We start from the raw sequence: 108515 nt of genomic DNA, 5'->3' as shown, positions 1-108515 counted from the left end.
TAAGCCCTACTTGGCAGGCTCTGCTACTAGCTTGCTGAGTGACCCTGGGTAAGTCATTTCTTCTCTCTGGGCCTGTGAAGTGGAGAGTAGGTAGAGACCTTGCAGGCCCTTGGAATTTCCTTGCTATTCTGACAGTCCTGGGGGGAAGGGTGGGATGAGTTCCTTCCTGAACTTTGCTCCAGCCTTGGCTTTGCATACACTGGGCTTTCCTGACTTCCCTGACAGATGTGGAGTCAGAGCCACGAATTTCAAGATGTACCCCCCCCAGGCTAGACTCTTCAAGGACATTATCTTCTGCCCTCACCTACACCTACACCTCACCTCACCTCAACCTACAGAGAACAAGAATGCCTTGGAATGTGTCTCTATTTTTATGGATAAAGAAATTGAGACCCAGAGAGGTTCAGCTACTTGCCCAAGGTCAAAGTGGGCACAAGAAGCACAGACCAAGGCTCTGTCAATACTTGGTTTGAGGCTTTGGGCAAGTCACAGGGCTTTTCCAGCCTCAGTCATCTTTAAAATGGGAATAATACCAATCTCACCCAGAGGGCCAGGGTAATCATTGAGTACAGTAGCACAGACCAGGTTTCAGTGTTGGGTAGTTTCTTTTTGCATCTTCTTCCTTCTGTGTCTGCACTCTGACACCTTCCTCTCCATGAGGTATATTGCAAACTTTTTGGGGGGAGGAGGAATTACTTTTCATCTCTGCAAAGCCTTGAGACCTGTAGTAGGCACGAGTTCCAAGGAAGGTGCGGAGGGTTGGGGGAAAGGAATACGGAAATGCCTGATGGAAGCAAATCATGGTGATCAGAATTCTTGGGTCACGGTGAGGGAGTAGTGAGCAAGGGAGCTGGGCACCTTGGCCATCCAGGCCCTCCACCTTTCCTCACTCTTCCTTCAACCAGCTCAGGTCCTCATAGCTCCCCAAAGGGAGCTTTCTGCCTGATCCAAGCATATCTGCTTGTGTTGCACATGACTTGTATGATTTATGGCCCTTATGATTTTTCTCATGCCATTGGCTGTCCTGAGAAAGCCCTACTCCTTCCTCTTTGTCAATTCCCTCCCCTTCCTGTGCTTCAAAATCAGTCTCACACTGTAAACACCATTTGTTGATTTTTTAAAAAAATTCTTAGCATCAACCTATGAAAAAGTCCAGAAGACTTAATTGTAATGTAACAGAATGTTACAGAATGTAAATGCTCCAAACCTTGGAAGTCACTCTTGACAGTAGCTGAGAGGTAAGAAATAGGAGATGGAAGTGGAGGCAGATATTCTTTTTTTTTTAATTTATTTTTATTTTTTAGATATTCTTACCTTATAAATTGAGGTGTCAGGGAATCCTGTGTTTATTGATAATGGAACATGAAATAAAGGAGTATGTCATTTAAAGGTACAAAGCAACAGTGTATGTACAAAAATAGCAATAAAACTATATTAGAAAGACTTGAGAAAAGATGAGAATGAAAAGTCTTACCTATTAAACAGAAAATCAAGAAATGGCTGAATAAGTATATTGTTTAGAGATAAATAATAGAAGATAAAACAAACAATTATAATAATGCAGATGATTCCCTTTGGACTTGAATAGACATTTCTCCAAAGAAGATGTCTGAATGGCCAATAGGCACATGAAAAGGTACTCAACATCACTGGTCATTAGGTAAATACAAATCAAAACCACAGTGAGTTACTGCCTCACATCCTTTAGGATGGCTTCTATCAAAAAACTAGAACAACAAGTTTTAGTAAAAATATAGAGAAATTGGAACAATTGCTGGTAGGAATGTAAAATGGTACAGTGGATGTGGAAAATAGCATGGCAATTCCTCAAGAAAATTAAGAACAATTATCACATAATCTAACAATTCTGCTTCTGGTGAAAAAGTGAAAGTGAAAGTCACTCAGTCCTACCCGACTCTTTGTGACCCCATGGACTATATGGTCCATGGAATTCTCTAGGCCAGAATACTGGAATGGGTAGCCTTTCCCTTCTCCAGGGGATCTTCCCAACCCAGGAATCAACCCAGGTCTCCTGCATTGCAGGCGGGTTCTTTACCAGCTGAGCCACAAGGGAAGCCCTCTACTTCTGGGTATGCACCCAAAGGAATTGAAAGTAGGGACTCTAGAAGATGTTTCTACATTAGTATTTAGTGCAGCATTATTCACAACAGCCAAAAGGCAGAAACACCCCCAAATGACCATGGATGGGTGGATAAACAAAATGTGGTGTGTAAAACAGAATATTATTCAGCCTTATAAAGAAAGGACATTCTGATTCATGCTACCAGCATTATCCTTGTAGCAATATTTAAGGTGTGCTAGTTATGATCATTGAAGTGTCCCTGGCAGGAGATGCAGGTTTGATCCCGGGTCTGGGAAGATCCCCTGGAGAAGGAAATGGCAACTCACTCCAGTATTCTTGCCTGGAAAACCCCATGGATAGAGAAGCCTGGCAGGCTACATGGTATTGCAAAGAGTTGGACTGCACAACAAGTATGATGAGGACAATTACTATATGATCACTTACATAAGGAATCTACAGTAGTCAGATTCAATGAGACAAGAAGTAGAATGATGGTTGCCAGGGGCTGTGTGGAGGGGGAGGAAGGACTTATGGGTACAGGGTTTTGGTTTGGGAAGATGGAAAACTTTAGGAGATGGGTGGCTGTGATGGTTACACCAACAATGTGATTATACTACTAATACTACTACTTTTTGATAAAAAAGCCTTTCTCAAAAAAAAAAAAAGCCTTTCTCTCTTTTTTTTCCTAAGACAGTATACATGTTTTCTCTTAATAATTTTTCTGTTGTTGTTGTTAACGGCCCAAGGGAGGCACCCTGACTGGATCATTTACAGAGCCCAGCGTGTTTCCCGAGGTTCTCAGCAAGTAGCAAAGTGTTACATGGGCACTTGCTTTTCCTCTCAATGACCTTGAGGAAAGTTCTTTTCTCTGCTGTAGTTTATCAGAGCTCTCTGTTGTAAATGACTGTTTCCAAGTAGTATATGAAAAATGTCTTTTTCAAAGAAATTTCTTCACCATAAGTCTGAGAAGGGAACTATCTAATAAGAGATGCTGCAGTCATGAAGGAAAGGTAGGTGGGGGGGGGGGGGAGGAGAGAGACTACTGGCAGCCACATAAAGAGGAAAGAGGAGGATGAGGAAGGGAGTTTTCATCTTGAAAGAAGAGATGACAGTGACTTGATGGTTATACTCTGCCAATCAGATCCAGTAGCCAATACCAAAAATAAAACAAAGCAAACAAAAGACAAAGTTAACAGGAATTGCTCTAAAAACAATGTTTCTGATTTTCAAACTGAAAGTGAAAATAAGGAACTCATTTTGAACTGCTGTGTAAAGTAAAAATTATTTTGATCACAACTAATAGTTGATGGCAGACACAGACATTTGTGATCTTAGACAATCAGTATTTTCTTGCTGACAGCTCAGAATGGAAAAAACTAAAGAAACTGCAGTTCCAGCAATTGCCAAAAGTTGTGAAGCTTTGCTTTCATAAAGAGTATAGGACAAAAATCTTTCTTTAGATTATGTAATTTTTAATTTTTCTTGGGTCAAACTCAAGAGCTAAAGTTATCTGTCAAGTCTTGAATAAGACCCAATGTTATCAAACCAAATCTAATTTATCTTCCTTTACTCAATCACTGGTTCAACAGACATTTACTGAGTGTCCATCAGATACTGCCAAGTGTGGGCTCTCAGGCTGCAGATATGAATAAGACAAAGTTCTGCGCTCAGGGAGCTCACTGTCTAGCCGAAAACACCAGCTCTGAGACTGATGGTGGCATGTGGTATGGCCAGTGCCGTGAGAAAAGGGCGCAGGGGACAGGCACCTACTCTAAGTGTGTGGTCGAAGGTCACTTAGAGGTCTGAGCTGAGTGAGTAGTGTATTAGTTTCCTAACACTACTGGAATAAATTACCAAGTTTAATGGCTTAAAGCAACAGAAATTTATTCTCTTACAGCTCTGGAGGCCAGTCTGATGTGAGTCTTTTGGAGTAAAACCAAGCTGTTGGCAGGGCTAGTTCTTTCCAGATATTCCGGGGAGAACTGTTCCTCGTCTCTTTCAGCTTCTATTGGCTCCAGACTTCACTCTCATGTCTGCCTCCTTAGTCACATTGCCTGGTCCTCTTCTATGTTCAGTCTCTCTCTGCCTTATAAGAACACTGGTGACTTCCTAAATAATCTCTCTGTTGCAAGATCTTTAATTTGATTATATCCGAAAAGTCTCATTTGCCATATAAGGTAGCATATTCACAGGTTCCAGGTAGATTAGGGCATGGATAACTTTGGGAACCATTATGCAGGCCACCCCAGACAGGACTGGGAGGGGAAGCTGTGAACGGCTAATGGGATGTTATGGGGCAGAGTCGATAAACAGGGGTATGGAGAAAATATATGTGAAGACAGGGAACACATACATTCTGGAAGTTGTTAGCATTGTTATGGGACTACATTTTTGGGCGTTGTGGGAGGCAAGGCAGAGCCTATCAGAGAGGCAGGCAGAGTGTATAATGATTATGGATTTTGTTTCCAGCATGCTTTTAGCTAGCATGTGGTATGTGGTAGGTACTCAGTATATCTTGAGTGATTTGAGTCAAACAAATGACTCAAATTATATTATTAGAATGCCTACTATATATAGTAGGAGATATAAATAGAAAAAGAATCTCCATTTGGTGGTATTCAAACCCTATGACCAAGAAGTGAGGCCATTCAAGGCCTAGGCAGTATGTCAGGATGCTTCCAAATGCTGGTACCATGACCCAAGCTAATCCCTCTGCCACTTTCAGTGGAGAGGCAGTGTAATCCCTGATGGTTTCATTATGGCAGTTTCAGGCATCACACACAGACAGAATCAGCACAGAAGCATAGCATAGCCTTTGATTAGCAAGGACATTCATCTGAGCTCTCCAGCTGACTCCCTGTGGTTCAATCATTGTTATTCCTGCCAACAATTCTAATGCAAAGGGCACAGGGAAGCCATAGGTCATCAGTGGAAAGAGGTCACTTTTGGTCAGGGTAGTCAGACAAGGATTTCTGGAGGAGGTGGCATCCAGACTGGGCCTTAAAGGATGAAAAAAATGGTGATAGTGGAGAGGAAGGAAAGGACATTTTAAGCTGAATGGCATGAGCAAGGAGGAGGTGGGAACATGCAAGAGTTGGTTGGTTTTATAGGAATTATTTTTTAAGTGTCTTCTAGGGAACTTTGAGAACTTTGTGTATTTTTTCTAAATTAATCCTTATTGAAAATAGAGCTTCCTAAAAAAAAAAGAAAGAAAATATAGCTTCCTCTATAGATGGAAATTTATGATGAGGATATCCAGGATTGGAGAGATTAGGTGATGTATCCAAAGTTGGCAGAACCAGGACTTGATGTCAACCTTGTCTCCAACCTATAGTGATTTTATTCATTCATTCATTATTTATAGTAAACTTTTCTTCATTGTAATTTATTACAAAATTATAATACATGCACCTGTAACAGATGTTCAAGGTAAGTAAGGTTAAAAATATGGATGTTCTGTACCTTTCCCAAGCTCTTACACAACATATAGACTTATGCAAAGGTCTTCCTTGGTGATTCAGATGGTAAAGAGTCCACCTACAATGCAGGAGACCCAGATTTGATACCTGGTTCGGGAGGATCCCCTGGAAAAGGGAATAGCAGCCCACTCCAGTATTCTTGCCTGACGAATGCTATGGACAGAAGAGCCTGGCAGGCTACAGTCCATGGGGTCGCAAAGAGTCAGATATAACTGAGCAGCTAAGCACAGACATACGTAGATATTTCTTCACCTCTCCCTTTATGTATTTTTCCCCAAAATGAAATCATGCTGGACAACTGGTGAAATCTGAGTAAGGTCCATAGATTGATAATAGTATTGATCAGTGTTAAATTGTTGATTTTTATGACTATCCTGTGCTTATATGAGTTCTACTTGTACCTGAGAGAGACACAGTGATGTATTTATGGATAAAGGATATCACGTCTGCAACATACTCTTAAGCAGTTCAGAAATATGTAGATGTTTCTGTAGTAAAATGTTAACAGTTGGAAAATTTGGGTGAAGGGTATCCAGGAATTCTTTCTTCTATCCTTGCAACTTTTCTGTAAGTCTGAAATAAGGTCAAAATTTTTAAATGCTATGCTATGCATCTAGTGACTTGCATTTTTTGCTTGAGCATATACAACAAATATTTTTTTCCAGGTCAGTACATGTAGTTCTATGCATTCTCTCTAATGACTGCATAATGTTCCACAGCGAGGTTCCATTGTATAAATACATTCTAATTTGTTCGACTCTCCCCTTTTGATGGATTTGACTATAAATACAATGTTAATTATATATTAAGAACTCCTGTACACTGTATCTGTTTCTAGACTCTCTATGTTGTTCCACTGATACCTGCCCATGACAATGCTATACTGTTTTGAGTTTTCTTATAACATCTAATATATGGTTGAGCAGAACCCCAATGAGTATTTTTTAATTTCATGAAGTGTTTTTGGCAATTCTCAGGCATCTACCCTCTCATCTGAATAAGAATTTTTTCATCTTATGTACAAAAATCTTTCAGGGATTTTCTAATTGCAGTTGCTTTAAATTTGAGGTTTACTTTGGGACAGACTCATTTATAAGAACATAAATGTATCTCTCTACATGTAGAAGTATTTAAAGCAAACCTATGCAAATAAGTAAACATATAATATAATGTAAGTAAACCTATAATATAAACAGAGATCATGCACCTTAAAAAGTACACTGGGGCCTCCAGCCTTCAAGGGCTGAGCCTGCCTTATTTTTCAGTCCACCTCCGGCAGTGGGGCAAAACATGAAAGCTGCCTCAGAAAGGTTGACGTCACTGCATGGTGCCATGCGGCTCTTTCTTGTGTGTGTCTCTCTGTGGGTCCTTGACACACTTTCCTGTTTTATTATCCCCATTTGACAGCAAGAGAAACAGAAGCTTGGAGAGCTGGGGCAACTTGCCAGGATTGCACTGGACATAGCAGCGACAGCACTGGCCTGACTCCCAAGGAAGCTGCTGCCTCCTGTCTGGTCCTGACCTTTGGCTTCTCAAGGACTGTGCTACCTGTGGCAGTTGTTCAAACAACCTCAATATCCTGGCACAAGATGGCACTTCAATTGGAGGGATGCAGCACAAGGTTAGTCTCGTTCCCAAGGAAACAGCTGCCAACAGATGACAGGCTTCACTTTCTCCTGAAGCTGTGGGTTTCCAGCCTCAGGGAGTGAAGAAGTCTTTCTCAAAGTGAAAAACTGGTATCAATTCCTCACTCTGCTGCTGTGTGTGACCTCTCTGCCTGTCTGAATCTGACCCATTGTTCAAAGCCCAGCTTAAATGCCACTTCCTCCCTTGGAGACTTTTCTGATTTTTTCCTTTCTCCCAGGTTCCCCTCCCTGTCATGCTAGGCATGACCATAGCCCACCAGACTCCTCTGTCCATGGAATTCTCCAAGGAGTGTGTTGCCGTTCCCTTCTCCAGGGGATCTTCCCAGTCTAGGGACTGAATCCAGGTCTCTCACATTGCAGGCAGAGTCTTTACCATCTGAGCCACCAGAGAAGCCCAGGTATGATCCACCTTCCTCCAAATACACTCACTTGCTGTGACTGTCCTTAGAGTTAAATAGTTGACCTCTCTGAGCCTTAATTATTAATACTTCCTTTGTAAAGTGGAAATAATATCTGCCTTGTAAGGCAAAAGTTAAAAGAAATAATATATGTAATATATGTACAGTCCTAGACACACAGAATGCTCTTACATATGTTAGTCTGATGTTATCACACTCAAATGTACACCCACACAGCCCTGCACATTCACAGACAGATTTTACCTGTGTGTGTTAAGGCCCTTATTCTTTTTTCCTTCTATAATAATTATTTGTGTAAGTTCCCAGGGGGCGGTGGTAGAGAAATAGGGTGTAGTGGAAAGAAATAGGATTTGGAATAAAAAATTGGGGTCTTCCCCTCAAACATCTGTGTGACTGAGGTCAAGTTACTTCTCCCTGAGTTTCTTCCTTTATAAAAGAGAGCTAACAATAAAATGTGCTTCATAGTTTCCTCATGTACATTATCAAAATAAGAACGGATGCTCAAAGGCTTTAGAGACTGCCAAGTGCTAATGTATTGTTACCCAATTGCCCTTGTCTGTTTCCCAGAAGCCCAGAGCACAGTGCCTTGTTGGGGATGAGGAGAGGTACACACAATGATTGTTAAATGAGTAGGCCATAGCACTGACTTCATTGTCTTCATAGTTCCCCTCTGAGAGAAATTTTAATATGTCCATTTCAAAGATAAGCAAACAGATTCGCAGTGGGTAAAGTGCCTCATTCATTCATTCAACAGAGCCCTGAATGAGCAATTACCTTGAAGCAGATTCTGGGGAGGGGTACAAAAATGAAATCCCTGCCATCCATCACAAGCCAGAATGGAGGAAAAAGACATAAAGGAAAGTATAACACAAGGTGGATTATGAGTGATAGCTAGTATTTATTGGGTACTTACTAAGTACCAAACACGGTCGTATGTGCTTCATGTGTTTTACTCCTTCAGTCCTTCCCAAACTCTATCAGCCAGGGACCATTATTATGCACGTTTCTCATGTATCCGTAGATTAATGGTGACTGCTTAAGGACTCATAAACCTCAGGGAAGTTTCCTGAAGGACTAGGAATTAAGTAGGCAGAGAGGGTGGTGGGGAAGGCAGGGCCATTTCAGGAGAGGGAAATGTGTGGAGACCACCTACTGGAAGCCTCCACTGCATCCCAGGCAGGGGCCAGGGCTGGTCAGGAGGCTGCAGGAGCACGAAGGACTCAGTGTAGAAATGAGAGAAGCCCATATCCTACGTGTAGCTATCTGAAGGGTTTTAAGCAAAGGAGAGGCTTGGCTAAGATGATCTTTAGAAAGATCATCTGGGCAGCTGGGTTGGGGGTGGATGGGAGGGAGAGAGATTCAGAGTAGTAATCCAGGCTCAAGTTGATGGTTGCCTGGACAAGGGCTTGGGGCAGTGAGGAGGAGATGAGAGGCAAATTTTCTGGATGATGATAGTTTGAAGTGAAGTCACTCAGTCGTGTCCGACTCTTTGCGACCCCATGGACTGTAGCCTTCCAGGCTCCTCAGTCCGTGGGATTTTCCAGGCAAGAATACTGGAGTGGGTTGCTATTTCCTTCTCCAGAGGATCTTCCCCACCCAGGGATTGAACCCTGGTCTCCCGCAGTGTAGGCAGAGGCTTTACCGTCTGAGCCGCCAGGGAAGTCTTGATGATAGTTTGGGGATTGTTAAACAGAGGACAAACAGTAATTTTGAAGAACACTCAGTTTCTGCTCCTAATCCAAGAGAATGGGGGAGATCTGATGAGGTCAATTTTGGATGGAGCCAAGGTTGTCTGGCCTCCAGTCTGTTGGCCTCCTGACAGTACCAGCGACGACTGCCTGAGAGCGCGCCCTCCGGACACCAGGGAATGTGGCTATTTCAACAGGCAGCGGAACGTAAAGCCTGAACCCCATTCCCCTACCCCCCGCTCCTCCGCGCCCCTCCCCCGCTCCTTCCCCCCTCCCGCTCCCCCCGCTCCTTCCCCTCGCCCTCGCTGGCGGTGACAGCGAGGCGCCATCCTGGGCGCCAGAGGGCGCTCTCTCACACGCTCAGACCCCTCTGGCCCAGCCCGTCTCAGTGGCCGCGGAAGGTGACGTGGACACGGAAGTGGTCGTCGTCGCGGTGGCACCGGTGGGAGCAGGGCGCGGGGCTTAGAGTGCGGCCAGCGGGCGGACGGGCGGCGGCGGTCTCGCACCTGCAGTGGCGGAGGACGCAGGTGTTGTCGGTTGGGTGCGAGTCCGGTGAGCTGACGAGCGGCTTCTCAGCGCTTCCCCTGCCCGTCGGTGCCCCGCAGCTGGGTCCCGTTCAGCCGGCGTCACCATGACCAAGGCCGGTAGCAAGGGCGGGAACCTCCGCGACAAGCTGGACGGCAACGAGCTGGACCTGAGCCTCAGCGACCTGAATGAGGTCCCGGTCAAGGAGCTGGTCAGTACAGTCCCGCAAGGCCCAGGCGCCCACCCGCGACTGGCGCTGGCCCCTGCTGCGTAGGTCGCCTCCTTTCCCATGCCTCAGTTTCCATGGCTTAAAACAGGTGGGGGAGTGGGACTGAGTTCCCGGGGAGGCCGCGTCCGGCTCCAATTTTCTTCCTGGGATGTACACGTGTCACTTGGGCGCAATTCCAGAAGATGGGAAGGAGCTGCTTGTCTGGCTATGGAGTTTTTAAGAGTGAGGAGTGAATCTCCTCCCCCCCCCCCCACCCCCATTTCTGACGCTTTCACAGCGTTCAGCTCCGTGCCCGACCCAAAGTGGGAGCCTTTGGAGCGTTTGCTGGATGTATTCGGGGAATGAATGAACGAATGAATGAATGACTCGGTCCGAGTAGTCCTCCGGGTACTCCTGGGTGTGGCCCAGAATCTGACTTTCTAGGAAGTCAGCAATCCCAGCTGGCTGCCCCAGCCCTGAGGCGTCCTTCCTTGAAGAGAGTGAGATCTCACTGCTTGGTTGGCAAAGTTTTCCCAACTCTGAAACTGGTGGGAATATGCGCTTCTGTGGCCACCCCTCCACCCACCTACTCCCACATCCCCAACTGGGAAACAAACCTGAGGCTCCAGGGATATTACAAAACTAGTTTGTTGCCAAAGTGGAGTTGTATGGTATATCCCTGCTGTGCCCACCTGGTTCCCACCCACATCCCCCACAGTAGCCTCACTTTGGATGACCTGCACTTTCCTCACTGCCTTTAATGAATTACATTTACCTTTGGCATTTGGCCCAGTTTTCCATCCACCTTGGCTGTGTAATATGGAAGTTAGAATGGAATTCCTAGTTCATATATCAGCTTCATTGCTTAATAGCTGAGTGCCCTTGGCAAGCTAGTTAACCTTTAAGCCTAGATTTCCTCATTTATAAAATGGTGATAATTGTTCCCATCTCATAGGATTGTTGGGAGAATTAATTAAATTGTAATGTAAAATACTTGGGAGGGAGCAAATACTGATGCATGTAGCTGTTACTGAGGTGTTCTTCCCACTGTAATATCTCAAACGTTTTAGGTGATCAAACCTTGTTCTTGGTACTTTCTGACATTCGGAAAGTGCATCTTGGCCCCTTGTCCTTAACTGAATATTTGCCTTCTTCCCCATGTTTCAGCCTGGCCTTAGGACTGATGTCCCAAATCATCTATCCCAGACATCTGGTTAGTGCAGCACCACCCCTGGGAGAAAGAAGGATCAGTTTTGCTGAGTCTTTCCAGCCTGAACCCCATGGGAAAATAGCTGGGCTAGGAGAGCCTTGTTTTCACTCTGCATTCACTCATTCATTTAGTCACAAGGGTATCTTGAGTGCCTGGAAGGTTCTGAACTGGAGAATATGGAAATCACAAAGCTATATTAGACACAGTCTCTTTCCTGAAACCTAGTAAGGACGGTGCTAGAGAGAATATTAAAAGTGCTATGGAGAATTTCTAAGAACATGTTTTTTTTCTTGGATGTTTCACAGCCACATCTTTACTCTTTGCATTCTTCTCTTGGTCATGGTTGACTGACTTAGGTTTCTTTTTCTGTCTCCAGGAACATTATACTTGAGTATTTTTTTTTTCTACAAGGCCTTTTCTAATTGTGGGAACTTTCTCTGGAAAATGCTTCATTAGCAGATGTCACTGAATTGTTCCATGTGTTGATCTGACATTTTGTTCTCATTCCCTTCCTAGGCTGCCCTCCCAAAGGCCACCATACTGGATCTGTCCTGCAATAAACTGACGACTCTACCGGTAAGGCTGGCAAGCAAGCATGATTTCTTTGAGAGTCCTGATGTTTCTCCTTCCTCTCGGGGAGGGGAGGGGGTGGTCATTGTCATAAGACATAATTTCAGGATAGACCTGCAGGCAGGCTACTACTAAGTTGGAGTGTGTTGCAGGTAGAGAGGGGTGGTTTGTCACAGTGGGAAGGGAAGCAAAGTAGAGACCTCATTCTTTAGAAACAGTGGGAAAGCCAGGCTACTGAGAACTAAAGTCAACAGGATATTGGCTGAATTGTTTACTGGGTTCATCTTTTTTCAGCCTTATTTTATTCCTTCAAAAAAATAGTTTACTTCCTTGTTGCAGTAGAGGAGGCTACAGGCTCTTTTGTAAGTTTCTTTGCATTCCAGAGAGAAAGCTTTTCGTAATGGTCTCCTTGTACATGTTTTGATGGGGAACAGGAGAAAGTGTGTTTTTGTAGAACTGTCATATCATTATCCTCCCAATACTTGAAATACAGTTTTATTTAGCACATCCAACCTAATACTTTTGACTCTCCTTGTACAACTTCTCCCAGTTCTCCTTTTGTTCCACTTGTGAATCATTCAGCCCTGCTCAGCCTCTCCTGGGTACTGGCTGGTCTCTCCTCCATGACAGTGCTCCTTCACTGTCAGGCCTAAGTTTGTTGTCATTGTTGCCTTTTCTGCCCATTATTCTGGCTTCGTCACTCCTTACCATACTCTTCTGGCTCTGGCTCAGGGATTAAGTCTCAGAAGTTGGCAGTTTCTTCCTTGGAGCATTAGTCCATTTCCATCTCAGTATTCTCCTGGGCCTCACTTATCATCTATAGCATCTTCCTGCAGCTCATCAAGATTTGTTTCTAACACTGGAAAAAAGCATCTGAGATTCCACTTCTTCCAGGAGTATTTTATATCTAGTTAAAGAAGGGAAGCAATTCCTTGCAGCCTGCTGCAACTTTGTCAGATTGTCACTTGGTACCACCAAGTGCATTTTTCAGTGTGAATTTGTTCAGTTGTCTTGCGTTCCCCTGAAGTGTAGATCCACTGGCATTTACAGGTTCCCAGAGAACACAAATGATGCATCATTAACTGAGGTTGGACCATCACTTCAGATGGGTGCCGAGCAAAGGCTTAATGACAAGAGGGATGTTTTGAACTGTGCTAAGGAGCCAGGATATGAGTAGGATGGGCCCCAGCCTGTTTAGTCAGTCATTCAAACAATACTCCTTGAGCATGTGTACTCAGTAATGTGCTAGGTGCTGCAGAGAACAATGAAGAATTAACACTGGGTACACGAAGAACAGGGGCTTTCCTGGTAGCACAGTGGTTAAGAATCCAGCTGCCAATGCAGGAGATGCAGGTTTGATCCCTGGGTAGGGAAGATCCCCTAGAGTAGGAAATGGCAACCCACTCCAGTATTCTTGCCTGGAGAATTCAATGGACAGAGGTGCTTGGAGGACTACAGTCCATGGGGTTGCAAAGAGTCGGATGCAGCTATATGCATGCACCCAAGGAGCACTTGATCTTTTTAGAAAACTGGACGGTCACACCATGTTTGGGCAGCTTCTATGAAAGTTGAATATAATGTACTGTTGACGACAGGTCAGAGAACCGAGGGTGAAGGAACCCACACTTACTTAGTGGCTACTTCCAGCTCAGCCTTTTTGCACCCATCTCACTGCTCACCACCAGCAACAATGCTTGCTATCTCCATTTTCATTCAAGCTGGAACAGCTGGTACAAGATAGAGTTGGGATTTGTGTATAGGTGCCTCTGACTTGGGGGCTCCCGGACTGTTAGGTCACAGTGTGTGAGCCCAAGGCTTAGGTGTTCTGTGTTTTTGTCCTAGTCGGATTTCTGTGGCCTCACACACCTGGTGAAGCTGGACCTGAGCAAGAACAAACTGCGGCAGCTTCCAGTGGACTTTGGCCGCCTGGTCAACCTCCAGCACCTGGACCTCCTCAACAACAGGCTGGTCACCCTGCCTGTCAGCTTTGCTCAGCTCAAGGTAACAATTCCTGACCCGGTGTTTCATGGTGTTTCATAGCCAGGTGTGGCAGAGGGCTTGGGAACTGCGGGGGCGTGGCTGTGGGAGAAGCCAACCGAACACCACGTTGTTGTCACAGCCTCAGGTGGCTCTCCCTATAACTGGAACACAGAGGGCTGCTCACTTTGTCCCACTTTGAGGGACTCTTCATGTGTGCTTGGGCTCACCAGCCACTCTGCCTCATCTCTTTAGAGCCTGAAGTGGCTGGACCTGAAGGACAACCCCCTGGACCCTGTCCTGGCCAAGGTGGCAGGGGACTGCTTGGATGAAAAGCAGTGTAAGCAGTGTGCCAACAAGGTAAGCAGGAGCGCCCCAGTGGCTCCTTCACACGTTCCCCTGGGGTCTGCCTCTTGTTTTTCTCTGCCAGGGCACCTGGAGCTGTGTGTTTTTAAGACACAAACATCTCTAAAATATGTCTGCTCTGAGTCTGTCAGGCAAAGGCACCTTGTTTCTCTGGTTACTCTGCAAGCCTAGGACAATGCTCTCTTCTGCTGTACTGCCGCTTCTGTTCTTAGAAAGTAGGACCTGGCATCATCCAACCCTGCACTGTTGATAGCTGTTCATATGGAGCAAAAAGGTTAGGGACTGTGACCTTTCTGAGTAAAGTTATTGTAGGAATTTTGATAATAAAGATGTGGTTAGTATTTGTAAGTTTATACCTGGAAACAGACACATCCTGGGCAGACGTGGCATTTGATTTCAATTGAGTCATCTGACATAGGAGAAAGGAACTAACGGGCAGCCTGGAAGGCAGACATTTCCAGTAACCCTGAGGGTACTTTACATTGCTTCTTAAGAACAGCACTGTACCCACCTCTCAACAATTCTAGCTATAGTCATTTTTTCCCTGCAGCTTTAGAACAGGTTGCTGCTGCTTCAGTTGAGCACCAGATGACTTGGCTATATGTTTAGAGGGTATTGTGAACAAAAAAGGGTTGAACTTTAAATGCTAGATTAATGTAAGTAAAATGTGTGTATGATGGGTTGTCTGTATGAATCTCAGGAGTAGTGGCCTTTCTTTTCTTAGCCTTAGCTCAGGACTTCTTAGATACTCTGTATCACCCATTGTTGTAAGAAACCAAATGCAACATCAGTGCATCCAAGAAGCCAAGGCAACAGTTTGCCCTCAGTGGGGAACAGTACAAGTGATTAGTGAAGTCTTGTTCTGAAAACCCTGCTTTAAGGGTGATGTCTGTTCTGAAGACTTAACAATAGCCATCCCTGACTATTCCTTTGCCTTATGTGCTTTGCATGTTTCATCTTGTAATCCTCATAACCCTGGGAAGTAGGTATTCCTTTTGTATCTCTTACATGAGAAACTCTGAATGTGCAACATCTTTGATTTCTTTGTATGTTTCATCTTGTAATCCTCATAACCCTGGGAAGTAGGTATTCCTTTTGTATCTGTGACATGAGAAACTCTGAATGTGCAACATCTTTGACTTATCCATTTATTCATTCAACTAATAATATATTAAACCAAAGAAGATGCTGATATTCTAGTTTTTTACCGATAAAAATAAGTGTAAAGGTCTTTAGTATTCACAGATATTCACCAGACAGCTTCTGGGATGATGGTGCATTGTGGATGTGGTGAGAAGCTATGTTCCTGGCCCCACTGCCCAGAGCTGTCTCCTGTCCACACCTTTAGGCACCTACAGGAGTGGTCTGGGCCAATCAGAAGGAGGTTACTTGTCTCCAGGAGTTAGTTTAGGTCTTGCCAGCTCTGACCCTGTGGCTACATAGTAGCTGATCTATTTGGTTCATAGCAAAGCACCTTTTAAACATAATTTGTTAGTTCAGTAGAAATCATCAACTGCTTACTACCTGCTGTGGACTAGGATAGGTAGACAAAATCTACCCTCCAGAGGCGCCTCTCCCATTTCTGAACAGGCTGTGTGGTCAGATAACTAACTCCTCATGTATTGTAGCCAAGCTAAAAGCGGCAGCTCTAAAACATTCCAGTTCCTTACTTATCCAGCTTCTACTCAACTAAAACCAACTGCATGGTTGGTGCTTATATAAGATTCAGAGTTCAGAGTGAGACAGGGACTTGGGCCACATCTCTCCCCGTCATGCTTGACCTTCCTCCAGATCCTATAGCCCTGTGCTGAGCAGCCATTTTTAAGTAAGCGTGACTCTTCTGAAGAAGGGTCAGACAGTGCACTGTTGGTGCTGGTTGTGGGTTACTCAGGACAGGGTTCCTGTGGCTTTAAGCCAGGTTCCTGGAGGGAGTGGTTTTTGTAGGCCTGCCTGTGAGCCCCTCTTACGATAGACGTAGCCATGTCTGAAGTTTCCATGAAGAAAGATATTTACATTTGAATATTATATCTAGTATTCAGTAGTGAATAGTCTAATGCATTTGTGAAACAGACAGTTAAGACAATTTGCTCTCTTAGAATGCTTTAGGTTTTCTTCTCTTATTAATGAGTCAAGAAGATAAGGTAAACAAGCAACAGTGTTTAATGAGCATATATAATGCCTTTCTTTTAGAACTCTCCTGCCTCTGTGCACTGGAAGTAAGAGGGACAAGCCCTGGCCTAGGCCTAGGAACTCAGGAGACCTGCACTCTCTGCTGTGCTACTTTCTAGCCACGTGACATCAGAGCCTGGGTTTTCTTCCTTACCTTTACGATAGGCATCCAGTCAGTTGTTCATCATACCTGTGCCTGTAATGAGCTAAGCTCTGTGCTTACTGCTTAGCTAAGGACAATAGTCCATACCCTTAGGGAGTTTACAGTCTAGGACTGAGATGGATAAGAAAACTCCCCGTAAGTGGGAGGAGGGGAACTTGAGGCAGCCACAGGGGGGGTGCGGACAGGAAGGTGTCTTAGTGGAAGTGCTGTCCCTGCACAACACAAAAGTTGCTGAGAGAATTGTAAGAAGTGACTGTAAACGGCAGAACTTTTTACAGATTCCAGTTGGTATTGTATTTCACAAACTTTTTTTCCTGAGCTTTAGTGAACTGTGCTTATACGTCTCTTCTCTGACTAAGGTTGGTGCAGTGAGGACACAAGGATTAACACAAGGACATTAGGATTAACTCCATTAGCTCTGCACTGCTTGCAGGGCGCTGGTAATCTGGAGTCCTGAAAAGAGCAGTCTCTTTTGAAATTCCCCGAGTGAAGACAATTACACGGAGTAGTTCAGTGCCCTCCTCTCCCTTTGCAGGTGTTACAGCACATGAAGGCCGTGCAGGCGGATCAGGAGCGAGAGAGGCAGCGGCGACTGGAAATAGACCGAGGTAGGTCGCCACCCCTCCTCTAGTCATCTTCCCAGTCCTTATCACAGCCAGCTGGTTCTCGTGTTTAAGGAGTTAGGATCCAGGAGAGGAGCCCTGCAGGGCAGTAGGGAGTAGTGTGGTGGTAGATGTCAGCAACTCTCCAGTCCCAGCTTCTCCGCTGAGACCCACAGTCATATTCAACTGCTTGTCTTTCTGTCTGCTTAGACCGTTAGTGAGTTACCTCAAATTAAGCACGGCTAAACCAGGTCCCCTTTAGTACCTCATACTGTTCCCCCATACAGGGAAATCACCATCCTTATTCAAGCCTGAAATTGGGAACGTCCGTGATTGCTTTCTTCTGTTACTCCCATGCCCAGGCTGTCAGCTGTGGAACCTTCAGTGCTAGTCAAGCCTCCTTCCGGCGGACTGCCCCAGTACCTCCGAGCACCCTGCCCCGGCTCATAGGGCAGCCAGGGAGATCTTTTTAAAACATAAGTCAATTCTGCTGCTGTTTGGCTAAACCCTCTCATGGCTTCCAATTGAACTTAGAATGAAATTCAAACTCAGTAACATGGCTGACAAGGCCCGACATGCCCCGGCCTACTTGCTTCTCTGTCCTCATCCACATGCCAGGGAGAGAGTACAGTTACCCTCAGCCGCACAAGCCTCTGTTGCAAAACACACCAAGTACAGGATCATCTTAGGGGCTTTGCTTGGTTTCCTCCCTCAGATCTTTATGTGGCTGGCTGTTGGCTTCCTATGGTCCCTATCTCTGCTCAGATGTTGCCTTAGGTTAACCATAACCCTTTCAGAGCCACTCAAACTAGAATTGCCAGCCCACCTGCCACTCTCTATCGCATCCTTGATTATTTCCTTTATGGCACACATCACTATCTTTTTTTTACCGTTTGTTCACTTGTTTATTGTTTGTCTCCTTCTCTAGAAAGCAGAGGACTTAGGCACTAGAGCCTGACTTTTCTTCACTGCTGTATCCAAGTACTTAGAACAAGGCCCGGCGCACAGCAGATGCTCTGTTGATGGCTGACTTCTGAGCCCCCTTACTGGAGGACTCCCGTGGTTAGAGGGACACGTGTAGTGCTGATGACAGGCGGGCCGTGAGCTCAGAACCCCCGAGTTGGGACGGTCCCTTGCACATGCGTGGCCGCGGTGCTGCGTTTACTGTGACTGCTGCTGCTTTTGCCTCTGAATGGCACACGTTCTCTTACGGCTGGGCAGAGTGTGTTCCTGGCATTCTTTGTGCCCGTCTGGAACTTGGAGTTTGTTTACACGTAGAAAAGCAGTGGGAAGCTACAGTGCGAACACTGCTACTATTCAGATACATGACAGTTCAATAGGCTTTTGAGCCCTAACAGGACATTTAACCACCACCTGTGGCATTCTGACTTTGGAAAAATGTACTTCAGTCTTTCAGATAACTTATTTGGAAATGCATTTTTAGAAACCAGTTATTTGTAAGGTGGGTGCCATGTGTAAACATACTTGAGCTGTGGAATAAATCTGAGTGTTATATAGACTCCTAAGTTGAAGTCTAGAGTACCCTCTGACAAGCTGTTTTACTTTTTCAGGAAAACATTTCCAGCCTTTCTAACTCTGAACCTGAATGTTCACTTTTTCATCCTGCCCTTCCATGCCACGTTCCTTTCCAAAGCTTGGAAAGATGAGAGTCCCATAGAATCAACACCTCCCTTCTTTCCTCTGCTCATAGTTGAGTTGTGCACGGCTGCGAATGGCTGTGTCTCACAGTCCTAAAGCAGCACCAGACTCACCACCCATACCTTTCTTTTGCCCCTCTTGCTATATCACCCTACTCTTTCTGCTGCTTGTGCCTAGGAGCCCCTTAGTAAGAATCCACTGGGCAAACCCTGAGAGCAGCTTACTGTATTTTAGGGAGGGCTTACTTCCCAGAGAACAGAAGGACTAGGGGAAGGGAGCCCGAATCCATATTAATTACTTGGGATAGCACACTGGAGGTTTGTGAGAGAAGCCACTTTGGGGTATACTTTCTTATAGAGGCTGAGAAGAAGTGGGAGGCCAAGCAGCGAGCTAAGGAGGCTCAAGAGCGGGAACTGCGGAAGCGGGAGAAGGCAGAAGAGAAGGAGCGCCGGAGAAAGGAGTATGACGCCCTCAAAGCAGCCAAGCGGGAGCAGGAGAAGAAACCTAAGAAGGAAACAAATCAGGCCCCAAGTAGGTTTTTCTGTCAGTTGCAGGGTTCCAGGAGGGTTGTGGTGAGAAAATGGCTTAGATTTCCAGGCCTAGCTGAGTGAGTGAGCGAGCGAACAAGCTTACAGACCTTGTCAGGTACAATATACTCTAAAGTCTGGGGGTAACTTGGAGGATCCACTTACAGGGAATGGGAACCCTCCTACTGCCCTGACTGGTTTGTTTTCCCAGTGTCACGTGTTTGGATCAGATGTGGCTGAGAACATTTCCCGAGCAGGGAGTTGCACTTTTTGTAAAGGTTAGATTCTAAGATCACCCAGAAAGGTGGAGATTGCGTACGGGCACGTTACTCTTAGAAGACCCTTCCGTCATCCAGCAAGTGGACTGGGCTTCTGAGTGTGTTGTGCTGTCTCAGTGGTGCCAGCGCGGCCTGCTGATTTTCTTCCCAGGTCGGACCAGATCACTCTTTAGTGAACACCAGAAGAATTATGTGGCCTGCATTCAGGAAGCCATGTCATGTAAAACACACATTAGTGTTTTGCCTGAGTATGTCCTATTGGATTTGTGTAGCAATGTGGCTCCACGTATAAGTGAGGACTGTATATCTTCTGGGCCCAGAGGGGCCCCTGAGGGAAAGACACCTGGACAGGGAAGCTCTGTGGGGAGGGGAGGCCTGTGTCTGTCCCTGCTTGCCCCCCACTGGCCTTGAGCAGGTCACCCAAGCTCACCGCCATCTTGTTCCCTCATGTTAATGAGGATCATACCTCCTTAAGGGTTGTGATAGGACTGAGAAAAACTTCTGACAGGATCATGTAGTTCTTGGCATATGGGTGTTCAGGCAGGTTTTTAAATTTGCCTAAAAATTTCAAAATAAATTTTCCTCCCCTAATTTTAAATATATTCATTGCAGAGAATTTCTGTATATATCAGAAAATGGCAATCACCTGTAATCCCATTTCCAGCATTAATCACTGTTGCCAATGTATGTAAGGCTTACAATGTGTGTAAGGCTTTCTATTTTATATATTAGAAGTATTTATAAATTTTGAACCTGTGTCCCCAAATGGGCAGCACTCTAGCCATGCTTGACACCTCCTGATAAAGCCCTGCCGTTGGCCCTTAGGGGCCTGGATCATTGGCATGTTACAGAGAACTTAGGACCCTGGGGACTGTATGCTACATGGAGACATCCAGAATGAATCCATTTTCAGTCTACTCCCTGAGATCCAAGGGAGAAAATTCATGTTTCAGTCTCTGCATAGCAAAGTTTTTAAAGAGCTCAAGTCTTCTTGCAAATGTGTTCTCCTAAGGGCCTGGGGAGTTTTCATCAGAGCAGAGGGTGTGAGTGGGTGTGCATGGAGGAGACTAGCACTGACTATAGTGTCCTCTCCTTCAACTGCCTGAACTCTGTCTCCTGTGACTCTGTCCCTCCAGAATCTAAGTCCGGCTCTCGCCCCCGTAAGCCACCACCCCGGAAACACACTCGATCCTGGGCTGTGCTGAAGCTGCTGCTCCTGCTGCTGCTGTGTGTGGCTGGTGGGCTGGTTGCTTGTCGGGTGACCGAGCTGCAGCAGCAGCCCCTCTGCACCAGTGTGAACACCATCTACGACAATGCCGTCCGGGGCCTGCGCAGCCATGACATCCTCCAGTGGGTCCTGCAGGCCGATTCTCAACAGTGAGCTTGTCCTCAACACCTGCTGCCTCCCAGCCTTGGAGCTTGGATTCCTATGGAATTGGGTTCTGCTGGACACAACCTCTTTTTAGTGTCAGACCTACCTGCCATCATCAAATGGCTGCCGTTTGGTACTTGAGACCTCCTCTTTTTAAGACTTCTTTGTTCCTCAGTCAGGGTTCCCTGGTGGAATAAGGAGAAATAGGAGGTGGGGACAGTTACCTGCATGCTTAAAAGAATAGGCTTGGGGTAGGGAGAGAGCCTTTTCTAGTTGTTATACAAAGCTGTGTAAAGGCAAGACTCGTTTCTACTAAAGGTCAGCTGTCACTACATTTATACTTTTGTATGTCACAGACCCTTTCTTTCATTCCTCCCTGGGGAGCCAGGGCAGATCAGGAGGCAGTGTGTTATTGGGGACTAGGGGAACATCATACTTGGCAAATCTCATCTAAATTGAGGGGGAGGGGCATACCTATTTTTTAAGGATCTCAGACATTCAGATATTTTAACAGCCATACAAAATCTTGGGCTGTGACAGGACTTCCAGATCATCTAGTCCAATGTAGACAGGGAGACTGAGGCTTTCCATGACTTGCCTATGGTCTTCCAGCTAGTTTGGGGCAGAACTGGATTCCCACCTGGTATCTTTGGATCCCAACTGGTATCTTTTTTTCCCATCATTTTACCTTCTTTATAATGTCCTGAGTAAACAAAACTTAGACCAGAATTGGGTGTCTCTTGGCTGGAGTAGAGAATCTCTCATGGGAAACAGATTTATGACCCATAAATAGAAATCTCATAGCCATGAGGGTCTTGGGCAGCTCCTGCAGAGTCCTGCCACAGCTTATGTGGCTTCTATAAAATGGGCACAGTCCAGTCTCCTGGTGTCAATTTAAGAGCATTAATCCCTTGATTGCCAATAAACAAGAAGCTGGATCCTTGCAAAACCACATTGTCTATGACAGCTCTGTTACATAATTGGTGTGACTGAATACCACATAGGCAACCTGAAGACTAAGCTTCATAAGAAACATGATGTTTAGAATCGATCCTAGACATCATAGAGCTTAAAAGTGGTAACAACGAGCATGAATAAGGACAGCACTGTCCACTCCCTTTTATCTGCCAGAGTCAGCATTTTCTTGCTCTGTGGCCTCCTTTACCTCTTTTCATTACATCAGAAATGGCCGTCATGGTGCTCATTCACAGAATACTCGTGATTGAAAGCTCCTTGCCTTTCCCCAGGGAGATTGAGAACCTGTCATGTTCAGAGACAGTGGGGTCCAGCTTGTCAGCACTAGTGGCCCATGGATAGCACTGACACTTGTGACTGTCCAGATAATGGAAGAAAAGACTTATTCTTTTCTCCCTCAGAGAACTGCTGCGTAGGTCCACACCTTATTCAGAATCACTACACATTCCTTTATTTTTCCTCTAAGCTCCAGAACCAATGGTACAAATGCTTTATTGAAATTAAAACCAGGACATAAAATGAGATTAAGAGAATACAGAAGTCAGCACAGTGACTGGATCCCCGTTCCTTGGCTGGTTGAGGGAGCTTCAGTGGGTGGGAGGAAGGCAAGAGCACATCCAGCCTCGTCAGGTCACCAGCTGAGGGCAGTTCACTTTTGACCTGGAGATTTGATGCTGGGGTACTTTTGGATTTCTACAATTATTAAATACATGTCTGAGTGGTCTGTCTTTGTTCCTTTGTATTTTTGAGGGCTGGCGGGGGCAAGGGCAGGGGTGGTTCATACATGGCAGTCAACTTGCTAAGAGAGGAAGGCAAATGTTAGCATCTTGGCCTCCACCCCAGGTGGGCAGGTAGAGACACCATCACAAATAGCAACACCAGGGAAAGCCTGCTGTGGGCAGGACCCAGGCTTGTGCTGCAGGAGGTGCTCCTGATTCCTACACTGTAGTCATGCTGCGAGGTAGGAGCAGCGGTGGAAACCAGCTTTTCATCCTGAGGGCTGGCTTCAGTCTACACTGTCTAAGCAGAGATCTGGCTGCAAAGCTGTCATCTGAAGGTAGACACGCCTGGACAGCTCTGGTCCAACACGGCGTGAGGTGGCTGTCACGCCTTCCCCACGGCGCACCTGTAAGTCTGCGAGCAAGTTCTGGCGTTCTTCTTCAGAAAAACACTGCTTATAAGCCTGAAAGGAGTAAATGACCTGTTAATACCACACCATCCACAGCCATTCTTCATCTATGAACAGAGGATGGGAAGCTTGTGTTGGAGGATGAGAATCTGTCTTCCCTCCCTGATCAGTGTTGACTCTGATATCAGACCCGCACTGTTGACTTACAAGGCATTCTTGGGCCCTCACCAGTGCTGTCCATGGAAACTGGGAGTCCACCAAGGCCACAGCACACTGGGCAGTGACCTCTGGAATAACATACCTGGATCAGGAGCTGTGGGGAGGGATAGGCATCCACAATGGCACTGGCCATCTCCAGGCTGACCCGGTTCAGCTGCTGAATCTGTCTCCTCCAGACCAGTGCAAGCCCCTTGCCAGAGCGGTCCACCTTGGCCCCTCCAGCCCAGTCATTCTCCAGGCAGAAGGAGAAACTAGTTTGATCTCGAAGCTTCCTGCAAACAGCGCAGTTGAGGAGCTAAAAGTCGTGCATTTCTCTGCTGCACTTGAGCTTGGAAGAGGTGTGCACAATGTTCCACCCAAGCAATGCTAGTTGCTTAAAAACTAGATTCCCTTAAAAACAACATTTACGCCTTTTCATTAAAAGAGACATTACCAGAAAGTTAGCAGATTCTTGCTTACGTTGAGATTGGGCTCCATTTGGGGAAGCAGTGTGCACAGGAGTAGGCACAGGGGACTGGGTATCAGGCAATTTAGAGTCTAGATCTGGTTCTTCTAATTTGCTTGCAACTTTTGACAAGTTGGTCTCTTCAGGCCTCAGTTCCCTCAGGTATAAAATGAAGGACTCAATTGTCTCTCAGGTCTCATTAATTTTAAGTTCTGACTATGAACAGCCCTTGAGCTAAGTAGGCTAAAAAATTTTTACAAAAGCTTGTTTCATTGTGACCTGATCTGCAATGAATCCTGGTACCTTGGCCCACTGATAACCCAGTGCGAATCTGCAGAACATCAACTTACACATGAGCTCAAGTGTTAGTCGCTCAGTTGTGTTCGACTCTTTTGCAACCCCATGAACTGTACCTCTGTCCATGGAATTCTCCAGGCAAGAATATTAGAGTGGATTGCCATTCCCTTTTCCAGGGGATCTTCCTGACCCAGGCAGTGAACCCAGGTCTCCCACACTCCAGGCAGATTCTTGACCATCTGAGCCACCAGGGGATCCCTACACATGTAAGCTAGAGAACATTTTAAAGGGACTGGACTTGAAGGCTCCTTCCAAGAATCCCCAGGGTTAAGTTGGCTGCTTCTGCCTCAAGCTTGAGCAACAAGAGACTAGCAGAGTTAGGGGAAGGAGACATCTTCTTTGGGTACCTGAATCACTGTAAAGGACAAGGCCCAGCAACTGAGCCAGGACTTGACGGGGGCACTCACTTGAAGGGTGCTTCAGCCACGGCCTTCGTGAACGCACATGCCAAGTCAGCCAGCTCTTTCCAGCTCTGCACAATTCGAGCCTGGGCTTCTGTGTGCAGCTGCAGATCTACTAGTGCCTAGAAACCCCAAAGCAGGATGGACTGGAAGAGTATGGAGAGACCAGTTTGAAACTATTCTCCTCTCACTGTTCACTGAAGCTACACCCCAGCCCCGTGGCTCCCTGTTTGGCCCTTCTTTCCTACCTAGTGCCAGAGCAGAAAGTAGTGTCCAGCAGCCATTTTACTCTTTAGCAACTCAGCTTAGAGGAGAGTGGGTGCCCACGCTGATTCAGGCAACAGAAGTTCTTACCTCTTCCATATCTACCCTGGTCACCATGGCCACTGTGTTGGCCTCTGGTTGTTTCTGCTGCTGCTTCTTCTCCTTGGCCTGTCCTCTATTTGCCACTCTTTGTTTCCTTCTTAGAGGATTCGGAGCACTGGAGCAGGGGAGGAAATCAAAAGGGTAGCAACTCCAGGCTGAGCTCAGGAGAGGTGTGAAAAGGCTGGATCAGAGAGTCACAAAGGGCTAACGGGGATGCTGTTTTGCAGAGGGACCCAGATCTGGGATGAATACTTTCACCCCTGTGGGCCCAAGAGCTGCCCCTTTTAATACTAAGTCTTGAGGACAAATCCAAACCTGAAACACTTCTCTGGATCCACAATCACCAGTGACAGATCTTTCCCAGCTGTCCTTGCTGTGATGTCAGTCACAAAGCTCCGAAGTGTTTCCTTCCCTTCCTCAGTGCTGCCCAGACGTCCCTGTGTGAAGGGGCAGAAACTGCATGAATGTCTGCTCCCTAGAGCCAGCCCTCAGCCTGGCCTCAGCACCCACCCCTCTGGCTGTACCCACCTGCTTGAAGTGGTAGATCATAGACATAAACACCTCTGTCAGGAGCAGCACCAGAACCATGGGCTCTTCCACCAAGCCCTCCTCGCCATCCTGTTAAAGGGCACAGAACCCCCCAGAGGGGGGCAGGTCAGCAGGTGCTCAGCACCTGTGAGAGAAACCCAGGCCTTCTAGGTGAATGACTTCATCCCCATTGGCCTAGTCCATTTTGCAGTATCCTTTTTATTCTGGAATGAAATCATGGTGGCAAGAAATAGTAACCCATGATTCTGTCCCTCCCACTCCTCAATGGTTCAACCTCGGTGTACTGCACTTTAGAAGCAGTGAATATGAAAGGGGCATTAGTGAGTTGAAATGGGCTGAGAAGTAACTGCCAAAATTCTATGCATTTTGAATTGGGGAATAGAGGGTAGGAAACTCTTCTGAAGAATCTGGAACAAATATGTAATTTGGGCATTGAGGGTAAATGCGAAGTATGAGCTGAGTGGCTCTTGGAAAGGAATAGGTTTGGTGTGACAAAGATAAGAATCACCAAGGAAACTTCGGTCTGTGAGAGCACCTCTCTTTCACCACACTAAGGCATAATCAAACAAAGCCAAGGTCACATAACGGTCCACAATCCTACAGTACAGTATCAACCAATCTGAAATGGCAGCACTACCCCAGATGGAGAAACTATTATATGAGGTACGATGCTGTCCCGTGTAGTTTGCTTGCACCCTGCCCACACCTTGAAAAACAGCCCTTTATTAAACCCTCCTCAAATTTATACTGAGTGTGCCATCTGCTTTCCAGTTGGGGCCTTGACTGAGATATAGCCTTTAGAATAAAAGCATATTTATCCTGTAACTCTGAGGAGGAGGAGAGACAGCAGTCAGAAAACCCCTACCTCAGAGGGCCCAGCCCTTCTCCTCCACGTAAGGCTGCAAGGCACAGCCTGCGCCTCAATCACACAGCAGCAACCCATGGACTGCAGGGCTCCAAGGAGCTGACCCCCACCTTCCATCTGCAAGACCACTGTAACAGATGGGAAAGGGACTGTCAGCGGGGCCCAGAAAGCAGTTTACCCAGCAGCAAAGAAAGAAAGATGCCTGTAGGACCTGGATCCAGCAGCACAACGATGTGCTTTAAGCATTCCTCTGGCCTCTGAGCTTTCAGCCTGTTAGCCAGGGCTAGCTTCTTCTTCCTTTCCTGTTGCCTCTGGGTGCTTTCCTTCTGGCTTGCTCGTCCCCACTGCTGGCATCCCTGTGTGCTTCTCTTCTGGACCTTCTGACTATATGTGCGTCTCTTCTGAGGCAGGGGCACCTCAGCATTTGTTTTGGTTATTGTTAAGCTGTTGCTCTGGACAGGGCAGGTAGTTTGGTAGGCTGGCAGCTGATGGCATGGATTGTCAACTACAGAGTCCTTGTTATTTGATGCATGCCTCTCTGAGGTACCACAGAGGGGAATATCACAGATCTTTGTAAACAGCTGTTTTTGCCAGTCATGTGATGCTCCTTCATTATTTTGATCCAAAACCCTTTCAAATGGGGAGCTGGATTTTTCAGGGCTCAGCTGTTTGTGAGTCAAAAACTTACAAATAAGCCTCTCAGCCAGGGGCATAAATTCCTCCTCATTCTCACTTTCACTGCTTAGCACCCTGACCGGCTCTGTTTGTATGACAGTTTCAGCTGCTTCTGGAATGGGTGGTGGTTCTTTCAATTTTGGTGATGGACAGGAGGCCTCAGAATCTGAGATGTCAACCACTACAATCTTCTCATCCTCCTGAGGCTGCCTCCTCTTTACTGAAGACAGTTTCTTCTTCAGAAAGGCAAATGTTGGCAGCTTCTCAGAGTCACTCTCACTGGAATCCAGTGAGAGTGATGACTTCTTTACAGCCATCAGTATGTGCAATCAGATTAATTCCCTGCAATGACAAGAGAGATGAGACACAAACTGTAGCACTGAATTCAGTTCAGTTGTGTTCTATGGCCAAGCTTTATGGAAATAAATGATATACAGAGAAAAGAAGAAACAAGAGAAATAGGACATGGTCCAATACGATCAATCTGGAACTCAGAACAGCTATGTCTGTAATCTAACAAGAACCCTCCTCATATCCCCTCTAGGTCAAGATGAGGATAAACAAAGTGGAGGTTACTATTAAAAAATGTTAATGAGGTGGGAACAAGACCCAATACCACCTCTTTACCGATCTCTGCATGTAAAATGGAGATATCAAGAGTCGTTCTTTTTTAACTGAGATATCACTCACATCCCATAAAATTCCGTCCTTTTAAAATGTACAACATTCAGCAGTTTTCAGTATATTTGCAAGGTTGTATCACCATCACTACTATCTAATTCCAGAACACGTTCATCATCTCAAAAAGAAATCCCACAGCCATTAGGCAGTCAGTCCATTTCCCCTTCCCTGGAGTCCCTGGCAATGAGAAACCTACTCCTGTCTCTACAAATCTACTACGTATTCTAGATAGTTCACAGAAATGGAGTCCTAATTATTTGAACTCTGGTGATGGGCTTCTTAGCATGTTTTCAAGGTTCACTTATGTTGTAGCATATGTCAGGACTTCATCACTTTTTATAGCTGTACTCAGCTTTACTCCATTGATGTGCCACATTTTGTCTATCCATTCATTTGGTGGACATTCTGTTTGATTCCATTTTTGACCATTACAAATGCCGCCTGAACATTCACCTCCTAGTTTTTGTGGGGATGCTTTCAGTTCTCTTACAGAAATATCTAGGGTTGCAATTGATGGGTGGTGAGCAAGACAATCTGAACATACTAACTGCAGGATGAGCCATGTAACCTCTCCCGGCCATGCTTTTTCAGTAAAACAGGGACAGTCACATTACCTACTTTACAAGAATTACTTAAAAAGAAATCTTTTTAAGTAGTTCATCTATTGAGCTTAGTACTGTATCTGGCACGCAGGAAGTGCTCTGTCAAGTAAGCTGAACGACTAGGGAGGGACCTCCCTATCCCCGCTCAGGCCTCGGTTAAAGTGTTAGTCACTCAGTCAGTCGTTTCTGACTCTTTGCGACCCCATGAACTGTAGCCTGCTAGGCTCCTCTGTCCGTGGAAATTCTCCAGGCAAGAATACTAGAGTGGGTGCCATTCCCTTCTCCAGGGGATCTTCCGAACCCAGGGATCGAACTCGGTTCTCCTGCATTACAGGCAGTTTCTTTACCGTCTGAGGCATCAGCCTCGGTAACTCTGGCAAAATGCGGGTATCGGACAAGCAGGCCCTGCTGAGCTCGCTCCACGTCTCTCCCGCAGGCACAGGGCAGACAGCTCGTCCACACGCGGCGGCAAAGGCCGCGGCCACCAAGCCCCGGCAGACCCTGGCTCAGGAAGTAGGCCCTACATCGCCGGCCCACCAGCAGCCCAGCCCAGCAGCGCTCACCAGCAAATTGTCGCGCCACTCTTCCGTGCCAGGCAGGACCCGGAAATAGATCTCCCGGTAGCGGAAGCACAACTCTTAACACCGGAAGCGAGAGCACGTAAAACATGGCGTTGGCGGTGCTGGCGTGGAGGACCCGGAGTGCTGGTAATCGGACGCCGTGGTCGTTGTAGCGCCAGGGGTAGAAGTGCAGTGGAGACCTTGCAGGGAGCCTGAGGATGGAGGCGGTACCCCGTGGAGGAACCTGGGGGAAGGAGGAGACTGAGGGAAATGTGCGGGGCAGTCGTTGGTCACGTGACATCTGGGGCGTGGAGCACGTGACCTTACCTGGACTGGCTTGTTCATAGTTTCCCTTGCTGTTGTTTGCCGCCTCCACTGTCCGGGTTTCTTTGGATCCCTTCATCTACAAAAATAGGTTGCTATCGTTGGCACATTGGCGCTCAAAAAGTTAATCCGTTCGTTCAGTAGGTTGAGGTCTGCCTTTGTGTTAGACACTGGTAGGTGTTGAGGAGCTCAGCAGAGAAGATGAAGGCGGTCTCTAGCCCCAGGAGAGTTACTTGTAATAGATAAATCAGTAAATAATCACATAAATAAAATTGTGCGTCATTACAGGTGCTGTGACTGAGAGGGAAAAATGTGTCTGTGTCTTTTCTTTTAGGTTGGGTAGTCAGGGAAACCCTCTGAGGAGGTAACATATAAGTTAAGACCTTAAGGATGGTAGGAGGCCTGTTTTTGTAAGAGAGTGAGGGGCAAGAGGATGATTTGATCCAATTATCCATTTTGAGAAGGAAGCTCTTGCTCCTCTATGAGTTTAAAAGGAGTAGGAATAGAAATGAGGAAACCAGATGGGAAGTAGTAACAGTAGACCTGATGAAATAGGGTTTAGTCAGGATGTTGGTGTCAGTGAACTTGGAGGGAAATGGGTGGATTTGAGACCTGTTTTGGAGATAGAATCCAGAGCTTGCTGGTGGACTCCCTCCATACATGAGGTTAGCAAAGGGAAGGAATCTATAATGACTCTTCGACTTCTGCCTGACCAACTGTGTAGGTGATAGCATCATTTTCTTTGAGGAGAATGAGGTATAGGGTGAAGGGGAAAGATTTGTGAATGAGATAAGGTAGGTAAAGCCAACGTCCAGTTTCTTCACTTTAGTGAGTGAACAAATGTATAGGTGTTTAAAGGTATGTAGATCCTGATGCTGGGCATTTAATATGTTGTCTCTCTAAGTCCTTATCTCTGGTCCTTTGCCCTAGCTAGTCTCTGTTCTAACAGAACTTCAGAAACCTAGGTTTTAGGAGCTATGAACTGACAGGCTCCAGGGTCGCACAGGGTTATCTAAAGACTCTGGCATGACCCTGATTAACACAGCTGTATCTGGAGACCTGAATGCAAGGATTACCAATCCTGGGCTTGTCGTATAGCACAGGGCTTCCATCCTGGTCAGCATGAATTTTAGTTCACTTTCCTTTTTAAAATAAATACCACTGAGCACGTTGGAATGAGGATGAAGAGGTCAGATTAACAAGGGCATGGTTATCGATCAGTCTTCCCTATGCTTAATGGACTTGGCAGACAAAGGGACCAGCCTTCTGAACTGCACAGGAGCCTGTGGGAGCCACCCTCAGAGAGGCTGCCCTTTTTGTTTACAAGTATATGGTGTGCTATGGATGGGTGGATGGCTAAGAAAGTGGTGGGTGAGGTCAAAGCAGGAGCCTCTCTCTGGGTGTTCTGTTGTTGGGTCTGTGGTCTGGCCCCTGCACAGTGCATGGAGTCTTGAGGGTATAATTGTGAGTGAGGCTGAAACAGGCAGCTCTGTGGTGTCCTCTTGCTGGCTTCTGTTTCTGTGGTTTTGTTTCTCCTCAGTAGGCCTGGATGTGTCAGGGCACATGGTACTTTTTTTTTTTCCCATTAATATTTTACTCCCTCCCCCAAACCCTAGGCCACACACACAATTCATGTAGCGCTTACACTGTGGACAATACAAGGACTTAAGACATTCCCTGAAAACCCACACAGTCAAGTGGCATTTCTGCTCACATATCTTCACTTCCCCTGAAAATGCCCCCTGCCACCTCTCAGTTTAACAAATGACCCACTGAGGCAAAGAATGAGAGTCTCCTGGGAAGCCTCTCTGTTTGAACAACATTTCTGTTCTCTGTGTAGTTGCAGCCCTGCTGAGTCCTCCTCCGGCTACAGCTCTTGCTGTCAGATATGCATCCAAGAAGACAGGTGGCAGCTCCAAGAACCTTGGTGGAAAGTCTCCAGGCAAACGCTTTGGCATCAAGAAAATGGAGGGTAAGGGTGTGGCCTGCCTTCCACTTCCCACTTAGCAACCTCCCTTGCTGCCCCGGTGTTCCTCTGAAGAGCAGGCAAACTACACAAGTGCCTGGCCCTGTTCTCTCCATGTTGCTTACCAGAACATTTAGTTCCAAATTAAAGAAGCAGATAAGACCTGACGCAAGGTGGAGGGGCAGAGGAAGAGCAAATAGGTGGGAACCTTGGCCATGTGACTGGAAGTAGCGGTTCCCAGGGAGGGGTTGCAGGCTGCTTGTGTCAGACTCTCCGGGAGTTGGTCCTTTCCAGGGCCGGGTCTGCAGGTTGGTATACAGCATTTGGGCCAGGAAAAGCAGGGGCTGCTGTGTTTTCTTAGCAGTTTGCTGTCTGCCTCATTGTCGGCACCCAAAGGCAGCGCACCTGTGGACTTCTCTTCTAGGTCACTATGTTCATGCTGGCAACATCCTCGCGACTCAGCGCCACTTCCGCTGGCACCCAGGTGCCCATGTAAGTAGCTTTGTGCTTCCCTCCCACCCCCACTTTTCCTTCACCGCTCCATGCTCCTGAGCACAATAACTGTAACAGTTGCAACTGTTGGGTGCATACCAAATGCCAAGCATCATGCTGATTCCTGGGCCTGCATTCTCTTATTTCATCTTCAGTCCCATCCCGAGGGTAGGTAGGTATCATCTGTATTTTATAGGTGGGATGCCAAAAACTTAGAAAAGGGGGTAGTGGGGTAGTGACAGAACTGGGATTTGAACCAGGTCTGCTGTGTCCCAGGTCACTTTTTTGTCTTGGTAATAGTATCAGCCTCATTCTCTTAGGTCTCTTTTCTAACCTCCATTTCTTGGAAGAGGAGATTTCTAGTGATTTAAGATATTTTTTTAATCTTGAGAAACTAATTTCAGTTTATTCATTTTTTCTTATTTTTAAGAATTCCTCCTTTGCATAAAGTTGTTATTAGGAGCCTGAAAGATAACTTGAATTTAATAAAATAGGATTCAGTATATGGGCCAGAAATTAGGTCCATACTAGGCAGGAATTTCAGCATCAGCAAGTTAGTATCACTTGCTAAAGTAGGAAAGTTCTTTAACACAGACCTATGCTCTAGTCTTTACATTGTTTAAAAAGTTAGTTTTGTTTCCTCTGTAATCAATTTCTTCCTCCCTTCTTACCTCTTTTTGACAATTTTAGTAGGCACAGAAAGACTGATAGTAACCCATAATTATTTCAGAAATGCTAATTTGTAAGTGAATTGACTGTATGTGTAGTAACTTTTTTTTTTTAGGAACTCGAGACATTCAGTATGTGACTGTGTTCATTTTTAGTTCTACTAAAATAATGACAACAATAATAAAAACTAATATGTTTTGACCTGGGCAGTATTTTAAGCTCTTTCTGATTATTAACTCAATTTAATTCTCAAGATGACCCTATGAAGTAGTTAATATTTATCCGTATTTTGCAGTTGAAAAAAGTGAGACACAGTGAAGTAAATTAACTTGCTCAGATCACACAGTAGTAAGTAGTAGTGCTGGGATTTGAACCAGAGTCTGTTCTCTTAATTTGAGAGATACTGAATAATGCAGGACTGCGTGGATAAAACTTGCCACACATCTAATCTCAAGTTCAATAAAAGAAAAAAGCTAAGATATGTATAGTTAATAATATATATATTTAATAAACAGTCTATTTTAATCTCTTTGCTCATATTTCTCAGCTGAAAATCAGGTTTAGACATAGTACCTACTTCACAAGGTGAGAATTGAGTTAATGTGTATAATATTGCTTGGAATACTGCTTACACACAGTAAGTATGACACACTATTAGCTTATATCATTACTTTTGTTTAATTAGCATATGCATTATCTATATAGCTTTGAGCCTAAACTTCACCATATAGATGAAAATGTTGCGTCAAACCAGTGTTATGTTAAGCCTCCCAGAAGCAGGCTCCCAGGAGCAGTGATCAGACCTTTTCCTGGGCCTGGTTTGGGCATCTGTCCAGTGTGGCTTCTGGCCACCTGTACAGATCGAGGTCCAGGCATTAGCCCTCAGGGACTGAATAACCACTAGGATTGGCTGTTGGAGTTTTCTTTTCCCACCTTTATCATGGAATCATTACCAAGCCCAGAGGGAAAGGGAGCCTTAGATGGAGCTTTCTGAACCCTCCTTTTTGGCCCCAGGGCCTGAATCTTTGTGAAGAGTCTATCCTAGAGCCCTGGGATGGGCCCCCCTGGCTGTCCAGCTCACTACTCTGTGTGTTGCAGGTGGGACTGGGAAAGAAGAAATGTCTGTATGCGCTGGAGGAGGGGGTAGTCCGCTACACTAAGGAAGTCTACGTGCCCAATCCCAGCAACTCGGAGGCTGTGGATCTGGTCACCAGACTGCCCGAAGGGGCTGTGCTCTACAAGACTTTTGTCCACGTGGTTCCTGCCAAACCTGAGGGCACCTTCAAACTGGTAGCCATGCTTTGACCTCCTGGTTGAGGCCTTTGGAGCCCAGGTGACAGGAGAGGATGGTACCAGACGTCATCAAGAGTTGGAGTGATGACAAGGCCTCCCAGTAAAGAAGTCTGCTTGGTGGTGATTGCAAGAGACTCTGAAGTGATTGGTGGAAGCCCTTTGGGAGACCTGATCTGGGGCCAACAATAAAGTTAGCTGGAGTCGAGTTTCTGCTATTTGGGAACAAACCTGGATGGAGCAGCATACTGATTTGTTTATTCATGTTCTCAGGTGTACACAGGGGAATAAGAGGGGACTCCAGAGGAAGGACTTTCCTCCTTCCACAAGGAAGAGGAGAGCTTGTACTTGAGGGTGTCATAGCTCCTTCCCCTCCTGGATCCCACAGAAGTCAGGCTGGGAAAGAGGAGGGAGGAGGGGCCAAGGGGCCAACAGAGAAACCCAGTGTGGTCGTATTCTTTCCTGGAGCCACATTCAGAGGGAACTGTGGCAACAGCCCCAGAAATGGCCACGTGGCAGACCCCTTCCTACCTGTGTGGGTCCAGGGCAGAGAGGCCCCATCTGGCCTGGAATACTAGAGTCCTTCCAAGGATGAGGCAGATACATCACTGGATACAATTCCAGGGATGAGACAGATTGGGTGACAAATGAGCTGCTTTTTCTCAACCAGTGACACACCATGCTGGTGTTGTTTTCTGATTCTTGGTTTATTGCACATCATAAACTACAGCAAAGAATCTGGCTTCAGGAATACTCACTGGTCCTAGAGTAGGCTGAGAGCAGGCCTTCATTGTCAACCCAAGACCTTTAAAATCTTGGCTTGAGTGAGGAAGGAAGTCTCAGTGGGGATGGACAGTCATCCTGGGTGTTAGAGGCAGGCGATGTTGGCTGTAGTCCCAGAGAGAACTTGCACAGTTAGTGGCTTCCTCCCAAGGACTATTCTCTGCCCTGAAGGCAGGAGCTTCAGGGGTTGAGAGCAGAGAAGTCTTAATTCTGGAGGTCTGCTTTGGATTTGTCACCTTGATTCTTTGGGCATGACCTCAGATTTCCTACCTCCTGCAAAAGTGTCCCAGGGTATGTTGAGGTATTGTACTAAGGCCCAGCTGGAGGAGATTGCTGGGAGTATCTCCATAGGCTCGATGCTGTCCCTGCCAGTACCTTGGAGAAGCAGGAAGGGGCAAGATGGAAGAACTGATCCCTCTCCTATTGTGTTTCCCTGAACAAGCAGTTGGCTGCTTCCTGTGGTGGTTGAGCAGAGCCCTGGTTGGGTGGTGGTGCAGATATGACCTTAGGGCCTCTTCATAGCGGATGGCAGCTGGGAGAAGTAGAGCAAAGACATTACCCATTTCCTTACAATCCCATCCCCACCCCCGCCCACACACACTCCTACTCCCTCTTTGGCTTTTGCTTTCTGTGTCTCCTCTCCCTCAGTGATGGTCCTCCTTCCTGGAGACAAGTTGAATCTTAGAGCTGTTGTCTCCATGGAAACTTTTCCTGCCCAGGCTAAATCTCTCCCCTGGACTAGGATCTGCCATCCTTTACCAAAGAGGTGAAGTGGAGCCTCTAGCCAAATCCTAGGCTCTCTATCTGTGATCTTTCCTTGTCCCAGGGGCTCCTATTAGGCATTTACATACAATTAAAAAGTAATAAGGAAAAAGTGCTGAATTCTCCAGGGCACTCAAGGGTGGGAGGACTGAACATTAACTTCCCTGCAGGCCCAGAGCCAGAAGCACTGTGCAGTCAGCTGGAGCATCTGCTGCTGCTGGTCCTTTTGAACACTCATAGTTGGACAGGGAAGCTGGCTCCCATAGCGGGAGCTGGTAGCTGCTTTGCAAGCCCACCACCCTGAGGATAACCCTGTGACTAAGGGAGCCAGGCAGGCTTACGCAGCTGTTCTCCAGCTTCCATCTGGGCCCTTTCCACCAGGATAAACCTAAGATCAGAGTGCCACACACTTTTCTCTCCAAGTCTCTCTACACTTCCTCCCCTCCTTCCTCTGGCCACTATATCCTGGCATACACTTCTCCCCCCCACCCCACCCCGACTCCCAAGGGGCAGCCCCAAGGGTCCTATCTCACCTGCATCCCCTGGGCCTCTCAGCACCTTTCCACTGCCTGGACCTTGGTGGGGCGGTCCCATGGTGCTAAAGGGAGAGGTGTACTCCTAGGGACCATGAAGGATGACTCAGAGTGAGGCTCAGGGTTTAGGGTCAGTGAGCAAGAGAGCAGAACCCAAGCCTTTTTTGTCCCCATGTCCCTCCCTCCATCTTGTTTGTTCTCTTCCTCCACTAGTCCAAAGCACAAAGCCCAGACCCTTAGCATTTCAGAAATGCACTCGGTATAAATTCCACTGTTCTCTGGCCACAAGCTCATTCTTTGACAATTTGGTAGCCAGCTCTGATGACACTTGTGGGAAAGTCAGAGAATACCTGTCCTCACCTCTCCATCTTCTCTCTGATGCTCCGGGTTGGGGTCGGAACTGGGGAGGCTGCAGGCCCAAAGATTTCTTTTGCTTTTTGTACCCAGCATCCCCTGCGGTGTCCCGTACCGGGAAAGACTGACAATACAGTAGTCACCACCACAGAAGTCAGCGCTGGGCTTCCCCTTAGGAGCTGGGAAGAGTGTGGGCCTCCAGCTGCTTGGAGAGCTGGGAAGACCATTGTCTTCACCAGCAGCTCCCAGTACAGGGTCCTGTTGCTGAAGTGCTGGGGAGTAAGCTGGCCAGGATGTTGTTAACGTTTTTGACACTTTCCTTGGCCCCGAGGGAACCCAGACTGGAAGATGCAGTGTCCATAGAGTAGACCCAGAGGCCCCGTCCATACTGAGCAGAGAAAGTGGATGCCCTTTTGTGGTGATTGGGGTAGGAGGCCCTGAAGGTAAGGGGTTAGTGTGGGTAGCCATGTTTACATATTGGTTGGGGCTCCAGAAGAATTGATGAGAGCAGGGGATGTGGCAGTGCTGGGGCTTCATGGGTACAGCCGCTTAGCAGGATGGTCATGATAAACACCAGCATGGAACTCCTCCCGCAGAGCCACCAGACATTGAGTTCAGCCTGGGGCTGGCATGCACAAACCCATCTCACCTCCCCAGACTGTAATTCTACTCCAGAAGTTGGGTAGGAATGACCTGCTGGGACTAGGATCAGCTTTACATGCATGGGAAACTGAGGGGGCAGGCAGCTCCCTTTTTGCTGCTGCATCCATTCCCTATGGCAGAGGTTTGTGAGGAGGACAGAGCAGCTATATCCTGTCTTCCTTCAGCCCAGGGAAGGAGTAATGTGTGTAACAGAGTTTACAGAGGATAGACTTGGAGGAGAAAGAGCTTGTGGCAGGGGCAGACACCCTTAGAAACTCAATCAGAGGAGGGAGGACTCAAGCGTCAAGTCAGACTTCTGGCACCCAGCCTCTAGAACTCAGCAGGAAAGGGACCTCCGGGTTCATATACCAACTGTACACAGCATTCTTCCCAAGTGGTTTGCACTAGGTGACCCTACAGATGAAGAGGCTGGACTTCTGGCCTCTGTTGTGGGGCCAAGGGTGCATCTGCCCCAACTCTGACGGGACAGCAAGAGGTACTCACCAGTGGCCACAGCTATGGCTAGGAGACTGTTCTCCATGGTGACCTCTGCACGGGCAGCAGCAGTGGCAGAGGGGTGCCAAGAAAGGGCACTTTCTTAAACGATCTCAAGGACAGCCATAAGACAGGCTTCCTCTGCACCCCCACAACCCACCATCCCCACAGGGCCAACCCCCAACCCAGGATCCCTGATCCAGAGGAGCAGCTTCATTCAAAGCCAGGGTGTCTGTGAGCAGCCTTCCAGGTTCTCAGCTTCTGCCCCTGATCTGTTCCATGGCAGGACCTAGGGTCCCATAGATGACACCACTCTGCAGGCCTGGCAGCCACGAGTATCCCTCAACAACCTGCAGAAGAAGGGGTTGGCAGGAACAGGCTGGGCTTCTGCTAACCCCAGAAGATAGCCAGGGCGGCTCCACTCACCCAGATCTATGCACCTCTCAGTCAGGATCCCCTTCCAGCCCTACTCTGCCCTGCCCCCTGCTTCCCAATGGCCCAGCTAACAGGGCTCCAGATGCAAACTGACTGTCCTCTGGTCTTTGCTCTCATCTTCTCATGGAACAGAAGTGTCCATGGTTGTCCTGGAAACCAGGCACAAAACAGTAAAGACCTCCCAGTTTCTTTCCCTCCATCCAAAGGGATTCTTGTGCAGCTCTGGGGGCCCTGTCACCTTCCCCCACCCTACTTCCACCTGGCTATTACCCTAGTTTTGACCCAAGGGGTCCAACGAGGGGACTATTTCAAAGCCTCAAAAAGCTCAAGCCTTGGGGCTGAGCTATCCCTACAGAAGGATGGGGGTGGAGAACAGTCAGAGAAGCTGCACTCCAACTTGCCTCAGTGACCTGGACAGGGGAGAGGATTGGGGAGGCCCTCTGAACCTGTCAGGAGTCGTGAAGCCTACTCCTGGTCCTGCATTGCTTCTAACTCAAGAGGCCAAGACAAACCAGCCAGAGCAGTGGGGGTGGGGGGACTTCTGGTTCTGCCAGCCTGCAAATTAGAATTGCTAGGGGGGAGTTCTGAACCCACATCAGTGTTGATCTGCCACCTCAGACCGGTTAACTCAGAACCCTCAGTTTGGATCCCCATCCACTGAGCTAAGCTCAAAATGTTCACAGCAGGTGACTGTGTAACCAGGACTTGTTGTAACTGGACAGGAGTGGCAGGGGCTGAAACAGGACACGTCCCACCTAGGTTCAAAAAAATAAGACTCTTTAAACAGTTGTGCTAGTCCAGCGACAGCATAGCCACAGCCTGGCCTATGCATCTTTAGCAGAGTCTAAATGCTGCCTGTGCCTGATACTCTACACCTAGTTATTACATTGTTTTAATAGAGCTAAAGGTTGATGTAAGACAGAACAAAACCTTTTAGAGAACCAAATCAGAGCTTCAGATGTTCACTAAAATAGGAGCCAGAAGAAAGCAATCATCTCAGCCCTTGAACCCAAACACTATTTCCTCGAAGTTCTTGCAGTTACCTTCTTCCTCTTTACCTGCCTTAGCAGCATAGGAGAATGTAGTGACACAGTGCCGTGGAATCCTCCTGCCTCCTTCTGAAGCGTGCAGCCACCACCTAATAGCTTTGACTTTGGGTTCATTTCACTTTCCTGGCCTGCTAAAGGAAAATACGAACATTGCCCGCCTCAAAGAGTTGTGAGGATTAAGTGACATACTCCATGCAAGGTCAGTGCAGCGGCTGAACAGACGAACATCCTAACACTGCCATTGGTGGACAGTGGTGCCCTCTCCTGGCAGCTTGAAAAACTTGACATGTGGCAGCCTGGGTTCAAACTGAGCTTTGTTTCCTAAGCTGAGGTGACTGGGCCAGCATGACTGGATAGGGTGATTTTAAAGGTCCTGAGAAACCTTCACCCTGTTCCCACATCAAGTACGCTGTGAAGGACTGATACTGAGCCATGGCTGGCAATGGCAGGAAAGGAGGACGGGAGAAGGGGCTGGAGAAAAGGAGGGAGGCTTGACAAACCTTTCCAACATGGCTCTCCTAGGTCCTACGGCAGTGGCTTGGAACCCACGCCACTGCTGCTCCTTCTTCTAAAGGGGGCAGTGGCAACCACCAGGTCCTGGCTGGAACTGGCTGCCTCTGTTCTTGAGGTGCCCCATAACTCTAAGCTGGGCAGGAAACAGAGCAAAGGCTTCTGGGATGGGCGCTGGTGACTCCAAAGACAGAGAAGTCAGCCTCTGCCTCGGCCTGGCAGCAAGGGAGAAAGTGCTGGGTCAGGACTCTGAAGAACTGAACCGGCTCACCTGGTGGCCCGCTGGGTGGCAATGAGGACGTCTCTGAGCCTCTCTGGGCCTGTTTACCCCTCATAAAGGAGGGATCTGGATTATGGGTTCTTGTGTCTCTTCTGGCTCTTGGATGGATTTTAAACTGTTCTCACTCTGGGGCAATTAGACCCTCCACCTTCTGACAAAGTACCAGCCAAAACTCTTAGAAGATGGCCCAACAGTGCTGGCTCTCTGACACCCAGGAGGAAAAACACAGAGGCTCCACTGAGAGAGATAGAGATATATTTCTTCTGTTGCATATTTCAGACTTCACACTGAGCTTCAGGCACAATGCTGCTCCAGGTTCTTCTGAGAGCCCTGGCAGTCTTCTTCCCATGTTGCTCATGAGGGCTCACCACTCCAGGGCAGAAGCCCAGGCCCTGCTTGCAGTTCTGGGTACCTAGGAGACTGCAATGGTCTCAGCAGGCCCTGGTGCCCTGTCTTTCCCATCAAGGGGCAGGGTATGCTGGAAAGCCCTAGAGCCAGCCCCGCCCCCTCTTCTATGGTCCCCTGGCTACAAGAGGAGAGGCTGACCCATTAAGAGTCCAGCTCTGCAATACTTCCCTAATCACCTGTTCTCTAGCTCTCAGAGCCTGCCACAGCACTTGTAGCCCCACAAAGCCTCAGCCGTGAGCACCTCAGGCCAAAGCTGGGGGATGAGGCCCTAGAGAGTGAGGCAGACCCAGCCTCCTCCAGAGCAGCAGCAGATGGGCTCGTCTGGCCCCTGCTCCCCAGAGCCTTGCCCCACTTCCTGGCCCTGCTCTGGGCCCTATTGCACATCTTTTGTTTCCAGTTCATTCCCCACCACCCATTTTTCTTTAAAAAAAAAAAAAAGAAAAAAAAATTAGAGGAGAAGGTGAGGAAGCTAGAGCCCTTCTCCCCATGTTCCTGCTAACATCTGGTCCCCAGCAGAGCCATTTCAGTGGTAAATACTATGCCCACCTTCCCTGCCGTCTGTGGGTTCTTGATGGCTGACATGGGTGTACAGCCTGGGCCTCTGGTTCTTGCCTGTGAGGGAGACAGCCCTCTGTCATCTGTAAGGTGCAATTTCCCGGGTCTTCCGGAGGCGCTGGCTGGGACCCTGCTACCTGAGTCGCCCATCTGCTTTGACAGGCCCCAGCTCTGATTTGGGGTCCGGGGACAGAGAGCTCCAGCTGGTCAGTCTGCAGAGCTCCAGGGAGGGACAGGTGGAGGGGCCCATGGCACACAGTCCGGCCACAGACCAGAAGCTGCTTAGTTCCCCGTCTGTCCAGGCCTCCAGCGCCGGGCCAGTGAGCTCTGCATGTAGTCGGGCAGCCTCCTCCGCAGGCTCTGGCTGAGGCAGGTTCAGGATGCCACTCAGGCCCTGGAAACTCTGTTCCATGTACTCGTTGTGGGGTGGCCCAGCGTGCAGCCAGCTGGCATCATCTAGGGGTGCAGAGCAGGAGTAAGCATGCCCCACCCGAATGATCTCATGAAGGCCAGACCCTGGGAATCAGGTCTGAGCACCCCAGTCTGTCCTGTCTCAACTCTACCACTGAGTCGCATCTTGCTGAGTGACTTTAAACTAATCCACAGAACTTTCTGTGCTTGTAAAATTAGTTTTATAAAATCAAGACAGTAATCCCCAAATTCCTAACTTGAGGATTAAATAAAACAGTGGGTTCAAGGTACTTTAGAAAGTAAGGTTATTTTCTGATAATGGTCTGGTTTGTGTCACCCATGCCGCTTCTCAATCACCTCCAGTGGTCTCCAGAGCCCTCAGAAGCCTAGTACTCAGGCCTCTAGGCTACAAGCCCTGCTTACTCTGCCGGTCTTCCTTCCCACCTCCTTTGGCATCCTACTCCCTTCCACCCTCTGTTCTCCTCATGCACTAGACACCTGCTAACTTTGTTCCTTCAGTTTAGAATATCCTTCATTGTCTATAAAAATCAGCTCCTTCAAGACTCAGCTCCAATAGCACTTGCTGTCAAGCTTGCCTCCACCACCCCACCCTTCATCTCCTCCATCAGACTGTGAGTCCTAGGAGAGCAGGGGTGCCTGTTCTGATCTGCCACAGCCACTGCCCCATCCTGGACCCCATCCTCTTCTGGGTTACCTCTGCTCTGACCCACCTTCTCAGTGATGGGACATGGCTGGAGGAAGAAAACATCTACCTACTTACTGAACATCTACGGTATACCAACCATTTTTACCCAGATATTCACCCCTAATAGCCCCCAGAAGGTACTCACTTGTATTGGGACCCCTGCAGGAACCTATAGCCTATGCCTAGTTTAGAGCCTGTCTCCTAGCCTCAGCTATGTGACCTTCTCCACCTGGCTACCAATGGACTGGGAAGAGGACCAACATCAGATCTGCTGTCCTAAGAATGTGGAACTTGTGGACTGAGAGGCCCTGGTCGGTCTCCGTTGCACTGAGAGGCCATGTATTGAGAAGCCTGAGGCTGATCCAAACAGCACAGGATGAGGGACAAAGTGGCCCCAGAGAGACAGAAAGCACGTCTGAGTTCCAGTGGGACCTGACTCATTTCCTGAGTTCTGTGGAGGAAAGCCCCACATTTTTCCAATAATTTCCCCCTTTCCCCTGGAGCAATTTGAGTGGATCTATGTTCCACACACCCAGGAGGTCTCTAACAATTGTATTTCTCTTACTTTACATGTAATAAGACCGAGGCTCAGGAAGGCCCAGTAATTTGCCAAGAATAAAAGCCCAATTAAAGTGTCAGAGCTGCGTTCTAAAGCCAGGTCTGCCTGCCTGGGAAGCATGATACCAGAGTGCAGCGTTCTGGGATGTTTACGGATGGATGGTCAAAGCCACAATCTGCCCCCTTCCCCTTCTCTGATGGTTAGCTTCTTAGGATCACCTGTCTACAAATCCTATCCTGCCTGACTCCTGGGTATCATTTGGGAACTAGATACTTACCTTTCCTGAGAGGTAGTTTGCGGTTGAAGGTCAAGGGCAGCACGAGGAAGCGAGTCTCACCCAGGGGTTCCCAGAACTGAAGCAGTCGAACAGTCCAGGCCCCTGGCCGCAGAGGCCGGCTCAGTGGGGGTTTGTACTGCGTGACCTCCGTTTCCGCGTCTACCACGATGTCATAAGATGTGGCCACCACGTAGGTGGGGTCGATCCATACCACAGTGACTGTGAGGTTGGGGCCCCGGGCCCAGCGCTGCATGGCCACAGGCTCGTCCAGCGGCCCCAGCAACCCCCCAAAGTTCCGGAAAAGACGTTCTTTGGGGTCCCACTCGGTGCCAACCTGTAGGGAAGGAGGCAGCTGGGCAGAAGCCAAGGGAAAGTCCTCCTCTCTACCTGCTGCCCCCTCTAACTCCTGTGGGACATCAGGCCAGTCACTGTCTCTTTCTGGTCCTCAGTCTCCCCCTCTGCAAAATGATGGGCTCAGACTGGGATTTTTAACATCTCTATAAGCTCTGAGATTCATTCTAGGCTCCTGTTCTGACCTGCTCTGAAGTGTTGGGGGGCAGTAAGGCAGAAATGAGATTCGAAGTCCTGCCCAGAGACCATCCCCACATGGACCAAAGGCCTCCAAGAAAGAACCGAGGAGACACTCAAAAGCCTAATCTTCTGGCCCAACTGGAATGTCCAACTCCGTATAGAAGAAAATCCCTGGGTGGAGAATACAGGCTTGCGTTGTAGTGGAACCAAGGTCCCCTCCCCACTGACTGCATGTCCTCTGTGCATCCCAAGGCTGCCATCACTGGGAAAGAAGGCCCAGGAATCCAGTCCTGAAAGGCAACCCAATCCTCAGCCCTCCCTTAGTGTCTGTCCCTCTCTCCCCAGACCCTGAGTCTTATGGGGAACAGGAGGAAGCAAGGGGAGGACCTGTCCCACCTCCAAACTCTGGAGCCGGCTGGCCTGGTCACTGTGCCCCAACAGCTTCAGCGACCCCTGGGGCATCAGCCACATCTCCAGCGTCTCTGCCGGCCCCTGGGCTGAGGACTGCACCGCCTGCGTCACCAAGTAGCCCTGGAAATGGTCGTCATAGAAATACAGGTGCACGCTGGACGGCAAGCCCCTGGGCTCAAACCTAAGAAGGTTCCAGCAGGGAGAAAGGGAGATGCCATCAGCACACCCGACTTGGCCTGGAGTCCCAGGAAGGGGGCTCTGGGGGAGTCCCATCCCCAGGTGCTTTCTTTGCCCAGATCTCACACCCACAGATCCTATATGCCTGGCTTTTGCCATCTTCATTATATTTGCACTTTTCCCTGCCTCAGGCTGGGGGCTCCCTGGGGGAGGGGCTGTCACTTTCTGATTGTCCTCCTTACAGGGCATTATATCCTGAGAGTCTGCAAAATGTCAAAAGGAGGTCTCACCTGCAGAGTGGGTTGGCCAGGGGGGATGCAGCAGTGGTGATGTGGCGCAGGCTGAGGCGGGCAAAAGCAGTGTAAGCAGTGAGCATGACATCGCTGAGCCCACTGGGGCCATCAGCCACGTCATAGGTGTTCTCCCAGTAGGCCTTGAGGGCTGGGGTGCCCGGGGGATAGCTGCCATATAGGTGGAAGTCCAGGATTTCCAGTACCTCCTGGTTCACAGTGGACTCAAACTTCCGGGCGAAGAAGGTGGGTCTGGAGACTTGCTGGAGTGGGAAAGGCAGGAGGGTGAAGGGGTCTAGAGGTCCCAAAGACCACAGCAGGGGAGGCGCCTTTTCCCAGCACTGCCTAGAGATCAGCCACCGAGGGTTTTTCCTGCCTCTAGTTTAGCCCCTGCCCCCGGGGGCTGCTCCCGGTGAGAGTCTCCCAGATCCTCTGGTTGGACCAGCCAGGATCGTTTCTGACCCTAGGAAGCACCCAGCAAAAAGCTGGGGTGAGGCTCTATCAAGGGCCAGAGATTGGGGGTCATGGGGAAGCACCTGCAACCGTAGGAAGTCCTGCGGCTTGAAGTCATTGGGGGAGCAGCCGCACCAGTCCACGATGTGCTTGTACTGGCACTTGCAGCCCAGCTTGCGGTTCCAGTTGGTGACCCGCAGGTTGTTGTCCACGAGGCTCTCGCAGGCTGGGCTGTTCTCCAGCACAGTGTGAAAGAAGGACTGTGGGTGGCAGGGTGGGGTAGAGGGTGAGCCGTCGAACCCACCACTTGCCCTCCCCCGCCTGGGCGCGGGCCCAGTCACCTACCTCGGCTGGGAGCAGCGTGTACGTGTAGAACTGACGTAGCTGGGCCACAAGCAGGTCGTCTGTATACACCACATACTCCACAAAGCTGCGAGTCAGCACGAACCAGTCCGAGCCGCCGTCCACCACAATGCCTGCTGGGATCTGCCGCTCGCCCAGACGCCACATATGTGAATCGCACTCATGGAAGAGCCGGTCCAAGCCCTGTTTCTTGATGAACCTATGGGAGGCACATGGGCCTGTGGCTGAGGGTCTTGCAGGGTGGAATCCAGGCTCTCATCTTTCCAGGAACCAGCATTCCTCAATCAATGATTGGTTTGGAGGTTTTGCAACCCAGGGCTAAGGCCACAAAGCCCCCTGTGTGTAGGGTTTGTGGCGAGACTCCAAGATCAGGGCATCTTCCACCATCCCCTTACCTGGAATTGTCCCGGCCATGAGACTTGAGGAAATTCTTGTCCCGGTTCTTGGACAGGAAAGCTACCAGCTCCTCATTGGTCCTGGAGAGAAAATCGCATGTGGGTAGCGTGTGTGAGTGGCTCAGTCACCAGCCCAGAGCAGACAGACCCCTCCAGCACTCTTTACCTTCACTCCTTGGCCCCTTTTCTTACTGAGAGCCATTCTGGCCAACTGACCTGCTCTAGGTTGATCCTCTGGGGTGGTGAGGATCTGAGGTCCCTGAGAAAGACCACCCCATCCTTCTTCCACCCCTTCCTGTCTGACCCAAGATCCCGGTTCAGACTTCTGGCTTCTTCTCCTCCCCACCTGTGGTCCCTTACAACCCTCATATCATCTTTCAACAACAACTCCTCTAAAACATTGCTGGGGCCCAGGAATCATGTTTGAGGTGTGCAGATCCCAGAATGAGGCTTTGGGGAGGGAAGAAGTCCATTGGGACCCTGGAACCCCAAGTCCTAGAGGAGGCCCACCTCCCATCTGCAGGGCTCAGAGCACCGCCCCACACCTGGTCGGGTAGTCAGTGGCACTGAGGTTGATGAAGAAGTCCCAGGCCCAGCCGGGCACCTCCAGCAGGTCCTGCATGCTCCGCAGATACATCCTCAGCAGGCTGGCCCCGCCCCAGATGGTGACCATGCGCCAGGGCGTTACCCGCACGTTATCATACTGCCGGGCCAGCTCCACTAACTCCCGGTGCAGGTAGTTGGAGCGCTGTGGGAGGTGGGGTGGTGGTGGTGGAAACTCAGCAGTGGAAGATGAACCCCCAGCATCACAACCTCCCCACCCGGCCCCACCCCAGGGCGGAGTACAAGTGACATGAAATTGACAGAGCACGGGCTAGGGCTCCAGCTCTGAAGCAGCATGTCAGCTGGTGCGGGCTGCTCCCCCATTCCCCGTTCTCCTATCTCTGGGCCCCCTGAGCAAGTCAGAGACACTGTCTGTCCATGACAATCTGGGCCTCTGTCCTACTTACTCAGATGCCCTGTCTCCCTGGCCATAGCAGGTACCTTGTCCACATGGACGTAGAAGAAATGCTGCCTGTGGTACACAGCCTTGAGGAGACGCTTCAGCTGCCGGATGGCACGGCCATGAACCACCAGCATGTAGGCGATTCGCACTGGGGGACCATCCACGGGCTGCTGGGCCCGGACCTCGTCCCACGGGATGCCAGGGCTCACCTTCCCTGAGAGTGGAGAACAGGGGCATCGGTGAGGTCCCGCTCCAGGTCACAGGGTGCAGGCAAGATGGGAAGAGGGAGCTGCCTGTCATCCAACCCTGGACGTAGAGCCTGGTGCTCCCGGGCCCCAGGTCCACCTCTGCCACTTAGCGCACTCATCGCCAACCTGGGCAGCGAGGTGTGCCCTTCCGGGCTTTCATCCCTGAGAACTGGGGGCGGGGATCCCTGCCGTATACCCTCCTGGGCCACCACCTCTCTGCCTAGGCTTGTCTCTTACCAGCCCGCTGGCAGTGCCGGGGCACAGCCTTGGGCATGAGGCTGCCGGCCTGGTGCAGGCACACCACGTTGGCGATCTCCTGCTGGCACTGCTTGGAGCTGGCTCGGGCCAGTGCAGACAGAGCATCCTTGCCAACGATCTCGCACTTGGGCGTGAAGCTGTTGTCTGTGGGCTGGGGGGCGCCCTCCACACTCCCCGTGTCTCCGTGCGGGAAGCCAGCCGCCCCAACCAGCGCCTCCTCAGCCGCTGCCCCGCTCAGGTTCTGGCGGCCTGGGGCCTCTGGGGGCGGGGTGGGGGGGATCCGCCGGCCGGTTCTGTGCCGGCTAGTTACTGCCCGTACCACCTTGGCCACGGGCACCCCGGGGCTCTCGGCACGGCCCCGCCAGCGCCCATGCCTTCTGCCTGCGCTGCCCCGCCGCCCAGCTGAACTGTCTGTGTCCTTGGAGCCTTCGCTGGGGTCGAGTGGCCGTGGCTTCTTCTGCCTTCCTTTCTGTAAAAGATAGGCAAACACAAGTCACTAAGACAGTTGCTCTCCTCCTGCTCCTTCAGCTTCTTGCTGGCTCGGGCTTTGAAGCCCCTGCCACCCTTTATCTAGAAAAGTACTGTTCGCCTGAGCACTCTGCACTTCTGCTGGGAGGTCTCCTTGACCAGCCGGCGGAGGAAATGTCGCCCTCCCCCAAGGCACCATCGCATCCACGCCCCCTCCATCACACAGATCACAGGGCACTGAGCCTCCTTTGGATTCAGACACCACTTTCTTTTTCCACAAATAGGAAGATGAATAAGAGAAACATGCAGAGACCCTACAGACAAGAGTGTTCATCCAGCACTCCCACCCGGGCTTGACTGGGACAAGATAACGCTCTTCGGAAGGAAAAAGCATTCTGCCATCTATAGTATTTCCACATGGGCGTGCTGAAGCTGCAACAGAGCACATGGGTCTTGCCTGGTGGAGAGGACAGAGGTGAAATCTGAGACCCCATTGCTGGTTGGGTTCCCTGGGAAGCAGAGACTAAGAGTCAGAGTGCAGGAGACTCCCTGGGGGGGTCACACTCTGGATGATGAGGCAGCAGGAGCAGGCAGCTGCAGGGAAAGCCTTCAGATGGCCAAGCTGGCCTGACATCTGGGCAGAGGGGCAAGGGAGAGCTTCAGACAACAGCTTGGCTTGGAGAGGGCCTCGACCAGCTAGTGGGAAGCTCCAGGGCAAAGACAGCCTAGAGATGGGAGCCCTGGTACTACTGCTGGGAGTGGCTGAGGAGGTGTCTGAGGAGGTGTCTGGCCATGGCTGGAAGGCTGGGGCGTGAAGGCACCTGCAGCTGCAGGCTGGCTCGTGAAGGGGAAAAAAGCCTCCACCCCTGCTTCCCGGCTCCTGCAGCCTCCTCTCAAACCTAGGAGCCTCCCTAATGATCCGGCCACCCTTGAAAGTGTGTATAGCCACACTCGTTCCAGCTTTCCCTGCCCTTCTTTTGTGACCCCCTCCTTCCCTGCCTGACCAAATTCCATCCATCCTTCAAGATCCAGCAGAGTCTCCATGTGTGAGGCCGTCCCATTTGCCTCATGGTGGGACGTTCTTCTAGCCGACCAACCCCTTGGGAAGAGGTGTCGTGTCAGTTCCATCTCCCCAGTGCCCAGTGGAGTGGCTGGCATATCGGGGGTCTGGTTGGTGTCTGCTGGATGAGGCACGGGCTGGACGGAGGAGTGAGAGGCCCCGTGTGACTACTCTGGAGTCATCAGGGCTTCCCACTCAGCTCCGTCACTCCCCCACACTTACCTACCTTCTCTGAGCAGGTTCCCTCAACTATCAAATATAGGAGGGAAGAGTGTCCATGAGATAGAGCCTGAGGTACTGCAACTGGAAAGAGCTGTCCCCTCTCTCTCTCTCACCACTCTCTGTGTGAGTCCTCTTCCGGCCTGGCCTTCCAGCAGCAGGACTCACTGGACCACAGCCTCTGAAGCAGGTGCCTAAGGATGCCCTCCTGGTGTTTCCCTGGTGTGGCCTCTGTGGCCACTCCTTATCAGTCTTCTTGGCTGACCCTGCCTCATCTCCCAAGGCCACTTTGGGGCCTTTCCTTGTCCAGGCTTTCCAGGGGACCTCACTCAGTCCCAGATTTCTCTCTATGGCCTAGAGGGGCTCCCTTGAACTTTCAGTTGTCTAACTGCCAGCCTCCTTGATGCCTCTCCTGGGAGTCTGATAGACCTCTCAAACCACAAATCCAAAAGTGAACTCCTGGTCTTCCCTCAGTCGGCTCCTTCTTCAGCTAATGACCAGTCCACCCTTCAGGTTGCTCAGGCCAAAACATTGGGGCATCACTTGAACCCTTGTTTCCCTCATACTCCATCATCAGTACACATGTTGGGGCTCCCTTCAAAGGACATCCAGAATTTGATCACTTCTCACTGCTTCCATCATTACCATCCCCACCTGGAAGCCCTGCTCTTACTCTGGTTTCCTATAGTCCATTCTCAGCAGCCAGTATGCCCATCTCCCTACTCCTCTGCTTGAAGCCACCCATGGCTCCTGCTCTGAGGACAAAGTCCAAAGCCCTTACATGAACCTCCAAAGGCAATGTGAGCGGTGTCTGGCTGACCCCCTCCCTTCCTGACCTTATCTCCTACTAACCTCTCAAGCTTACACTCCTCCAGTCTTAAGGTAATGGTTTCCTCAGTGCCCCTCCCTCCTACCTGGCATTCACTGTCCCCTGTACCTAGAACATTCTCCCCTTGATGTCCCACCATCCCCTGCCTCCAGTTCCTTGCTCAGGTGGCATCCTCTCAGGCAGGCCACCGTGTCCACGGTGGTGGCCAAGGCCAAACTCCAGCTCTCCCCCATCTTCCACTTTGTTTCTCCCACAGCACTTATGTATATGTATAATGTATGTAAAAGTATATAATGTATATATGCATTATGTATATAATGTGTATATAATGTATAATGTAATATGTATAACTGTATTTTTAAAAAATATTTATTTATTTTATATAAGACCCGCTATACCGGGTCTTAGTTGTGGCATGCGGGATCTTTAGTTGTGGCACGAAATTCTTAGCTGCACCAAGCGGGATCTAGTTCCCTGACCAGAGATCAAACCCCGGGCCCCCTGCATTGGGAGTCTTAGCCACTGGACCACCAGAGAAGTCCCTGTATAAATGTATTTATATTGTGCTCTTCTATGTCTCTCCCCTTACAAGTATACAATGTCCATGAGGATAGAGCTTTTTGTTGTTTTGTTCACTGAGGTATTCCTAGAGCCCAAAAGAATGTCTGGCAATGGGAGACTCTCTCTCTTTATATATATAAATTTTTGGCCATGCCACACAGCTTGCAGGAACCTAGTTCCCAAACCAGGGATTGAACCCATGCCCTTGGCAGTGAAAGCGCAGAGTCCTAACCACTGGACCAAGGAATTCCCTCAGTAAATATTTGTTGAATCAATGAATGAATGAAAAGCCCTTGGCACAGGCTCGGGATTCAGTAAATGCTGTCATCCTTACTAATATTAATGAAAGGGGACTAGGAAACAGTCATGTGTGAAGTCAGGAGAGAAGCCAAGGCCTTCAGATACTTTGGACCACCGGGTCAAGTTTTCCCTGTCCCTCCCCTCCCTAGGACCGCCCTCTCCTCCTCGGTCAGAGCATGGCAGATGCCTTAGGGTCAGAGGCCCAGCCCTATACCCTGGCACCCCAGCCTTCTGTGCCCAGCATCCAGCCAGCCCTCTGATCTCTTGGGAGGTGCCCAGTGAGAACTGGGGATGTCTGTCTCCATCTGAGAAGAGATACCTGCAAGAGGGAGGGCAGAGTGGGGAGGAGGCAACAGGCTGTATTCTGCACCCATGCTGGGGAGGGCACCCTGGACTGGGAAGCCCCTAGGAAAGGTGGCTGCAGTCCCACTGAACTGAGTGCATATAAACTGGTGATGTCGGACCTGGACACACACTGGGCAGGGACAGACATTCTCAAGCTGAGGTGGGTGGAGATGGCAAAGGAGCTGTGGGTTCTCAAGATGGAGGCCAGTATCAGTGAGTGAGGAAGCTGGTCAGGAGGGCAGGGCTTGGGGCACAGGGCCAGGCTCGCTGTGGTGGGGGAAGGATGTGGGAGGAGCGGGCATGTTGGTGTCCTGCACTGCAGCAGGAGCTGGCTGACCCTGAGAAGGACAGTCTCAGAGGGGGCTGGGGGACAGGAGGCAGCAGTGAGGAACTGCGGTGGGTCCCCGGTGGGCAGCCAGCCCCTTCCCATTGCCTCATCCCAAGAATGTTTATATGCGCAGCAGCAGGACCTCATACTTGTACCCCTTCAGGAGTTGCCCAAAGTTGCCCCTAAGTCAGAGTTCCCTCTAATTACTGAGGACGGGAACTGGCCTTCTGACATCTGCAGGGATGCATTCTGGCTTCCGAGGCCCCCTCTCCTCACTGAGAAGGAATTCAAAGTCCTTTCCTGGCTTTGTAGCTTCTCTTTGGAATCCTTCTCTGAGTCCCAGAGACAGAGAACAAAGCAATGCTGATCCACCACCTTTGGACTTCTCAGACTGTGCTTAAAGTAAGTGGTGAGACAATGTTTGTAAAAGCTTTGAAAACCATAAAATGGCTCTTTGGATGTTAATGGTCATCTCTGGTCTCCAACCTAGCCCTCACACATGGCCAGAGTGTGCATCTTAAATGCATATCTCATTTCATCCTTGCTTAGACCCCCTTTGGTTTCAGCACTCTCCCACTGCACTTAGAATAAAACCCCGGCCCCTCACTGCGGGCTGCAGGATGTGCCCTAGACTAACTTCTTCCAGGGATCCCACCACACCCTCCTTCCCGTTTCTTGAAGGGAGCTAGCTAAGCCCATTCTCCTCAGGGCCTTCTGCCTGAACTCTGCCTACTGCTCCCCCAGACTGACTTTCAGCTCACAGGCCACTTCCTGCAGAAGCCTTCCTCAACCACCTATCTAAATTAGCCCTCTTGTTATTGAGTTTCCTTTCCACTGTCAGTCTCTCCCTGCAGACTGTCTGCCCACAAGGGCCGTGACCTCATCATCTATTTTATTTATGTATCTCTGGTGTTAGCACAGTGCCTAGTATGAAGTAGGACTTAATATTTGTTGAATGAATGAATGAGTGAATCCCTATTACCACTATGCAGTAGTGAAATAATAGTAAGAGATATTTACTGATGGTTTAGCATGTGCCAGCAACTCCTGCAAATACTTCATAGGCATTACCAATGAGAGAGGTGATATTATTGCCCCCATCTTGGGGTGGGGAGCAGATACCATTGAGGACACACGCGGAAGAGGTTAGGTGATTAGACAGTGGTCACACTACTCACCAGGACCAGTGCTGGAATAGGACACAGGACGGTGAGGTGGGGTGGTCCAACTCAGCGCCCACCTTCCTAAGTACTTAGTACGCTGCCTGGCTGCCCTGAGGTGGCTGCTGAAGGGTTCCAAGCACTAATGGCTGCTTGGACTGCACAACCTCTAGGTTATCAAGGATCTTTTTCTCCATTCTGGTCCAGGGATTCCCCTATCAGGTTCTGCTAGGAAGCTGGAGGAGGTGAGGAGGCAGGATCCCAAGCACTGCACCAGTTCTCCACCCCAGGCTGGAGGCAGGGCAGCAGAGACCTTGAGGCCTGAACAGTCTCTCAGCCCTTCCAGAGATTCACACAACTGTGTAGCAGAGGGTCTGAGAAGCCCTGGATGCTTTGCCATGACCCTCCCCAAAGTGGTCGCCAGCCCCTACTCGCATATATTCCAGGGTCAGAAGGCTCCTTAACTCCTTGTCAGCCCATTCCATGTTAGAATGTCTCATCTACCCCCAAAATCATCTCTTCGTACTGGACCACAGAAAACAAGCTCACTCCCTTCAGATGTCACAGAGTCAGCCTCCCCTAACCCCTAACCTCAGCTCCTTTTGGAGTTATGATCTCATGTGACTCTGTCCCAGCTCCCCTCACCATCCTAGTTTGTTGGTTCTCCCCAAAAAAGGCAAAAGCAGTGATTCTCCCAATTTCCACACTAGGCCTTCCAGACTGCCCCAGATGCAGGAAGGGAAAATGGATATTAGGGCTCCCTTGGCTTTCACTCTACCAGGAGGAGAGGCCCAAGAGGACGGGGCAAGCGGAGCAGAGAGACTGACTCAGTCCACCAGAACCCAGGGATGGGGGCGGGGAAGCCCTGTCCTCTGGTCCACAGCTTAGGGTCAGGGTTTGACTTATCCTCTTCAACCTTCCAGGATGGTCTCAGACCCCACTGGACCCTCCTGATCACACTAGGGAAGACATGTCTAATCCTCCAGGGAAAACCACATCAGCCAAGAGACTCTCAGAACGAGGACCTGGGGACTAAGAAGGATGGGATTTGCCCCTGCTCCACAGCCTGGGGCTCTGCTAAACTAGCTGCTGCTGTCCCCATTCTCTTATGGTCAGAGAGGGCGAGTCTCCAATTACGTAATGTCCTGAGGCCAATTCACCAGCTCAATTCCCCTACCATCCTCTTAAGGAGACCCATGCAGGTGCTTCAGACCCCTGGCTGAAGAAGCCGCGCCTCAGGGGCACTCCAGTTCTCTCCCTCGGGGTCTCCCTCCCTCTCCTCAGTTGCCAGACTGAGTCCCACCCCCAGGCTCCACTTCTTAACTGGCCGGTGCCCCTCTGAGGGGCGGGTCGGCGCGATTGCCGGGGTCCCTAGGCCCCATTCCTCCGCCCACGGCGCGCACACCCCCACCCCCTCCCAACTTCAGAAAGTTTGGCCTGGGGCTCCCCACCTCCAAGCCGGCTCGGGCCCAGCCGCGCCTCCTGGCCCGGCTCCCCGCCACCCGCGCCTGACCTTCACTGCTCGCGGAGCTGGAGACCACCCCACCAAGACCCGCTCCTCCCGCCCGGGGCCCCTGCCAGCCCCGCGGCCCGTCCTCCGGGTCACGCACCGTCCCCGCGCGCAGGCCCCCGGCCCGCCTGGGAAACGGGCGCCAGGGGTCCGAGGCCCCGAGCCAGGCGGCCGCCCCTGCGCAACACGCAAGCGGCCCGTGCCCCACTTCCCCGGCGGGGGCCATCCGTTTCCCCGCCAGGACCCCGCGCGTCCCCGCGCCCGGCCTGCCCGCCTGCCCGCCCGGCCGTCGGAGCACCTCGCCCGGCTCGTCGTCCTCCAGGACGCTGAAGCTCCACACCACTAGGCCCTGCAGCAGCAGGATGGCCAGCGCCGTGGCGATCGCCAGCTTGTAGCGCCGCACCAGCTTCTGCACCCGCGCGCTCGCCACCATCTTCCTGCCCCGGACGCAGGGCGCGCGCCCAGCCCTGCAACCCGGCCGCGGGCGCGTGCACGGGCACGGGCAGAACCGGCTTCTCCCGAGGGAGGCGGGCCTGGCGCGCGCCGGGGCGGGGCCGGGGGCGGGGCCCGCAGGCCCGAAACGCCGCGCCCCGCGGGCCAGGGGCGGAGCCTGGCCCCGCCGAGCTAGCTGTCCCACGGGCCGCCGGCCTCTCGCGCGGTGGTTCATTGCCTGTCTTGGTCAGTGCCCCAGCTCTTGCGTGTTCTCACCCCGTTCCGGACGGCAAGCCCATGGAACCAGAGTGCAGAGAGGTCTGTGGCCTCACCTCTCTCTGACTCGCCGCCTGGTGTGGGGTGAAGGTGGGGTGGAGGAACTCAGCCTCGCCGAGACCAACTCCCTCTCGGCCCTCGTGCACGCAGAGAATGCTAGAGCGCCCAGAAACGCCGAGTTGGGAGCGATTGTGTAAGTGCCACAGCCCTTGCTTTAAAACCTTGGAAGCCGGCACCTACGCGGCAAAGTCTAACTCCTTTGAATGGCATCTGAGGCCCTTCACAAAGCCTTGTTTCCTCTCTCCTCTCCCTCTTACCCTAAGCATCCTCAGACTTCTACCTGATTCGTGGTTATTGAATTATAGGGTGTGTCAGAATCATCCGCAGGACTTGATAAAATAGATTGCTGGTCCCACTCCCAGAGTTTCAGAATTTTCAACAAGTTCCCAGATGATGCTGAGCTGCTAGTCTGGGAGCACACCTGAAGAACCACTAGACCTTTGCACGTTCTGTTCCCCGTGCTCGGCCCTCGCGGCTGCTCCGTTACTTCGCTTCCCCTTCCCATCCGAGGCGTCCTCCCAAGTGCTTCCCCGGCACCAGGCAGCCCAACACTGTCCAAATGCCTGGTTGTAACTTCTCTGGAATCATGGCCTCTTTACCTTTGAATCCTTAGCTCGGCGATGGACACCCAGCAATACTCAATAAATATTGTGAAAGAAAGAGCAAATGAAGCCCAACTTCTTGTTTCATCAGCTAATCCTGACATTTTTGGAAAGCCTGGCGTGTTCAAGCGGGGCATAGAAAAGGCCTGAACCCCTGCGGCGCTCCCCAAACGTGTCAGGTCCGCTGAGAGAGGGAAGCGGATAAGAAGCAGGCCATGCCCAGCATAACCAGGTTCGGGCCAGGTGGTGAAGCCAAGCTCCCTGAGAAAGAAGCCATCAAAAGAGCAAAGTGAAGGTTGACGATTTATAATGAAGATTTTAAGAATCACCACACAGAGATCTGGAAAAAGAGATAATTAAAAAAAAAAAAAAGCTTGAAGGCAATGATAAAAGGGTTTGGAAGTTGCCAGGAGATAAGCTTGGTGAGGAAATTCTGAATACAGATGTAGTTATTTGATGGCACTTAAGTAAAACCTCCTTTAATTATATCCTGCCCCTTTGGTATTTGTAATCATTGCACTCCTCAGCATTAGTTAAGTGGGAGAATTGTAAACAATGTTTCAGATGACAGGCTACTTAAGAGAAACTACCCTTCAAGATTTTGGAAAACATCAGTTGGCATACCAGCAATTGATAGGTTAATTAAATATAGATTTGTGTGCTCATTCAATCGGGTCTCCCAGGGACTGTCTACCTGTCCATAGTCTCCCTTCATCCAACAATTAAAATAACTGTATTTTCCGCTGATTTTTAAATTTATTTCTTTATTTTTGGCTGTGCTGGGTCTTCGTTGCTGTGCTCGGACTTTCTCTAGTTGTGGTGAGCAAGGGATGTTCTTCGTTGCTGAGCATGAGCTCTAGGCTTGGGCTCAGTAGCTGTGGCTCACAGGCATACTTGCCCCACGGCATGGGGGATCTTCCCAGACCAGGAACTGAACCCTCATCCTCTACATTCTGCACTGAACCCACATCCTCTGCATTGCCGTAAGAATGGCAAGTGCATTCTTACCCATTAGACCACCAGGGAAGTCCTATTTCCACTGACTGTGCAAATGATGTGTACTCATTATATAACATTTAAAACATAGAAAAAATAAGGAAAAAAATAAAAGTCACCTGCAATCCCCCTTCCTGAGACAATCATCATTAGTATTTTGGTGACGATCCTTTCCCCATCTCTTTATGTGTGTGGAATTTTCCATGAATGACATCACATTGCACACATGGTTTTTAAATATAGAAACTTACTTTTAAGTATTTCTCTCCCCTTCCCCACTGTGTTAACAGTCTGGTTTCCTTCCTACCTTCCTTCTTTCCTTCTTTCCTTCCACTTTTGTAGCAGTTCACACACACGTACACACACACATGGGTTTTTTATTTGGGGATGAGATGTGTATTTTATTTTACTTTTATAAATATAAAATATTTATTTATAAATATTTATAGATATATAAATATAAAATACATTATATTTTATTTTTGTGTGTGTGTATGTCATTATATTTTAAAAGTTGAATCATATTACATACACTTTGTATCTTGCTTTTCTCCCTTGATCATAAACACATAGTAGAAATTTCCCCAGGACGGATGGGACCCATTTTTTAAATGACTGCATAATATGCCACTCCTTTTTTGAATGAACATTCACTTGGTTTCCAGTTTTTGTGGCTAACAAGTCTATAATATGAAAAGTGAAAGTGAAAGTCCCTCAGTCATGTCAGACACTTTGTGACCCCATGGCCTACAGCCTGACAGGCTCCTCTGTCTGGAATTCTCTAGGTAAGAATATTGGAGTGGGTTGCCATTTCCTTCTCCAGGGGATTTTCCTGACCCAGGGGTTAAACCCCGGTTTCCCGAATTGTGGGAAGATTCTTTACCATCTGAGCCACCAGGAAGCCCCAAGAAAATTACCTGTTGATACAGCCTTTCTGTGGAGTGGGTAGCCATTCCCTTACATGATTCTACAGTAATCCCTATGCACTAATGTATTCATTGCTGTTGTAGTGTTTCTAGAGGATCTTCCCAACCCAGGGATCAAACCCGGGTCTCCCGCATTGTAGGCAGACGCCTTACTGTCTGAGTCACCAGGAAGTCCTAGTGTTTCCTAGGAATGGGATAACTGGGGAAAAGAGAATTTTAAATGCTAATAGCTATTGCCAGATTGCTTTTCCAAAGAGTTGTGACAATTCACTTTTCCAACAGCATTGTATGAAAGTATGGTTTTCTGGCATCCCTTCCAACAGCAATGATTATCACTTGAATTTTTGCTAATCTGATAGGTAAGAAGTGAGTGCCTTGGTGGTTTATTTGTGATTTTCTGCTGAGGAGTGTCTCACTTGGTTTCTTGACCGGATTTTCTTTTCCCAGAATTGCTTCTTCATGATCTTCATGAGTCTATCTCTTGCTATTGCTATTTGTCTTTTTCTTATCAATTTTAAGAGTTTTTCATCCTTTTGAAATTGAAAGTATTCTTCAATTTATCACTGTATTTTGATTTTTCAAGATCTAAAAATAGAAAACTTTTCTTGGAATCAGTTATGCTCCTTTTCTTTTATAGCTTCTCATTTTCTCTTCAGGTTGGGTGGATCTCTCTCATTCTTGAAAAGATATACAATCTCATATATTTTCGCCTACAATATTTATTTACATTTTACATTTAAGTCTTTAATCCATCTGAAATTTTTTGTGTGTATGGTATGAAGTAGGGGTGTGGAGTCCTGACTTAGCACTTATTCCTTGTCACTCTTATCAGTACCCATATAGATTTTATTGTTTTTTAATTGATTATTGGTAATTCCCTGGCAGTCCAGTAGTAGTGTTCCACACTTGCACTGCAGGGGCCCAGGGAAGTAAGATTCCACAAGATGTGCAATGTAGTAAAAAATATTAAAAATAAAAATACAAGATAAATTGGTTATTGTGGTATAACATGCCTTGCTTGATTTAGATTTGACCATACAAAATACGAGGTTCATTGCTTCCCACCGTCCCCTCTTCTATCAGGTTCCCCTATAACTTCCATTGTGCATTTTGTTTCTTTTATTGTAGAAAGTCTTGAAAATACAAAATGACTCCTCAGAAAATCAGAGCGGGAAGCAGTTTTAGTTTTAAGTGGGCTGCTTCTGTGATATGTCTTTTCTCATATGATGGCACTATCCTTAGACCTTAACTTTAGGAGAAATATTATGATATGTGGATGCTGGATGTTTTTAACTTCAGCAGCTAGAGCTCAGACTTGGCTCAGGACCAGACCACAGGGAGGTCCCTGCAGAAACGTGTCTGGGCTATGCTTCCCAAGCATCTCCATGGGCCCTGTCTTCTTGCTTTTATCTAATTTCTACGTCTTTGTCCAGTTCCTTGGATTGACACTTGGTTGGGCTGTCTGTCTGCTGGACATGATCCTGGTTTTACCCCTACATGCTACCTTTGGGACATCTTTTGCCAGCTCACACCCAACCCGGCTCTGAATTCTTGGGCCTCTGCTTGTCAGGTATTAAGTTTGAGCATCTATTGAAATAATCGTATGTGTTTTTCTAATATGAGATGATGGTTGTTTTAAAAATAACTTCCACATATTAAAAGATTTTTGCATCTCTTAGAGTAAATATAACTCAGTCCTAGTAGGTTTTTTTAAATTGTAGTATAGGTTGAATTTAACTTGCTAGTATTGTATTTAGAATTTTTACATCTATTTTGTAATAGAGATTGGCCTATACCAGAGGCTGCAAACTGGTGACCCATGGGACTTGTTTATGTGGCCAGAATAGTTTTGAAGCATTTGATTTTGAATTCTTGAATAAGGGGTGCACACCCTCCAGCTCCTGTAGTTTCCACTTTTCCGTCATTTCACACATCAGTCAACTTCACCCACTTATATTAGTTTCTGGTGCTTATAAACACTTGAATTTGCAATCTCTGGTCTATGATTTTCTTTTCCAGACTTAAGAATTAGAGTTTACAACATAAATTGAGGAGCATTATTTCTTTATTCTGTGTTTTGAGATAATTTATGCAACAATAGGGATTGTTGTATAATAGCAACAATAGACACTGCTGTCTCTTAACATTAGAAAAGTCTTGCCAACAAAAGCATAAAACCCAGGAGTCTTTTAGGGAGCTAATTCTTCGGTAACTTCTATTTTATTTTTTCTTCTTGGTTATTGATCTATTCAGAATTTTGTACTTTTTTTTTTTTTTGGATCAATATTGGAATTTATGAGTCTTTTTCTGAAGAATAATTTAAATGCTCCACTACATCTCTCTTATTTTCCTTCCTCCATTATTTTGTATGTATTGCATGTCAACAGTATGGATTATTCCAAAACAAAAGGGTCATAGCTCTTTCAGTTTTCTAGTTAGCTAGCTAAGAGCCCATATCCAGTATTGTCTTTCTCTTTAGTCCTCTGAGTTGTCTAAAAAGCCTGCGGTGACCGCATGCAGTTCACAAAGGAGGTGTCACTTAGGCTCCCGGCTCCAAGCTGGAAAGTAGGAAAGCACTTTGGATAGGACCTTCTACTCCTGCAAATCATCTTATTGCCACATGGCGTCGCTGTAGGAAGCTGGTCTGTAATTAGAAGTCCTGATCGGGTTTTCCACATCCCTACCCAGGTCCTTGCGGCTGTCACTTCAGTCATGACCCACTCTTTTTGACCCTATAGACTGTAGCCCACCAGGCTCCTCTGTCTGTGGGATTCTCCAGGCAAGAATACTGGGGTGGTTTGCCAGGCCTTCCTGGAGGGGATCGTCCCCACCCAGGGATTTAACCCTCGTCTCTTAACATCTCCTGCATTGGGAGGTGGGTTCTTTACCACCAGCAACACCTGGGAAGCCTTACCCAGGCCCTGAAGCCCCAACAAAATGCCCATTACTTGGTCTCCCTGGGTTTAAGTATCAGTGCTCATCTCTTTTACCCCCAAACTCCATCTGCTAGTATGTTTCCATTGTGAGAAGTGACTCTATCTCCAAGTGACTTAAACATTAACAAGAAGAAAGTGGAAAGTTCATGCTTTGACATAGCCTTTATGCTCCAAACATATAAAAATGAGAGAAAAAGTTGCAAAAGACACAAACAAGTTAAAAATAGGATAAACATCTCAGGAGACAAGGAGAACCAACTGGTGGTGAGCAAGACCAAAGACAAAGACCTCTGGGGGTAGTGGGAGCTAAAATATTGCACATGGACTAGAGGATAGAGCCAGACTGAAACCAGACTGGTTTCTGGCTGAAACCAGGGATTGGAGTGAGGCCCCCTTACTTGTGAAAGGATACTGAAAAAAAAAGAAAAAAAAAGGATAACCAACCAGCTCTCAGGAACTATGGCCAAAACTGTAAGCCCAAGGAGGCAGCAGAGGAAAGATACCCTCATAACCAAGAACTGAGTCAACCCTGTGCCTGAATCTACAAGACCCCCAAATTAATGAAGCGCACAAGTTCACAGTGACCTTGTGTTCAAAGGTCATGGTCTGGACTAATCTTGTGGACATAACCATAAAATTAAATCCACCAGACAAGAAAGAAGAGAAACAGAGCACAAAGCAGAATCAAAACCTCCCAGCCATAGTGAGCCTGTAAACCAAAATTCCAAAGCACATAAACTCATGAGGAAATCATATGCCAAAAAAGATAGCCAACTCAACAACCTAAGTATAAACTTACAGATGAAAGTTATTTTTTGGACTAAACTTGCAAAGATTTGAAAATAAGGATGCTCAAATGCAGATGAAAATGAAATGAACATATAGATACAAAATGTAAGCAATTATAAATCTCAGAAATAAAAACATAGTCATGAAATTAAAAAAACCTCAAAGATGGGATGAGTTTCAGTTTGGATATAGTTGAAGAGAAAATTAGTGAACTGGAAGATAGTTCTAAAGGATCTACACAGAATACAGCAAGGGGAAATAAAGATATTAAAATAAAAGAGAGCAGTTCAATGAGCAGGAGGATGAGACTCCAAAATATGTCCAATAGGACTTATAGAATAAAGAACAAAGAAAGTGGTGGGGAAGTAATATTGAAGATACAATAGCTGAGATTATTCCAGATATAGAAAAAAGTACCCAATCTGGTAATGTGTATCTTCCTAAGTGTGTTTAAGCAGTTTACATTTATTGCTATTAATTATGTATTTGGACTTTCTTTTATTATTATGCTATATTTTCTGCTTTTCATCCTTTTTCTCCAATTTCTTCCTCCTTTTCTACCTACTGTTGAATTGATAAATCTTCTATTTTCTGTTTCTCTCTGCAGTTCCGGGGTTGGCACAGCTTCTGTCAACTAATTTGATGCCTTTTGCTTTTAATATCTTCTTGTGTTTTGATCACCTCCTGTTCACTTCACTGGTGAGGGAAAGATTACTTCTCTAGAGTTATGGGGATGGCTGAACACCTGGCACCCAATTCTGGGCAGTTTGTTAGTCACATATACTTAGTGTCCAGGAGAGGAGGGCACCGCACACTCTGCAGGGCCATATGGGGGTTATACTCAGAAACAGGGTGGACAACCTGGGGAGGCGGGCATTATAGTATCAAAAGTGTGAGATGAACCCTGGTTTTCATGAGAAGGTGTTATTGGCTTATTTGAATAATCGTGCAGGTGAGAGGGAACTGAGGCCTACTTCTGGGTATTAAGTAGGACCTTATCCTGCTCCCCTTGATCAGGAGGGTTGTTTGACTAGGGACCTTACTGGAGGGAGCAGAATGGGGACGGGAACTTAGAGTTAGGCCATTCAAGGCCCTCTCAATTTCACCAGGAATCAAGGCAGCACTTAATATTGGGTCTTAGTTTTAGCCCTAACACATTTTGCTCTTAAGTTTCATTTTAGTGCTGTATAGATTATTTACTGTAATCCTTAATAATTTAGAAAGCAAGAATTAGAATTCCTTATTAATTCTGCTTTTATTTACCCTAAAGGTTTTTGATATGATATTCAATGATCATGGGCTTCTCTGGTGACTCAGACAGTAGAGAATCTGCCTGTGGATGCAGGAGACCAGGGTTTGATCCCAGGGTCAAGAAGATCCCCTGAAGGGAATGGCAACCCACTCCAGTATTCTTGACTGGAGAATTCCATGGACTGAGGAGCCTGGCAGGCTACAGTCCATGGGACATGACTGAGTGACTAACACTTTCACTTCTTTCAATCATCATAGTCCATATAGAACTATGTATTTTACTCCTTGTTGTGGAAAACAAATTTTCCCCCACTGGTTCCCACTATTTCTTAATTTTATCTGGGATTATAAAGTTCATCATTTTTGTTTATAATAGCTAATATCTTTGAAAGAAAATTACTTTTTCTGAATCTTCAATTTGAAACTATTAAAAAATTTATTTAGAGTAATGTATATGCTTTAAGTTATATAGCTAAGTTATAACTTTAAGTTATACGTTAGGTCTAATGTCCTTTTCCAAAAGGATAATTTTTTTAAAAATTTATTTGTCTGTGCCAGGTCTTAGTTGCAGCATGTGGAATCTAGTACACTTCAGTAGTTGCAGCATGTGATCTCAGTAGTTGTGGCACTTGGGCTTAAATACCCTGCAGCGTGTGGGATTTTCCCAGACGGGGGATCAAACCGGTGTCCTCTGCACTGTAAAGCTGATTGTTAACCACTGGACCACCTGGGTAGTCTGATGATTTCTAAAGTGGGTTAGGAATTTCAAAGTAAGGCATATTTATTGCAACAAGCCAGCTGAAAAATGTTTCAGAAGAGCCAGTGAGCTTCCTTTCTTTTCTTACTGCTCCCACCCCTCAGAACTAATCAGCCTTGACAATTTTCTTTTTTTCTTCTATGTCTTTCTCTCTGCTCACATAAATAGTCAGATGCAAACCCTTTAGTAAGTTCCCCCTCCTTATTTTACAGAAAGGAAATGATAGCTAATTTGTTAGAAATCACTATGATAGTTATTACTTTAGTGTATGTGCGTGCGTGTGTTTGTCTGCACTCAGTTGTGTCCAATTCTTTGCAACCCCATGGACTATGGCCTACCAGATTCCTCTGTCCATGGGACTTTCCAGGCAAGGATACTGGAGTGGGCTGCCATTTCCTTCTCCTGACCCAGGGATCAAACCTGTGTCCCTTGCATCTCCTGTGTTGGCCCGGCAGATTCTTTTACCACTGTGCCACCTTACTTTAGCATGGATGAACCATAATTTATTAAACCATTAACTTGTTATTGGACATATAGGTCATTGCTAGTTATTTTACCACTATATTTATTGCTACAAGAAGCATCATAGTTCATATATCCTTACATACTTTGCTTTTAGATTTCCAAGATTGAGATGAGTGTGTACACTTTAATTTTTTAAAGATATTGCCAAAAAAGATGCTAGATTCACATTGTCACTTTTTCTGGGAGAATATATGAAAGTTTTCCCCCTAAACTTCTAAGAAGGTGCTTCAAGCTGGATTTTTTTTTCTCATTTATGAATTTTTGCATCTGATGTTTTTTTCCTGTGTCCTAGCATACATTTTCAAGAAGAAGAATACATTTATTCAAGAAGAGTACTTGGGAAAACAAAAAGAAGAGTACTTGGAAGGGATTATTTTTTTAAACAACATCTGCTCCTGAGAAGGTGTTTTTGTTACCTTCATCATGAATGAAAGCATGGCTTTTCCTTTAGGTTTTTTTAGATCAGTCTATTTCAAACTATGGTCACAATCCACTCAGTTTAGTACACTGTCAGTGCATTTTAAAAATATATAAAATGACACAGACAAGGATAGAAGACATTAAAGTGCATTAAATGTAGTAAAGATAATTATCATGTATCATGAATGTCCAGAGATCTAAGTGAGAAAATTAAATTTTTTAATCTTTTATCCTGTTAAAATATTATAGATAATATATATGTATGTTAACAAAATAAAATGTATTTCTAACAAATTGAGGTTAAAAATTGATACTGACTTCTCTGGATGTTGTGAGAAATATGAAATCATTTTAATTTAGGCTATTTGTTTTTATTGACCGTTTGTCTATAAGATCCTTATTTATTACCCCTTTCCCCAGTTTAAGTTTCTTTTAAAAAAATTTTTAAGGACGTATTGCTTTAAAAAACAAGCAAGCAGACAACAGAACTGAGGATATTAACTAAAAGTAAGAATCTCTTCCTTCAATTTCCTGTTTCAAGGGTGTGTTTGTGTGTGTGTGTGTTCCAGAAATTTTCTTAACTTTTTCTACTTTGAAAATTCCACCATAGTGTGTCTGAATGTGGTCCTATTTTCATTTACTTAGCTCAGGACTCAGAACATGCTCTCAATTCCAGCTGAGTTCTTTCTGCACTAGAAAGGTTTCCTGTTCCCCGTGTCTTTGATTACTGCTTTTGCTGTATCCTTTCTCTCTGGAGTTCCTATTATTCCCAGGTATATCCCCTGTGTCTAACTACCTGTCTCTTCCTTTTCATCTCTTTACCATTTTACCCGTGACCATGTTAATTTTATTTTCTCCAGTGTCTTGTCTGCTATTTGTAGTGTTCATCATGGGTTTTAACCCAGCTATTGTGGTTTCTGTCTCTCTGCTGTATTTCCTGCTCTCAGATTTCTGCCTCTTTATTATGATCTTTTCTACTTTCTCAGTCTTTTCCAGAGTCTCCTGGAATCTTATTGAGAATTTGAATCAGATACTCAGATGTTTTTTAAAAATCTTGTGCAGCAGTAAATATTTTTAGTTCCCCACCCCCCCCAGGGAGGCAGCTTCCTCAGAACTTTGGGGGGAATATTTAACTTTTGAGCTGCAGAATCTTCCCAGATCTTATGAGGTTTCTTTGCCTTATCCATACAGAGGAAATTCTGTCAGCCCAGGGTGACTGTGAAGGTGGAATCTTGATTTCTCTGGTTTCATTTTTCCATGTGGGAGGATATGAGAAGTGGGAGTGGCAGGGGGGGACAATGTCTTCCACTCACTCTCAGAGAAATCAAATGAGTGAATGTGGCTCAGCTTCTTCTCAAAATGTTTTCTGGGCTGTTGTTTGTCTGGCAATAATTGGCTTGGCCCTGAAGCAGGCAATGTGTCAGGGCCTGCTGGCAAAGTCTAGTTCAGGTGTGAATGACTAGGGAGCCCATTTGCCTAAGAAACTAACAGCGCGTTCTCCAGTCCCTCTCAGTGAGAAACTTGACTGTTTCATATCCACTTGCCTAGTTCCTGTAACCTTTTCCGCGAATGACCTTGTACGCAGGAGAAGGAGATACCACTTTTTTTTTTTTTTTTTTTTTTTTTTGGCCTATAAACAAGGGACTCATGTTATGTGGAAGAGTTCTGAATCTTTCCCAGAGGATCATTCAGGCTCAGATTAAAGGAATGGAGGAAAATTGACAGGGAACACAGTGGGAATGATCATTTCAGATGTCATAAGCTGGAGGAATAGGAGAAAACAGGAGTTGAGCTCCCACTGCTGGAGACTCAGTGCCTCCTCCATTGATAGATTTTTAGAAAAGGGGGAAAATGGAGTTTTATCACTTTTGAATTCTCAAGAAGACATAACTGCTGCAAATAAGTTAATGAAAGGCTTTAGGGAATTTCCTGCAGGGTGCTGGCATGCTTCTCTACATCATGGAGCCACCAGCTTGCTTCTCAGGGCTTCTGGGAGGCTGAGCCCAGGTGTGACCAACCAGGCACCCAGAATGCACGGGGGTGGTATGAAAGCTGCAGGGATGCACTCTCACCCCATCACCCCTAGGGTCACTTGGTCTCCAGCCCTTGCGTGCTGAGTGGAGGGGACTTTCTGGGCAGCCAGCATCTCTTATTCTGTCTGCTCTGATTTTAAAAGGTTTCCTCTTCCTCTTTGATTTCTGACTGTGAAAACAAAGAGTCATCTTCTGTGCTTTTAGCATTTGATTAATTATCATAGAGAGGCTAAAACAGCTAAAGCCATTCCCAGGTCATCAAGCGTCCCTGGAGGTTGTGTACCAGAGGAAATGATGCAGGCGAAGAGTACTTCACAACAGAAAGTCCAGACCAGGGCTGTAATGAGGTGGCATGGAGGCTTGGAGGCCTTGAGAAACCTTGGTGGCAGGACCGGAAAGCACTGCCTTTTGAAAAGTAGAAGCAGGTGAGTTGGACACTTGAAGTCACCTTTGTGCCAAGGCTGATTGCTGTTCTTGGCAACACACAAGAGGGGATATGAGTTACATGAATGGCCAGCAAGTTCCCATTTGTTTTTCCTGGGGAGGCCCCTCAAGTCAGTGACCAATCCATGCCCAGAGGTAAAGCAGGTGATCTGCTTCCAAATGCTAATGAGGTACACGTTTGTGTAGAACTGAACCTCAGTTTCTCAGAATGGATTTTGATGGTCTGTGTCTTGCGTATGTATGTATGTGTGTGGTTCATATGCCCGCAGATCAGGACACCTAGGTTCTGAGGAAGCTCACAGGCTTGGCCCTGTCTTCACTCTGACTGACTGAAAGGAAACTTGGATTTGGCATGACTTGATTTTGACCAGACTGCTAATGCACTCACAGAGCAATCTTCATGCCTAATGACTATCACTAGAAAATGTCCTGATGTTGGAGAATTCTGTCTGGGTTGGCTGAGTCTAAGGGATAGACAATACCGCTGTAGGGTCTCCCCTGAGGATGTAAATAATTCCACCATCAGGCAGGCTGGGAAGAGCCAGATCCTGTCATAGAATACCAGAGCCTCAGAGATAGGCCTAAAGCTGGGAGGAGGGAAACTTGTTTTTTCTGGGGTGGACAGTTGTTGGACTTGGACTCCAAGTAGGGAGGATATTCAGCATTCAACTTCCAGTGAATTTTAATTGAATACCAACATTCTTAAAGTTGGAATACAGTGGCAAACAAAACCCTTGTATTCATGGAGTTTACAGTCTACCAAGGGCTTTCCTCATAGCTCAGTTGGTAAAGAAGCTACCTGCAATGCAGGAGACCCAGGTTCAATTCCTAGGTTGGGAAGATCCCCTGGAGAAGGAAATGGCAACCCACTCCAGTATTCTTGCCTGGAAAATCCCATGGACAGAGGAGCCTGGCAGACTACAGTTCATGGGGTTGCAAGAGTCGGACATGAATTAGTGACTAAACCAAAAACCAAACCACAGTCTACCAAAGAGAGATACATGATACACGAGCAAGAATAAATGAATGAGAACTAGTCAGATTGTGATACGTATTATCAGGACCATAAAAGAGGCTGAGGTTTTGTGGGGATTGGGGCGCCTAGTAGATGGGCTGGGGCTTCTAGTAGGTGGTGAGTTCAGAGAAGACCTCCTGGAGCAACGCTAGGATCACTAGATTAGAAGACACCAGCCAGCCAACAAAGATCCTGAAGCTAAGTGTCCCAGGATGAGCAAAAGTCCTGCAGCAGAAGGGAGCCAGCTACATTCTTGGAACAGAATGAAGGCTCAAGGGGCTGCAGGTTGATGAGCAAGGAGAGGAATGAGGTAGGAGTGGCGGCCAAGGCCAAGCCGTGTACCTGAAGGCAGCTGTCCTGTCAGTGCCAGGCATGAGGAGAGTTAGCTTGAGGGAGGCTGGGAGCAGGCTGTGGCAAACAGGCAGTGGGTGGGTAGAGGGCAGAGCAGCAGTAGGGGCAGAAGGCCAGGTGGAGCAGCAAGGAGCACAGGATGGCATAAGGAAGCACATCAACAGCCCCCGTGGATCCCTGGAGAGTCTGGGGAGGCTGCACCTTCTGTAGTTGAGTGGGATGGGAACTGGAGTCCCTGAGACTTGTGCCCATTTGTGGACCCAGGCTGTTGAGGCCAGTGCATGCTGACAACACAGTTTTGACCACAGCATCCTCATGCAGCTGGGTGTCCTGGCTGAGCCTGGCTGAGCTATTAGATTGGTGGCTTGGGAACTCTTTGGGCTCTGGAAGGATACACACGGGGGTGTGGGCTTTTGGGCTGAAGGAGAATGCAGGAGGGTTTCTTGGATTCACTTTTTTCCCCCATTCAAGCTACAGAGTTTCTTGAGCATCTATTTGCTGAATATTCTTCTGAGCAATAAAGATACAATGGCGAATGAAACAGGCCAAAAAATCCCTGCCCTTATGGAATACACACACACACACACACACACACACACACAGGGGACCTTGATGGAGACAGATGCAGAGTCATAGCTCAAGAATGTGAGGAGACTCCTGGACACCTGTCTGCCTCTCTAAAGTCCAGGTGACAGGACGTGGTGTGGAGCTATGGGCGTCATTGTCCCACTGCTCCTGCGTCCCCTGGTCTCAGCTTTCATGGCCTGAGGGCTCTGGGTGCCCCAGCAAAGACTAGCTGACTGAGGGCATCAGGAGAGGCCTCAGTCACCGCAGAGCTTCAGAAGCAGTGCAGTTCTGGGCACCCTGCAGAGGAGGCCTCAGAGGGAGGCTTGTCCTTGGGCACAGAGAGGGTGAGGCCCCTCATTCAGAAACTCTAGGGAAGGGTGGCCAAGCCTCTGAGGTGCTGCCGGCCAGAGCAAAGGACTCCTGTGGTTTGGGCGTTAGTGATGGTGCGGCCTCATTTGTACCCATAGGCTTCTGAGGCCGGGGGCCAGGGGACTGGGAGATGTGGATGCCCCTTCAAACCAGGAATCTCTAAACACTTGCTAATTGTAGATAGAGAGAAACAGATGCTCTGCTAATAAAACCTGTGCTTTATGTTAAAATGAGGGATTTATTGCATGTATTTTTTACACGCTCTTTTCTGAACCATTCAGATAATTTATTGGGAGGCATGTTAAACTGTTTAAATATTAAACAATAAAATAAATCTCTCCTTCTGGGTAAGCAATCTTCCTCTGATGCGATTTGGTTTCACAATTTCAGCCGACTGCAGCAGCCAGCTTCAGGGAGGTACATCAGAGTCGCTGGCTGGTTTGGAGTTGGTACAATGCCTGTGGCTGCACCTTGTAATGTTTGTAGAAATACTCAATAGAAACTGGGCCTGATGAACAGTATTTTAAAATTTGATACCCAAGGGCATTGCCCAGAGGGGATAATTTACACCTTGCCTCTTACGTGAGAAGTCACGTGTAGAAAACTGGGGCACCACCTTTCTGATTAACGTCAATAGTTTACCTCCAGGGAACTGCCATGATGGCCTTCCTTTCAGTTTGGCTCCACCAAAAGATGTTTGGGTTATACTCAAAAATAATTAGTGCTGGTTTAAGCTAAAGGTAAGTATAACCCCTCAGATTTGAAAGACTGGGAAAGTAAAACTGTATCATTAGACTATCTACCCTATAGTCAGAACCTCCAGAAAAATTTACTCCTTTTTCCATCGAACACAACCCTATGAGCATCCGAAAGCTCACTTTGTCTGGTTTCTCCTTGTTTTCTTCCTCTTTCTCCACCCTCTGCCCCCAACCAGTCTCAGGGTCATCTTATCTATCTGCTTCTGAATTTTTCTCTTAATGGGAGTGGAGGTGTTTTGTGTGTAAGGGAAAGGGTTTTAGTTCCCTCCAAGGGAAACCCTGACCAGTCAAACAGTTCTTTCTCTTATTAAAATGGATCATTTCGTGCTCACTTTGGCAGCACATATACTAAAATTGGAACGATACAGAGAAGATTAGCATGGCCCCTGTGCAAGGATGACACGCAAATTCGTGAAGTGCTCCATATTTTAAATAAATAAATAAAATGGATCATTTCTCCAAGCATAACCTCACTGGTTATTCTGCTAACAAAGCATCTGTCACTTCTCCTACCAAAATACTTTCTTTTAGATCCTAACTTGGCTTGGAGCCTAAAGATGGGAAGGGGCAGTACCCTTCCTTAGAGGGTAGGAGGAGAAAATCCCAACGTGCTACAGAAGGAGAAACTGCTGAGTGACTGCACTGTCCTAAAGGGAGGCAGGTCACCTGGAAAGGTAAGGAGCAGCCTGTTTGAAAATGTTCAGTGGAGACTGGTTAATTAACCCTTGGTGAGAACCTGGACAAAACAACCCCTCAACTCTGTCTTAGAGGTATAAACCTAGGGAAGTTTTTCTAGGCTATTTGTTTCCAAAAGTAACTTCGTCACTTTAGTGGACATCTGCTATTTCTGCCATGGAGCTCCCTCTGGCTTGGAAAAGGATTAGCTGCATCCCAGCCCCTAGTGGTGGAGGGTGGGAGGAGGGCGAGTTCTCACTGATCACATTAACAGGATACAAAATTTTCACTTTGTGCCCCTCCTGTGCATCCATCCACATGCCTTTCCCCCAGACTTCCTTTATCCTAATCTCCCAACGTTCCTCCTTCGAGGTCCCTGACCACTTGCCACTACCCTTGAATCCATGTACATTCTTACTTCAGGTCATTCTCTTTGTACACAAAGTGGACTAACTACTGGATTTACCCCTGAAGCTGAGTTCTCCTCCCTGCTCTTCTAAGACCATCCCTGTATGCAGCTATAGGGCAGCAGTAGTCCATTCACCCACATAACAAGTCAACTCACCCGTGAACAAAACTTGGTTTTTTTCTCCCTCCATCAGCTGGTTTTAAGCCCCCCAGCCTCTGCCCCAAGGTGGCATCTACGTGCTAAGTCACTTCAGTCATGTCTGACTCTTTATGGCCCTATGGACGGTAGCGTGCCAGGCTCCTCTGTCCGTGGGATTCTCCAGGCAAGAATACTGGAATGGATTGCCATGTCCTCTCCAGGGAAGGTGGCATCTATAGATGTGATCTAAGGAGGCACATCTCAGCAGCGGCTGATGAAAGAGGGGTCAGATTGGGGCGCTAAACGGGAGAAAGGATGAAGACCACCTTTAAGTCTTCCCTGGTGGCACTGATCTCTGCCATTCCTTCCAGGATAAGATATAGTTTTTAGTTAACTGAATGGAAGACAGTTTCAGACGTTTGCCTTTCCTTTGCCTCATTATCATGGCCCCTTACCCTATGGGCCAAGGAACTAGTGCAAGGATTCTGCCAACCCTCAGCTGTGCCTGTTCCAATTACAGATTAAGAGACCAAGAAAATAACTATAGGTGGGTCTATGGACATAGAGGACCCACTGTAAAGCTGGCCATGGGCTAGGACTACACTCATTACCTGACCCTGTATGCCCCCACTCTAACAAGGGCCATGGTGATGCTTCAGATCTCTGGGTATCAATGTCAACTTGGACTTGGTGTCCAACAGTTCTCAAAAGAGGTCTGGGTCATTCTCTTTCCCTAGTACATGATCACTCAAGTAATCACCCAAGATCTTCCTGGAGAGGATATGAGGGAACCTTACCCTGCACATTTGCCAGCAGATAAAGGTCCTTCTTTGTTCAACAGGTTCCAGGTATTACCTTAAGTTGGGAGCTAGACAAGGGATTATGGTTTTTTATTGCGGTGGCTGGTTTTTTTAAAATAAGGTGAGCAGCACTATTTCTGGCTGTATATCTTGCCTCTAGGAACACCATGTCCAATTAACTGTCTCCATGGTCTCCTACTGATTTTCTGATCTTACTGCTCTTTATGAGAATCATAGCCACTTCTGACAGGTAAGTGCTACCCCCTGGCCTCTATTCTTCTAGATTCCTCTTATCCCCATTATTATCAAGGGACGCTGATCTATAAGAGCATCTCCCAACCCCCAGCCCTGGCCTATGGATTATACAACCAGAATGAACTTCTCAGTGATGCTGGTTCCTTCTACCAGCTTGGCTAAGAGTATCCTGTGTGCTCTTCCAGAGAACATAGTCAGCTGGGGAGTCTGCAAGCCCTCCATAGGATAGCCCAGTCTAGCAGGCCCTCCGGTTTGAGCCATTTGACCCCTTCTTCTACCACCACTCTGGTGGATTGGGCTTTTTAACTTCACAGGCGATTGTTATTCGCGGGCTTCAAAGAGCTAGCCTAGCACTTCTCCTGGGGTTCTTGCCAGGGAGTGAAGTCCTGTATCATACGAGAGTGCCCCATGTTAATAAATTCTCTCTAATCCAACTTTATATTCTGCCTCCTTGGTCTTTATCCTCAGGATCCATTTCTATAGTTACTCTCTGACTCCTATCAGCGCATGTTGGCAAGTTCTTATAACTCTTCCTATATTGGATGTTATTGTGACATGACTCTAGTTCTTTGTCTGGTGGCCTGGAAGGGGATGTCGCCTGTCTTACAAAGCAGAGGCTCCTGCATCACTTTCAAGCAAGAGGGTGGTTTAACCCTCAGCAGGGAGGAAGGGGCATTTCTGCAGGTCTAGAGGGTTCAGTGGAATCTGTAGATTTAAAGGTGTTCAAGTGCATTGACCCAGATGTTCCTATTCCAAGTCTCTGAGTCCTGCTGCTTCTCTATCAGGGCATGACCTTGGTAAAGCAGACTTGTCATCACTGAGACAACCCTCTCCTGAGCTCCATTCTGCTTTGAGTTATGTTCCGGACCTGACCCTCCAGCTGCATAAGATGAGAGTCTCTCTGTGTATGCTGCCAAGGAGACGTCCATGCTTGGCCTTAAATTGGATTAAGCATTCTCAAGCTTTCATTGTCTTTCTTCAAGCATTGATAACCTCAGCCATGTGCTCCCACAGTCCTTGTGTTACGACTTCTCCTGAACCTCTCAAATGCTGGGAATTTGCCTCCCTAGTGCCTTCTCTGCCATCCCAGTACATCCCCGGTGAAGTCTGACAAGTTGCATCACTTCACTTCTAGCTTCAAACTCCTGTGTTTAGTGTCTGCTCCCTAAAATCAATGCGAGTCCCAATCGTCATAGGTCTGGGTCCCTAGAAATAGATTCTATGGTAGAGATTTGCATGCCAGAAATTTATCAGGGTGTGGTTTAGGAAGATAATGGTAAGAGGGTAAATGAAACAAGGCTGAGCAGGAGGAAGTGACCTGCGATGCAACTGTCCCAGAGGCTGCAGCTGGTCCCACAGAAGCTCTGGGGCTGAAGTGGCCCTGCAGAGTCATCTTAGATTTAGGGAAGAGGGCTTGGCCTTTGCACCCCTGTACTAACCAGTCACTGGGAGGCCATGTAACCTTGAGAGAAACAGAGGATAGTATTTGGAAGAAAATAAATAGAGGCTGAGCATTTACTAAAATGAAACGAAGCCTGAAGAATTCAGCTGCAAGCCTTCACAGTCAGTCCTCCTGGCAGCTGGGGGGATGAAGTGCTCTGGTCCTCATGGGGCGAGAGAGAGGTCGTGCCTGCAGCGTCCATCACCCCGAGGGAGAGGTTGACCTAGCAAAAAGCAGAGAGGAAATCAAGAATCTATCCATGATCTATGAATCTAAGTGCAACTAGTAAAGGCTTATTGCCTTTTTAAAAACCAGAAGCTAGGATTAAATTGGTGAATTGGAAAATTTATTAATAAGAAAGGTTTCTGTATAAATGAATGATGATTCTTCTTTTTTGGACTGCAGTGCCACCTGAATATGGAGTGAGAATTACTTATGGAAATATTTACAAGCTTACACTGTAGTGTAATTGGTGCTTGTTTGAGCACTTCATTAATATTTAATTTTGCATCATTTCTTGAACTAATTTATTGGCATGTTTTCAGCATTCTACTGAGATGCTTAACATAAATCACATTAATAATAAATGACACGAGAGCTTTTTGTATTTCCTTTCTGAGCAATCGTTTAAAGATAATCTTCTATGACAGGCATTCAGTGTCCTATTGAAGATAAGACTTGCTAAATGTCTGCTTCAGAGACCAACAGGAAATACAATGTGATTTTAATTATATTCATGTCTTGAATTTTGACACAATGCTTTCCATTATTAACTTTTGTGAAGGATACCTCTTCAAAAAGTGTTTTTAGTCACCTATGGAAAAACAGGCATGCTCAGACAAGTACCTGAAGCTAAAAACAAACTATAGAAGCAAGGTTATCAGATGAAGCAAGAAGTTTCCTTGTGGGAACCAGGCCAGGACATGTTCGTCAGAGTGACAAGGACCTAAATTCTCTGGCTGTCTGTTGGCAGGTTGTCGTGCTCCATCTACATCCTGAAAAACCACTAACTTAGCTCATTAAACAAGTCACGTTTACCATAAGCAATTCAAAAGTTTTATGTGGAAGAGATAAAATATAAAGCACTGAAAGCATCTCTTCAAATGCACGTCAAATTAAGAGTTAACCTGCAAAATTTCAAAATAAATGCCGTGTCCCTCAGTAATTGTTGAGGGGCTGGTTCCAGGGCTTGCCCCCAATGTCAGAATCCAGGGATGCTCATGTCCCACAGTGGGCCTGTCACCATGGTCCCACATCATGTGGTACTGTGGGCATATTTATTGGAAAACAAATCTGTGCATAAGTGGATCCACACCGTTCAAACCTGTGTTGTTTAAGGGTCAATTTGAACAACCTTAAAATAGTTTAAAATTTAAAAACAGTTTCAGAAAAGCACATTTGTTGTTGTTGTACAGTTGCTCAATTGTTTCTAACTCTTTGCAATCCCATGGACCACAGCACGCCAGGCTTCTCTGCCCTTCACTATCTCAGAGTTTTCTCACTATCAGAGTTTGCTCACACTCAAACCATTAAGTTAGTGATACCATCCAACCATCTCATCCTCTATTGCCCGCTTCTCCTCCTGCCCTCAGTCTTTCCCAGCATCAGGGTTTTTTCCAATGAGTCGGATCATCATATCAGGTGGCCAAAGTATTGGAGCTTCAGCTTCAGCATCAGTTCTTCCAATGAATATTCAGTGTTGGTTTTCTTTAGGATTGACTGGTTTGATCTCCTTGCAGTCCAAAGGACTCTCAAGAGTCTTGTCCAGCACTGTAGTATGAAAGCATCAATTCTTCAGTGCTCAGCCTTCTTTATTGTCCAACTCTCACATCTGTACATGACTACTGGAAAAACCATGTAGCTTTGACTAGACAGACCTTTGTCCCCAAAATGATGACTTTGCTTTTTTAATACTCTGTCTAGGTTTGTCATAACTTTTCTTCCAAGGAGCAAGCGTCTTTTAATTTTGTGGCTGCAGTCACTGTCCACAGTGATTTTTTAGCCCAAGAAAATAAAGTCTGTCACTGTTTCCAATTTTTCACCATCTATTTGCCATGAAGTGATGGGACCAGATGCCATGATCTTAGTTTTTTGAATGTTGAGTTTTAAGCCAGCTTTTTCACCCTCCTCTTTTATCTTCATTAAGAGTCTCTTTTGTTCTTCTTCACTTTCTGCCTTTAGAGTCATGTCATCTGCATACCTGAGGTTATTGATATTTCTCTTAGCAGTCTTGATTCCACTTTGAGCTTCATCCAGCCTGGCATTTCACATGATGTACTTTGCATAGAAGTTAAATAAGCAAGGTGAAAATATACAGCCTTGACGTACTCAATTTTGAACCAGTTCATTGTTCCATGTCTGGTTCTAACTGTTGCTTCCTGACCTGCACACAGGTTTCTCAGGAGGCAGGTAAGGTGGTCTGGTATTCCCATATCTTTAAGAATTTTCCACAGTTTGTGGTGATCCACACAGTCAAAGGCTTTAGCATAGTCAATGAAGCAGAAGTAGATGTTTTTCTAGAATACCCTTGCTTTTCTATGATCCAGGGGATGTTGGCAGTTTGATCTCTGGTTCCTCTGCCTTTTCTAAATCCAGCTTTTACATCTGGAAGTTCTTGGATCATGTACTGTTCAAGCCTATCTTGAGCATTACTTTGCTAACATGTGAAATGAGTGCAGTTGTGCAGTAGTTTGAACATTCTTTGGCATTGCCCTTCTTTATTAAAAATAAATGTAAAAATGCTTTTTTTCTGCAATGCTTCTATAACAGTTGGGATTCTTTTGATTGCATGGGATAGAAATCTAGCACAGAGGCAATGTAGGATTAAAATAACCAAAAATGTTTGTTTTTGTACAAAATAAGAAAGGGAATTCTTTCCCCCCTATTATCCTATCCCCCCATATCCTACTCCCACTTGCAAGGGGACCCTCGAGGGCTGGGGTAGCTACTGATTGTGTGTGCCCACCAGTACCCCTTTGTTTTGGAGCAAATGTACCCGATTCCCTGTAGTCCCGGTGAGGATGCTGTGGGTCACAGTGCCCATCCACTGCTGCAGTGGGGTGGCCATGTGACTCCAGACCCAACTTAGCAGTGTATCCTCCCGGACCCAGTGGTTGTTCCAAGAGGTGGAAAAGTCTTGGTAGGTGGGGTTTCCTGAACATTGCTATGGAAAGCAGAGGACTGTGGTCAGAAGCCCAGAGAGAAGCCAAACCATCTCACAGAAGGAAGAAGATCAATCAGGGGAGATGTAGCGAGAGTCAGAACCAAGGCCAAAGGGTAGGGGACTGAGCACTGTGGCAGGCTGCCTCAGAAGGCTCCAAAGAGAACCCTGCCAAGATCCTGGGAAGAAGACATGGCAGAGGAAGAATCTGAAGAGTTTGTTGTGGAGCAAGTGATGTAAAGACCTCCATACTGCCCCCTAATTCAAGAAAATGCAAGATTGGTATGGGACAGCAACAGGGATTGCATAGGACAGATGATGTAGATGCAGTAACCTCTAATACTGGCAAAATAAGAACAGAAATCCACCCCTCCCCTTTAACAGTTTAAATTAAATCTCATCCCTTTGAACACCCTATTCAAAGGGGACATTTTCACTGTTGTGATTTAACATAGTCCTGGAAGCCCTATCCTCTGTTCTTATAAGGTGACACAGTCAGCAGGATTACAGAGCCTCATCAAGCCCCATGCCCCTCTGGGGAGGGTCTGCCTTCCCCACATGCTTGTACCCACCAAGGAGACCAGTTAGAAGCTCAGTTTTTGCCAAGTTATTCTGGACTTTGTTGGGCGAAATTATCACCAGCACTGATTCCATCATCTGTGTCTTATTCTACTTTTCTCAAGGGATCAGAGGAGAGAATCTGAAGTTAATAAAACCCAAACATTTACTAATATGAGACATCAGATGGAACAGTCTGGTTCAGTCCAGAGGGGCTTAATTTACTCTTATTCATTTATCAGCTGTCCTAGGTCTTCGTTGCTGCATGCAGGTTTTCTCTAGCTGTGGTGAGCAGGGCCTACTCTTCATGGAGTGCGGGGACTTTTCCCCACAGTGGTTTCTCTTTTGTGGAGCATAGGCTCTAGGTGTGGGGGCTCCAGTAGTTGAAGTACTTGAGCTTCAGTAGTTGTGGCACATAAGCTCAGTTGTTGTGGCTCCCAGGATGAGTTGCTCCATGGTTTGTGGAATCTTTGCGAACCAGGGATTGAATCTGTGTCCCCTGCACCGGCAGGCAGATTCTTATCCACTGCACCACCAAGGGAAGTCCCCAGAGGGTTTTAAAGTGGAAGGGCCTGACCCATTGAAGGTCTGTCCCCAAGTGGGGACCAGGAGGTATATGTGCTTGTGAGCCTTCCCCTCTGAGACTTGGCCTTGAGGCAGGAAGTCATGACATATGGCTGACTTGGGGCAGAGCCATGGGGTGAGGGTTTGCATTCGTCTCGTACTAACTGGAACTCCAGAGGTGTGTGGCCTGAGCAACACCAGTTATGTCATGTCCAAGCATCTGGCACAGGACCAATACGGAGATATACTTAATAAGTTAAGAACCACTATTTCTATCATATATCTCCTGGGCAGACCACAAAGCCCTAGTGCCAGGCATCCATGCATAAGAAAATGACCACCACAAGGCCTGGTGGTTCAGTGGTTAAGAATCCATGTTGCAATGCAGGGAACGCAAGTTTGATCCCTGGTCTGGGAAGATTCCACATGCATGGAGCGACTCAGCCCATGTGTCACAACTATGGAGACCGCTCACCTAGAGCCTGTGCTCTTCAACAAAAGAAGCCACTGCAACTAGAGAGTAGCCGCCCCCCTCCGCAACTAAAGAAAGCCCTCTCATAGAAGCAAAGGCCTAGTGCAGCCAGAAATAATAAATAATATTTAAAAAAAGAAAATAGCCTTGTACTTCAACAGGACTGTTTGCCTTGATGAGCCAACAATGACTGAGCCAAAAGCTAATTCAGTCAGAAATCACCATATTGTGGATGGTAACTGAACAATCCAATGAAAGCCTCTGTCTTTGAAAAGGTCAAAGGTGAGAAGCAGAGAGACAACAAGAAGGTGCTTAGGAAGACTATGAGGGACCCAGGAACGGGAAGAGAAGTCAAGCTAGACCCCAGTATCTGCTTTCATTTCCTGGCAGTAGCCACATAATGCCCCTTCCTCCAATATTACTTGAATTTGCAGAATCACATCTCCCTGCAACCAGAAAACTTGAACTCAAACGTTGCCTGGTCCCCCAGCCACTCCCAGAAGATGGCAGCTTAGCTTGGCAGGGCTCACCTTAGGAGCCTCGGTAGCTCCAAGGTTGCACCAGGCTCATTTCTAAATGTGCACCCACCATCTGTTGGATGATTCACGCCTGGCTGGATGCAAAGTCAGGGCTCCATTTGGGTCTTTGGACTTGAATTCATCCCAAAATCAAAGGTGTCAAGTTTAGTGGCCTTAAAATTCTGGAATCCTTTTGGGAAATGAGGACCTTGTACAATCTCTTAGCATGTCTCTCCTTTTCATAAAAATGTGAAGAAAGTTCTGAGAAAATCCCCGAGACAATGACTTCCCCATTTGGGCTTGGTCTCTCTGGACTAGAAGGTGGGCACTCTTGGGCAGCCCCTATTCATACACTTCCCTTCCTAGACCAGCTTTCTTCCTTCCTTGTCTCCTTCCTTCCTCTTTTGCTTTTATTTCCCCCCATTTTTAAACTTTAGGTGCAGAAATTTGAGTTAATCATATGCTGCCGTTCATGGCATATACTATGATCATTATACCATGCCAGCCCCCTTTTCTGTTTTTAACCATCTGTTTATTCTCTTTTATCTACTTTTCCCTTTGTAATTTACCACTGCCTGCCCTGCCCCACCCCCATTCCTGCCATAGCAAAGTCTTTGCAAATGAATTTTTTTAAGTAAAGTTGATTTACAATATTGTGCTAATTTCAAGTATACAGCAAAATGATTCAAATGTAGGTGTATATGTATATACGCATTTGGTTACTATAAGATATTGAATACAGTTCTTTGTTGTTGTTGTTCAGTCCCAAGTCACATCCAACTCTTTACAACTCCATGGACTGCAGCACGCCAGGCCTGCCTGTTCCCCACCATCTCCCGGAGTCTGCCCAAGTTCATGTCTATTGAATCGGTGATGCCATCCAACCATCTCGTCCTCTGTTGCCCTTTTCTCCTTCTGCTGTCAATCTTTCCCAGCATCAAGGGCTTTTCCAATGAAGTTGGCTGTTGCATCAGGTGGCCGAAATATTGGCGCTTCAGTTTCAGCATCAGTCCTTCCAATGAGTATTCAGGGTTGATTTCCTTTAGGATTGACTGGTTTTGTCTGCTTACTGTTCAAAGGATTCTCAAGAGTCTTCGCCAGCACCACAGTTTGAAAGCACAGTTCTTTGAGCTATACAGTAAATCCTTGTTGCTTATCTATTTTGTGTGTAGTAATTTGTTTCTGTTTATCTCATGCTCCTAATTTATCCCTCCCTCCCCCCCTTCCCCTTTGGTAAACATGTTTGTTTTATGTCTGTGAGTCTGTTTATATTTTGTATACCGATTAACTTGTATTAAATTCCACATATAAATGATATCATATTATATTTGTCTTTCTCTGTCATCACTTAGTATGATATTCTCTAGGGTCCATCTATGTTGCTGCAAATGGTAACATTTCATTCTTTTCTATGGCTGAGTAATATGCCATCATATATCTATTAATATTTTATATACCACATCTTCTTAAACAAATCAACTGTTGATGGGCAGTTGGGCTATTTCCATGTCTTGGCTGTTGTAAATAGTGCCCGTTTGAACACTGGGGTGTATGTATTTTTGAATTAGAGTTTTTGTATTCTCCAGGTATAGACCTAGGAGTGGGATTGCTGGATCATATGGTAACTCTAATTTTAGTTTTTTAAGGAACCTCCATACCGTTCTCCACAGTGGCTATGCCAATTTACATTCCCACCAACAGTGTAGGAGGGTTCCATTTTCTCCACACCCTCTCCAGCATTTATTACTTGCAGACTTTGATAATGGTCAGAGTGGAGTGAGTTTAATTTCCTAATTAAATTCCTAATTGTGGTTTTAATTTCCTAATAATTAACAAAGCTGAGCATCTTTTCATCTGCCTGTTGACTACGTGTATGTCTTCTTTGGAGAAGTGTCTATTTACATCTGCTGACCATTTTTTGATTGGGTTGTTTGTTTTTTTTTATATTGAGCTGTTATGAGCTGTTTATATATTTTGGAAATTAATCCCTTGTCAGTTGTATTATTTGCAAATATTTTCTTTCATTCCATAGGTTGGTTTTTTTTATAATTGAGGGAGTATGGTTTATTGAACTGTGTCTTAGTACAGGTACTGAGGCTTTCTTGTGGTCTTGTTTTTTTAATTAGTTAATTAATGTATTTTTCTATTTTTGGCTGTGCTGGGTCTTTGTTGCTACATACAGACTTTCTCTAGTTGCCGTGAGTGGGTGCTACTCTCTAGTTGCAGTGCTCAGGCTTCTTGTTGAAGTGGCTTTTCTTGTGATATGCAGTCTCTAGAGTGTGGGCTCAGTAGCTGTGTGCACAGGCTGAGTTGCCCTGTGACATGTGGAATCTTCCCAGACCAGGGATTGAACCCATGTCCCCAGTCTTGGCAGGTGGATTTTTAACCAGTGAACCACCGGGAAAGTTCCATGGTGCTCTTAATGTATAAAGTCCGGAGGTTCTGCCAATTTCTCTTGAGCAATGACACCAGTGAGTTGACAACTAAGTGGATGTTGTGCACAAGCTCATCATCTGTCATCCTCACATGGCCAATAACCACTGCTAGACACAGCACCCTCTTCATCTGGAACTTGACTGTGGACATCATCAACTTTGGCCACCATATTCTCACTGTGCGTCAGCAAGGGAGGAATTTGCCAGCCTTATTCAAGTCTGGACCCAGGATTCATGGGATCTTCTTGATCAGAGCCTCTGAAGCCAAAGATGCATGATACTTTTGCCAAGATTCTTGACCACCAGAGAAGTCTTTGTTTTTTGATGGGATTTTAAATGGGATTTCTTTTTTTTTACTTTCTCTTTCTAATATCTCACTGTTAGTATAAATAAGTGCAACAGATATCTGTATATTAATCTTACATCCTGCTATCTTGCTGAATTTATTGATTCCAATAGTTTTGTACAGGGTGGTGACTGACCAGGTGATGGTGAAGCAGTAAGTTCAGCTTTGTCTTATCAGTAGGTTGTGTGGGTGAGGCTGGGGAGCCGGACCCTCCACTAAGGTGGGAGATCCCCTTAGGTGGGAAGGGTGTTAAGCCTCAACCACAAAAAAACCCTTGTAAGTACCAGTGAGAAGGTTAAGGGGGTCACCTTGAGCTCCACCCCTTGGAGGGGTTGGAAAGGAAACCTCAGTTAGCAGAGAGGGAGAGGGGAAGGGCTTCTCAGGGAGGAAGCAGAGGCTGCGGTGGACTTTGGCTTTCACGTGAATAAGGGCAGGGGAGGGAGCAAGGGTGGGCAGAGGGGCCAGGTAGGTGCGGTACCTCTTGGTGTGCCCATGGCCAGTCCTTCAACGCCCACATCAACAGACATCTGCTGTGGGGCTGCTCCTGGTGAGGCCGCACTGGGCAGCGAGACAAAGCCTGAAGAGATGACGGGTTGCCCGGCAGGTGGGGCAACAGGTCTTTTCTGAAAGCAGCAGAAGCCAGTGGCCCTGCCCTTCTCCAGACACAGATTTCACTCCCGCAGAGAAGTCTCCTTAAAAGAAAGATTGGTGTTTCCACTATTTTGTGGAATTTGACCTTTTAATAACTAAAGTGACCTTTTTTGTGACTTGAAGGAACTGGAGAAAGGATGACCAGAGTTGTCAGAGTTGATTTTCAGCCAAGGTGGGAAGAGCTAGTGTGGGAGGATTGAAAGGCAGTGGGAAACCACAGTTAAGCTGCTTTAGAATGACTGTTCCTTAGGAGCCCAGGTTGTTCAGCTTCACAGGGACAGTTAAATGTTTCTTTGTGGCAAGTGTGAGGCTGTTAGGTCAAAATCCACCAGGGCTCTTGGAGATAGCACGCGGAGCCAGCCCCTCCCTGCAAGACAACCCAACTGCCATTTAACAGAGATTAGGCAAGGGAACTGCACTTTGAACTAGAAAAGGTACAGAAGGAAGGAGGGACGTGAGAACCTGACTTTGCTACCTGGAGGCAAACCCAGCTGGAGAGCAAGCAGCTCTCCTAGATTAAGACAAACCACTCAGATCATGAAAGTTGAAAGGCATCATCACCTCAGCAAGATCAAGGCGCTGCTGGGAGCAGCTTCCGTAAGTGCCAGACACCACAGAGAACTTACCTGGTGGAGGACAGCTCTAAATCCAGGTCGCAGTGTGGTACTTAACTTTCTTCTCTGCTAAAGGTAGCTTGGGTTAGATTTCTGTGGCTTTCATCCGAAAGCGACACCAGCATGTGGGTGAACTGAGTGGAATCCGTCCAGGAGCCCCTGACCTGAGACTGTGAATGACTGTCTTCCATTACAATATCGGAGAGTATTCATGCTCAGGGTCCACCAAGTGACCATATGGAGTTGACGGGTTGAGCATATCCGGGCCACCTCTTCTGAGGTTGTGAGGAATCAATCTGTCCTGCTTCCTCTTAATAGAATGGGGAGGGGGTGGACATGGTATGGTAGGGGATGCAATATAGTTTCTACTTTCTAGGAGAAAGTGGAGGAGAAAATATCCTAAATCTAAAATCTTCCGTTTAAAAATCTATGTACAATAGGTGGAGCACAGATTTTTAGGGCAGCGAATTATTCTGTATAGAATATAGTGTGGGATCCATGTCTTTATACATTCATCAAAACCCATAGAATGTATGAACAGAAGGGTGAACCCTAATGTAAATAATGTGAACCCTTCAGTGAATAATGATGCATCAAGTTTGGGATCAGTTGTGACAAATATACATGATAATGTGAGATACTAACAACAGGGAAAATGCAGGTGTGGGGAGTGAGCAGGGCATGTGAGGACTTCCTGTACTTTCCCTTGAATGTTACTATAAATCTCAAACGGCTCTAAAAATAATTAATTAATTAAAATAAAGCAAATCTATTAATACAGGTCATATTTCTAGTCTCTTCCAATTAAAAATTATATTGCATGACTACATTTGTATCTTCTGCAAAGAAAATCTTTGGCACACACACAAAAATTATGTAAGCCCCAATTTTATCACGTTTAAAATTAGTTATATATACACAAGCTTTAACTGACACAAACCCCCGGACTTATGCACTAAGATTCTTGCAAAGTTTACACAAGTGCTCATTTTCACAGTTTCAACAATTCAATTACTTATCTTAGAAATATACCAGAGCCACGGACAAATAAGCCGTTTGAGAGCTCTGAGAAACCAATCTACCTACATGTTCCTGTCTCTGGGCAATCAATCTCCTTCCCCAAGACAACATTCTTTGCCAAATAAGTCTTGATTCCAACTTGGAAGTGAGGGAAGTTTGTAAATATACCCAAATACTTTCGGGAATCGTTCAGTGCAGCAGCTTATGAGTCCATGATGCTTGTCACAGTTCCTAGATCTATATGAGTGGCTTCACCTCACTCTTACCCCATTTGTCTTCAGTCTACATTCCAAGGCCCCTTCCGCCAGGCAGGCAGCAGGTCTCCTGCTGCAGAGGGGGGCAGCCTCGCTCCCTTCTTTGTCACTATGCCGCTCACAGCCTACATTGGCACCTTGTCCTTCTGGGGGATGGTCCCCTGCCAGCTGTCACCAGCCCAAACCACATCAACCTTCCTCACACCTAACATTTTGTTCTAAGAGCCCCATTTCAGTGTTTCCCCAGCCTTGTCCATACATGGCTTGTCAGCCTCCCTGCAAGCCATTTGGTCCCACACAGTTCTGCTGCTACTAAAATAGCTCTCTTCCAGCAATGCAATGGGGCAGAGAATGTACTTTTATGAGAAAGATCTGCACAGCTACTTTCCTGTATCCCTACGAAGCTCTTCCTTTCTGGAATCAAAGTCCTTGATCTCAGGCTCCTCCCCAGTGTACCAGGCATTGAGATCGCAGTGTTGCCTCACATGTGCCCACCCCTGGACCATGGACACCTTTCCTTCGTCGTGGTCTGGGAGACTACAAGGCATCCTGGCTCCCCTCATGGGCTCTAGAGTCAGACAATCTGGGTCCTGATCCTGGGACTCCCCAGATGGAGCTGAATGACCTTGAGCAAACTCCAGAACCTCTCTGAGACTCCAGTTCTTATCCTTAAAGTGAGGATGAAACACACCTACTGCCTAAGATTGTAAGGAACATGCAATCACAAGGCCTGGCTCCTGCTGACACCTGGGAGTCAGAGTATAGTCTTTCTAGTCTGACTTGTCCCTGGAGAGAGTGAAGACTCCTCCCAATGCCACCTTGCTGGGCTGAGGGCTGGGCAAGGCTGAGCTGTACCTGGCCCTGAACTGCTCCAGTTTACAGGCATGCTTCTATAGGCTGCCACTACTCACAGCCAAGGACAGGACAGCCAGCTGGGGACCCAAGGACCCGAGGACAAGGGCTTCACCTGCGATGCTGCTATGTCATTCTTGTGGTAGAAGCAGAGAAGCACAGCAGGGCCAGAGCTGTGTGGTCTTGTCCTCTATGGAAGCTGAGGTTGGGCTGAGACCCCCAAGAACATGGCCATACATCTGGGTTGGTAATGCCTTCTTCCTGCTACATCAGTGGATTTTGGAGGGGGGAGCAGTGATTGCAGCCTCTGAGGATTTAATGAATGCCACCTCAACATACCCCACCTTGGGCTCTTCACAGATACTGTTCCCTCTATCTGAACCCTCTTCCAGGCACATTTTCACATGTACCATACACCCAGATGTACATACACAGAGCCTGCACCTAATAAATGACTACTCCCTCCCTTAATTCTTACTTAAAATGTCATTTCCCCAGGGCTTAACATAGCATCTGGCTAATGGCAGGTCTGACCTGCTTTCCCTTGATGTGGGTTGGGTGTTAATACTGTTTTGACCCACTAGGGGAGTGGTGAGAATTGTGAGGAAAATGGTAGGGCATGAATGCCAGGCCCCTCAGCCACCATATACCTGAGCCCACCCCTGTACTTAGCTTCCGTAGCCGGTTTCCATCAGTGTCATCAGCTCCTGTTCCTCCTAGTCTGAATTCCTCAGATTTGGGCCCTTGCTCAGGCACCTGCTCTTACAAAACTCTGGAATTTTGGTGCATTAAATGACAGAAAAATCCCCGAAGAGAGACTGACTGATTTGACCACATTAAACTGTAAAACTTCTGAAGGTTAAAGAAACAATAGGCAAAGTGAAAGGCAGTCACAACCTGGGAGAAATATCTGCCACTAGTATAAGGCATAAAAGATAACAGAGATATAAAAGTTCAGCCAATATTTACCGAGGGCTGACCATTTTCTGGGCACTGGGGAATGGAGGAGCGCTTGGTCGGTGGCCTGCGTGTGCATCGTACCCTGTGAGTGTGGTGGTAAATGGGCCTGGATGGAAGGTGGCTCAGAGGGGACCACATCTGGGGAGAATCCGGGTGGGACAAAGCCTGGCACACAGGAGGAGCTGGGAGAGGGACTGTGTGGCTAGACCACAGACCACAAGGGGACGAGGCCAGGAGGCGAGGGGGGGATGTCCGGAGGGCCAGACCACCTGGGCCTTGCAGACCTTTCCGTATTTAATTTTTTTATCCTTTAGTCTAAGAGCCACATGAAACTATGGATGGATTTTAAGTAGGGGCCGCAAGGTTGGATTTGCCTTTTCCAAGCTCACTCCAGGTGGTAGATGAAGGAATGGTTGAGAAAGGGGTAAAGATAGGTGTGGGGAGAACTGACAGGACACGTGGCTGTCATATGAGGTCAGGAGAGAGACAGTGAGGGCTTAGAGTGGGAGCGGATTCAGGCCATAGGTGACTGTGTCTGTCTGCAGCTGGACATCGATGCCCTGGAAGCCCGAGAGCCAGCATCACCCCTCCAAGCCACTCCAAGCCCTCAGAGACACCCTGACATAATTAATATTTGTTGTTTGCAACTGTTAAGTTTGGGGGTAATTTTTAACACAACAATGGATAACTAATACACCAATAACTGTTGTTTTACTCCATTTTTTCATTTTGCAAATAATCCTTGAGCAGGCACTCTTTCAAAAGAGAAATCATACTAAAGAATCTGACTCAAAAAGCAAAGATAGTATTTAGAATACAATCTGATTTTTGTAAAAATGTGTATGTGTGTACGCAGTAGATGTTTAGAATGATATTTATACACCACAATGTTTATTTCTTTCCACTTTAAATTTTCCTGTATTACCTGAATTTCATTTACATGAATATGTAAAAACATACTCCTAGAGAAAAACAATGTGATTTCTATTTTGGGATATAAAAGCATCTTAACATTCCCTTGTAAGAGAGTTGTAAGGCAGTGTGTTCAAAGTCATGCTCTGACATACATGCCAATTGGCTGTAGGATCTGTTAAAATGCTAAGCTTGATTCAGTAGGTTTCTGTTGGTGCCTGAGATCCTACATTTTCCTAACAAGCTCCAGGTGATACAGAGGCAGCTGGCCCACGGACTATATACTCTGAGAAGCCAGACTCTAAAGTAACCCTGGATGTAGAGTTCAGGGCTCAGGGTTCAAATCCTGACTCGGCCCCAATTTATAGTTCAGCCTTGGGAAAAACACACATCTGGCCTGGTCTTCATTTTCTCTTTTGAGGAAGCAGGTGGACTTGATCTGTCATTGTTAGAACTCCCTCTCTTCACCCTGAGCCCTCTCTGGGTGATGAAACTGGCCTGGAGACTAGCTTTTCAAGCTACCTCCTACCCCTCTTCATGTGAGATGCACTGCTGGTGTCTGAGGACCCATCAGGAAGGGCCCCTACTGTTGCCAGCTCCGAGTGTCTGTCCCTTCGTGTCCCTGCAGTCCGTCTTTCTTCCAGGTGATGGCAGCAGAGGACAAGGAGTCCCAGAGGGCAGCGGCCGGCAACCGAGGGAGTCAAGTGGGCATTTGCCCTCGTCCTCTCGGTTACAAGGAGAACTGTGCCAGTTCTAATTCACGTGTTTTATTTGTTTAGGGTTAGGCTCCAGCTTTTTTTTTTTCCCCAGGAAGATATCAAGTATTATTCTAAGTGGAAGAATTCAGGATTAAAAATAGAAGCCCTGCAGAGATCTTACCTGGCACCTGATCTGCATGTCATTGAGGACCTGCAGAGAAGGGTGTGGACACGTGCTGAGCTGGCCTGAATGCCAGGCTGGGGCTGGGGGCAGGGGTTTATTTTTGCATTCTGGCCTCATAATTGGGGGGGTTATCACCTCATTTTACATATGTGGAAGCAGATTCAGTGACGTCAGGATGGGGACCTCTGCCCCTCAGCTTATTAAGTGGCAGAGCTGAGACCCTTCTCATAAAACCCTATGTGTCCCTTGTGCGTGCATGCTAAGTCACTTCAGTTGTGTCCAACTCTTTGTGACCCCATGGACCATAGCCCACCAGGCTCCTCTGTCCATGGCATTCTCCAGGCAAGAATACTGGAGTGGGTTGCCATGCCCTCCTCCAGGGGATCTTCCCGATCCAGGGATCGAACCCACATCTCTTATGTCTCCCGCACCGGCAGGGGGATTCTTTACTACTAGTGTCATCTGGGAAGCCCATGGGTCTCTTGGGTGACACAATTTTCGTTTTCTGGCCCACTTTCATTTTCTTTCCCCATTTACAGAGAGAAGGGTTTGTTTGTTTCCTTGAGGTTAAACCCATCAGAATGTAGGAAAGTGGACTGGGATGACAACGGGCCATGTTGCTGGGACAGCTGACCCAGACCCTGTGTCACAGATGATGAGTGTGCTAAACCACATCAAAGGTGAAGGTAGTAGCAAAACTGAATTCACTGAGATGGAGAAACTAGTTCAGTCTTGCTTTCTTCTCTCTCTCTCTCTTTTTTTTTTTTTGGCCTTGCTGTGCAGTATACAAGATCTTAGCTTCCCAGCCAAGGATCAAACTTGTGCTTCTTGCATTGGGAATGCAGAGTTCAAACCACTGGACTGCCAGGGAATTCCAGAGTCCTTTTGTTTTCTGATGATTCCCTCCACGCAGCCACCCTGGCCTTGTCAATGTTCCTCCAACACTCCAGACCTGCTCTTACCTCAGGGCTTTGGCACCTCTTGTTCCCTCTCTTTAGGTATTTCCTTGATATCAGTAAAGTTCACTTAATTGCCTCCTTCAAGTCTTTGCTCAAATAACTCTTCAAGCAGCCACCCTGGCCTCCCAAGTTACAGCTGTATCCACTCTGCCCCCCCACACCCTTCCCCGTCACCTTCTTTTTTCCACAGCACGCATCACTCTCTAGCACGCTATATAATTAATTATGCATTATGCTATTTATTTATATGCCTACTACTCTGCTATTTTTGTTATATGTCTTTGGAATTCTCTAGGCCAGAATATTGGAGTGGGTAGCCTTTCCCTTCTCCAGGGGATCTTTCCAACGCAGGGATTGAACCCAGGTCTCCCACATTGCAGGCAGATTCTCTACCAGCTGAGCCACAAGGGAGGTCCTATATGTTGAGTAATAATTTTCAGTTGAATGTTGAATGAGTTACCCTGATAGCCACATGTCAAACACATGCTGACCTATGAGGGAACTGTTACCCAATGAACAGGTAACTAATACGTGAAATTCATATGTGGACATACAGGTGACACATGAGAGGCGTGTGACCCACCATGTCAGTCATGAGACCAAAACGTGACAGAACCTTGAAGGGAATGTGTCATGAACAAACAGACACATGTCGGCCAAGTGACAAGATGTAAAAGACATGCGATGGGACTGTGACGGCACAGGCTGAGCGAACTGAAGGACTGGTAACGGAGCAGGTGGTCCAGGTACATGGAAGGAGAGGCTTGTCACAGCACCATATAAATACCACTGCCTGGAACTCTCAGGCCTTCTTCGTTACAATGCAGAGGTCTCTTTGCATAAATGGATGCTCCTTGAAAGCAAATAATTTTTGCTTTCCCTCCAAAAAGCAGAATTTCTTCCAGAAATATCCTTGTGCCTGGACTCTCCCCACAGTTCAGAGTATTTTTTGGGTTTTTTTTTGTCCTGAACCCCTTTGGCAATCTGGTGAATTCTATGAACCCCCTTCTCAGAATAATGCACAAATGCACCTTACATGTATGACATAAAAGACATTGGAACAAAGGACACAAATTGTATTAAAATGCAATAACTAAAACTGTGATAAAATAATATATGTACTTTTCAATAAAAATACTAAATAATGATAGTCTAATAATGATTCCAATCTTAAAGTCTTCTGAGTATAAATGATATTTCAAGATACTTGCAATGACTGTAAGGTGATATACAATATCTGATTCTATGTGACAAATCCACAGGTACTGCTCGTTACCATGGCTTGCTACCTACGTTCATAATAAAGGAAATGCCAAATTTCAGTTAGAGGTTTGTGCAAATCAAGATGTAATCCTTTTCCCATTTCAGTTCACAGGCTTCCTGAATTCTGTCCAGGAAACTACTGGGGGTCCACAGACCTCACATTTCAAACCTGCCTTCCAGCCACACTACAGAACTGAACAGCCTATCCTGGCTACAGAAATTCAGCTTTAAGACTCTTTTCCATAAAGGACGTAAAATGTAAAAAAAAAAAATTTAGTGAAGAACAACAGCTGAGCATCAGAGCTTGATTTTGGTTGACCTGGAAGGAGTGAGAAAGAGAAGATCTCTATCACCAGCCAGGTGTTTTGCCACCTGCTCATGGGTTGTATGGACACTGCTCACTTTAGGAGGCCAGAGCCAAGTGGGGTGTCCTACCCTTCATGGCTGGGATTGGAAGGGCCCCCAATAGGAGACAGAGCTAGAGTGACTCCATGAGCCTTGTGGGTCTACCCCAGGGATCCTGGTGGAGCAGGGACCAAATAAGAGCTGAAAAGGAGGAGAAGGCCCAATGAGGAATGTAATCATAATCAGTAGCCAGCATGCAGGTTGTGTCCAGGGCATCTGAGGAGCCTGGTGGGAACAGATAGATCGCTGTCACTGAAGAGTTCTGAAGGACTGCTAGGAACCCTTGAAATCCAACCCTTCAGATTCTCACAGCTTATTCTTGGGATTCCAAAGGCTCCCCAGAGTGTTCTTCTATGACTGAGACTTTGACTACCCTTGGAGTCCTGAGGCTTCCCAGACAAAGGAGAGTTAAGGAATGGATCCATTTCCATTTTAGATATGAGGGGTAGATACACGGAAAATAGATTTGATGATAGTACACTCTGGATTTTCTAGGGTAGCTCTTATCTCAAAGATTCTGTTCCATTATCAGAATACATGTCCCAGTTTGGGGTTTGGGAAGTAAAGTAACCATACACAGGGATCAGCTTGACATTTTGGAGGCGGGGGGCATTTTTTTGCTATTTAGAAACTTTTGCTAAAATTTCAGGGTTTCTGAACTGCATCTGGTGGTCCAGAATCAGGCAGAGTTGACTTTATAGAAATGACTAGTACTCTTTGAATTAGAAAAGCACCTTGATGAACATGTTTGTTCATGGACGACAAGACCTCCAAGGAATGGAATGTCTTAGATAAATGGAGTTAAAATTATTTTCAGAGGGGCTGCAGGTTGGAATTTGGGAACACAAGGAGAGGAAGAGAAGCCCAGCCTCAGGCAGGGCCCAGGGAAATAGCAGGTGTGGTGTTCCTGAGGTGGGAGGGCTACAGGGTTGAGGTCAGGATGATTAGCACAAATCATGTACATGAGTGAAATGTGACCCCCCTGGGCAGGTTCTGCAGAGGATGGGGCTGGGACCTGCCTAGAAATCGCCTTTTGTCCTGGGAAGCCACTGATGTACCGTGTGACTGTGGGAGACTCAGAGGGTACCAGAGGACAATGTGAAGAGCCAGCTCATTAGAAAAGACCCTGATGCTGGGAAAGATTGAAGGCAAGAGGAGAAGGGGACAACAGAAGATGAGATGGTTGGATAGTCTCACCGACTCAGTGGACATGAGTTTGAGCAGATTCTAGGAGATGGTGAAGGACAGTGAAGCCTGGCATGCTGCAGTCCATGGGGTCACGAAGAGTCAGACACGACCAAGAGACTGAACAACAAGAAGTAACTCTAAGGGGTTCTCAACAAACAGCTTGTTCCCTGTAGCCCCTTCCTCCTGGATAATTGCTGCTTCTTCCCTGTGTGACTGACTCATAGATTATAAAACCTGCTTTCAGTGCAGCAGGTCACTGGGTTCTAATTAACACTGTGATTCAAGAGCCACGTTCTTGCTTGGCTACAGACACCATCTTGCTACACATTTCAATCCAGGCTCTTGAGTCATCTCTTTAGCAGTGACCATTCTGTTACCCACATAAATCACATGGCCCAGGAGAACCCCAAACCCCCACAGACCTGCCAAAGCCCATTACCCTTCTCTGTTATCCCAAACCTCCAGGGAAATCCACATACACACAACTTTGTCAGAGGTGCTTGGGATGTGGGAAGCAGGAATGAGGGCTGTGACTAGCGTGGGGTGAGAGAACAAGAAGAAATTGTCAACTGTAGGACCTAAAGGAGCTGGTAAGGGGTTGTGCAACTCAACAGAAAGGGCATCTGAGCCTCCCCTTTCAAACCATCCCATTTTATATTAAAGGTAAGTGTGACTTCAAAAGACTGGAAGGCTTGGTGAACTCATGGGTGGCCAACACTTGGGTGGGTATCTGATCTCCCTTTAGCCTTGGCTAGGAGGAGATCTATTAGCTCTATTAGGCTGAATCTGAATCCTTCATGAGTGTTCTGCAAGAGGTGAAGACTCCCTTTTACCCTGTCTTCCTTGTGTGAGAGTTCAGCACAAATAGTGTAGTGTTCCTTTAGCTTTCACCTTAACAAATCTGACTTTGTTCTTCTTATTCTCAATTTCCTGTGCCAACCCCCAGGTCCCAGGTCTCCAGTTATGTTTTGATGGTCTGTGTTTATCTTTTCCTCTTTGTTTTGTGGATAGGAAGAGGTTTGGATATATTTCCCTCCAACTGAGGCCACCGGGAATCTCCCCTGGGTATTGGAAATGCCACATGGCACCACAATTGCAGCTGCTGTGTAGACACACATGGGAGCTACATTTGGAAGACTTGAAGTTTAATTCCAGCCTAGCCACTCACTAACCTCATAGACTTAGGGAAGTCATAGATTTTGGGTTTTTGTTTTTTTTTTTCAGAATCTGTTTCTTCATCTGTAAAGTGAGGGAGTTGGTCTAGCAGGCTACTCTGGGCTCTCTGGGTTGCACATGACAATAAACCAACTCATACTAGCTTGAACAAAATGTGAGAGGTATTGGTTTCCAAAGAAGGTAGAGTAGACAGGCAACGAGAAGGCAGCTGGACCTCGGGAACAAACGGTGTCAGGCATCTGATGGCCCTCAGTACTTTGTCTCTTGTCTCCATTTCTCTCTGAGTATTGACCTCTTTTTCACTCAACCAGGTTTTGTAACAGTGAAGAATAAGCCTGATTCCATATCGGATCTATTCCTTTGGCCCTAACCTTTGTGCTATGTTGCCTGTGCTTACTCATGCTGGCTGCGCACCTTTGTAAAAGAATGCCGCCTATAGCCTGAAATACGCATGATAGCCCATTCTCAAGGCTTTGACCTTTAAAGGCATAACACTTTCCCATTCATATAGAGATTAAAAAATCGCAGACAGAAAATAACAGTTGTCTTTTTGGTGGTTTATAGGAACAATTGTGATCAGACCTATGTAAACAACTGCAAGAAAAAAGGATTCGGGCACGTAGAAGTCTGCAACCTGCTCCCCTTTAAAAAAGAAGGCTGAATTCTAACTTGGGTAAGAAGGTTCTTTGGGATACTAGTCTACCACCTTCTTGGTCTGCTGGCTTTCCTAATAAAGTTGGGATTCCTTGCCACAACAGCCCATCTCTCAATTTATTGACCTGTCTTGTGATAACTGGTATGAGCTTGAGCTTGGAAAACAGTTTCTTCACATAGTGACTAACATGGGTCCCAGCGGCTCTAGGTTTTCCATCTAACAGCTTTCTTAACTCAGCAATCTAGAGATTATAGACAGACTCCCTGGGTCGAAATCCAAAATTCTCATGGAAGGGCTCTCATGGGCCTAAACTGGATCAGTACCCACCCCGAACCAGTCAACTGTGGCCACGGAGGCAGACCACTGTGTGAAAAGTGACTGCTCCCAGTCCCACCGTCATTATGGGAGGAGCAGTGTTCTTAGAGACAGGTCCAAGAAAATCTAGGGGACTGAGTATATGGGGGAAATGTGTAGTATAACAAGCTTGGAGTTTAATTGTCGATCAAAGTTCTGCTGTTGCCCTGTCAAAATACAAAACAGTCTTCTTGAGCTTCTAATCAAAGTTCTTAACATCCTTTGTTCTGAAAAAATGTTGGCAGAAAACTAAAGCAAGTTTTGAATAAACTATTGGTCAAATCTCAGCTAACACAATTGAGCATTCTCAAGTGGATGTTATTAATATATAATCCTGCTGATAGGATGGGAAGATGATGGAGTAGGAGACAGTAGGAAGGTATCTCCTCACTTAGACAATAATTGCACTGGCAGAATCTGACTGCTGTAACTGTTTTGGAACTCTGGGATCTAGTAATGGCTTGCTGCTTCCAAGGGAAGGCTCAGACAGTAAACTGCAGTTAATTTCGGTCAGTTTCACCTATTAGCACAGTAGCAGGTGCCTATCGCCCATCCTCAGCCAGGTGGCAGGCGGCTGTGTCCACCTTCCTGGAGCAGTGTGCAAATAGCTTGCAGGAGCCAGAGTGGGCCAGAAGGGCCCTGTCTACCACAAACCAGGAATTTGCGCTTTAACTGCTGATTTCTGCTTCTGACCTTAGAGGTATAAGGCAAGGCCAGCCACTGTTGTTGCTCTCCTTCCTCCCCTCCTGGTAACCCAAAATCTATCAAAACTAAATCTTTTTTTTTTTTTCTTTTTCAAAACTAAATCTTGAAGAAACAGAACATCTGAATAGATGTATGACTTATAAGGGGGTTAAATCAGTAATAAAAAATCTTCCAACAAAGAAAGCCACAGTCCTGGTGGCTTCACTGGTGAATTCTACCAAATACTTTAAGAAAACCATTACCAATCCTTCTCAAAATTTTCCAAAAAATTGAAGAAAAGGGAAAACTTTCTGTGCTTAAATGACTATTCTATAAAGCCAGAATTACTTGTTACCAAAGCCAGACCAAAAAGCCTATAAGAAAACTATAGACCAATATCATTTTATGGACACTGATGCAAAAATTCTCAACAAAATACTAGCAAACCTAACTGAATGGTATATTAAATAAGTTATACATTTTGATCAAGTGGGATTTATTCCTGAAAGCAAGGATACTTCATATATGCAAATTGATCAAAGTAATATACTACACTTGTTGAATGAAAGGAAAAAACAATCATCTTTATTGATACAGAAAAAGAATTTGACAAAAGTCAACACCGTTTCACCATAAAAACACTCATCAAACAAGAGAAGGTAACCACCTCAACATAATGAAAAGCTATATATTAAAAACCCACAGGGAGCATCATATTCAATAGTATAAGACTAAAAGCTTCTCCTCTAAGATCAGGAACAAGGCAAGGACTGTCTACTTTTGTCCCTTCTATGCAGCATAGTATTGGAAGTTCTAACCAGAGCAATTAGGCAAGAAAAAGAAATAAAAATCACCTGAACTGGAAAGGAAGAATTAAAATCATCTCTGTCCACAAATGACATGATGTTATATGATTTTTGTTTGTTTGTTTCTAAATCATGTCCAACTCTTTGCAACCCCATGGAATGCAGCACGCCAGGCTTCCTTGTCCTTCACTATCTCCCAGAGTTTGCTCAAACTCATGTCCATGGAGTTGGTGATGCCATCCAACCATATCATCCTCTGTCTCTCCCTTCTTCTCCTGCCTTCAATCTTTCCCAGCATCAGAGTCATTTCTAATGAGTTGGTTCTTCACTTAAATGTGTTGGTGGCCAAAGTATTGGAGCTTCAGCTTCACCACCAGTCCTTTCAATGAATATTAAGGGTTGATTTCCTTTAGAATTCACTGGTTTGATCTCCTTGCTATCCAGGGACTCTAAAGAGTCTTCTCCAGCACCACAGTTCAAAAGCACCAATTCTTTGGCTGTCAGACTTTAAGGTCCAGTTTTCACAGCCGTACATGAATACTAGAAAAACCATAGCTTTGACTATATGTACCATTTGGCAAGGTGATGTCTCTGATTTCTTTTTAATATGCTGTCTAGATTTGTCATAGTTTTTCTTCCAAGGAGCAAACAGTTTTTAATTTCATGGCTACAGTCACTGTCCGCAGTGATTTTGTAGCCCAAGAAATTAAAATCCGCTAGCGTTTCCACTTTTTCCCCATCTATTTGCCATGAAGTGATGGGACTGGATGCCATGATTTTAGTTTTTTGAATGTTGAGTTTTAAGCCAGCTTTTTCACTCTCTTCTTTCACCTTCATCAAGAGGCTCTTTAGTTCCTGTTGGCTTTCTGCCACTAGGGTGGCGTCATCTGCATATCTGAGGTTATTGATATTTCTCCCAGCAATCTCCATTCCAGCTTGAACGTCATCTGCCCTGGCATTTCGCATGAAGTACTCTGCATAGAAGTTAACTAAGCAGAATGACAATATATGGCCTTGATACTCCTTTCCCAATTTTGAACCAGTTCATTTTTTGATGTCTGGTTCTAATTGCTGCTTCTTAACCTGCATACAGGTTTCTCAGGAGGCAGGTAAGGTGGTCTGGTATTTCCATCTCTTTAAGAATTTTCCACAGTTTGTTGTGATTCACACACTCAAAGGCTTTAGCATAGTCAATGAAGCAGAAGTAGATGTTTTTCTGGAATTCCCTTGCGTTTTCTATGATCCAACAGATGTTGGCAATTTGATCTCTGGTTCTTCTGCCTTTGCTAAATCTAGCTTGTTCATCTGGAAGTTCTTGTTTCACATACTGTTGAAGCCTAGCTTGAAGGATCTTGAGCATTACCTTGCTAGCATGTTTAATGAGTGCAACTCTATAGCAATTGGAACATTCTTTGGCATTGCCTTTCTTTGGGATTGGAAAGAAAACGGACATTTTTCAGTCTTGTGGCAATTGCTGAGTTTTCCAAATTTGCTGATTTGATTTATATGTGGAGAACCCCAAATATTCCACCAAAAAATGTTAAAATTAATAAATGAATTTGTTGTTGAAAACAGTGAAAGTCGTCCAGTCACCAGGCTCCTCTGTCCATGGAACTCTCCATGCAAGCGATACTTTGGCCACCTCATGTGAAGAGTTGACTCATTGAAAAAGACTCTGATGCTGGGAGGGATTAGGGGCAGGAGGAGAAGGGGACGACAGAGGATGAGATGGCTGGATGGCATCACCGACTCAATGGACCTGAGTTTGAGTAAACTCCAGGAGTTGGTGATGGACAGGGAGGCCTGGTGTGCTGCGATTCACGGGGTCACAAAGAGTCGGACATGACTGAGCGACTGAACTGAACTGAACTGAACCATTCCCTTCTCCAGGGGATCTTCTTGACCCAGGGCTCAAACCCAGGTCTCCTGCACTGCAGGTGAATTCCTTACTCTGAGCCACCAGGGAAAGGCCCATCAGAGTTTGGAGTAGAGAAAGGTATTGTAAGAGCCAAGCAAGGAGAAATGGGGTAGCTCATGCTCAAAAGACCCAAATTCCCTGATGATTTTGGGGGAAGAGTCTTTATAGGCAAAATTTAGGGAGAGGTCTGCAGGGTGTGTGACCTTCCTCTGATTGGCTGGTGGTGAGGTAACAGAGTGGTGTGCAGAAATCTTCCTTCTGTTTCCAGCCTGTCTGGGGTCTATGTGCTTTTATGCTCTAAACTTATCATCCCCACTAGGGTGGGGGCCTCAGGTCCTATAGAAGAGCTGAGAGATATGTATCAGATTGTTATGTATATTTCTTGACAGGAAACTGGGACCCTGACACATTGTTGCACTAATGATTCTTTCTCCATTTCCTTCGTTCCTCTAATTAGTAAGTTTGGACATGCCATTTGGAACTCCAAAGGAACTCAGAGAAGGTCTAGAAGATTGAAATCATCTTCCCCAAAACAAGAAATGGTGTGTGTTGGGGTCTCCAGGGGCAGACAGAAAGGCTTTTGTACCTGAGGGGGCACCATAGGGTCCAGCTTGGTTTCAAATTCAAAGTAGCAAAGTAGCAGGATAAAAGTCAGCACACAAAAATAAGGTGCATTTCTATATACCAACAATGAAAAAACTGAAAAGGAAATCATAAAAATAATCCCATCTACAATAATATCAAAAAGATTAAAATACTTAGGAGTTAACCAAAGAGGTGAAAGAGATGTATAATGAAAACTACAAAACATTGCTGACAGAAATTAAAGAAAATAAATGGAAACACATCTCATGAAAATTAAATAAAATTAAGATGTCAGTCCTACCCAGAGCAAGCTATAGATTCAATGTGAACCCTTTCAAAATCCCAAAGATGTTTTTTCAGAAAAGAAAAACCCATCCTAAGATTTACATGGAGTCTCAAGAGACTTCAAATAACCAAAATGATCTTGAAAAACAAAAATGGAGGACTCCCACTTCCTGGTTTCAGAACCTACTACAAAGCTACAGAAATCAAACCAGTGTGACACTGGCATAAAACCAGATATACAGAATAGACTAGAGAGTCCAGAAATATACCCTCCCATATATGATCAAATGAGTTTTGACAAGGGAATTCAGGCCCTTCAATGAAGGAAAGGGCAATCTTTTAATAAATGGTGCTGAGAAAACAGGATATTTACTTATCAAAGAGTGAAGTTTGACCCTTACCTAACATCATGTAAAAAAAATAAACTCAAAATGGATCAAAGACCTAAATGTAAGACCTAAAAATATAAAAAAACCATAGGAAAAAACCTTTACAATGTTAGATATGGTAAGGATTTCTTGGATATAACACTAAAGATACAGATAACTAACGAAAAAATAGGCACACTGGACTTCATGAAACAAAAATTTTGTGCATCAAAAGACAACAGCAATAGAGTAATAAGGCAACCCACTGAATGGGAGAAAATATTTTAAAATCATATATCTGATAAGGGATTAATATTCAGAATATATATTATGGAACTCCTAAAGGTGAACAACAAAAAAGCAAAAAGCTTTCTTTTAAAATGAGCAAAGAACTTAAATAATTCTTTCTCCAAAGAAGATGTACACATAAATAGTAAACGTGTGAAAAGATCTCTGCATCACTCATTATTAAGAAAATGGAAATCAAAACTCCAGAGAAGTATTAGCTTACTCCTATTACAACAGCTACTATCAAAAAATCAGAAAGTAAGTGTTGGTGAGGATACATGCTTGGTCACTCAGTCGTGGTCAACTCTTTGCAACCCTTCGGACTGTAGCCCTCCAGGCTTCTCTGTTCATGGGATTTTCAGGCAAGAATACTGGAGTGGCTTGTCATTGCCTTCTCCCGGTGAGGATACGGAGACATTGAAACTCTAGTACACTGTTGGTAGAAATGTTAAATGGTGCAGCTGCTATGGAAAACAGTACAGCAGTTCCTTAAAAAACTAAAAATAGCATTGCCATATGATTCAGCAATTCCACTTGTGAGTATATACCCAAAAGAATTGAAAGTAATGTCTTGAAGAGACCATGTGTACACCCATATTCATAGCAGCATTATTCATGATAGCTAAGATGTGGAAGCAATTCATGTGTCTATAAACAGATGAATGGATAAACAAAATGTGGTATGTACAGATGATGGAATATTACCCACCTTAAAATGGAAAGAAAATCTGACATATGCTACAACATGGACGAAACTTGAGGATGTTATGTTAAGTGACATAAGCCAGATCCAAAAGACAAATATTATAGATTCCACTTATATGAGGTACATAAAAGAGTCAAAATCATAGCAACAGAAAGTGAAATAGTGGTTGCCAGGGGCTAGGGGGAAGGGAGAGAGAATGGAGAGTTATTATTTAATAACAGTTTTATAAGATGAAAGGAGTTCTGGAGATGGGTGGTGGTGATGGTTCCACAAAATCATGAATGAATTTGATACCACTGAACTGTTCACTTAAAAATGGTTAGGATGGTAAATTTTATGTTATGTTTTATTTTACCACAACAAAATATTTGAAAATAAATTAGAAAAACAAACCAAGACGGCAACAAAAACAACCAACTGCATAAGCAAGCTGGGTAGAATATCAGAGGTGGAAAACTAAGATTTACTTAGAAAATTCCCTGGTGGTCCAGTGGTTAGGACTCTAGGACTTGATGCTTTCACTGCCCTGGCCCATGTTTTAATTCAGAAGTCAGTAAACTAAGTTTTATGAGCCAAATCCAGCCAGTTGAGTTTTTGTAAATAAATTTTGAAAGTGAGAGTCGCTCAGTTGTGTCCAGCTCTTTGCGATCACCATGGACTATATAGGTCATGGAATGCTCTAGGCCAGAATACTGGAGTGGGTAGTCTTTTCCTTCTCCAGGGCATCTTCCCGACCCAGGGATCAAACCCACCAGGTCTCCCGCATTGCAGGCGGATTCTTTACCAGCTGAGCTACAAGAGAAGACCAAGAAAACTGGAGTGGGTAGCCTATCCCTTCTCCAGCAGATCTTCCCGACCCAGAAATCAAACCAGGGTCTTCTGCATTGCAGGAGGATTCTTTACCAACTGAGCTATCAGGGAAGCCCAAATAAAGTTCATGTCTTGTAAATAAAGTTTATGTCAGCATGTATATTACATATGTGTGTGTGCATGCTAAGTCGCTTCAGTCATGTCCAACTCTTTGTGACCCGAGGGCCTGTAGCCCGTCAGGATCCTCTGTCCATGGGATTCTCTAGGCAAGAATACTGGAGTGGGTTGCCATGACCTCCTCCAGGTGATCTTCCTGACCCAGGGATCAAACCCACATCTCTTATGTCTCCTGCATTGGCAATCGAGTTCTTTACCACTAGTGCCACCTGGGAAGCCCGTGTGTGTGTGTGTGTGTGTGTGTGTGTGTGTCTGTGTGTGTGTATAATATACTTCTGTCCCAAGGAGGTATAGCTAGATGAGTAAGACATCCAACTGATGTCTTCCTCTAGACTTTGTGGCTCTATGTGAGCAAGAGCCACACACTTGTTTTAAAGTCATGGTCCGGTATGAAGGAGGGAGAAGATTTATCCAACTTTGCATTTATCACTGCAATAGGGCATCTACAAATTACCCCCTTCTACACCCAAATTGGGGCTTCCCAGTGGTGCTAGTGATAAAGAATCTGCCTGTCAATGCAGAAGACACAGGAGACGTGGGTTCAATCCCCTGGTCCAGAAGATCCCCTGGAAGAGGAAATGAAAACCCACTCCAGTATTCTTGTCTGGGAAATCCTATGGATAGAGGAGCCTGGTGTGCTATAGTCCATGGGGTCTCAGAATCAGACATGACTTAGAGACTGAACGACAACAATAACACCCAAATTATTGCTGTTTAAATAAACTGCAAACTGTAAAAAGCAATAAACTGTGCTTTGTATTGGGCCCTGGATGCATAAACTGAAGCTGAGTTTGATCAGGTAAACTTTAACAATGTAAAAAACTCTTGAACCTGGAGACAGGAAACTTGTTTTGTAAAGTCTTTCTGTTTTGAAATCATAGATTCTTAGGAAACTGCCAAGATATACAAAGAGGTCCCAAGTTCCTTTTGCCCAGTTTCCTCCAATGATTGCTTCTTATGTAATGCCCAATGTTTACTATCTTACATGCAGTATCAAAATCAGGAAACTGACATTGGTACAATGTGTGTGTATAATTCTGTGTCATTTCATCACTTGGGTAGATTTGTGCAACCCACCACTGCAGTCAAGATACAGAACTTTTCTATCGCCACAAAGGTCCCCTCCTGCTACTCCTTTGTAATCGCCTTTGATTCCTGGTCCTCAATAATGTGTTCTTCATCTCTTGAAGAGACTGAGTTGTAAATTTAGCTTCTGACCCTGCCAGTTGTGTGACCTTGGATAGGTCATTTTTCTTTGATCATCATGTAAGACAAGGTTAGATTAATCAGCAGTTCTCTCAAACTTCCACAGTGTTTATGAAAACAGGTGTTTATGGTGAAACAAACTAGGGACAGTCTGCTTGAATGGAAGGTGGCTTCTTTGCTGTCAATTCTCAGCCCCTTAAAATGCTAAGATGAATCATGAATTGTATAAAGTGAGATGTATATACAGCATTTTCCAAATTTATTTCAGCGCAGAATGCCACTCTCTCCTTTTAAAAATACCTTCTAGAACTAGTTTTTTTTTTTTTTTTAGGGATTGTACTTTGAGGTATGCTGTTTCAGAGGGTCTCTGAGGTGCTTTCCAGGTGAGAATGTCTGGGCTATGACTTCTGTCCAAGTGTTAGTCGCTCAGTCATGTCCGACTCTTTTTCTGTGGGATTGGAATGAAATCTGACATTTTCCAGTGGCCATTGCTGAATTTTCCAAATTTGCTGATTTGATGTTCTATGTAGAAAACCCCCCAAATTCCACCAAAAAATGTTAAAATTAATAAACAAATTTGTTGTTGAAAAAAGTGAAAGTCGCTCATCAGGCTCCTCTGTCCTTGGAATTCTCCAGGAACACTGGAATGGGTAGCCATGCCCTCCTCCAGGGGATCTTCCCTGACCCAGGGACTGAACTGGGATCTCCTGCATTGTAGGCAGATTCCTTACCGTCTGAGCCACCAGGACTCCCTGTAGGGGATAGAATTGTGCCCCTGCCAAAGATATCTCCACTGAGAAGCTCAGAATGTGACCTCATGTAGAATAAAGGCCTTTGAGAGGTAATTCAGGTGAGGATTTGGGGATGAGATCCTGCTGGATTAGGGTGAACTGAAAATACCAGTGAAAAGTATCCTATAAGAGATAGGGAAGAACCCACACCGACACAGGAGAAGCCGTGTGAAGACGAGGGTAAAGATCGCAGGTCAGCTGTAAGCTCAGGACTGCCAAGGATTGCCCGCAACCCCCCAGAAGCCACAGAGGGGCATGGATTCTCCCTCAGAGCCTCCAGAAGAAACTAACCCTACTAAAACCTTGATTTCAGACTTTTGGCTTCCAGACCCGTAAGAGAACTAATCTTCATTGTTTGAAGCCATCCAGGTTGTAGTTATTTGTTCTGACAGCCCTAAGAAATGCAGACAAGCTTTGTTAAGAATTTTGGGCATACTGAGAACTCCCTTGTGGTCCAGTGACAATCCTCTTTTCAATGCAGGGAACTTGGGTTCGATCCCTAGTCAGGGAAATAAGACCCCACCTGCCTCAGGGCAACTAAGCCCACATGCTTTGGAGCCCCCGCACCACAACTAGAAAGGAGCTCAAGTGCCTCAACTAAGACTGTATACAGCCAAAATAATAATAATAATAAATTAAATAAATACATATTTAAAAAAAAAAGGATCTTGGGGATATTGAAGCCAAGAGGGGTCTCCTTTAAGTGTCTTGAGCCACCAAGCTCCTTCCCTACTCAGGGCCCTCACACATGCTGGCCCCTCTCCCATAAGCACTCTTTTCCATGTTCTCTCACGTCAGTCTACCTGGCTTTCCTCTGGCAGTAGCTCGATGTTGCCTCCTCGGAGGGACCATGCCTGACCTCCCCGTCTAAAGCAGCTGCCACCCCATCTTCTCTAACACCGCGTGTGTACTTTTTCTTCCCAGCACTGAGCCCATTGGGTAACCACAGGTTCACCTGTCGGGTTGTTAGATTAGCCTCTGTTTTGCATGAGGGCAGAAATGGTGTCTTGTTTGCAGGCCCTTTACCCGGGCCCTGGGATCAGGCCTGGCACATGAGCGGTGCTCACTGTGTATTTATTGAAAAAAGAAAGGCAAGAAGGGAGAGAGAGAGAGAACACCGCAACTCCTCGTGGAGGGAGACCCTGGGGCCACAGAGATGGCGCTGGCAGGCATTTGCAGGACTGGGGCGGTTCCTCTCCTGGATGTTTCTCCTGCAGGACCTTTTGGGCATTCCTTCCAAGGTGGCTGCCTGTTGCAGGTAAGTCTGCCCCCTTCCCAGGCACTGTTTTAGACTCTGGATGGGACTGTGAACATAGCAGGTCCCTGCCCTGAGGAGCTTCGGCCCAGAGAGGGGAAACAGACTGTAAACACAGAGGCACACAAATAAGTCAATTTCCAGTACAGGGCCAAACCATGAAGAAAATAAAACTGACTAGTGTAAAAGAGAGGGCCTGAGAGGTGGGGGCTACTATCTGCAGGTGGTCAGGGGGTGCTTCTTTAAGGAAGTAACGGTTGAACTGGAACTAGAATGAGGAAAGTTGGTGGCCTGTGATGTTCTGGAGAGAAGTAAGTACAGAGGGAGGGGTTCCCAGCAGGAAACCACCACAGGCCCTGAGCCAGGTTGATTTGGGACAGTTGAGGCTCAGAGAGAAAGTCACCAGCGCTGGAATGCTGTGAGCAAGGAGGAGCCCACAGGAGCCACATGCTGCAGTCCACAGCCAGGGGCTGTGTACAATTCATGCAATCCTCAGAGGCCTTTAGGCAGGGGAGTAACTTATTTATCCTTATTTATGCTTTAGAAAAATCTGGCTACAGTAAACAGGTTGCATTGCAGAGAGTGAGATGGAGATCAGTTAGGATGTCAGTAGGACTGTCTAGGTTAGACTTGGCAGTGACCTTGCCTAGGGCTGCAGTGGAGAAAGGGAGAGAAGGGGCATGGATCTCTTCTGCAGGCAGGATGAGGGGGTAAAGGAAAGAGAGAAATTAGGATAATTCAACCTTCTAAGATAGCAGAGTAGAAGGATGTGCGCTCACCTTCTCCTTCGAGAACACCAAAATCAGCAGCAACTAGCTGCTGAATAACCACCAACGGGAGAAGGTTGGATCCCACCAAAAAAGAAGATACCCCACATCAAAGGGCAAATGAGAAGCCCCAAAAAGACAGCAAGAAGGGTGAAATCGCATTTAGAATCAAACCTCATACCTACCAGAGATGCTTGGGGAGTTCAGACAAAACCTTGTGCATACCAGGCCCCAGGGCAAGGAGCGGTGACACCCACAGAGCCAGACCTGCCTTTGAGCGGTTGAGCGGTTGTCTCCTGTGGGGGCACGGGTCAGCAGCGGCCTCCTGCAGGGACTGGGCCCTGGCTGCAGCAGACCTGGGGGGCGCAGTGTGTGACATATGTCCTCTGGGAGGAGGTTGCCACGAGCCCCACCACAGAGCTGCCAAGCAGACAACCCACAAACTGAAGAACAATTATACCAAAGAAGTTCTTGCACTGTTGCAAAAATTCTAGGGCCCACAACAGATTTCCCAACCTGGGGATCCAGAAAAGGGACTGAGAACCCCCAGGGAATTTGAAGGCCAGTGGGATTTGATTATAAAACTTCCGAAGTACTGGGGGAAAAGGTTCTTGGAGGGCACAACAAAACCTTGTGCACATAAGACCCAGGAGAAAGGAGCAGTGACCCCATAAGAGACTGAGCCAGACTTGCCTGTGAGGGTCCAGGAGTCTCCGGCAGAGGCGTGGATCGACAGTGGCCTGCCAGGGGGTCAGGGGCACTTAATACAACAGTCCTGGGAGGTGTGGCATGTTGGCATGAGTCCTTTTGAAGGAGGTGGCCATTACTGCCATTACCCCTACCATATTCATTGGAAGGACCAAGTCTGAAGCTAAAACTCCAATACTTTGGCCACCTGATGTGAAGAGTTGACTCGTTAGAAAAGACCCTGATACTGCGAAAGATTAAAGGCAGGAGGGGAAAGGAATGACAGAGAATGAGATGGTTGGATGACATCACTGACTCAATGGACATGAGTTTGAGCAAACTCCAGGAGATGGTGAAGGACAGGGAAGCCTGGCGTGCTGCCGTCCATGGGGTCGTAAAGCATCAGGCAACTGAGTGACTAAACAACAACAACAGCATCTCCACTTGAATGCATGTCATGGTCGAAACTAGGTTCTAACTTCCCTCCACCCCACCCCAAATCCAGTCCTTCCCAAGTTGTCCCATCATAAAAAGGTGGGGTGGTACTACCCACCAGCCTGCTCTTCAACCCAAGAACTGAATTATCCTTGTTGTTCAGTCACTCAGTGGTGTCCGACTCTTTTTGACCCCATAGACTGCAGCATGCCAGGCTTCCCTGCCCTTCACCATCTCCTGAAGCTTGCTCAAACTCATGTCCATTGAGTCGGTGATGCCATCCAACCATCTTATCCTCTGTTATCCCCTTCATCAGCCTTCAATCTTTCCTCATCCTGCCTTTAATCTTTCCCAGCATCGGGTGTTTGTGTTCCCCAACGCCACAGTTCAAAAACATCAATTCTTCAGCGCTCAGCCTTCTTTATGATTCAATTCTCACATCCATACATGATTGCTGGAAAAACCATAGCTTTAACTATATGGACTTTAGTCGGCAAAGTAATGTCTCTGCTTTTTAATGTGCTGTCTAGGTTGGTCAAAACTTTTCTTCCAAGGAGCAAGTGTCTTTTAATTTCATGGCTGCAGTCACCATCTTCAGTGGTTTTGGAGACCAGGAAAATAAAGTCTATCCCTGTTTCCATTTTTCCCCATCTATTTGCCATGAAATGATGGGACTGGATGCCATGATCTTAGTTTTTTGAATGTTGAGTTTTAAGCCAGCATTTTCACTCTCCTCTTTCACCTTCATCAAGAGGCTCTTTAGTTCCTCTTCACTTTCTGCCATAAAGGTAGCGTCATCTGCATATCTGAGGTTATTGATATTTTCCCCCGCAATCTTGATTCCAGCTTGTATTTCATCCAGCCTGGCATTTTGCCTGACTCTGCATATAAGTAAATAAGCAGGGTGACAATAAACAGCCTTGATGCACTCCTTTTCCAATTTGAACCAGTCTGTTGTTCCATGTCTGGTTCTAACTGTTGCTTCTTGACTTGCATACAGGTTTCTCAGGAGGCATGTAAGTTGGTCTGGTATTCCCATCTTTTTAAGAATTTTCCACAGTTTGTTGGGATCCACACAGTCAAAAGTTGTATCATCAATGAAGCAAAAGTAGATGTTTTTCTGGAATTCTCTTGCTTTTTCTATGATCCAATGGATGTTGGCAATTTGATCTCTGGTTTTTCTGCCTTTTCTAAATCCAGTTTGAATATCTGGAAGTTCTTGCTTCACGAACTGTTGAAGCCTAGCTTGGAGAATTTTGAGAATTATGTTGCTAGCATGTGAAATAAGTGCAGTTGCGTGGTAGTTGGAACATTCTTTGGCATTGGAATGCAACTGACCTTTTCCAGTCCTGTGGCCACTGCTGAGTTTTCCAAATTTGCTGGCATATTAGTACAGCACTTACACAGCATCTTACACACAATCTTTTAGGGATTGAAATAGCTCAGCTGGAATTCCATCACCTTCACTAGCTTTGTTCATAGTGATGCTTCCTAAGGCCCACTTGACTTCACACTCTAGATGTCTGGCTGTATGTGAGTGATCATATCATTGTAGTTAACCAGTCATTAAGATCTTTTTTGTATAGTTCTTCTGTGTATTCTTGCCACCTCTCTTAATCTCTTCTGCTTCTGTTAGGTCCATATCATTTCTATCCTTTATTGTGCCCATCTTTGCATGAAATATTCCCTTGGTATCTCTAATTTTCTTGAAGAGATTGCTAGTCTTTCCCATTCTATTGTTTTCCTCTATTTCTTTGCATTGATCACTGAGAAAGACTTTCTTATCTCTCCTTGCTATTCTTTGGAACTCTGCATTCAATGGGTTTATCTTTCCTTTTCTCCTTTGCCTTTAGCTTCTCTTCTTTTCTCAGCTATTTGTAAGGCCCCCTCAGACAGTCATTTTGCCTTTTTGCATTTCTTTTTCTTGGGGATGGTTTTGATCACCGCCTCCTGTACAATGTTACAAATCTCTGTCCATAGTTCTTCAGGCACTCTATCAAATCTAATCCCTTGAGTCTATTTGTCACTTCCACTGTATAATTGTAAGGTATTTGATTTAGGTCATACCTCAATGGCCTAGTGGTTTTCCCTACTTTCTTCAATTTAAGTCTGAATTTTGCAATAAGGAGTTCATGATTTGAGCCACAGTCATCTCCTGGTCTTGTTTTTGCTGACTGTATAGAGCTTCTCCATCTTCGGTTGCAAAGGATATAATCAATCTGATTTCAGTATTGGCCATCTGGTGATGTTCATGTGTCAAGTTGTCTCTTGTGTTGTTGGAAGAGGGTGTTGGTCCTCTTGGGAAAACTGTTAGCCATTGTCCTGCTTCATTTTGTACTCCAAGGCCAAACTTGCCTGTTACTCCAGTTATCTCTTGACTTCCTACTTTTGCATTCCAGTCACCTATGATGAAAAGGACATCTTTTTTTGGTATTAGTTCTAGAAGGTCTTGTAAGTCTTCATAGAACTGTTCAACTTCAGCTTCTTTGGCCTTAGTAGTTGGGGCATAGACTTGAATTACCGTGATATTGAATGGTTTGCCTTGGAAACAGAGATCATTCTGTTGTTTTTGAGATTGCAACCAAATACTATATTTCGGACTATTTTGTTGACTATTAGGGCTACTGCATTTCTTCTAAGTGATTCTTGCCTACAGTAGTAGATATAACAGTCATCTAAAATGTCAGTGTTCATTTTTGCCATCTCCTGTTTGATCACTTCCAATTTACCTTGATTCAAGGGCCTAACATTCCAGGTTCCTATGCAGTATTGTTCTTGTAGCATCGGACTTTACTTTCACCACCAGACACATCCACAACTGGGCGTTGTTTTCACTCTGGCACAGCCTCTTCATTCCTTCTGGAGCTATTTCTCTGCTCTTCTGCAGTAGCATATTTAGCACCTACCGACCTAAGGGGCTCATCTTTCAGTGTCATATCTTTTTGCCTTTTCATACTGTCCATGGGGTTCTCAAGGCAAGAATACTTACGTGGTTTGCCATTTCCTTCTCCAGTGGACCACGTTTTGTCAGAACTCTCCACAATGACCCATCTGTCTCGGGTGGCCCTACACAGCATGGCTCATAGTTTCATTGAGTTAGACAAGACTGTGATCCAAGTGATCAGTTTGGATAGTTTTCTGTGATTGTGGTTTCATTCTGTCTGCCCTCTGATGGTTGAGAATAAGAGGCTTGTGGAAGCTTCCTGATGGGAGGGACTGGCTATGTGGAAAAATGGGTCTTGCTTTGTTAGGTGGGGCCATACTCAGTAAATCTTTAATCCAATATTCTGCTGATGGGTGGGACTGTGTTCCCTCCCTGTAGTTTGGCCTCAGGCCACAGTTGATTTCCTTTAGGATTGACTGGTTTGATCTCCTTGCTCTCCAAGGCACTTTCAAGAGCATTCCCCAGCAGCACAGTTCAGAAGATCAATTCTTCAGCGCTCAGACTTCCCTAAGAGAGTGGAGATGTTAGGTAGTTAAATGTATCAATCTAGATCTCAGAGGAGAAATCTCAGTCAGAGACAAAGATTTGTAATTCCTCAGACAACAGATGAAGACTATGAAGCCATAGCAATGGCTGAGACCCATAACAAGAGTGCATGAAGGTGAAGACAAGAGGCCCAAAGACAGAACCTTGAGCCAATTGCCATTCAGTGTTGGTGGAGGAGAAGGAAAGTGAAGGACCAGAGGTGAACAGGATGAAAACCAAGGAAGGTGGCGCCAGAGAAATCCAGAGAAAAAGCTTCTTCAAGGAGGAGGTGGCCAAAAGTGTCAAACGCCCAGAGACTGAGTAACTGAGGCTCAAGAATTGACCTTTGACTCTGGCAAGATATAGGTGATACAGACAAGAGCCATCCGTGTAATGACGGGGACAAAGGGCTGGTTGAAGCAAGAGAAATTGAGAACAAGAGGGATGAGAGCATCAAGGGAGGGTTTCTCTAAGAAGGGTCATAGGACACAGTGATGCACAGGTGATCATGATAAAGGTCCAATAATGAGGGAGAAACAGCTGACCCAGGAGTAACTATGAGAGCAACGTCCTGAGACGCTCTGAGGAGGGTGGAATCAGCTGGAGGTGTGGAATGGTTTCCACTGTAATCAAAGGTGGTGGTGGGAGCAGGGACAGAATTGGGTGGTTCTTGTGTGA

At 46.5% G+C, this 108515-nt stretch overlaps 4 protein-coding genes and 1 non-coding gene across 6 annotated transcripts; 3 read left to right on the top strand and 2 right to left on the bottom strand.

Annotated features, from left to right (window-relative positions):
• The first annotated feature begins 9715 nt into the window (after positions 1–9715).
• Positions 9716–21277, top strand: LRRC59 (leucine rich repeat containing 59). Its single transcript, XM_065908503.1, has 7 exons — positions 9716–10051; positions 11775–11834; positions 13671–13829; positions 14061–14165; positions 17039–17111; positions 19122–19295; positions 20706–21277. The coding sequence occupies exons 1-7, from the start codon at positions 9947–9949 to the stop codon at positions 20948–20950; spliced, it is 921 nt and encodes a 306-aa protein (XP_065764575.1). The 5' UTR covers positions 9716–9946; the 3' UTR covers positions 20951–21277.
• Positions 21278–22341: 1064 nt separating this feature from the next.
• EME1 (essential meiotic structure-specific endonuclease 1) lies at positions 22342–28858 on the bottom strand. Of its 2 annotated transcripts, none has more exons than XM_065908501.1 (9): positions 28769–28858; positions 26459–27264; positions 26248–26375; positions 25362–25451; positions 25149–25270; positions 24822–24948; positions 24474–24589; positions 23347–23536; positions 22342–23099 (listed from the first exon to the last, which is right to left on the bottom strand). In XM_065908501.1, the coding sequence occupies exons 2-9, from the start codon at positions 27237–27239 to the stop codon at positions 22923–22925; spliced, it is 1731 nt and encodes a 576-aa protein (XP_065764573.1). In that variant the 5' UTR covers positions 27240–27264; positions 28769–28858; the 3' UTR covers positions 22342–22922. The 2 variants fall into 2 exon arrangements, with proteins under 2 accessions (XP_065764573.1, XP_065764574.1); XM_065908502.1 differs by lacking the exon at positions 28769–28858 and adding an exon at positions 28553–28755.
• On the top strand, positions 28824–33747 carry MRPL27 (mitochondrial ribosomal protein L27). The gene is made up of 4 exons (XM_065908504.1): positions 28824–28912; positions 30930–31061; positions 31480–31547; positions 33315–33747. The coding sequence occupies exons 1-4, from the start codon at positions 28873–28875 to the stop codon at positions 33519–33521; spliced, it is 447 nt and encodes a 148-aa protein (XP_065764576.1). The 5' UTR covers positions 28824–28872; the 3' UTR covers positions 33522–33747.
• A 6436-nt stretch (positions 33748–40183) lies between these two features.
• On the bottom strand, positions 40184–53684 carry XYLT2 (xylosyltransferase 2). The gene is made up of 11 exons (XM_065910372.1): positions 53476–53684; positions 46377–46866; positions 45930–46105; positions 45431–45633; positions 44886–44966; positions 44473–44689; positions 44211–44387; positions 43675–43937; positions 43193–43388; positions 42266–42599; positions 40184–40768 (listed from the first exon to the last, which is right to left on the bottom strand). Exons 1-11 carry the CDS (start codon positions 53608–53610, stop codon positions 40446–40448), a joined length of 2595 nt encoding a protein of 864 aa, XP_065766444.1. The 5' UTR covers positions 53611–53684; the 3' UTR covers positions 40184–40445.
• A 15324-nt stretch (positions 53685–69008) lies between these two features.
• LOC136150354 (U6 spliceosomal RNA) lies at positions 69009–69115 on the top strand. Its single transcript, XR_010659789.1, has one exon. It is a non-coding gene; the product is annotated as a U6 spliceosomal RNA (small nuclear RNA).
• The last annotated feature ends 39400 nt before the right edge of the window (positions 69116–108515 follow it).

This window comes from Muntiacus reevesi, chromosome 18, assembly GCF_963930625.1.
Source record: "Muntiacus reevesi chromosome 18, mMunRee1.1, whole genome shotgun sequence".
NCBI lineage: Eukaryota > Metazoa > Chordata > Mammalia > Artiodactyla > Cervidae > Muntiacus > Muntiacus reevesi.
Note: the sequence above shows the minus strand (reverse complement) of the source record. Positions and strands in the feature narration are given on the sequence as shown.

Excerpts from the sequence above, each read along its gene's own strand:
- LRRC59 (XM_065908503.1), top strand. The coding sequence starts at position 9,947 with ATGACCAAGGCCGGTAGCAAGGGCGGGAACCTCCGCGACAAGCTGGAC. Across the intron at positions 13,830-14,060 it reads TCAGCTTTGCTCAGCTCAAG|AGCCTGAAGTGGCTGGACCT; the intron begins GTAACAATTCCT and ends TCATCTCTTTAG. Across the intron at positions 14,166-17,038 it reads GTAAGCAGTGTGCCAACAAG|GTGTTACAGCACATGAAGGC; the intron begins GTAAGCAGGAGC and ends CTCCCTTTGCAG.
- EME1 (XM_065908501.1), bottom strand. The coding sequence starts at position 27,239 with ATGGCTGTAAAGAAGTCATCACTCTCACTGGATTCCAGTGAGAGTGAC. Across the intron at positions 23,537-24,473 it reads GTGGCTGAAGCACCCTTCAA|GAAGCTTCGAGATCAAACTA; the intron begins GTGAGTGCCCCC and ends CGCTGTTTGCAG. Across the intron at positions 23,100-23,346 it reads CCCCACAGCTCCTGATCCAG|GCTTATAAGCAGTGTTTTTC; the intron begins GTATGTTATTCC and ends TACTCCTTTCAG.
- MRPL27 (XM_065908504.1), top strand. The coding sequence starts at position 28,873 with ATGGCGTTGGCGGTGCTGGCGTGGAGGACCCGGAGTGCTG. Across the intron at positions 28,913-30,929 it reads GTGGAGGACCCGGAGTGCTG|TTGCAGCCCTGCTGAGTCCT; the intron begins GTAATCGGACGC and ends TTCTCTGTGTAG. Across the intron at positions 31,062-31,479 it reads TGGCATCAAGAAAATGGAGG|GTCACTATGTTCATGCTGGC; the intron begins GTAAGGGTGTGG and ends CTTCTCTTCTAG.
- XYLT2 (XM_065910372.1), bottom strand. The coding sequence starts at position 53,610 with ATGGTGGCGAGCGCGCGGGTGCAGAAGCTGGTGCGGCGCTACAAGCTG. Across the intron at positions 44,967-45,430 it reads GCCACTGACTACCCGACCAG|GACCAATGAGGAGCTGGTAG; the intron begins GTGTGGGGCGGT and ends TTTTCTCTCCAG. Across the intron at positions 42,600-43,192 it reads GCCGGCTCCAGAGTTTGGAG|GTTGGCACCGAGTGGGACCC; the intron begins GTGGGACAGGTC and ends CCTTCCCTACAG.